Genomic DNA, 138,003 nt, shown 5'->3' with positions numbered 1-138,003 from the left:
CACACACACCCACATCTGCTAAATTTTATGACCGTAAAAAGTTGCATCCAGTGTAATAAACTCTGTGTGTTTTGTATTTGTGTGTTGTGTTTTTTGTTTGTTTTTATCGAGTCTACACTGAGCCCCAGACATAAATGTGTAAAAGGGCAGACGTTCGGTGCGCTTTGCAGTAATGTCGGTGGTGGGTGTGCGTTTGCAGCGGCACGTAGTCCAGCAGGCGGACCTGCCTTTCACTGAGGGAGCAGGGTGCGTTCAAGTCAGGCTGCTCGCTAATGATGTCGCTCTTCTTTCATCTGCAGACCGATGAGAATACAGTAGCCTATTGTGAGCTCCCCTTTACACGTTGAGGCAGTTCATACGAGGAGTGGTTGGAAGGCCTCCGATGACACTGATAAATGAGGTTTATTTTCCTGCATGTCCTGAAAGCAGCAGTAGACATTATTTTCACGTTTTTTATTCCCTGCATTACACTCTGCTGGAAATTAAAACAAGCCCCGGGAAGTTGACTTCGTCTAGACCTGTTTCTGCTGACACAGAGCCAATTGTGCTCCTCCTGCAGAGTTGGTGTTATGCAACTGTAATGTTGTGTACAATCGTTCTATTTAGGCTACCCTGGTTTGGACTATCCTTGGACCTTGCTCCATTAATGAAGCTGCCCCTTTACATCACCTGGGTGAAACTCAAGCAGACTTTTCCCATCGGCCTCTTTTAAAGTCAAAGTTCAACTGTTTCCTCCCCAGACTATTTTCTTCATGTTGGATATTTAAACTGATAATTTCAGTGACCTTTTTTTAACTTCGTCTCATGACCTTTCTCTGCCCTCTGCAGAATGTGGCCATGTAGGCGACCTTTTAGGAGGCTGAACTCAGACCTTTTAATGCAGGGAGGGCTGGCTGGTCATGGCTGTGGAGAAATGACCTTTACCAAACCAATAATAACGGGTTTAATATAGACTCTGCTAACCCTTAAGATATAGTTTCATTTTGAATGTCAGAGTCTTGACTTTAATGGACTCTGCGTGACCCATGCAGACTGTGCTCCTGTTGAATTGGGTAAAATCATGTTTGCACAAGAGGGCAAACATTTTGTGTATCTGTTTTAAAAAGGTTCATGACACACTTTGAGAAGCTGTAGTAGTACACAAGTATATTGATGTCATTTGGTTGGATGGACACATCCGGTGCCTGTGTTTTTATAGTTCAGTGTTTCTGCAACAAGCTATACTAATGGGAGTCAGCCTTTAACAGCATGTAAAATCAATAATAACTTGGATTTAATTGTTACATGTTGATGTCCATTTCAGGCCTGTCGATTGTTGGCATTATTCATTTCTGTTTTTAAAATCTTGGTGAATTGACCCTTTTTTAGTTGTTTTGTGATCTGAATAGACCCTTTTTAACATGTCTGATCTGAATTTGTCTCTCTAATCTTCCCAGTGCTGATATGCTTTGTGATGTGGGTCTTGTACTTGGCAGCGGCTCAGTGTGGTTATACATGTTGCCCTTTAACGAACTGATTCAAGTCTACCATTGAAGGGAGGCTAAGAATCAGTGGTAGTGGGTAGTACTGTAATCGCAGGGCTGGTGGGTCGTACCTGTATGCATGTGTGAAAGTATATAACTGTAATGAAGTTTCCTAAATATCTTTAATGTGTGTGTGTGTGGTAAATGTGTTTTAATTTACCAAAAGTAAATCCCAAACTGCTACATCATTAATAAAAAGGAGGTTTGTCTAAAGTGTCATTGATATTTGGTTTCATGAGTCTCTCAGCACTGATGTGGACTGCAGAAAACCTAAGCATTGTTTTCTTCTTTGCTCACAGAGGTGGTGTGTGGTGCTCCTTCCATCTACCTGGACTTTGCCAGGTCCAAGCTGGATGCCAAGTTTGAGGTTGCTGCTCAGAACTGCTACAAAGTTGCCAAGGGTGCCTTCACTGGGGAGATCAGGTATGCCATGTGTCCATCAGAGGACAATAACCAGAAATACTTGAGTGTGTATGTAAATACATAATGCTACAATGTATAACACAATACATGCAGAGAATACCGGTAAATAACAAAAAAAGGAACGAAATACAATAAATGCGTTAGACTCACACAGTCAACCACACTTTGAATACTAAATACTGAGAAGGTGGATCTAGTAAGTGTATTAAATATAAGTGCAAGAATAGCATTACGAATTAAATATAGTATTTCTTGAAATGTTCAGTATGGTGAGCAAATATAGATGGCTGGGTGTAACAACTTCATCACACACTTCATACAAAATCCTCTCGGTTATTAGGTTTGATCACTAATATATAATTTTGTTTAATGTTTTCAATGGAACAGATTATTTAGTGTTGTTTGTGCGAATTTCTGTCTTCAGCCCTGCGATGATCAAGGACTGTGGCGTGAACTGGGTGATCCTGGGGCACTCCGAGAGGCGCCACGTCTTTGGAGAGAGCGATGAGGTAATTCTGGATGACTTCATTATCTTCTACTGTGCACCAGCATTATATTGGCATTAAATAAGAGTTGCATTCATTCATAAAACGCACCAATCCGCCCGTGTACGCTCTGATCAGATGTGTGTGTGTTGTGGTAGCTCATTGGTCAGAAAACAGCCCACGCTCTGGAGAGCGGTCTCGGTGTCATTGCCTGCATCGGCGAGAAGCTGGACGAGAGAGAGGGAGGCATTACAGAGAAGGTTGTCTTTGCTCAGACCAAGGTCATCGCAGGTATGCGACCGCTGCCAATCCCGTTTCAGAGAGTATATGCCAGAGGGAGTGTAAATGTTGCAATATACATTTTAGGGAAAGTTTATTGTCTTTTATTAAGTCATCTCACGTTTCTTTGACAGACAACGTGAAGGACTGGAGCAAGGTCGTGCTTGCATACGAGCCTGTTTGGGCCATCGGCACTGGCAAGACCGCTTCCCCACAACAGGTAAATACGAGTAACCACTGAAAATGACGACCGCAATCTCTTCTCATAACTCGTCATAACGTGTGCGTTTCCTGCACAATATCTCAGGCTCAGGAGGTTCATGATAAACTGAGAGGGTGGCTGAAGACCAACGTGTCCGAGGCTGTGGCCAACTCCGTGAGGATCATCTATGGAGGTCAGTCGGTGTAACCAGATGGTGCTTGTCATGTTGTTAATTTCATTTGTTTCCCCCATGAATCTCTTCCCATGAATCTCTTCTTCTCAGGCTCTGTGACCGGTGCGACCTGCAAAGAACTTGCCTCCCAGAAGGATGTGGATGGGTTCCTTGTCGGCGGCGCCTCCCTCAAGCCAGAGTTTATTGAAATCATCAACGCCAAGGCATAAAAACCTGGGCAGCTGCAACGTGACCAAGTCCAGATCAGAGGCCAGATCCATTCAGACGATCCAATTCCATCACCACTTAGTCCTCTTCCCTTTATATTAAAAACGTATTTGTGTAATGGTGTCATTTTCTCTTTTTCCTTTATATTTTTTTTGTTTTGAAATATATTTTGTGATGAAGAGACAGATGGACACATGCACTGTACCGCACTGATAAGAGTCAAGTCCACTGATAATAGTCTGTGTGCAAACTAACTTCCACACCAAGTGCTCAAGCTAAAAAGACTTACATCTACATCTTGAGGTGGACAGCCAGTCCCACGCCTTTACTTGAAGAATTTACCAACCTTTTTTATTGTAAACGGTGTCTCCAGCTCGTTGTCAATCAGTTCTATTTGTCTTTTTAGTATTCAGTGTCTCTTTTGTATAATTATGGTGTTCTGTGGCTTTTACCTCCCTGTAGTCCAGCATGATCGTCTCGTTCATTGGCTGTTTTGTCAAAAGGGAAGCGTCCATTTCATGTTCATATTGTGTCATGGCCGATAGGTATAAGGGGGCAAAGCTGTAAGGAAACGTAATAATAAACCGTTTAGAGACTGTTTCAGTGTGTTGGATTTATTTTTTTCTCCAAGTTTATCCAATGATTGTCAATTCCATATTATCTATATCTTATAGGGATACTGTGTGTGTTGTGGGGGATATATATATATATCTATATATATCTATATATCTATATATATATATCTCTTTCATAACCTGCTGTATGTTCATGCACAGATGATAGTGATAGTCCCAGGACGGCAGGGAGAGAGTATCTTATTACAGAAGTGACCTCTTGTTAAGACAATACCACGCAGAGAAGCATTTGACAGCTATATTTATCCCAGCACTAAACCGAAACGGACACGCAGCTGTGAAAGTTACGTTGAAGATGGAACTAGTCGATAAAGACCTTTGCTAGAATAAACCCCAAAGCGCACTGATTTTAGTCACCACATAGTGTGTGTGTTGTAACATGACTTTATAACCACGTCTTATAAGAGCTAAATACAGTCTCAGATTGAAGCCTGGTTGGTTTCTAACTTCTAACACTTTCTCACTCCCTGAAACATTCGTCACAATGCTGTAGGTACAGTTCATACAGGAGGACAAAATAATCAGAACACTTGTAGCAATAGCTAAATACCTAAAATTCCAGCAGCCACCTGTGTCCCCTTACCATTTGTTATGGCGCATACTGCAAAACTAATTTGTAATTAACATAACTGCAAACTAATTGCCACTAAGGCTACCTGGGGACTTCAGGGCCCCCGAGAGTCCCTTTTAGTTTTAGTTTTCCTCATACCCAAAATGTAGAAAACAAATCAAACTAAGAAAGGATTGTCAGTTATCATAAAACACATTGTATTTCCCTTCAGCCTGCTGTCTTACCTTTGCACCCCGGTCCAGCAGGGGGCAGTGGAGCCCCACATTGAACACTGTGTGGCTCAATCTCACGTCCGTGTTTACAAGCGAAGCGTGACGTTCAGGGACTCGCTAGAATACGTTCCTCTGGGCGACTAAACGCTTTTTATTGCATCTGTAAACGTCCGAAATGCAGTCACTGAGAGTGTTTCTCAGCGAGAGACTGACAGCAGCGGCGGAGGAGATATTTGGAGCTGTTGAAAACACAATAGCCGAGTACAAGGAGGAGATTTCTCGTTCAAAAGATTTAGAAATCAGTCGTCTCAGGATGCAGCTGAAGCTTCTCAAGTCAGGTTGGTTTGAATGGAAACCCCAATGCAGCTCTCCTTCATTATTTCAGTCATGCAATGATTGTGACGTTGGTGCTTCTCTTTTACCCAGAGCCACGGTTGGATAGATGTCTCGGAGCCCAGCTGCAGCAGCTCACCCATCATCATCACCACCACCATCCCCCTCCTCCTCCTCCTCCTCCTCTTCCTCCTCAGCAGCTCCATCAGTCAGTCCCTTCAGTGGAGCCTTCTGAGTCCCAGCACTGTGAGGAGGATGGGAGCGGCAGCATGGAGCAGGAGCACCCAGATCCCTCACAGGTAAAGAAGGAGCAGCACCTGAAGAGCCATGGGGATTTCTGGAACGGCCACGACGTGGAGCAGCTCGAGAGCCTTGAATCCGACATCAAAGACTTCATCTCGTCTCCTTCCAGCCTGAAGGGCAGCCTGCAGGACCCCAGTTTGCTCTTCCACCCATACCACAACAACCACGGCGAGGAGGGCAAAGAGAAACCCTACTGCTGCTCTGTCTGTGAAAAGCGTTTCAGTAACTGCTCCCACCTCGCAGCACATATCAGGACACACACGGGAGAGAGGCCTTACAGATGTGAAATATGCAGAAAGACTTTCATCACCACAAGCGCTCTGAACAGACACCAGACAATCCACACTGAAGGGAAACAGTTTGTCTGTAATTATTGTGGTAAATCCTTCAAATGGATGGAGTCTCTTGGCAGACACGTTAGAAGCGTACATAAGAGAGAGAATATGCCTGTATGACTCTTATTGAAAATACAATAATGTCCACTGGATTAGTCGTGTTGTTACCGTATGTTTGTCATATATAATTTAAGTTTAAAACACCTGAACAAAGAATGTAGTGTTTTCTATGTTTTGTGATACATTATATTGTGCATGGACCTCATTAGGCTTTGAAAGCCAGTAAATGATGTGCGAACGAATTGTAGAAATGAATTGAAAGGTATAGCATTTTATAAATAAATTATGGTGAAGGTTTGATTACGGAATAAAATGTAACAACTGGTATTGTTGAATGTGTTTTGCTTTCTGCTGCAGGAACATATAAGAGAAGGTAAGTTGTGCAGTACTCCAGTAGGTGGCAGTAACAGCATTCACAATTTCACATCAACCTACAGTATCTGGCAGTGTTCAGACTCTAATGTACTGAGTTTGTACTTCTTTTCTGGGAATTGAAAGTGCTCTCAGTCAGTAGTCCTCTTACAGTTAGAACATTCAAATTATTAGTGTGGTGACTCAAGGACTGGCATTTATAATGAGGTTTTTATATTTTAGGGGAGTATAACGTCAAAATGGACATATTGTGGTATTTACTCCACTACATTCATTTGACAGCTCTCGTTACTTTCTACACTCACAGTATAACTGTAAAATATAACGAAGAAACAAGTGATAATATAGTACGATGCTGACACATTAATGCGTTAATAATTATAATTCAGTAATACATTGTATTCTGCTGGTATTGTGCATGCTGGCTCACCGTCATTGCTTATTGGAACATTTGATCACACATGTTATTTTCTATCTGTGACAAGTCAAAATGTCTGCCAGAAAACAGCTAATGTGTTTTCAACTTCATAGCAGCAATTTGGGAAAGCCCTTACCTGTTTTGGGTTGACAATGCCCAGGTGAATAACATAAGAGTGTGTGTTGTGGTCGACGGACCTGGATGAACTGGATCGCAGACTGTGTGCCAGGCCTCATCACCCAACATACATGTCCAACTTCACTCACGCTCTTGGGGCTGAATGGCAGCAAATCCCTGAGACCGGCTCTCAAAACATTTGTGGGAATTCTATATATATATGTATATGAGTATAAAGGTATAAAATAACAGCAGCTTATTAAAGCCCAGAGTTTGAGGGTGAGATGTTCAGGGAGTGTAATGTTCAGGTGTCCACACGCTTTTGTACCACGGGGCAACTTTGACAAAGAAGCTTCAAACTTGAAATGTCGCTCTGATTCACACATGGAACCGAGTCAGTCCTCTTCCATCCTTATAATGCAAGAAGACAGGACTATCCCCTCCCCACTGACTCTCTATTCACTGGCTTTATGAAGCCATTGCTTATATTCAGGGGTAAAATTGAGTATGTTTTTTGCAGAGTGTGTGTACAGTATATGCAGCAGCAGCACGGCTATAAAGTTCAATGTTTGTCATGAATAGTAATTATAAGTCTGTAAAGTAATACAGGTTAGTTGAAGAAATTCAGAGATCATTATTATTGTGGCCAGGTTCAAGGTGTCTCACCTATTCAAGTAGCCGATACAGACATTCCAATCTTTTTTAGTTCATACATTCTTTCTTGTCCGCTATTTGATTGAAAAACAACCTTGAAATTCTTATAATAAGTGTTCTAAGTGGCGAGAGTCTGCACTTCATTCATGGCTCATTGTTGTAGAAGATCTTGTTGAACTGGAATATTATTTCAGACTACGCTTATTTTTTGAGAGATATTTCTCTGAGAGCTCTTGTGTACATTCAGGCGCTCTGTGCAGCAAACCACTCACTACATGCGTGCAGAGCAGTCAATTAAAATCATGACACAATATCTCTTGAAAATTGACCCTCTGGATTAAAATAAAGACAAATTATGTGATGGCGATCTCCTCAAAGTGTTGCTCTGAACAAGTTTTAAGATATCGCTTAAAGATGCGACTACTTATGTGTCCCTACTGTGGAAACAACCTTTGTGGATGATTGTAAAACTGCATCTTCTTTGCTGTTCGGTAAAATGTTTCAAAAATCATCAGTAGAGTTTACGCTGTATCTCCAAAAAGAGCAATGTGTTTCCTATTAGCTCTGTGGCAAAAGGGCTCCCTCGCTCTTTGTTCACTTTAAATGGATATACAATGTTTCAGGTATCTGAAGAAACAAATATATTTGCTGAAAACGTCCGGCCGTCGTAAACGACTCAGTTGATCATTTATATTCCAACACACACGTGACTGTTAACAACAAACCTGCGACAGATTGATGTTTTTTTTTTTCATTTGGGATACTATAAATATAAAAAAAACATCAAATGGTTTTGTCATCTGAGAAGTCAAATGCGACATTTGTTTCACTAGTTTGTAATTGTCTATATACTTGAAATTAAATGACTGAAACAGTCCTCATTTGGATACATTGAGAATAAATGTATCAGCATCCAAATCCTTCTTTCTGCTGCTGTAATCCAGAACGCAAACCATGGCCTTGAAATATGTGTTCAATTTCAAAAATATTTCATGGCCAACAACTAAAAGCCAACATTGTGTTTGGTCCAACAAAATATTTCCAATAATTAATGACCAGCGCAATGATGTAGTTTTTTCCCTACATGCCACTGTTTTCTATTAGTGAGCTTAATAACACTTAACAAACCAGCTGTCTATTTGTCTTTCTTTTTCTAATCATAGAAAATGTGGTAGTACAAGAACATATCCTACTACATACACACCGACATCCATTTCTACACTTTATTAGTATTCCCATTCAATGCCGTGGAGGTCTGGAGCGTCTCCCAGCATGGCAGATTATATAAATTCTAGAAATGGAGTTGTCGTATGTTGGAAAGACTAGCTTACTTTGTACCTTGAATGCCCGGAGAAGAAAACAGATTAAGTGAACTCAAAGTGGGGCCTTTCACACAAGATATATGAGCATGAAACGAACACCATGATTGCTTCTCTAACTGTCATCACCTCCTTGGGTCAAACAGCTGTTGTTTAAAAAATGGGTAGCCAGAATCCTTGTGGACCTGTTCTATCAACTTTGTTCCTCAACCCACGGCACAATTGTTCATTTTCTTAATCAAATCATGGACTGTTTTAAATTTGACAAATATAATTGCCATTGACAGTGAAAGCTCTCAATTTTCAGGTCTTAACTGGACTTGTTTTAATCTTGAAGCTGGTTTGCTGAGATGTTAAAGATGACTGGTGTGTGGTGGAAGGAGGCGAAGAGCTCTGGTCACCCGCAAGATGTCTACAACCACTTAAGAAATGCTCAGCAATGCCTTAAGAGGATCCTGTGGGAGCATCTTCTTCAGGCTGGAGTGGGAAGGGAAAGAGGTTAGAAGAGACTCATTGAACGGGTGAGAGGAGGTGAAAAAGGCAACAGAGTCTGTGCTCAGCCAGGTTGTCTTGATGCTGCGACACGTGTCTCCATGCCATGGAAAAATACTTCTGTATCTCATTGAATGAGACCAACAGAGGAACTCTAATGTAACAATAACATTGGAGATGACAGAAGTGTTGGGGCCAAAATGGACCTCTAGAGAAGCAGAACAGCAGCTACAGTCAGGCAGAGAGACAGTAGACCGGCACATTACAGAGTTACTGGTGGTCATTAGATAAACTTTATGAAGTATGACAGCTCCAACAGGAGGAAAAAGGTAGTTTAGGAGCAGATACAATAGCAAAGAGTGTTAAAACTGTCCCCCTTGGGCAAAACAGAGCTTGAATGAAATGTGAAATTATGAAAAAGGAAAATATTTTAGCTAGAGGGAGCTGGGACAGGGACTAAACCAAATCAGTCACTGGTTTGTGCAAAGTATGTGTGAGCATCAAACCCATGCTTCCAACAGTCTACTAAACAAATGTGAGGGTGTGTTGTGTTCTTATTTATATTTCACTCTTGGATATTTTGGAACAAATTGTTTATCTGAGTGTTCAAATTAAGGTGTAAGTATTTTTATAGGGAGTCATAGTAGAGTCTCCGAGGCTTGTATGAACTCTTCGTTGGTTATAATTAAGCAATGGAAATTTTTCCACTGTCGACACAACCTGGCTCTGATTAGATGAGAGTGTGTGACTTTATTTAATCATCGAATAATACAAGGAGGATATTGATCTGTGGCCTTGTTTGTTTAATCCACACACATTTGTCTCACATGAATCTAAAGTGCTCACAAATCATTTGTAGTATTTGCAGTCTTGCCGCTACTGGATTGCAGTCTGTCGTTGGTGACAATACATGTAATTACAGAGAATTTCATAAACCACAGGGATGCACTCAAGAGTCTTAACCTGACACTGTGCATTATCTTGATGCACTAAACCATTCATATTTAGTACTATAGTACAAAGAATACGAATTATTTGCAAATATTTGTCCCATATTTAAAAATAAGAGCTGCTAAGAATATCTTTATTTTACCTAATTTGATCTAAATTGCGAGGAGAGGCTGTAGTTATAACTCAAGGTCTATAGGAAATGCAGTGTTCAAACATCTTTCACCAGCACCTTTCATAACATCCTTATCCACATTGAGAGAGGACTGATGAAGTGCTAAGAATATCTCCCAGATATGATGCCACCAGAGGGGAAAATCAGATTTGTCCTGCTAGAGGATACTTTACATTATGTTGACACACTTATTCAAGGTGACTTTAAATGACACACAACCTAGACACACAACCTAGACACACAACCTACATACCAACTCAAAAGCATGCCCTATGCAATACACACACACATACACACACACACACACACACACACACGTGTGTGTGTGTATATATATATATATATATATATATATATATATATATATATATATATATATATATATATATATATATATATATATATATATATATATATATATGTGTGTATATATACATATATATTTATATATATGTGTATATATATATATATATATATATATATATATATATATATATATATATATATATATATACATACACACTGAGATGATTCTTACAAAAAAGGCTTTCAATCAATTAGTATGAGGAGATTCTATTGCAAAAATAAAGAAAAGGGGACGTATACTTTAGGCCTCTGGAGATTCATGAAAGACTACTTTAAGAGTATTAAAATAAAGTGCATCATTGTGACAAAACATGAATATTGTAAACGTTGTTTCGGCAGATGTACAAACCTGTGAGCCAGCATTGGTTCTATCTTGCAACATGAAGGCCGTATTCAGTGATCCGTGTCTTTTTGAAGGAGATTCCTGCAGCTGGACACGGCGAGAACACACACAGCCCTGAGCCTTCAGCAGTAAATCACACTTTCACAGCTCCTCCTTTCTTTCTTATTTCTCATTTCTCTTCATATATATATATATATATATATATATATATATATATATATATATATATATATATATTTCTTTCTTTTCATTTTTACTGTGCAGTAAGGAATGCTCTCTCTACAGGGTGGCTGGTGTTCACTGGAGCGCCTCAACTCCCATGTCTCACACTCATCCCATGTGTCTCCTATTAGCTACACTCAACCAAGAGAGGGAGGGACGGAGAGAAATAGGGGGGAGTCAGAAAGAGAGAGGGGGAGGGGGAGGAGAGTCAGGAATTTGATATGCTTTGTGCATGAATGACTTGTATAAAACAAAGACGGGGCAAATAGTCTGAATGTATGTGGGGAGGGGGGGGGGGGGGTGGTATAGCGCACACATGAACACGCCAGAGACTAGCAAAAAAAGATTATAATTTATTTCCAGATTTTTTTGCCTTCATTTGCATCTTGTTTCACAAGGTAAATTGAAAATAAAAATAAAAACCGACGGCCATACCATGAAAATGTAAAAAAATAATACAAATAATATGTACTGTATATATAATTATATCATTATCAACAAACAGACAACATTAATCATAATAACAATACTATTGATAATAAACATAACATAACACTAAATTGCTGGTCTCATGCATATAGAACGCCCCTCAGATACAAAAGAGGGGGTAATTACTAAAAATAGAACCAAAAGTTCCACCAGTTCAGAATAAGCGCCTAGCTACATGCAATGACATAAAAGAGACTCATGTACACATTCCTTCTGGCATCAAGTATTTTACACATACTGTACTTCACTATTGCCTCCCCCATCTAATATACTGTACAGAGCACGATACAAAACAGGACTGGAGTTTGAGAACATTATGTAGGGAAGCGCCGGAGTCTGGATCTTCAACATGGTGCAGTTAGCAGGGACTGTGTGCAACATTTTCACGCAACATTTGCTCCTCTCTCTTTTGTTAGTCCTTCAAAAATCTTCTTGTTTTCTTCACTGGATACCTCGTCCATTAGTCCAGCTTTAAATTCTAGTCTTTGTTCCTTCGTTGTTTTTAGTGCTTTTCTTTTGCGTTTCATTTTGCACACATTCTCCCTCGTTTTTCTCCATGCTGCTCTTTGTCGTGCCCCTCCCTCACAGGGTTTTGTCACTTTCTTTCTTCAGGTGACTAAAAGGTCAAAGGAGAAATCATGTTAGAGTGCAGTTTGAAGTGAAAGGTCAAAGCTAATGGCTGTTTTGGGGATACATTCTTAAAGCTGTATTTGAATCCATAGATTGCTTTTCTCAGGAATCAAATATGCACAGAGGTAACAAACATTTCTCAAACACCCCAAGCCGCACAGCCAAGCTGGCTTTTACAGGCTATTTGTAACAAACTAATCAACAGTTTGTGCACACACCCAAGGCTGCCAAATGTCAGTATTACTGACCTTGGGTAGGAGTGTTATTAATCTGTGTTGTTTTTCAACTCAAACACTGATTACAACTTGTTAAAAGTTGATCAAAATGTAATTTCTGCTACTTGACGCTTCCCAATAAAGTATCCAGCGTTGTGTCAAATTTAGGCCATTGTTGTTTGTCTCTCCCAACCATGAAAGTTATTGGCCTAAGTAGATTTACAATGGGGAGAGGGAAAATAGTTTAGCCATTGAATTGTATTAACCTGGTGAGCTAATGATAAGTTAAAGATGAAATATATAAAACATATATTTGGGTCTTGGGTCAGGTTTTAACCTGAGAAGAACTTTTGTCTCATTTTTAGGATAGTGCAAAAATGATCTACAACTGTGTTTATAAATGGTTAATTGTTTAAGTAATTGTATTGTTCTGGTTCCAATTTCTTAAATTTAAAGATGTTCTGCTTTTCTTTTTCTTATATCATAGTTAATTTACATCTTTGGACTTTGCACTGTTTGTTGAGCAAAACGAAGACAGCACCGTGACATCTTGTTGAGACATTATTAGACAAAAAAATAATGGAAACAGAATATTGTCTCTGCTGCATTAACAGAGGCCCAAAACAGCCTCCGTACCTGTAATACTCGTCCTGGGTAAGGGAGTGGTGGTGATGGTGATGGATCCACTGTTGTTCCAGGGCCAGTCTCTGGATCTGCAGCTCTGTGCTCTGGGCCTGCTGCATGGCCTGGAGCTGATGGGCTGCCGACATGGGACCAGTGAGGGAGGACGGCTGGGGCAGGTCACGGAAAGGAGCACCTGCAAAAAAAAAAAGTAAAAAAAAGAGGAAGAGGAAAGAGGATAAAAGAGAAAGAGAAAAGAGGATACGAAAAGGAAAATGGAGAAATAATGGAGCCGAAAGGATCCCAAGGTCAATCATCGTCATCATTTTCAAAAACTCTCTTCATAAACGTTTTAAGCACTGTGGAGTTTTTAAGAGAGAAAAACTGAACAAGTACATGGACGAGGAGCCTTCTCCTCACCGAACAGCTGTTGGCGGAGCACCTCGCTGTCAGTGAGGGGGTGAGCCAGGATGGGGGTGCCTAGTGTGGCTCCTGGGTAAGGGAGGCGTGTCAAAGGAGACCCCGACGCCAACGGGTCCATCAGGGGGTGTACCCCGCCCGTCGCTGGATGCCAGTGATGTAATAGGAAATACAGGAGATATTTAATAAGAGTCAAATTATAACAAAGATAATGCACACATTAACATTGTTACATTATGCTACATTTGAGAGATGTCTGATTCTTGGCAACACATGAGCAGCTGAGACAAAGTCAAAGAAATCTGGATTCTGGAGGCAGTGCGGAGTCAGTGAACATAATGGCTTTCGCTGAAGTTTAATTGTGAAATCCAAATACTATTTTCATCCTTCAATTATCTGTTACAGCTTATCCTTTACAGGATTGCAGGGGGCTGGAGCCCATCCCGGCTGACATTGAGCGAGAGGCGGGGTACACCCTGGACAGGTCGCCAGGCAATCACGGAGCTGAAACATTGGCCCAATTCCAATCCGGTCCCAACACCTTCCTCTGTTTGTAATGGCGTTGCTCGAGGTCAGTAGGGGCCGCTGGTTAAATCAGTGTTGATGCGTGGACTGACTCTGAGAGTTTTATAACCCCCTTCCACTCCCCGCTAACTGGTTTGGGATGGCACTATATATGGCGGACCCTCCGAGTGGATTTGAGACGGGAGAGGCTGCATGAACCAGTTTAGAATTGGGCCATAAAGACAGACAACCATTCATGCTCACATTCACACCTACAGGCAATTTAGAGTCACCAATTAACCTAAATAACCTAGCCTGCAAGTCTTTGGACGGGAAGGAAACAGGAGAAACCCCCACTGACATGGGGAGAACATGCAAACTCCACACACAAGGGCCCAAGCTGGTCGTCAGGTAAAACCATACATTCTCTTACTGTGAGAAACCATGCAAACCACTACCCCACCCTGACACCCCAAATAAGCAGGTTTTAATTTTATTAAAGTCAAAAAGTCTTTTGATTGTTGTCATACATTTCTGCTGATTGGTGTTACTACACTGAGATCTGAGTAAACTAACATCTCTTTAGGGACTTTTAATTTTAAAGCTTAGAACTTTTGAACAAATGAGTCAGATAACTCGGAGAAAACTATGACCCAATATCACTTGAAATCTAAGAAAACCTGTCTTTAATGATTAACTAATTGAATATATAAAACTATTCAAATTTAAGTTAAATGATAAGGCTGGCTTTTCTTTCTCTTACTGTCCACAATTCCAACAAATAGCAGTTCTTTGCCCTGCTGGTGGAAAACAACCCCAAGCCTATTACTTAGTTATTTTATTAAAAAACTAAATCTGCTGTTCTGTTTTGTCAAACAGAACGGATTAAGACACATGTGGTGTGTCAATCCAGCCTACACTGCAGCATGTTGCATGTGGGATTGACTCCATATAAACTACAACACCCATCCTAAAGAAGGACTGTGTCTTCCACTACAACGGTGAGGCTCGTGACAATAATGGAGATCTATGGTAATAGAATATGAAGCCTTATCGCAAGCATGTGTCAACTATTAACAATGCATTCTTAACTACAAAATGTGTTCATAGTAACAGGTCTAGATAACATAAAGGCTGTTTCTACTGATAATAACAGCATTTGTATCAGAAGTGGTTAGTACCTGTGTCTTGCTGGTGCAGGTGAAGGTGTGAGTGGATGTGTGAATGCTGGTGATGATGAGGTGTCACGTTTAACATCTGAAGACGCCCCAGATTCTCTCCTCCACCTCCATTTCCTCCCGTTCCTCCTCCACTTCCTCCTCCTCCTCCATTTCCACCACTTCCTCCCCTTTCTCTTTCTCTCTCCCTTTCTCTTTCTCGCTCTCTGTCCCCAAAGGCCGGCAAAGCTGCCGTGTCTCTCTCCCTCTCCCGCTCTCTTTCCCCACTCCTGTCCCGCTCATAGGAGGCGGGAGAGCGAGTGGGAGTGGGGTAGTTCTCAGGGGGAGCGGCTGGAGCAGTGGCTGGTGGCAGATGAGAGGACAGGGAGCTGGGAAAAGAAGAATGGGGGACCGGGTGATGAAGTGAGGAGGCATTGGACGTTGGTGGAGCAGGTGGAGGAGGAGCTGGCGGAGGAGCAGCAGGGCCTGCTGGGGCTGGGGGGGCAGCCGGTGGTGCGGATGATGGGTGAGAGGGAATAGAGGGTGTTAGGAGAGATGAAGTTGGTGGATTGGACAGGGACGGAGGGGCAGAAGGGTTCGGAGGTCGAGTTACTGGGGCAAGGGTCGGGCTTTGGAGGTGTTGGGGGCCAGTGGGAGCCGAGGGAGGAGGAGTGCCATAGAGTGTCACCTCATTAGCTCCTGCTGCACCTCCTCCAAGTAGCAGGGAGTGCGCATGTGCATGTGTATGTGCGTGTGCATGTGCGTGTGCATGTGCATGGGCATTGGCATGGGCGTGAGCATGAGCATGGGCGTGAGCATGGGCATGAGCATGGGCATGAGAGTGAGAGTGAGCAAGGGCAAAAGCAGCGTGATCAGTCATGGCTCCTGGTTGGTAAATCCGGTCGTCACTCTTAAATTCAAATCCTTGCTTCATTCGTTCTCGATGTGCAGCCACTGCATGAGGAAAGCCGACTCCTCCGAATCCCGCACCCCCAATCCCTCCAGGTATTGGGCCTCCTGCCATTCCAGCGTGGCCTCCAACACCTGGACCCCCTTCAAGGCTGCCACCATACAGAAAACCCAAGATGGCTGCAGCTGTAGCTGCATCAGTTGGCAAGTGATGTGGGTGGCCTAAACCATGATTCTGGAACTGAGGAAGAAAAAATGAGGGGTGGACGTGGGGATGGCCATGGTGCATTTGCGCGTGGTGTGCCTGGGCACGACTTGCTGCCCCGAGTGGAGACATAGCATGAGGGCGAGCATACTCGCTCAGGGTTCTTAGCGCTGGTGTGTCAGGCCCCAGATAAGGACCTCCTAAACCTATTCCCAGGGCTCCCTGAGGGCCAACGACTGTTGATGTCCCACCCATGGATGGCATAAGGAGGGAGTGGGGGATGGAGTGAGCGAGAGATGGGTGGAGATGGTGGGCTTGAGCAAGGTGAGCATGCGGGTGTGAGGGATGATGCTGGGGGTGAGGCGGAGGATGGGAGACAGAGTTTCCAGGGGAAGAAGATGGGTCGAGGATGATAGAAGATGAAGAGGGAAAGAAGAGTGAGGAGCCCTGGCGACCCCCTCCAGTGGCGTTGATGTCCTTCTGCTGCTGCAGAGAAAACAGTAAAAGACAGTAAATAACATCAGTCCTGATCGGCTTTACTTCCGTCCCGTTAAAACGAACAGTTATCTACATCAAATCCATAAAATCTGACGTGCTGCATAATTATCACTCTTGAAAGTGCACACCTGTAGATGTCGATCCAGTTCCCTCTCACGCTCACGCTCTCTCTCCCGTTCCCTCTCTTTTTCTCTCAGGTCTCTGGCTCGCTGCTCGACCTCCCTGCGAGCCCTTTCAATCACCTCATTCCTCTTCTTCCACAGTTTGGAGCCGTCCAACGGGACAAAGAGGACATCACTGCGGGCACAGGAATTCCCGCTGCCACGGTCTAGGACCTTGTGAAACCTGGACACAAGTGACACAGCAGAGTAAAATATCATTACACCCTCTAGGAGTGAGAGTCACATCATCATCACCTCAAACAGGATGATGATGTTGTTTTGACTTTACCTGGCTGATTGGCTGGCGTGGATGGGGATGTCTACAGGTTTGGGTTCAGGAGAAGGGCTTCTCAACACCGGTGGTGGGCTTTCAGTCTCCTCCCTTTCTTCTATTGGTTCTTCTTTGATAACAGGTGTGGGAGGTGGACCCGAATCCAAATGCCCATCTCCACCAGGGAGTGAAGAACTGGAGGCAGGGGTCGAAACGCTGTTGTTGTTGTTGGCCGAGTTACTAAGAGGTGGAGGTCCTTTTAAGACATTTTGAGGTGAGAGCGAGTTGGTATTGCTGCTATTGGGTGCGCTACTGTTGCTATTGCTGTTAGCCATGTTACTGCCACTCCCATTGGAGTGGTACGTTCCACTGAAGGGAGGGTGGCTGTTCAAAGTACCATGGAAAGGGGAGGGACGCGATCCAGGTGACGCACCTGGCCCGGGTAGGGGCATGTTGGGTCCAGAGGAGGAGCCAGGAGGAAAAGATGAGAAGCCTCCCATCTGATTGGTGGATGGGCTGGGTAATGGAGATAGAGGTGTGGGAGGAGTCTGGGCGGAGGACTGATAGTGTGGGGGACGTACATTGGGGGCCATACCTGATGGGGGTGGCTGGGTGTGCGAGGTCTGAGGTGGGGCTAGAGGTGGCTGAGGTGGTGGTGGGGCATATGGAGTATTTGGAGGGTGTCCATGATGGCTGGAAGAAGAAGGAGAAAGTGCAGGAGGCTGATTTGGCCCTCCACGGTTTTGGTACAAAGCAGAATCTCGCAGGTTTGAGTCTCTCTCTCTTTCTCTAGGCCCAGACTGGTAGTGGGGGTGAGGTGGGTGGGGGTGATGGGTTCCTACAGGCCCAGAATACTCTCTTCCCAAGTTTGGAGTCACCCGAGGGGGGCTGAGGTACTCTCGATTTGTGCCAGTGGAAGCAGGAGCCCCAGCAGGAAAGTCCTTTCCTCCTGTGGGAGGATACTCTCTGTGAAAGTGGTCTGCTCCAGAGGGAGGGGTTTGTGCCTGGTCCATGGAAGGGGGGAAGTCTCGGCTGGATGAGTTTGGGGGATGTGGGTGGGGATGCGGGGGAAGGGAAGGGTGACTTGGGTTGCTCTGGGGTGAAGCAGGTGGGTCACGGTTTAGCATGGGGGTGGCAGGTAGCCCGCCGGTTGAACTTGGGGGGTTTCCCTGGGAAAGAGAGTTGTTGTTTGGGATACTGTTGCCTACAACCTCTCTTGTCTGAACCCCAAACTCACCCCATCTGCCTCCATCTTTGTCTCTGGGATGCCCACCTCCAGTTCCGTTGGGCCCAAAGTCTCTACTCTGGTTTTGGTTTGGCATAGGAAACTCCCTCCCTGCATCTCGTTCCCTTTCTCTTTCTCGCTCCCTGTCTCTGAAACCTGGACCAAAGTCTCTTCTTTCAGGTCCGAGGTTAGGTCCATCCCTCCCAGAACCTTGGAAATCCCGGTTCTGACCCACTGGCAGACCCCCAAACTCCCTGCCTTGGATGCTGTTGGACCCACCCATCCCACCACAAGCAGTATTGCTGTTATTCCCGCTACTACTATTGTTGCTGCTGTTGCCAATGGGAGCAGAGAACTCCCTGTTGATCTCCCTCCCCACACACTCCCCCCTCACTCCCCTCTCCCTCTCTCCTGCAGCCCCCCTCTCTCTGTCCCCTCCCCCTCCAGCGTACCTGGGAAGGTACTCCCTGTGGGGTTGGGGGTGAGGATGGGGGAGGTAAGAGGGGTGGGAGGAGGAGTGGCGAGAGGATGGCGGGTTGTAAACAGAAGGAAGTTGCTGCTGCTGCACGGGGGGCTGGTGCTGCGGTTGGTGTGGGTGGTGGTTGCCAGGGTAACGGGTGTATCCCCAGCTCCCCTGGCAACCGGTGGCTGTACCACCCTGCCAGCTGGTGGAGCTGTAGTGGTGAGGGTGGGCGGAGGGTTGGGTCTGAGGCTGGGACGGCTGCTGGGGGCCGGTCTGTGGCAACAGAGAAGGAGGAGTCGACTGAGCCTTGTCCAGAATTTTGTCTGCCTTTTCTATTTTGTCTCTTTCTAACTTAACCTCAGCAGGCAGGTTTTGTCCCCCGAGCTCCAAGGGCTTCAGTGCAGGTGGAGGAGGAAGAGGAGGGGGTAAAGAGTGGGGAATATTGGGGCTGCTATGGGAAAAATCTCCTCCCGGGATAGTGGTCTTGGTCACACACTGCGTGCTGGCTTTGGAATTCATTCTGCTGCCACTAAGTGCACCGTCAACGCCCGTCGGTCCACCGTACTCAACTTTACACATTAGTTTGGAGTCCAGGGAGAAATAGGACTTCCTACCGCTATTGCTGTCGTTCGATGAATCCCCTGTTGCCCGTAGAGAAGGAGTCAGACCAGAGGATGAGCAGGGAGTGGAGGAGGGCTTAAGAGATGGACAGTCTTCAATTCGGGCATCCATTTCCCGCTTTTCTCCGTCCCCGCAGGACTCCTCCCCTCTGCCCTCTCGTTGCGCTCTCCTATCGTCTCCCGCCACCTTCCCCACTCCTCCCTCCTTGCCTTTCTCTCGTTCCCTCTCTCCCTGCTTTGGTGAGTCGGGCCCATCCGAATCAGAGTCCAGGCTACCCAAAGGGGAAGCGGAGAGACTTGGGGACGAAGAGCGATTGTCCTGGTCTATATCCCGCCCACTGCTCAGACTACTGCTACTATTAGCCAGGCTCCCTACAACTGAACTCCTACTGCCCTGGGATTGGCCATCTTCATTGTCGCTCTCACGGGATTGGCTGGCAACTGAGGTTGGAGGTGGGACAGTAGAAGGAGCCGAGCTGTCAGTCGAGTGAGTTGATGTTGGAGGGTTTGGGGTTGAGGCCGAATCCTGACAAAAAAAAGAGCATTTCAGGATGAGGTAAAAATATGAATTTTGTGAACATGGTCAGATTGTAGAAGCCAAAAATAAAACTCTTAACAGTTTAGACAATTACTTTTTGGACAATTTAGCTGAATCAAAGCTTTGTAATTAGTCTTTATATAACAGGTTGATGCAATGTAACACAAACCTGAACTTTCTGCCTCTTTGGAGGAGACACAAGTTCCTCCCCCTCACTCTCTGATGAATCATGCCCTTGTGATCTGCGACTGAAGCGATTTCCAGCCAATTCCTCACCAGCACCTCTTTGCTAAAACAACACAAGACTTTTAATTCTGTAGTGATGCTTTTGAATCCCTAATAAGCCTATGACTGTTTTTAGAACAAAGCTACACTTGCATGCATGCATGCATGCATGCAGGCACGCACACACACACACACACACACACACACACACACACACACACACACACACACACACACACATCAGTGTCAAACATTAAACATCAAAGATTTCAAAGTGCTATAATGTAAAACACACTATCTAACAATACTGACCCTGCAAGGGTACATCTGTAGCAATCATACTGATGACTCATGCACTGACAGCACACACACATACTCTCAATACACACACACAATAAAATATACAGGGACCGTTTTCCATTGCTCAAGACTCTTGTACTTGCACACACACATAAATGTATGGCTAAAACAACGACACAGAAGAGAAAAAAAGGAAATAAGAGGTACCGTCTGTCTATCATTGCGTTCAGGGCGAGTGGGGCTGGTGTGCGGGCGTCTGCCCCGTCTCTCCTCACTCGCCCCCCGCCGGCGCCCACTGCGCATGGGCATCTGCAAACCCAGAGTCCAGCAAAGGAGCAAGATATGGACAGGATGGGAAAGCATTACATGTTAAAATAATGAAGAATTACAGGTGTACGCAGACATGCAGAGATAATTATGAGATGTGTTGAATGTGGGGAAAATAAGAGTCCATACATGATAATAAAAGAAATCAAATATGTTCAAATCAAGTTGCGATGTAGAAAGAACAACAAGTGGAGAATAAAATATGTGAGGGAGGTGAAAAGAAGAACAGGCCATAATAGAGAGAAAGACCAAGAGAAAGGAATTGTAAGCAGAAGAAAGAATGAAACGTAAATGTGGACTGTTACAACCAAATGAAAAAAATACATCTTAGTCATCTAGGTTATTTTAATGGTATCACATATCTAACTAATTATGGTGTAGACACACTCCCAAATGTACTACTTTAGGCAGGTAAACGATCCCTGACCTCAATGAAAAAATGTATATAAGCCTTGTTCATACCGATTCTTTGTGTGTCCGTGTTTTCATTATTTCTTCTTTAAAATGACCATTTTACAACACAAGCCATTGCAGGGACTGAACTGGCTTCTGTTGGTTACTGATTGGGCTGTGTGTTACACCATGAGAGCTACCAAAACCTGAAAAGAAGCATAAACAAAGAAGGCATTATTCAATATTTATCTGCATCCTTCAGAGAATCCAATGTTTTGCTGAAGAACATTACTACGAATACAGTGTGAAACAATGCTGTTTGCTATCTGCACCATGTGTACAACTGTGACATTATGAAAACATCTGAGTTTAAAACTGCAAAAGCACTGTTGAAAGATTTACATTCCCAGCATGCTTCACACTGTATCGAAACAACTGCTTTTCACTGCGCTCCAAACTGTTTCCTCTCTGCCTTCTGTTTTTACCCCGGCAGCAAAGAAATCCACATGCACAATTGGTTAACCCGCTCGCACTACCAGAATGCACTGGTCTGAGTGGTGTTCATTGAATACTATAACGTCGAAACAAGCAGAAAAAGAAAGAACAGAGCAGAAAAGACTGTTTGACTGCATTTTGGATGGTGGCCTGCAGAAGACTCCCTCAAACATCTTGAGGATATGGGACCACACCCCCCACTCCCACCACCCCCTTCTTCCACCTTCACCACAACAGCCAAAACCCACAGCTACTTGTGGTTAACCCACATGACCTGGTTATGGCTGGCAGAATCTCATTCTTATTTATCCACTCAGCCAGCCATTAGGGAAATGCACAGTTCCAAGATCCTTCATCCATTTGGGTGTGCCTCACAACATAGGTGGACTACTTTGCAGGGACCGGCCTAATCCATTCATTCATGTACAACTATGATGAAAAAATGGCTCATGTATATTGAATGAGGATATAAATAGTCCATGCCACTGGATGTAAGAAGAAAAGATATATTTGGCCGAGCAGTAAGAAGAGCTGTTGTACACTCTCTTATGCAGCCGGTAAATATAGGAGCCACATCCAAATATTTGTGTGTTTGAATCCCGTAAATCCCCGTAGCAGCTCCACTACACATGGCTATGCATTAATTATTAGTGCATGCTGCAGTGACTGATCCAATCAGAGTAAAATCACTGTCCATACTTCATATGCAGAATAGAAAAACATGGCACATGTATTTATAGGCAATAGTGAGTCTAATTAACACACATATGACTAAGTTTATCACGCAGGAATCATCCAGGGCCCAGTGGGTTACTGTGTACATAAAGCATCTCAGTTACAGGTGGCAGCTACTGGCCTGTCTGTGGTCCACTGGCAGCAGGTCCCTGGTTATGGTCAGTAAACAACCAGGACGCAAACACATTACCAACATGCAACAGCATCAAAACGACTAGTCCGCTTGCACGCTGCACACAGCCAATATGCATTATCAACAAATTTGACCACTGCATGCGATGCAAAGCAGCAGCATGCAGTTGCTCTGCTTACATCACCGGCGAGCGAGCGAGCCACTGCAACGACTCTTTCTTCTTTCTTCCTGCGAAATGTTATTGATACACACGCAGAGGAGACTGGCCAAAGCTACCTCTCAGACTAGCACCGGGGAACACGGTCCACCTCCGACGGGCAGAGTCGTGTTCAGCGGTACATACATGTTCACAATCAGAATGGATGCCCGTGCGGTGCTGCTTTCCAGACGCTGCACATCCTAAAAAGAAAGATGATATGGAATGGCGAATCATGGCATTTCGCACCGGCTCTCCCTTCCCTTTTCCTCGCTGGAATGTGGGTGCGCGTCGTGCACCCTATTACCATTAATTCACCGGGACGCAATTTTAGCCACAACGCAGGAGTATGACGATAATTAAAGCACAAAGGAAAAAATGGGAGGGAGAGGACAAACGTGGCCAGCAGGAATAGCCCCAAATAAACAGTATAAGCATCCATTTTTCCCCCTTTCACTTACCTATGGTATCCAGCGATGCGTGCTCTCACTCTCACTCTCCCTTTCCTTTCTCTCACTCTGTTTTGTCGTTTTATGTTGCACGCTGACACGCACACCTCAGAGCCCAGGCGTCTGTCAACAGAGGCTTGTGCTGGCTCATATTGCAACGGGGACCGATAATAACAATAATGCAGACGAACCTCTTTCTATTCGTTGCAGGAAAAAAACAGGGGTGCCAACTGAAGACTACAAATTGATGCGTACCCTCGCCTCTTCCCCACCCCCTTTCGCCCCCTTTTTTCTTTTTTTGCCCCCCTCCCTCTCCCACCCTGCTTACTCCCCCTCTTCCTCTAAGACGACTTGCACTTTTTTCTTCTTTTTTTATATCCCCTCTCCGGTCTTCCAGTCACAATTTTTTTTTAGCGGAGGGGTGAGCCAGAGAGAGATGCACGTCGGGTGAGAGAAAGGGAGAGAGGAGAGGGCGTGATTTGCATGAGGAGTGAGGGGGAGGATAGAGGAGGAGGAAGAGGAGAAGGAGGGAGTAGTGAGGCAGGGAGAAGGAGGAAGAGAGGCGCAGGGAGAGGGCCAAAACTGTGAAGAGGGAGGGGATCAAGAGGGAGGGTCTCTCTCTCTCTCTCTTGCCGAGTCCCTCCAGAGTCACCTTTACTGTATGGAGAGACTCTGCTTCAGACGGAATAACTCGCTGTTCGGCTTCGTCTCGCGACAAACCCTGAAGGGGAAGTGTCCAATGGGTCTTTGTTCTCATGTCGCACTTATTTCAACGAGATGAAAGGTGGGCTGAAGAGAAAATACACGCAGCCTTATCCTAATGCATTGTAAAGACAACTGGTCTTGGAATAATTAAACAATTGAGAAACGAACAATTAAATTGTGCCCTCTGTTGTGTGATTTGTGGTCTGTCCAGCGGCTCCCCGCCTGCCTGTCTGTCTGCCTGCTGCCTGCCTGTGTGTCTGTCTGTCTGTCTCCCTGTCTGCCTGCCTGTCTGTCTATATGTCTGTCTGTCTGTCTGTCTGGGGGGAAGCTTGCAGCGGTGTGTCCAGTCAAGCGGCTCTGCAGACCTCCTCCCCTCCCTCCGCTACGCTGCTGTCGTTCTCTCTCTCTCTCTCTCTCTCTCTCTCTCTCTCTCTCTCTCTCTCTCTCTCGCTCTCGCTCTCGCTCTCTCTCTCTCTCACCCCTCCTTCACGCAGCCCCCTGTCCCGTCTCCTATTGTGTGGTAACCATGGAAACCGGGCCGGAGGACTGTACCAGTTGCGCATGCGCGGCTCCGGCCTTCCTTCATCATCATCAGCAGCAGCCCGGCGCGACAGGCACCGAGGCCTCGTCGCGCGCTCTCGCTCCCTCTGCTGCTCAGATACTAACGATCAGCACGCGCCTGATAATTAAACTACAGCCGCGCGACGTTTACACGTAGCGACAACTCACGTGCTGTTATGAGGCAGCAGCTGTGAGCCCGAGCCGAGGTCGCCATATTATGCATTCTTGCATTTTCTTTATTATTTATTTTTTCTTGAATTGAATATGTTCTGCTCTGCTATTTTATTGTATTGTATATACTGAGTATTTTCATACTAATATGTTATGTTTACTCTATAACTTGCTTGTTGCTGCAACAAACAAATGTCCCTCTCATGATGAATAAAGTATACATCAATCTATCTATGATGTTGAAGTCACAATAATTATAGGTATAGGGCTATTCCAACCTAATGTAATTAATGTAATGTACCCAATTAATATTAATTGGTTACATTAACAATTGCCAAATATAGTAAAGATTGTGTTTACTATATATATATATATATATATATATATATATATATATATATATATATATATATATATATATATATATAGTAATATTGTGTGTGTGTGTTTTTGTGTGTTTGTATGTGTGTGTGTTGCATTTGACAACTGATTATATCCTAATGTACATTGCTGATTTAATTGACAACTGCATGTGCAGCAGATTGCTCATTGCTGATAATACAGATGTACTAGATTTCTGTGGTAGACATTCAACGATTACGTATTCCTTCAGGATTCTTTTATATTTTGTTTTCATAATTTTATCAGGAATGACCTTCACTTTCTTTCCTGTACAACATTTTTTGTAAGAATTGTAAAACACCTGCTGTGGCATCCATATTCAGTGTAGCCATAAGTGCAACATGCTCGAATATTTCTTTTTTCAAATTAGCAGTGCAGAAGTGTTTTTTCAGTCATTCTTGATTCAGTGAAGTGTATTTAAGTTTAATGCAAAATACTTAAATGACACAGCAAAGCTACCCCTTCAAATCAATACACAGAGAGTTTTGGTTTGAGTGAATTTGAATCCAGTTCTTTATTAAGCATGACCTTATAGACAGCCAAAGTGACAGATACAATTTTAAAGCAAGCTGCTGAGGGTTCACATCAGAAATGAGATGAGGAAGAAGAAGAAGAAGAAGAAACAACGGGGCACATAAGATCAACACTTCTGCAGTGAATCGAGAGCAAGAAAGAGAAGGAAACTAACAAAGGAAGGTGCTAGTACGCTGAGAGGTGAAACACTTATTTTTTTTCTTTAGGATTTGTTTAGGATTTCCTGCAACCAACTGAAGTCAATTAAATAAATCACTCGCTGAAGCGTGGTCATATACTGTAGTTCCAGTGCATTAACTGTGCATTTTTGTCATTTGAAAACGTATTAGTTGTAACTACAGGTGTAACGATTGCATTATATGTGCCCACCAGGGAAATATAATTTTATATTCATATGTTTGTGTGCTTTTATGTGCTACTGTTATAGCACTGGCACTCAAAGGGCACTGGGATTACGAAAGTTGTGTCCAGCAAAGCGAGCCTGGTCACCCAACTCTTCCTCAATCCTGAGAGGACAAAGAGGAGGTAAGGAAGAAAATAGAAAGAAATGTCGAGCAGGCATATGAATGTGAAAGAAGACAACAGTAGAGGAAGCCAAGAGGGAAAGAAGAAGGAAATATAAAAGTGGCATAGGTAGTACTTTCTCTTTCTATTTCTATACATACATAAACCTACCAAGCTATAAATACCCACCTCATGAGCTGGTTGTATTTGGCCAGACGCTCTGATCGACAGGGAGCTCCAGTCTTGATCTAAAAGGTACAAATACCAAGCATCAGAGAGTTGCGAGTACATCAACCCTTTGGTATTTGGACAGCAAGCATCACATATTTTCACTATCAAGTGATCTTTTGATTGCTTTTTGATGAATTACATCTGAAAAGTGTTTTAAAATAATGGCAACTACTCCAGAGGTATTCACATTTCATAGAGAAGCAGTCTCTTGTAATAATAGCATTTTGAAGCTGTAACCAGCAAATGTTTATGTTGTTTTTTCTTAAGATCTGACTGACAAAAGTGAATTTTGGTGTTCTGTTATTTGACCACTTGAATCACTTCATTAAAACAGTACATAGTTATTTAATAATATAGCTAAAATTGCAATGCCTTCCACTTCTGTACATTGCATTATTACTTGAGCTGCTATTGTACTGTCGCAAAAGCACAAGTATTATTGTTTTGTATTGTCCTGTTTCTAAAATGTGCTCTTGGAGTGAAACGCTGCAATGTTTAATTTTCTATTGTCCTTCTGTAGAAACTGTGGCAAAGTGACAACTACTGCAATGACACACATTTTTAATTCAAATGGCAACTAAATTAGTAAATAGAGAACAGACAGCACTTCTGTGTGTGTGTGCGTGTTACCTGTCCAGTGCAGAGACCAACCACCAGGTCAGCTATAAAAGTGTCCTCTGTTTCTCCTGAGCGGTGGCTCACCATCACACCCCAACCGTTCTCCTGGGCCAGCTTACACCTGAGAGGCAAGGGAAGTATAAATTCATATAAATATGACGCATGCTCTCTGGCATGCTCTTTCGCGGCAGACACGTACACAGACATGTGTCGTCTATGCATCAAATACACACAAACTCACGCCTTGATGGCCTCTGTAACGGAGCCAATCTGGTTAACTTTGAGTAGCAGGCAGTTGCAGGCCTTGTCCTCCACGGCTCGTTGTATCCTGCGTGGGTTTGTGACTGTCAGATCGTCTCCTACCACCTGCACAATTTATGCAACAAAGTTACCGGCAGATTGAAGTGTGTTTTCTTACTCACAGTAGTGCTATCAGGTCAACTCAGCCCAGTAAATCCATTGTTATTCAATAAAGATCAGTCTGCATTACGAATGTGGGGTAAAGCGAGACAATATAATACTCTATTGACTTTCATTATGGCATTTTGCAGCCATAGTAGCAACTAAAAAAAGGGATAATCTAACCATCACTTTTGACTATTTTCATGGTTGGAAGTGCAATGCTAGGACCTCGCTCGTTCACTTCCAGATAGCAAGGGCGAAGTGTACCTGGATGCCCACTGAGGCTGTAAACTGTGACCAAGCCGGCCAGTCGTCCTGGTCAAAAGGATCTTCAATAGACACCACTGAAAAAAAGGAGAAATGAGTAAGATCATTTTTCTGCATGAGTCTCGTATTACAACCTTTATGGAGCCCTCATGTTTTCCTTTACTCACCTCCACGTTAATCTGACTAGCGCCCCAGTGACATAGACAATAAAAGTTCTGATGGGAGTAACGTCTTCAAATGCACTCACATCACACACAGATGCAGGAAGCACACCATTGACAGGGTAAAGAGCCACATCAGAGTTGGTCCCTGCCTGCCAAATGTTCAATGTAGCGCATAATTAAAACCTCTTTAACAGGCCTGAGTGTCGAGAGAAGAGACAGGGCTGTGGAGCGATCCAGCTCTCTAGTTCCCTTAGCTTCTTGGTCTAAAATGTGATGAAAGAAATGTGGCAGTTGTAGAAATATGAAAAATAGGTGGGATTGCCCATTTACTCATTCAATCAGATATTTATACTGACACTGAAACCTGTGTCTGGGCGCTCAGTGATCTGTGGAAACACATTTTCCTGCACGATGAAATGTCCACGTCATGTTCTCTTAATTACAACAGCTGTAAGAGGCAAGTGTTTGACCCATTTGACTCAGACTCATCAGAATACACACCTGGGTAGTTGTTAATGAAGCTCTGGTAGATGCTGGCCAGCTCCTCACCACTGATGTTGCGGGCAGCGCTGGGTGGAGACTTAAAGTCCAGATCGTACTTGCCCTCAATGAAAAACTCTGAAGCGGCAACATCCATTCCTATCACCACTTTGTCTGTGAAGCCTGCTTTCTCTATGGCCGTCTTAATCAGCTCCAGGGCTGACGAAGAGAAACAGAAAGGTGTAACATTACAGGAAATTAAGGGAAGGAGAATATTTTCCCCAAGTGGTTGTGCTTACCTTCACTGTTCTCTTGTATATTTGGGGCAAACCCTCCCTCGTCTCCCACATTTGTAGCATCCTGACCGTACTTCTCCTTGATGACTTCTCTCAGTGTCTGGTAGAGCTCCGCCCCCACACGCAGAGCATCACGGAAGGACTCCGCCCCGACAGGAAGTACCATAAACTCCTGCATAGCCAGTCTGTTTCCAGCATGGGAGCCCCCATTGATCACATTAAAAGCCTGAGTGAGAGACAGATAAGAGAGATGAGATTGTATTCAATTAGATTTTTGCACAAGAAATACAATAAAACAGGACTCACAGGAACTGGGAGGACCAACTCTCCGTTCCCAGCCAGATCAGCAATGTGGCGGTACAGGGGGACACCTTTCTCTGCTGCGCCAGCTTTGCATATGGCCAGTGATACTCCAAGAATAGCATTGGCCCCAAACTTAGCTGGGAGAAACACAGAAGCAGTCACACAACACATGAGTGCAGTCAGTGAGCACTGGTGCAGAAACATGTCACCACACATGTATGCCATCACTGCGCATGAGTTGAGAAAGAGGCTTACATTTGTTGTCAGTGCCGTCCATTTCAATCATGGTGTTGTCCAGTTTCTCCTGCTCCAACACATTGATTCCCTGAAAGAAAAAGTCAGAAATCTCCCATCTCCATGTATATTGCGCAGCCATTTCAGCTATAAAATGATCAAATTCTGCACTGATACTCACAGAATGGATGAGGGCAGGTCCCAATGTGTCATTTATGTGACTAACAGCTTTGGTTACACCTTAGACAGCAGGACAGAATTATGTAAAGTCCACATTTATATCACAAAACCAGATAGGACAACGCTCAAAGCAAAAGCACAGACGATACATCTCATTACAAATATCCACCTTTGCCCTTGTAGCGAGTCTTGTCTCCATCTCGGAGCTCAAGAGCCTCGTAGATGCCGGTGGATGCACCGCTGGGCACAGCGGCCCTGAACACACCTGGAGTGGAGATAAGATGGTCGGTGGGGGGAGACACGGGACATGCGTGGAGGTGGAAAGGTGAAGGTGAGCTTGTGCGAATACAACATGGTTATTCTTTGAGCTTTAGATGAGAAATGGTTCACTGTCAAGCTCGTTGTCAGACAAAATCACAACAGACAGTACAAAAACAGTAAATGGGTAATGCAATTATTCACGGAAAAGGTTTTTAACCTTTGTCAGTATGCAGATCGACTTCCACTGTCGGGTTTCCCCTGGAGTCCAGGATCTCCCTGGCAACAATATTCACGATGGACATTCTGTAACAAAAAAGCAAAACAAATCTCTTTTTTGGGGGGGGGGGGCTGTTGTACATAGACGTGCATGAAAATAGGAATAACCAGATATCAAACATGCATTTCGTTACATTCTACATTTCACATTCGTCACAAGTACTTGACACTCCTCCTTACATTTACACACCTTGTGATGATAATGACGCAGCCTTAGGGATGAAAAGCTGTGGAAAACCTCCTTACAGGAAGATACTGACACACACAAACAAGCACATATACCGGAAACATAAATCAAAAGCTAGTAACGCATAGCTATTCATAAATTTAATGTCAACCTGTTCCGGACGACAAGCCAGCTCAATTTCTGTGCCGTTTAGGCTTGTGACTGAGAATATGGACCAATGGAGAGATGAGGCGGTGAACAAAACACAGAACAGGAGGAATAGAGGAGGAGGAAGAGGGAGGAGGTTTTAGAGGGATGGAGGGAATGAAGAAATAGATCAATCTTTTTAAACGTTACCTGCAGCTTGTTTGAAGGCGAGTGGTGAAAGTGAGCGGATGTGGGCGACTGAGAAGGAGAGACGGGGAGGTGGGAGGAGAAGGGGTGAAAATGTATGACACCCAGGGGGGAGGGGGAGCGTGTGAGTCATTGGAAGATGAAGAGGGGAGGGAAGCGAACAGGGAGAGGAGAGCGGAAAGAGGGACAGAGTGGAATAGCAGGAGTTACATGCATGTCTGTTGTTTTAGCGAAGCTGCTGGAAAATATATGTTGTGAATTGCACAGCAGTGAACCTTTCTTAGTGGACTCTATTTGCATTTAACATTGTCTTCCTGACTTTCCACAAGTCCTGCCATTTGTTTGGCACTGCTTGCTGAGTGTACATCTGCTCATCAGCTAACACATCGCGGTACCACTCATGACGTGTGCAAATATTTCCCCAAGAAACTGCCAACATTAACATTTAAATCTGTGGTTGCTGCCAAATCCAGGCAGTGCTGTTGTGCTGCAAAAAAATGGTTGGAAAGTTAACACTTTGCTGGGAAAATGGAAATATCTGAATACTTTAGACGTGGATGCATAATGTATCAGAACAAAGAAACGGTGAGGAGGATACATCGAAGCAAAGACAGACGCACAAAACAAGCTGCCTAGTCGATGACTTTAGAGATCTAATGATGTAGATTAAAGGAAACAGGGAGACAGGTAGACAGGTGACGAGCGGCACATGTTGGGGGAAGCATGAGCATTTTAAAAATAGTCTTAGATGTAATTAAAGATACAGCAGCGAGGACAGAAGGAGGCAGGCAGGGAGCCTGCTATGGGAGTGATTTGTCAAACCAGAAGGTTTTCATTGGCTGCTGCACTTGTGTGCTCCATCTGGATGTCACATGACCAGCAGACATGGTGGCAGAGAGAAGAGGGAGCATACTGATATGTGCACATGCAGTGGGAGGAAATACATACAACTGATTTGTCAGTTCAAAAATGAACTAAAGCAGCAGAAGAGCCTGCTCAACATCTGCAGAGGACTAATTACTCTGAATACAACAGAATACCAGAAAAAGACCCGTAAATGACATTTAGTTGAATACATTATTGCTTTGCAGCTGTACGTTGATAAGTTATGCAATACGGTTTTAGAAAACACTCCATGATTTATTACACAAGGCATGACATCTCAAACAACCACAACAGAGACACATTTTATTATTATCTAACAATGTTTAATGAACTTTTATTTCGTTAGATTAATTGGTTAACAGTATACAATTCAATTCACTGACACACTAGTGTCTTCACAAACATAAAATGGACTGTACAGCAGATCTATGTACTGTATACTGTAGCACTTAAGTGCAGTGGGCAAAAACACATGTCAAGTTTTGAGAATGAGTATATATAAAGTGAGTGTAGTTATACCCATGTTTGCACAAGGGTGCGTTGAGAGTGTGTGTGTTGAGTGTAGCAGTAGAGAAGGAGACCTGTAAATGTAACTATCAAGCGTGTGGGGTTCTGTTGTGTCTGTGTGTGTGTGTATATATATGATGTTCATGAATAGACAGTCCAGTCATATCAAACATTTACGACGGGGAGTTGTGACAATCATCAACTTCCATCTTCAGCGTGGTTCACAGCATTGGGGAAATCTTCCCTCAACTTCTTTCATCTAGTCGCCCAAGTGTGACACCTGCAGGGAGAGTCGACCAAGTCCGCAGTGTTTGTTACGAGAGAAACGGCAGATGGACTCAACAGAGAATTCACTTGAACAATGTTTAACTTGTTAAAAGAAGATTGCATGACAGACGCACGCGACAAAAGCCAATTCAGCAGTTTGGTGTTCGAAGACCAGAATTCTCCCAATGGGACTGCCGTTCCAAACCATTTATCTTCTTGCATTTAGATTATAGCTTTAAAATTCAACAGGCAATCTGACATGATTCAACATTGATATTGTTCAGTGTGATACAGTTCATTAAATCCTTCTCACAGTGCAACAAGCCTATAACTTGTATTGTCCGGTGTATACATAGGAGGCTCACCGTTACCAGCATTACATCATTTTAAAAGCGTTGCCACTCTTTGGCGGCCCCTGCTTGACGTCCTTGTGGACTCATATTCTATATATGCTTCTGTTAAGGTTTCCTCTTTTGTTCTTTCTGAGATTTCTTCCATGGTTCTCCTGTTAACGATTTTTAAGGGGATTTTTTTTCTCATCTGATTCGAGAGTCAGAGGTGATAACGGGCTTCATGAATATAATTGACCTGTATGCCTTTCATTGCGTCATATCTGGACAAGACGTTGTGTGCTTCTATCTTCTCTGCATTATTTCGTCCTTATGATGTTTTAAGTTTTTTGAAAAACACCTGAAAACGTAACGTTTCAGACGTGTTGAGAAAACCATGATTGTTTCAAGTTCTTTGAGTCAAGAAAAAAAAAAAAAAGCTTGCCTCGTTGACACTGATACTGGAGTTTAAAAGCTTGTATGAATCAGGTATTTGGCAGTTTAAACAAAATCACAGAAGCTTATATTGGCCAAAATATATTCAATCATGAATATAACATATTTTGGAATTGAATCCCTTAAATTAGCTTATTAAGCAATTGTGACCACAAAATTAATTGAGCAGGATATTTTACAGCAAAATGTAATGGTGACAATGTTAATACCACCCATCCACCCATCGGATCAGGCTGAACTCAAATGATTCAGGCCTGAGAATCAAAGCTGCACTAAATACTCACTCTTACCTCTCACCAGTCGTAACGCGGACGGGTTTGGGCCTGGCGGTGTCTCGGGGATTCGAGCCGATGGCCGGGTGGGGTCGTCGAGCTCGGAGGAGGGGCAGTAAGAGCCAGCTGCTGGCCTCCTCCTCGTCGATCTCGGCCGTACTCCAGCCCCCGGGCAGTCGGGGGGACGTATCGTACTGCCTCCCTCCTCCACTCCTCGTCAAACGCTCCAGCATCAGCTACAGCAGGAAAACACGGCAGGTTGTCAAGCGACACAAACAACAGATCTTGTGCCACTGCATGCATGATCGCCGTCTAACAAGAATAGTGGCTCCCTCATCATCAGCAACCCCTCTCTGGCCCAACGACTCACTCTCATCGAGGTTTATGAAGTCTTGTCGTTCCTCGCGGTCTCCAGTGCGACGATTTCGCGAACGCTCCATTACATGTCCACGCTCCCCGATGTGGTGGCCAATGGCGAGACGCTCAAGGCCGCTTTCACTGTCCCTCATCGACTGTCGCGTCTCACGGATCTGCAGGAAAAAGGTGACGACTCGGTTGACTAAAACAAGCTGAACGCTCCTCATTCTGAATCAACTTGTATGACAACTCTAATGTTTATAGTGTACATGATCCATTTATTGCCACTACAATTACTGGTGATTTCATGGGTTGCGAGGCCAGAAGGCCACAGTCACGCCTGGACTAAGGAAGCATGATGTCAACATGTCCAGTCAGGCTTGTCTTTGGAGGTTGAGGAGAGAAATCAGGACTACTGATTTGTCTCTCATCAGCACTCCCTAGGTGTTAACATAACCATTTCAACAACTATTCACAAGGTATTCTCACCCCTCCTGGGCCTGTTCTCGTCGCACTGGTCTGTTGATAAACTTCAGGAGGCCCAGTGTCTGAAGAGGAGTAGGAGATCACTGTTGACGAGGAAAACGTCTGACAGTTCGGTGAGCCGGACATTCTTTCCTGTAAGTAGAAAAATAATAAAGAGTAAATAGAAGTAGTACTGTTCAAACAAAGGTTTCATCGATGAGGTAATTAAGTTGGTTGACACACTCACTTACCACGTTTCCCATCATTTCTCCCATCATGCCAAACATATCCATGAACCCTCCTCCTCCTCCACCCTGTGAAAATAAATTAAGCAAAAAAATCTATAAGTAATATATGAACAGATTGGTACGTCTTGGAAACAGCAGCATTCATTGTCGGTTCAATGCCGCAAGTGTCGTCCCTTGAACCCCACATCTTTATTTTCTGGTCAACGCAACCTTATTTATCGACCCAATCTCGACGATGCCGCAACCTATTTTGATCCTATCCTAACCCTGGTTCATGTGATCATAAACAAGTTTGCCTGCAGTCCACTTTTCACACTACTGCGCTTTCCACCTGAAGCCCAGGTAATGTTAGATCACACTGTCACTTCATAGGAGGACACATGAGTAATCTGCAATAACAAATGAAATATTGTACTATTTTTTTTAAGGTATGGAATCAGGTCATAGAAGCAGACACTCACCATTCCCATCATGCCAAAGGGGGTCAGGGGACCAGCCTAGAAAGAAATGTACAGCTTAAAATAAACGTGACAAATACAATTGATGAACTAATGTGGATATTATACACATGAAATCAACAAAAACATGAATACAACCCGTCAATATGGCGGACAGTTACCTGTCTGCGTGGTACACGGGGTGCTTGTATCTGGGGGGTAAGAGCAAAGGGATCCATTCCAAATGGTCCAAACATAAGCCTCATCTGCTGCCTGTGAGCCGCAAATGGATCCCTAGAAGAAGTCACAGATTACACTGAAACACTTTGACTTCTGGTGACTTTTTGTGGATTGATTGTGTGCAACAATATGACAACAACATGGGTGAGTAAGCTTGTCAAACTTGAAGTGTCCATAGAACTATGTTTGTACAGAAGGTTGGTATAAAAAAGCCCAGTCAGATTCGTAATCTTGTTTATTCATTCTTTTATCAAATTTTTACAATTATAGAAACTATTAATATATATATATATATATATATATATATATATATATATATATATATATATATATATATAACTATTATATATAACTATTAATATAATTGTATTTATTTTTTTAGATCTTTTTTATTCTGTTAATAATTGTTGAAGTAATTTGTATTAATAATAATCCATTCATAATATTCTACAAAAAGATGTCCAGAACAACAAGTTCCAAATAGATAACAGCTTGCATGACTAATAGATCGTCAAGATTGTTGCAGGTAATTTTTTTTTTTAAATCAAAAATAACTTATCAATCAAAGTTCAACTCAAGTTGACATACATTTGTGTATGCCGCTCATTGTGTTGTTTTGTTTTCAAGAACATGGAAGAAGAGCTGAAACAACTACTCAATTAATGGATCGATCTTGAAAACAGATGTTTTAACCTTCTCATATTGGAAGAGTTGATGCTTCTCTTTGATACAGATGATAGACTGAATATTTTGGGGTTTGGGACTTTTGGCCCAATCATCAAGAAATTTGAAGATTGTGCAGTAAGAAACTAGAACATGCATGTTTCACCATTTTTCAACTTAATTTATCAATAAAATAGGAACCTGTAAACACAGGCAATGGAGCATTGCCTGTGTTTGTGCACCAAGTCTATAAACTGATCAGCAGATCCAGATTTACTCAAGCCCAAATTAGTGTTTTGTGAATGCCAATGAATGTAAACTTATCTATCAAAGGATCGTTTCATTAATCTGTCACATGTGTGCGGGAAGGGGGAAATACTCTTCAGGTACCAGTATGTAAAAGCTGTTCCGGTACCGAGACCATTAAACCACTGCCACCTGCCATCAATTAGCTAAATCCCAATCTCAAAGTTAATTGGGAAAGAAATGGAAGTTCTACAAGTAGTGATAATTGGACATTTTAGCTACTGATTGGTTATCCAAATGCTTCAGCGGTCTGACAGCTTTTTTTTTTGTTATTGTCTATCCAATATGGTGGACCACTGTAGGCCCCCACAGCTGGCTGGAGTAACGTTAGGTACCTGCTTAAAGCACAGTGGAACAAATATCACTCAGCATGCCAACATGCACGTTTTCCACCTCCTGCAGAGCACGTGGCAATTACAGTGTCCCAACAAAACGTTATTAATGTCAGTACTTACATCATGTAGGGGTCGTCATCAACGTCATTCAAGAACCGAAACATGCTAGGTAATTTAACTCAGCTGGCTGATGCTAGCCAGCTAGCTGGGTAAACAGTCGTGTTTTTCAAGGATAAAATAAAATGACGGGCTCAAACTCTAAACAGGCTTAAAAGGAGTTCCTTTTATTAGCTCCGTCTCGAAAACACGAAGTCACAACTCCTGTTAATCAAAGCAAGAGATGGCTCAGAGTCTCACTAGATAGTAAATTCCAGAAACCTGGACCAAACATGAAAACGGAAGTCAGTCCTCTGACAAAGAGAAGCAACTCTACTATGAAGTTAGAATTGGCGCTAACAGCAGTGACTTCCGGCCTCTTTGTTTTTCAAAATAAAATATCTCCCTAGAGGCTTTTATAGCAATGTTTTATCATAATGTCATGATTTAGAATGAGAAATATTGTCAACCAATATATATATATATATATATATATATATATATATATATATATATATATATATATATATATATATATATATATATATTTTATTTTTTTTAACTTTTTTTTTTAAATTAAAATTTAAACAAATATAGCACACCATAATAAACATATATTCAGAGGTATTATTATATACAGGAATTGAGTTTACAAATAAAACAGATTAAAAAAGAGCAGATCTTTACGACCATCTATTTTCACAGGAGGCATATTAGCTTTATATTAGTGAAGTAATATGGCAATCAAATCAAGAATGACAGGATCCTGAAACTATATGCCAATAAATGCAATTATTCAACCATCATTATTGTATTGATATTAAGCTTTTCCTCCTGTGTTCTTCAATACTTCTGTGAAAAAGACATCAAGGGTGGATACTAAACTGCGAAATCAGGCAACTGTTTGTGATAGTTTGGTTGATTTTTTAGTTTGTTTTGGCTATTAAAGCATAACATAATCATAAACAAAGTGACGGTATTTGCCAAGTTTGTTGATAAACAAAAGGACTTTGAAACTGGTTCTCAATAGCACTTGATATACTTAAAAATGTCTACTGTGCATGCAGATGCGCAGCAAAACAATGAAAACAATCTAAACTAAATCAAAATGAAACATTGTACAGCAAAAACAGAAAACTATCTCTTTACAGGTCACATGTACACAGTGCATGAAGAACGTGTGGCAAAGAAAGGATATGCTCTGCATGCAATAGATAGATAGATAGATAGATAGATAGATAGATAGATAGATAGATAGATAGATAGATAGATAGATAGATAGATAGATAGATAGATAGATAGATAGATAGATAGATAGATACAGTAAATATCCTGCTGTGTGCCATTCTATCCACGAGTCGGCGCTGTTCCTATTCTACAGCTTCTAAAGATGTAAGTGTGGCTCGGACAGACTGCGGCTGCGCATTAAGTAATTCGACCCTCAAACCCGGATGTAACCAACGCCTAACCTGTCCGAAGAAAAACGGTGAGTAGAGTTTGAAAAACAGTCTGAAATAACTATTTACAATCAGCTATACAGTGGCAAACTTATGGAGTGTTCTTTTAACAATACAAAGGTCGCAGTGAGATGAAATGCTTGTGAATTTGTTTCTAAATTCGTGTAATGTTAAAGTTTCCGAGCCATCAAGCTTAGTTGACTGTTGGCTAACGTCAATCTGGGTGTTGAAGTTGTTGTCTGTTTTCACCACTGTTTGGGCTATTATTTAATTGTGTTTTTCTTAACATATCAAGCTGTTGTTAGTTTAATAAGTAAGCTAGCTGCGGTAACAGTTTGACAGTTGACACTTTCCATTTTTCCACTTTATCAATCTGAGCTAATACAATCACTTCATTAACTTTACGTTACTTAAATCAGGCTCTGCTTTAACAGCTCGTTTCTATGTCAGTTATAGCGCATCAAGTTCAAGCGATTTTCTAAAGTTTAAGTTTAAACCCTCAGTTAGTACAATGAGCTGCTTATTTTATTTAGCGGAAGTGTGAAGCAGTATCCGCTTCCAAGCTACATTCGGCTGATAGGCCGTCGTTTTTTTCTTTCTCTCACATCTTTGGTATTTCGCCGATGCGGAAGTGATTCACTGTCATCAATACGCTTTTGCACACGCATGTTGTAACAAGCATAACACGATTTATTTGAAAATTTGTACTATTACATAAACCCGTATAATTTATCTTCCACCCCAAAATACCACTTCTTCAGGGGACTAAAATCCTTAAAAAGTGTATACTTTTGATCGGTTAATTGAAATAAACTATTCTGTATAGGCTAATACAATACAGTAAAATCTTAAACTGAAAACTAATTAGTCACTTTGGCTGTCAAATAAATGCAGTGGATTAAAAAAAATACAATACTTTAATGTAATAAAGCGACCTATCTCAGTAAAATAGTTTTGTAGTACTGTATTATTTACAAAGTTTGTAACAATATGTAAATACTATTAGCACAACTTACTTCGATACTTCCACTATTACAAAAGTTTCCCTCCCCCCCAAAAAATGTGTATTATTTGATTCTGACGCATGCTATTGTGAAAAGCAATGTGAAGTCGTAGCTGATCTAGGTTAAGCTGATTTGAACTGCTTCAAATACTGTTGATGCCGTTTAATTTGTACTAATGCATCATACAATATACAGTTATTATATTGTTCTATGTCAAATCTTATTTGGCTATTGTTTCAGGATCATTTTTGTAAAGTACTTATTAGGCGGCAGTATGCTATAAAGTGGTATATTATATTATTGGGTTATAATTACTGATTCATTGTTGTGCAAGCAGCATTTAAATGTTGGAGCGAGTTAAGGCACAGCTCATTATTTACTGGTCAGTAACTAGTAATTATTTATGTGTGAAAGAGTTTTTTTTTTTTTAAAAGGAGAAGAAGTATAAATTAACAAAATCCATACTCAAGTAAAGTACAACATCCTCAGAATCAAAATGCTTGAGTAAATGTACCTAGTTACTCTCTACTACTGCAAAATGCTTGCAAATTGTTCTATTTGCTGTAGCTCTTTGTAAGTCTGCTGTCTGTAACAGTGCCTTGCCTGCTAATGTATATGTTTGGTTACTTCCTCTCAGTGTCTGGCTGTACTCTGTTTCAAATTGTCGGATATACTTGGCTGTGTTTGCAGACTCATACGACGTTTCCTATTTTCTCTTTATCTCTGTAGATGCAGACTATAAAATGTGTGGTGGTAGGTGACGGTGCAGTTGGAAAGACCTGCTTACTGATCTCCTACACAACCAACAAATTCCCTTCAGAATATGTGCCAACGGTAAGAGGATTTAATAAAGGCTGAATCATGTTGAAAAGTACAGTATATTGTAAACACATCGACTTAGAAATGCTCTGTATTTTTTATTAATTCTTCATAGCGGAATTTAAACTTGCTGCATCTTATTTTTGTTAAATTATTTGTCTTTTTGTCTGTCCTTCAAAAAGGTTTTTGACAATTATGCAGTGACGGTGATGATTGGGGGGGAGCCCTATACACTCGGCCTATTTGACACAGCAGGTAACGAGAATGTTTGAATGTTTCTTTTTTATTTTGGTCTCTCTAAAACAAGTACAAAAGCATTAGTTTCTCTTGTCATTGTTGTTCACAGGTCAGGAGGATTATGACCGACTGCGTCCTCTCAGCTATCCACAGACAGATGTGTTCCTCGTTTGCTTCTCTGTCGTCTCCCCATCATCTTTTGAGAATGTCAAAGAGAAGGTCAGTTTGAAAAAAAAAATGTCCCTGAAAAACATAACCTTGACTTTTTTGTTCAAGGCTTCTTAAGTGCTGGAGTTTGTTTGACAGACATGTAGGATAGGATTTATTTATTTTTTAATTAGTTATTAATTTGCTCATTTAAACAAACAAATCAAAGTTATAATTTTATATATATATATATATATATATATATATATATATATATATATATATATATATATATATATAAAAGAATAAATTAAAAAAATGTAAGTGGGGGGAAAATGTCCAAATTTGGCATTTTTCCTCAAAAGATTGTTTAAAGATTAATCTATTATCAAAATAGTTGATAAAATATTGAAATATAATGTTTTACTAATCATGTCAGCTCTACAGATGTGACAAGGACTGAGGATTGTGTTTATTTGTTTATAAAACTAGAGACGATATGATACCCTTTGTTACAGTACTGACACAAAAAAAAGAGTCCTGATACTGAGAAATATACATTTTACTCTTTATCCTCTCTTTAATTAAACAAACAAACAAACCAAAGTTCTCAAATATTACATGCCGCCTAAACACAAATCTGCAAAAGAATGTTCATTGCAAAAACAGAAATGTCTGAATATATTCATTTTATTCATATAAAATATACAAATATTCATATTATAATAATCCGACCAGACATTCAGTTCTAGCCTTCAGTACCTGTCTGTTTTCAACATTTTGTTTCCTTCCAAAAGGTATAGAGGTACCCAGTTGTAGACAATGCTGGGAAGGAAGAAAACCTGGATCTAATCTTATTATTTTATTTCTCCAGTGGGTTCCTGAGATTTCTCACCACTGCCCACGCACACCCTTCCTGTTAGTAGGCACGCAGATGGATCTTCGGGAAGACAGCAACACGATCGAGAAGCTGGCGAAGAACAAACAGCGCCCCCTATATATGGAGAGCGGAGAGAAGCTTGCTCGTGAGCTTAGGGCTGTCAAATACGTGGAGTGCTCTGCTCTGACACAGGTATGGAGCATTGATGAATTTTCATGAAATTGTGAAACTGAAAGCAACACATTTTCTGATAAACCAGGCTCTAATAACAGGCCGTATCTGTCTTTATTTCTGTTCTCTGTAACCAGCGAGGACTTAAGAATGTGTTTGACGAGGCCATCCTGGCAGCACTAGAGCCTCCTGAGACGAAAACCAAAAGAAAGTGTGTCCTGCTATAGATGAACGATGAACAACGACAACGGGAGAAGTACCAGTGTAATAGGTGGGGTGAATCAAAACATGAGAACGATCAATGGCCATTATGAAAAAAGGACAAACCAAAAGGGGAAGGGAGGTACAATGCCATTGATACTTATTCTAAAGTACATGTACATTGATTGTGCCTTTTTTAAAATAAACTTTAAAAGAGGCTGGGAGAGCAAACGTTCAGCATGCAGTGTCACCTATCTCCTTTTCGGAAAGCTTTGAGAAATTGCAGTGTTCTCTCGATAAATATTCAGGTGGGGCGGGCCCCCTCTGCCTGCCACTCCATTTCTTTTTAAGACAGATTGTTTTATATAGTTAACACTTTGACCTCCTCTGTTTTTCTCATTTTGGCCTATTTGTTCTTTAACATTCTATAAATGGGGAAACCCTTAACATCAAGTCTTTTAGTGAACTTTGATTAATTCATTTAAAGGGGCAACTTAATGTTGAGTGGTACTCTATTTGCTTTATTTTTGGATTAGATAATGGAAACACAAGAGATGTATTGTCATTCCAAATAAAAATAGACGTCTGTAAAGGTTACTGTCTTCCAATTCTCAGAGACTTCAGGGGAGGCCAAGTGCATTTTCACCAATTTCCCCTCTTCAGTTGAATTATGAATTTCTATTTTATTGTCATTTTATGTATATTGTTTTAATTTTGTGACTGTTTTGGGAAAATCTTAGCAGTTATTAATTTTGAAACTTAACCTTTCTATTTTATCGCGATTCTTTTTTTGTGCTAGTCTATCAACTTTGAGCAATTCATAATATAACAAATTAAGTTGTAATGTGTTGAATAGATCCTAATCTTAATACAGATTGAGATGATAACCTTTGCTAGTAACTTTCTGGGTGTTTGTAATCACAGGATATTTTTAATAAAACGGTTAAATGACATCGTCATTGTTTTGTATGTTGGCTGCATGTACGACAAATCATAAGAGAGATAAGTATGTATCACGTTTACATTCAGTGTTTCTCACTGAAAACATTGGGTGTACATTTGAAGCCTAACACATATGTTAAGTGCATTTTATTCTCCTTAAAGCCATTCTTTCCAATCTTTGGATATTTTGCAACCGTCACATTTTTTATCAGTTAGCGGCCGAGAGCATATGAAAACTGCAGGTTTTCTTCCCTGCCTTCTCCCGGTGGATTGCAATGTTTTTAATGTGTCACAGCACTAATAAGCACTAGTCAGTTTTTGTTATCAGGTTTGCAAACTCTACGTACTAGCTTTTTAAAAATATAAAAGAAACAGCCAATAAATGTCTCCGAACGACAACTGTGCATATTCACTCATGTACAGTCTGGACGATCCTGTTCCAGCCTCGAACTCAACATTGGTCCATCGTGCCTCTGGTCAAACACTCAACAGGTTACCTTTCACCTGGCAGCTAACCTGCGTGCCTTAGTCGAGAATTTAAAGTGTGACAATATCTTCGGCACGTCTGGTCAATAAGAAACTCAAAGATATTGTTGTATTTTGGATAAAACTACTGTATTTATTAGATTTCTTGAACAGACCTAAAAAGCACTGCTTGAGCAGGAACATACAGAGGGAGAGAAGAGTTTCACATGAAGGTGAGGGGCAAAGCACAAGACAGACACTAATGTAAGACGTTACTTTTTCTATTTAAGATGTCCTCTGAAGTGAAACAAAGACTAGGATATACAAATAAATAAACCTAAACTTAAATACAGTAAATGTTCAAAGACTTGCTAGTCGATGACACAAATAGTTTGCATAAAATAAGCATAGTGTTGCAACATTTCCCTGTTAGTTGTGGTTAATTACAGCTTTAAACGCTTTGGCAGTTAAATGTGAGATTAACTGAGTGTGTGTTTGTGTGTATTTATGTGCATGCATGTCCGTGCCTGCCCACCTGACGGTGATTTTTGTTTGTCCGTTGCTTACTTTTGATGCTTTGTCATTGTTGCTTGCTTTTTACACTTGGTCTAACTTTGCAGCTTGTACAACAGAATCCTCAGACTTAACTCTGGCCGCATTGACTCAAAAAAGGGATTAAATAGTGAAATGAACACTGCTTTTGGCAAGAATTGAAAACAATTTGTCGCGTCACTGTCTACGTTGTCTTTATCCCATCTTGTGTTCACGAGTGTCTGTCTCGTGGTTTGTTCGGATCCTTCTGCTCAGCCGGTTTGATCTTGTTTGAGCCCTCCTAGACTCTGCAGGTGTGAATGGTGACTGTGTTCTTGCACTGCTGGCAGCGGACTGAGCAGCACCAGGAAAACTTGCAGGAGCAGCGCTGCACAACCTCCGCCCTGCCTGCTCTGTACCCTGGCCCGCAGCACACCAGCTCACAGCCATCTGGTGCCAGTCGAGAAGTTCCTGGGTATGTTTTAGCAAACAGCAGCATCATTTTTCTGTGATTGTTGTGATTGATAAATTGGATCATCTGGATTGCTTGCCTGTGAAATATTCTTACCGTTGCATCTCCTACCAGTGGTCCCAGGGATACCGTTGTCAGGGTCTAGATGGCAGAAATCTGGAGATGGAGCAAGGTACACAAGGTCTCTGGCAGCAGGGGGTTTGACCTGCGGGTCACGGGGGAGCAGGGCTGTTCTGGATCCTATGCGAGTCAGGCGGACCTAAGAGGGGGAGGATGTTAAGAGGGAGACAGATGTTGTGACAGCTTCATTTGTTCAACAACTGAGCTGAAAGAAGCACGAGGTGTTTTCTGGTACCTCCGTGGCTCCATCAAAGCGTTCTTTGAGCACAACACCAACGCGCCTGAATGGGGGCATAACCTTCCAGCAGGTCCTCAACTCACAGGAGCCGGAGACGCCATGACACTTACACTCCACCTGCATGTTGTGAAGGATGGCCTGAGGATGAGATAATAGTGAACATAAGCAAGTGTAGATTCAATCTCACAGAGGTCAAAGACATATAAATTAACTGAGATGTCGTCAAAGAGTTGCAACCACCAACCTTTCGTCCAGCCTCGTTATTGTGGAGGTTCATGAGTGGGCGCCCTGCCGAAAGCCCCTTGGCTCGTTCTGGTTCATCCACGAATGTCTGGGAGAAAGCCACACCGTAGGACAGGTTGTCACTGCACCCTGACCACTGGAAACCTGCGGTTGGAGAGGGATATGATATTGATAGAAAAATACCTGGCGTCACTGGATACAGGCATCAGGGCTCCATACTTGAAAGCTTTAACCCACAGAAAAGTGTAGTTTGGTGCAAAAGAATCCAAGCTCACCCTCGGGGCTGACCCCCCTGACCTTCCTGTCACAGCCACACCTCTCCAGCTCCCCGCGGGTGCAGGCTCGGGTCACAGCCACTGCCACGGCTGCTGAGGACAAAGCGTGCACGAAGGCCGCCTCACGAGTCCCTAATATCAAGATAGCGCACATGAAGCAGAAATTCCTCAAGTGAGAATTGTTCAATGAATGGATTTTATCAGCAGGTAATTCTCTATGACACATTATCAATATGATGAAACCTTGGTTCATGACTCTGCCAAAAACATTGATGCCACGTGGGGTGGTGGAACAGTTCCAGCGTCGATTCCTGAACTGGTGCTGGCACTGACGATGACATGCAGAGCAGTGAGATATTGATTGCATTATGACATTAATGGCTTTTTTGAGGCAAACGATGATGATGCCTGCAGGTCAACTGTGAGAGCCTCTGAACAAACCTCTTCGATGACCATCTCGGCTGCCTTGCGTACGGACTCCATGACCTCTCCTCGCGCCCTGCACACCCCCACCTGCCCCGGGGTCAGCCCCCTCAGCCTCGCACATGGGGCAGCACCGGACACGGGCCTGGAGCGAGGCAGCCTCGCCAGGGAGCTGGGACACAAAGGTGGGCAGTACTGAAGTGACTTTTGAGCAGGTTTTAAAAAATGGGGCAAAGGCGCAAAAAGAGAGCATGCATGATGAAGAAAAGGGGCGGGAAGGAGGAAGAGTGCATGAAGGAAAAAAATACAAAAAGGATGAAGAGGTAACGACCGGGCAGAGTTTTAGAGAGGATGGAAACAAGGGGAAGACAGAGACGGCAGAGAGAGAGAGAGAGAAAAGAGAAAAGGTCACCAGGAGTGAGACAAAGAAGGAGAGGGGAGCGACTGAAAGAGATTTAGAGACATGTCACCATCTTTTAAAAGTTATAGCATGACAAACAAACTCCCTCTTTTCTCTTTCTCCCTCGCACGCTAGACTTACAGCCAGTTGGTTGCCATGGTGGGGTGGGTTGCCCATAGCAACAGGAGGAGGAGTGGTGCCGTGAGATTGACAGGTGAGACAGTTGGCATCAGACTGTCTGTCTGTCCGTCTGTCTGTCTGTCCTTCTCTGTGCGTCAGGCCGGGTCTTTGGACGGCACGCTGCCCGCCTCCGCAGTCGAAGCGATCCGCCTGTCCGTTTGTTGTTGTGTTGGTTTACGTTTCTGTCCCAGAGTCTGGGGATGATCCCCGCATATCTGTTGTAAAGACAAGCGAACAGGTCAGAGGCAAGATAGGATAGTTGATTATCTTTAAATAAACAATAATTTCATGAATATTTAGGTTTTAACATTTTGTGTGACGCCGCCGCAGCTCTACTGCGACTGAACACACAGATCCGAAAGTAACGCTGCTTCTTACCAGATCATAGCCAGAGATATTCAGTTATTCTTCGGTATCCTTCGCTTTTTTTATTATTATTACAATGAAATAATCAAATTGAAATTGAATCCCAATTTCAATCAATTAAGTTGTTCATCAGTTTCTTCACTTATGCTGTCAGTGACAGCAGAAGCATGCTCACAGCAATGTTTTGCAAACTGCAAGGAAAACTCATCCTGAAGATGCAAAAGTAAGTCCATGTGTCCAATTCAATGGAACATATCTGTAGATCTACCTCCTCCCAAAATACAAAAATGTAAATCCAGAAGTGCAAGTAAAATTAAACTTTTACAAAAAACATTGTGTCAGCAAGTACTCAGTTTCATCAACAGAAGAAAAAGTGTCCATTCCAGGTTGAAACGGCAAGAATGAGTGAATGCAGTGAGATGGGAGTGATGGGTTATAAAGGAGGTAGAGAATGAGGGTGGGAGAGAGGGAACAGGCGTGATCCAGGGTGTGGAGTGATGCAGAGGGAGGGAGGGAGGGAGGAAGGAGGAGGTTTTGGGAAGGATAATAGTTGTACTACATAAGTATTAAGAGTGTAAGTATGCTTTCCATTGTGTTTGTTGGCATGAAACCTAAAATCTCAGCCTGCAATGAAGATAATGCTCTTTGAATGATTGTCACAACTAGATGTGTGTGTTATTTCTTTGTTCCATTTGTATTCATGCATGTTAATGTGTGTGTGTAGGAGTGCATTTGCAGCTGAGAAACATTTTATGAGAAGACAAACTGAAGCCTTTTGTTTCCTCTTTAGAAATACTACAGCGGGAGTATTGGCCAGACGTCTCCCAAGAAATCCTCAAATCAGAAACTATGACGCAGCATTTCTGTCTCCACATTAGTGTTTATGTATGAGAAAAAGTGTCTTACCTAATGTTTAATTTTCCCAAACTTTGTTGCTCATTTTACGAGTCCCCCGCCACCTCCCCTTCCTCTATCTCCCCCACGTTTGCCCTCTCGTTCTCCCTCTCTCCCATTCCCCATATTGTCTTAGAAGAAGGGATGACATTTAGACAAGGGGAAGAAAACACACTGCCGACAAATATTGGAACTGAGGCAAATAAATCACGAGATAGGAGGGAAAGGAGGGCACAAGGAGAGAGCGGATGGGTCTTCCACTGGGGTTAGAAAAAAAGCAGTAAAGAATAACAAAGCAGGTTTGTGACACATACATTTAGAAAGAAATTACATTATATGTGTGGATTTATTTATTGGTATTCCCTAAACAATGTTTTTCTCTTTTATGCACTGAAGAATATGCAGCATAACATAAAGACTATATTGCATGATTGTTCTTTATTTATTGCAAATCACTAACACTGATTATTGATTATTCAACTTCAGTGCACTCTTTTTCACAGTTCATTTGGTTGTTTCCCCTCCTTTTGTCTTTCTGTTTAGCCAGCGAAGTAATGTGACACTTCTAAGAATATATAAGGACAACAATAAATCATTTTATTTGCAGATGCAATAAAAGCTCTTCTTTTAGTTGCGTTTCTTTGGAGGAATTGTAAAAGAGTAACCTATTATTTTCATTTTTATTCTACACAACATATGACGCAACCAAGATTCATATTGATCATGTAAACAAGTTTTCTTTTCAGATTTTAATCTATTGTGCTTTTAATTTATTGTGCGTTTGTGGGTAGCTTATCCCTGCAACTAGAGTTAGCATTAAACAAGCTCGTTTAGCTTAAACTGTTGTTTTTTTCTGAGGTTTTGATTAGATTCAGCTACAGTCTTATTTCCGTGGTTGAACAAACCTAATCACTAAGATGTTGAAGCATCAAAATATATTTTCCAATTAGCCTACATGAGAAGAAAATGTGAGAAACATTGGCTTTATCATTGGCTTTTTAGGGATAGCTGACAACAAAGCTGTATTTGACAGGATTATATTCCAATCACTTCTTTCATTTTAATATGATCTTTTTCACTGTCTATCAAAGAGTTTATAGCTCTTTAACTCTATAGTATCTGAAGCGCCTGTGGGAACTTTGAAAAGCACTCTATGAATCTATTATAGCTATAGTCTAATATAGTCTAATATATCGTTATTGTAATAATAGTTTTATTTTAATTTAATGGGTATTTCTTTAGGGTCTTGTCTGTTTTCAGTGTTGACTGGTTGGGTTGGGAACACTGTAATTTCACTAATTGTACGGATGAATATATTGAACCTTGAAGACATTTTTAATTCCAGAGGCCAATAAATGAATTTGATCAAATAAATGTTGCGCTGCAGCCTTTTCACACCTTATGATACTTATTTTAGTGCTCCTTTGTTGAATCAGACGAGTCGCTGCGGCACCAAGACCTAACATTTGCAGACTTGCGGTCCCTGTCCATGATTTGGTGGCCCTTCACTTGAACCCTCTGACACCCAGATCCTGAGTGAATGGTCACCCCATCCACACACACACACATCCACACACTTTCCTCTGTCTGTATCTGCAGACAGGTTTCTCGTAGACCCCCTTCCCTCCTTTTTTTTTTGTCTTTCTCATGTCGTATTCCTCCTTTGTGTCCCCTGTTTCTCCAAGTGACGTCTTCCGCTGTCTCCCACAGCAACGCCATGGTGATGAGCTGGCTACTGTCATGTCCGGCGCCTCTGTTATGCTCATCCCTTCACCCCTCTCTCGTAAATAACTTGCCCTCTTTTTTTTTATCTTTATCTTTCCCCCATTTTGTGGACATTTTATCATGCTGAAATGGTCCAGTGCTGATTGACTGTATCCAGGTTGCAGAGCCTAAAAGGATGCTTGTTAAAGCTTCAGCATGACAGAGAGATGACTTGTGTTCCCTCTGCTGTGGTGGAAGGCAGCTCGAAACTGACCTTACTGATGCTTACCACCGGATGGGTGATGGGCCTAATGGTGACTCTGGACTTCACCACCATTTCCGCCCAAGGTCATTGTGAGACAGAAATGTGACCCGCCACCTTTTGCTCTCTCCTTGCTTTGCCACCTTTTGCTCTTTCCTTGCTTTGCTACCTTTTGCTCTCCCCTTGCTTTGCTTGCTTGCTTCTCTGCACTTGAGGGCGATCGGCCTCAGAGTCCAGATGAAATTATGGTCGCAGCAGAAACATGACTGCTGTGCATGAGCACGCTCGCATTGCTCAGGCGTCTCTGCCAACAAAGAGCTGAACACACTGCTGTGTGTGTGTGTGTGTGTGTGTGTGTGTGTGTGTGGAGCGTGTGCATGAATATTATGGGATGGCGGGCGGTGGTGTTGTCAGGCAGGGAAGTGGGGGTGGCAGAGTGGGCGGTGAGCTGTGTGCACATGGGGGGAGGGAGCAGAGGGAATGGACGACCCTTGAATATTATGGGATAATGGTGGTGGTAGTGGTGGTGGGGAAGAGAGGGGCGGGGGGGGGTGTATATGAGGTGGAAAGATGGAAGTACATATGGGATATGGAGGGAGTAGGAGGAGGTGTTGCTGACGGCATTGCACGTGAGTGCATGTGCACGCGCACACATGCGCATGTAGGGGGCATTCAAGCGATAGTAACAGACAACGGCCAGACATAGGCCTTTGTTGCTATGCGCTCTGCATGTACAGTGAGGAATATTGCAGAGTGGCCATAGTGGAAACAGTGGAAGGCCTCTGGGCCCACATTTAGACGGTTCTTGCCCTTTTCTCTTACAATATCAACTCAACATCCAGAAAATGCTGTTTCTAATGTAACAGAAATCTTTGTTACTACGAACCAGAATAAACCAAAATGAATGCAGTATAAAATGTTCACTCTCCATGAATGCCTTTCTGGCCTTCACAGATCTACATGTCAAAAGGTATGAGCGGTTAAACTGGGATGAAATTGATCATATTGTTACTATTGTAAATTAGGCTTGAAATGAAAGCTCATGTGCATCTTTAAAAACTAATATTTATTTAAAATATATAGGAAACCGTATAAGGAGAATATGTGGTATTAAAGTAATTCATGCCTCAGTGGTAAACTGTCTACATTGACTTACACCTTAAAAAGCAACAGCCTGCCGGTGGGTCAGCAAACAGTTCATAAAACTAAGAGCAAAACAAAAGGGTGTGCATATGTATTGTACATTCTCCACAAATCAAATATGTCATGCCGAAGTTTGATTAAGTGTTTATCAGAGACAAGACATCTAACACAGGTTTTAATTATTTCACATTAAGTTCATAAAGCTTCAATAAAGACCTCGTAATATATTGTATGATAGTGGGATCATTCAAATGACTTGAAATACGAAGTGAAAACATGTCTACGTAAGCGATTGCTTTTTTTTAAAGCTTATATCTGATGGCACCAAAGGAACATAATGCTTATATTGCCACGTTATTACACATGCCCAAATTATATTCAGTGAGAATACGACATGTAAAAAGGTTTAAGTGACTGGATGCCTCTCAGTGTATCAGGATGTCTCTATGCAGCGTGATTCGACTCTTGTGGTCTTTAAGTGCTCTTTTTCAAATAGGACTTGTTGAACATTCAAGTCATTTCACTTTAAAATACCGGTGAGGACAAAGCAAACCTTTGATTTATTTATTGATATATGGAGAAATGTGCAGCTGCAGCAGGCCCGTATTAGTGAATCTATTTAACTTCTTTGTTCATACAGTATGTTATGTTGAGCTGTAGGTGATATGAGGCCAATCTGCTGAAACCGTTTCTGGTGCAGAAGGAAAAACCTATTTATTACTTGGATGAGTCGTAAATGTGCAGCAGCTCAGATCTTATTGATGAATGTTTTTGTTTTTATGAATGAAAACGTATTTTCTTTTGACTTGCAACATATAACCGTAGACCGGGAAACTTGTATGACAAGCACCTGCCTTTGCTTGAGCACCTGTTGGCCTGTCTTGCTCTTAAAGGACTTGCAGGACCACGTCGCAGGACAATGCTGTAATAGCAACGCAGGACAAATAAGCAATTCAGGCTCAGTGTAACAATAAGTCTGTTTTGATAATGAATAAATGCATGTGGCCTTCAGGTCCTTTTTGGACTTGTTGCACCATTCAGGGCTTTTACTTTTAAATGTAACACAGATCCTGCGGAGCCAAAATGATCATTTAGCGGTCGCTTTTATGTATTGCTTTTACAGATTTTACAAAGTAAGCAGCATAAAGCTACAATGTGCTGCGGCATCCGAACAAAGCGAAGTAAACTGCAGATGGAACGGGCCTGTAATAGATCTTTTTGGGAATTTATTTTACTATTTTTCTTTTGCACTGCATAATTACCATCTGTAGTTGGTTTGCCTTGAATGTCATGTTTTGGTAATTCTAGTACCAAAAAAACACAAAACTTTCAGTCATATTAACTGATGTGATGTGCCACTGATGTCCAGCAACTTAAATCATATTTATTACTTTAACAACTGAACTTGAAGGCAACATACTGTGTGTTTTATAAATCAATTTACTGACCTTTGACCTACATCCTACCACAGCAGACCAAGACACAGACTTGAAGTGAATCAGTGTATAGTAGCAGTACATAGTACCAGTACTTCAGTGTATAGTAGCAGTACATAGTAGCAGTACTTCAGTGTATAGTAGCAGTACATAGTAACAGTACATCAGTGTGTAGTAGCAGTATATATTAGCAGTACATCAGTGTATAGTTGCAGTACATAGTAGCAGTACATCAGTGTGTAGTAGCAGTACATAGTAGCAGTACATTAGTGTATAGTAGCAGTACATAGTAGCAGTACATCAGCGTATAGTAGCAGTACATCAGTGTATAGTAGCAGTATATATTAGCAGTACATAGTAACAGTACATTAGTGTATGGAAGCAGTAATTAGTAACAGTACATCAGTGTAAAGTAGCAGTACATCAGTATATAGTAGCAGTACATAGTAACAGTACATCAGTGTATAGTATAAGTATAGTATAAGACTCTCTGTACCAGGAGGCCTCCCCTGCTGTGAGCATCAGTAAAGTATTTGACACACATCCAGTTCAGTAGCAGCAGGTTCAGGTTGACCTGCACACGGCACTGAAGGCATCAGTCCACCTGTGTTCGGATCACATGGACACAAGTGAAGGCTCTTTGACTTCTTTGCATGCTCACTCCCAGACTGATGGTCAGTGAGTATTATGGTCTGTCACCAGTGGAATTGAGTTCCCCTTGAGACCATGTGACTGGTGTTTTTCTTTTCCTTCTTCTTTCTTGTCTTTTTAGGAGTTGTATATTATGGGATGTATGCTTGTACTGCTGGAGTATTATGGTCTGTCGAGGAGCGTAGGGGAGGGAGTGTCACCATGACAACGAGGTTGCTAAGGGGGCTGGGACTACTAGTGGAAAGGGGAAGGAGTGTGCATGCAATGAGCCTGGTGCATGCATGTCTAGCAGCAGTGTGCGTGCGTGCGGGTGAGTGTGCGCGCGCGCGCGTGGGGGAGGGGGTGGGGGCAGGCTGAGTATTATGGTCTGTCCGTTGCGAGGTAACTATGCAGAGTCCTGTGTGAGTGTGGGAGGGGGGGGGGGATTATTATGGGATGTCTGCCCCTTTGTGTGTTTGTGAGGATGTTAGCTAAGCTCTGCCTGTGAGGTTGGGGGAGAGAAGAGGGGAGCAACGTGTTCTGGGTCATTGACGGATCCTTCTTTTTTTATTCAGCTGATCATTGATTCAGCAGGGTTTCACGAATGAGCGCTAAATGACAACAACTGCCGCACAAACAGCCTGACTATTCATTCTAGCGCCGGGAGAGAGCGAGAGCGAGAGAGCACACCTCGACCCGGGACTACGCTCACACTCACCACAGTAAGTTTCTAACGTGTGATTGTTGGGTTTCGACGCTTAAACTTTACTTCAACGTACTGTTTTAACTCGCTAATGCGAGATTGAAGCCCACACTTTAAATAATGATGGATGCCACACTTAACTTCATCCACTCCTGTGTAGACTAATAATACCTGCAGATCAACTGCAGATAATGTCCAAGCGTAGATGATCCACGCTATCTAACTTCTTTGAGTACGCAGGTGGCTAATTAGAGCAGATTCTGTGTAAATATTAGGAATTGAGGAAAGGACTACGTGAGCTATACCAACCAATGCCATTTATTTATTTATTTATTTTCAGCCCCCACCGCCCCCACCCTTCCTGGACACCCCCGGTCCATTCTCCAACAGTCCCACGTCATTTTCCCTCCTCCCTCGCCGACTGAGGAGCAAGGTTTAGGAGGGATTAATTCGACCAGCAAGACGTACAATTAAAACGCTGCGAACATGTCGGGCAGCGAGGATGAGAGGGAGGACTTCGGAGCAGCGGACGAGCCCTCACTTCTTCACGGTAAGCTCGTGTTTTATTCCTCTGAAGGAGGTCCATCTCTTTCGCGGAGCTCGCGGGAGCTAACGTTAGCTCGAGCTAGCCCGTCCGTCACTCGCCATTACGGACTAGTTAGCTAACTTCTCCCGGAAGAGTTTACAGTTACGGGTTTTATTTATTAACCCCTCTCGTGCCGCAAACCTCCCGCGTGTGTCCTCTTGCGCGCGGGCGTGAACTGTCAAAGTTTTTCGGAACCGGAGCAAAGACAAGTTTCAACCTGTTCTGTACTGGCGTTCAGGGTGTGTGTATGCGCGCGCACGGACACGCGACCCAAGCCTTGCCAGTGCGCGCGTCCGTTCATCCTCTCCGGTCTGCAGCATAACCGGTAGTCCCGCGTGTCTTCTCTCCCGCTAATGACAGCATGTCGCCCGCAGGTGAGGAGGACGAGCTCGCGGATGCTGTGTCTGAAGTGGAGGAGGCTCCCAAGTCAAAGAAGAAGAAGAAAGCCAAGAAGAGCAGCCGAGAGAGCCGGAGCAGCAAGAGGCAGAGGCCCATCAGAGAGGTCAGTTTGACTAACTTTTTTAGGTACACTGTCAACTTGTTGACTCAGGGAACCCCATTTTCATGAGGTTTTTGTCAGATTTGACCTGGTAAACAAATCTGTCAATCAACATCTTGGGGGCCACACTTAAACAATCATAAGACTAGGACCTCCCTCAGTCTACTTGTTACGCACGCACACAACGTAACTGAATTCTGAGGATTTCTTTGTCGCCAAATAGTTGGCTGATTCACTCATTCTTCAGAGTTTTATTCACAGCTGACAGTGAAGGCAACAAATGCCTTTATCATATTTTCTGTGCATATAATTGATCGAAGAGGCCAATAATTCAAGGATAATTGTTTGCCTTGATGCAACGCAGGGTTAACATAGGCAATCATCTTAATGTGGCAAATTCAAAGATTTTCATTTTAATAAATGTCACTATCGATCAAAGAAGATGATACAATTGTTATTGAGTCCATGGACCACTGAAAAAAGTATTGCAATATTTATATATTTGCAGTATTCCAAACTGGGTGTTTGTAATACAGTTTTTCTCCATTTTCAATGCACAACTTAGGTCCTGGTTGATTCATTATTTCTATTTAGAGAAAATCAAGGAGACTTATTTAAATTGAGCAGCCTGAAGTTTTGTTGATACATGAGATTACAATTTTTATTTAGAACACCGAAATAGAGATTTTTTTTTCCGGGAATGTCGCCACACACTCAGTTTGTAAACTGCAAATATATAAGTATTGCAATACTGTTTGCCAATAGATAACCTAATTTAAAAATGACATTTATTTAAAAGAAAAATCTTGGGAAACAATGTCCGTCATCAGGAAAACAATGTCCATCATCTTTGCCTATGTGTGATCTGCCCGTCAAATATCAAAGCTAGATCCAGGATGCCACGATGGAGCCAGGTCTCTGTCATTATCTCCCGTTGCTGGGTTAGTCTTATGTCATCTATTTTATTCCCCTGTGACTGGACATCGGTCAGGTTGGCATTACAATAAAAGAGATGAGCATTTTCTGAAATCAGGGCTGGAACTAATTGAGTCTTATTGATGAATCTGCAGATCGTTTTCCCTTAATCTCCAATTAGTCAATTAATGGGTTTGATTAGATTACACCTTTTTAAAAAGTGAACAATACAGAGTATAATGTTCCAGAGCCCCAGTTAAAGATTCAAACTGCTTGTTATGTCAGTTTTGTCAGTCAATCAATAGATATAGTGACTGATCATTTGATTCCTGAATTTAATGATGTACTGACTATACATAGACGATAGCAGAGCTCTGTGACTTTCCATGCAGACCTCCACAACTGTATAGAGTGGCATATTTATTACCAGAAATCAAAAAACATACTAGAATTAATGACACGTTCGTTTTGAATTTATAAAACATACTGATATATATATATATATATATATATATATATATATATATATATATATATATATATATATATATATATATATATATATATATATATATATTTGAGCACTAGTGTCTTTGTGTAATTTGCAAAGTGGCTTTTTGTTTTGCAGGAGTTGCCGGTCAGTTCCCCAGAGCACCTGATTGAAGCACCAGATAGAGATGCAGAAGAGGGAGGTGTGCGGTCAGCGAGTGAAGGAAGTGATTATGCCCCCGGGAAGAAGAAGAAGAAACGTTCCAGCAATGCCAAAGATAAGAAGAAAGGAGGTGCGGCTGCAGAGAAAGGAGCCTCATCCAGCTCAAAGAGCAAACGTAAGGAGCCAGAACCGGAAGATGATGACGACGATGATGATGATTGCCAGGTAAAGATTCATTTAGACACGGCTGCTGAGTGGATAATTAATTATTTCCATCAGGGCTAGCATGACAAGTTCACCTTCCCCGGCTGTTCTTTTCAACCCCTCTTCTCTCTTCACATCTTAGCCTAAAAGCTCCACCCAGCTGCTGGAAACCTGGGGCATGAAAGACATTGACCACGTCTTTACTCAGGAAGACTACAGCTCCCTCACCAACTACAAGGCCTTCAGCCAGTTCGTCAGGTGAGGAGACCCCTTTTGTATTGACAGTAGATAATATTGAATTGCCTCTACCTTGATATTGAAGGAGCTATGTATTTAAATTTAAGTAATCATGATACATCTTGTACATTTTCTGTCCTTAGGCCCTTAATTGCAGCTAAGAACCCCAAAATCGCTGTGTCCAAGATGATGACTTTAATGATGGCTAAGTGGCGAGAATTCAGCACCAACAACCCTCTTAAGGTATTTGCAAGTCAGATTTTTAATGAACAATGTGTCGCTGTCCTCTTGTGTGTTTCTTACTCTGTGCTGCGTTTTCTCATGTAGGGATCCGCCACTGCCAATGCAGCCCTAGCAGCTGCCAATGTGGCTGCAGCTGTGGAGAACATGGTGGTGGCAGGAACAGAGGGAGGGCCAGAGACCAGTGCGGCCGCTTCACCTACTCCTGCTCCGGTCACTGCTCCGAACCCTGCTACACCCCCAGCAGCCCTCGCACCTCCACTCCGCAAGGCCAAAACCAAAGAAGGGAAAGGTGAAGGACACATTATTGTTTAGATTACAGTATGAATAAATGTTAAGATAATGGTGATTTGTTTTTGAATAATACAAAATAAACTGTCTCCTGGTATAAACTTTAATCTCTGTCTCCTCAGGTCCCAATGCTCGCAAGAAGTCGAAGCCCGCGGCTAAGCCTCCACTGAAGCCCAAACCTAAGAAGGTGGCGCCACTGAAAATCAAACTAGGCGGTCTCAACAGCAAGAGGAAGCGCTCTTCGGTAAGAGACTTTTATGCCACCCATTTCTTTGTGTTTTTTCATTCGAGTTATTATGTTTAAAAATTGGATAATCATTTAATCAGGCAATTGATAATGTACTTTAAAGTAAGCAGTTATTTATCTCTTTTCCAATCTCCTCTCCTTGTTGTCCTTCTGTCAGAGTGATGAAGATGAACCGGATGTAGAGAGTGACTTTGATGACGGGAGTTTCTCGGTGTCAGATGGCTCCAACCGCAGCAACCGTCCTAAGAAGAAACCCAAGAGTGCGAAGAAAAAGAAGAAAGGTTGGCATGGAAAATGTTACTTTAATAAAATTGGTTCTGTTACCAAGACAGATTTCAAAACTCGATGGAGGTTTTGCTTCGTCAAATAAGATTAAAAACAAAGCCAATTACACATACAGTGTCCAGGTAGCTATTTTATTTTTGCTAATTTTTACTGGGTGTCCTCTCTCAGTGGAAACGGAGGATGGCGATGGCTACGAGACAGACCACCAGGACTACTGTGAGGTGTGCCAGCAGGGAGGCGAGATCATTTTGTGTGACACCTGTCCCCGAGCTTATCACATGGTCTGTCTGGACCCTGACATGGAAAAGGCCCCTGAGGGCAAGTGGAGCTGCCCACACTGTGTGAGTACCTCTCAAAGCTGTCCAGAGAAGTCCACTGGGTCCTATGTTAGAAAAGATTGGGCCTGATTCTTGGAGTGAGAAACGGCAGTGCAAAGAAATTACACCTGTCTGTAAGATATTGTATGGAAGTGTCTTGCTGGAAAGTTGCATTGACAAAATTGACTTTTTTAAATGTTTTTTTAATTATATTTTTGTGTTCTTTATTTTTCTTTGTCCTCTGCTGCCCCCCCCCCCCACCCCCTTGCTCATGTTTCCATCTATCCTCTCCTATTTCCCACCACATGTCTCACCCCCATCCCCCATTTCCTCTTCTTGTCCCTCCCCTCCCTCCCCCTCCAATATGGCTCCACACGCACGCACACGCACGCAATGCACATACACCCCACCCCTGGTGCTCTTGAAAATCACCCCACACCCCTCCCTTGTTTCCTTTCACTCTGTTCCGCATACCTTCCCTGCCTGTCTCTGCCTCCCCCCTCTCTCCCCTCCCCCTCCCCTTCACACTTACACCACCTCCCTCTGTCTGTAATTCTGCCACCAGGAAAAGGAAGGGATCCAGTGGGAGGCCAGAGATGAGCTCTCTGAGGTCGAAGGGGAGGAAGAAGAAGACAGGAGTAATGAAGGGGTGGAGGAGGAAGACGACCACCACATTGAGTTCTGCCGGGTGTGCAAGGACGGAGGGGAGCTGCTTTGCTGTGACACCTGCCCCTCCTCCTACCACATCCACTGCCTCAACCCTCCTCTCCCTGAAATTCCCAACGGAGAATGGATCTGCCCCCGCTGCAAGGTGAGTGCTGTGCACGAGTCTGTGCGCATGTGTGCTCATGTGGGCGTGTATGCGGATGGAGATTCAATCTAGTGCACGTCTACAGTATTTTTAGTTAAACCATAGCAGCTTTTAGTTTGCTGATATCGCATGTCCTAAAAGATCCTCCATCCATTTATTTTTCTTGAACCAGAGCTTCTGTTTATTGTATCATATCCTACATTTTCCTCTTCCCCTTTCTTGCTTTTTAACAGTGTCCACATATGAAGGGCAAAGTCCAGAAGTTAATAACATGGCGATGGGGGGAGCCGCCAGCCCCCACGCCTGTCCCTCGGCCTGCTGATCTTGCTGCTGATGCCTCTGATCCCCCGCCGCTGGCAGGCCGCAGGGAGAGGGAGTTCTTTGTGAAATGGTGCAACATGTCTTACTGGCACTGCTCCTGGGTGCTGGAGCTACAGGTAGCGCACACTCTGAAACTGTATCCACTTGAAGTTGAGACTGTGTATTTTTCTCTGCATGCACAAGACAAGACGAACACAAACCCAATGGTCCCTTTCTCTGCCTCCCTGTTACCCAGTTGGAGCTTAACTGCCAGGTGATGTTCCGCAACTACCAGAGGAAGACCGACATGGACGAACCCACGCCTGTGGATTTTGGTGTTGAGGGTGACGAAAACAAAAGCACCAAGCGGAAGAACAAGGATCCTCTCTTTATCCAGATGGAACAGGAGTTTTACCGCTATGGAATCAAAATGGAGTGGATGATGATCCACCGCATTATCAACCACACGTAGGACACATATATATTATTTCATCTTTCCTCTGCACCCAAAGAGCCTGAAGAGCAAATGCAGCAATAGTACTTTATCATCAACTCTATATTTCTTGTGTGTGTGTTTTTTTTTCACGTTAGTGTTGATAAAAAGAACAACATACATTACTTGATCAAATGGAGAGATCTGGCCTATGATCAGGCAACATGGGAGAGCGAAGATATGGACATCCCAGAGTTTGATACCTACAAACAGACCTACTGGAATCACAGGTATACAGAGACTGACAACATGTTGGATAATTCTTCTAATAATAAATGCAGTTAAAAATATGTATATTTAACAAAAAAATATTCCTGTCATTTCCCTTTTTAGAGAGTTGATGATGGGTGATGAGGGCAGACCTCTGAAGAAGCTGAAGAAGACAGTGAAAGTCAAGAAGGCAGAGCAGCCACCTGCTAATCCAATTGTAGATGTAAGAAAACAAACTCTCCAAACACAGCCTTGGTTGTTGTGAAACTAATTGTATAATACAGTGTAGCCATCAAGTGTATTCATTCCCTTGGCAGAATAAAATTAGTTTGAATTGGGACAGATGTGGATTTGATATTATTCTTTGTTTCTTCCTTCAAGCCCACCATCAAGTTTGATCGGCAGCCGGACTACCTGGACAGCACAGGAGGCAACCTGCATCCGTACCAGCTGGAGGGGCTCAACTGGCTGAGGTTTTCCTGGGCTCAGGCCACAGACACAATCCTGGCTGATGAGATGGGTTTAGGAAAAACCGTACAGACGGCTGTCTTCCTCTACTCATTGTACAAGGAGGTAAGAACAGTATATATGATTATCTTGCAAGCATTTTGAGTGTTTTTGTAGTATCTTTTTCTGGTGCTATTTCCGGCATCTGAACCGGCTGCGTCCAGTCTGCCCTCCCCTGTCAATCAATGTTAGTGGGAAGGGTTTCAGACATGTGACACATAGTAACTCTGGCCATAAAAGGGGGTCAGCTCCAAGTAAGGAACTCTACCCTAAAGGCAGGGCAGTACAGATATAGGTGTGTGTGTGTATGTCTATGTGTGTGTGTGTGTGTGTGTGACAAATTGTAAAGCTTTTTGGATTAAAATTGTTACATAAATATAGCTATTTAATAACAAATTAATTCTTTACATGTAAATGTTGACGCTGTCTTCCTGGTACAGGGTCACTCCAAAGGTCCCTTCCTTGTTAGTGCTCCCTTGTCCACCATCATTAACTGGGAGAGAGAGTTTGAGATGTGGGCCCCTGATATGTACGTGGTGACCTACGTAGGGGACAAAGACAGCAGGGCTGTCATCAGGGAGAACGAGTTCTCCTTTGAGGGAAATGCCATCCGAGGCGGGAAAAAAGCATCCAAGATGAAGGTAAGGAAGAATGAAGAAAATAGTGATATCAAATTAAAATATTCGGTGTCTTTGATAGTAAATACTGATGAAGTAAGGTATTCAGTTTGACTTGGTGCCCTACATACTAGCACTTACTGTCCTGTATAGTACTGAAAGTTACACTGGTAAAAAAAAAGGCTCATCAGAAAGGTTTATCCCCAGTTTTAGCTTGTGGCACTTTAGGGCTAAGGCGGTGAAATAATTTCCCTTGTGGGAATAATGGCTCAACACGCACTGGCATGTAAAAAGGCTCAACACGCAATATGCATTTTTATTGCCTTTCTTTGAGAGAGGTATGATTTAATTCATCTTGATTTTGAAAGACATCTGTTGACAAATACATTTTAAACTAATTAAATTGCCCACTTGTTTACTGTTAATGTAGAACACAGAGTGTAAATATGCTCTCCCTTTGTAAAGAATTAAAAAACAGATATAAAAAAACATAATTCTTGTGGTAGTTGCTTGCCATCCTCTTGCGGTTGGTTGGCTTGTCAATAATTGCGATATTGTAATGTTGTGGTCACGGTCACCCTTGTCACCTTGGAACTAATGTCCCCCCCCTCTCTGTGCTCTACAGAAAGATTCAACCGTCAAGTTCCACGTCCTGCTGACATCTTATGAGTTGATTACCATTGACCAGGCTGTGCTGGGCTCCATTGAATGGGCCTGCCTGGTGGTGGACGAGGCTCACAGGCTCAAAAACAACCAGTCTAAGGTAATAACTAGGAGTAGTTTTATAGAAGTGTTTATTCTGTGTTTAAGATTGAATTCTAATTGTCAAAAATTGTTTGTTCAATGAATAATATATAATGTTTGTGTTTTTTTCTCTCTCCTTGTCTTTTGTTAGTTCTTCCGGATTCTGAACAACTATCCGCTGCAACACAAGCTGCTGCTTACTGGCACTCCTCTTCAGAACAACCTGGAGGAGCTCTTCCACTTGCTCAACTTCCTGACACCAGTCAGATTCTGGTCAGTAGACCCACATGTGTCCACAGCATATGTGACTGAATTGCAGATTCAAGAAGGACACACCACCCCCCCATCCTATTGTAATGAATTTGTATTCTCTTTCTCTCTGCAGCAACCTGGAAGGGTTCTTGGAAGAGTTTGCAGACATTGCCAAAGAGGACCAGATCAAGAAGCTCCATGACATGCTGGGACCACACATGCTCAGGAGGCTGAAGGCTGATGTCTTTAAACACATGCCTTCAAAGACTGAGCTCATTGTCAGAGTAGAGCTGAGCCCCATGCAGAAGTACGTTATAGAAAGATAGCAATATATTTGAACAGTAAAAATATACACCGACTGAAATGATACCAGTCTGCATATTGAAGAATATTGATTTGAATGTATGTGTATGATATATTTTCCTTTGTCTAATCTCTAAATTCTCTTTTCCCATTCTCTTTTTTCAATCTTTTGTAAACAAGGAAATACTACAAGTTCATCCTAACACGTAACTTTGATGCCCTGAATACTCGTGGCGGAGGAAACCAAGTGTCTCTGCTCAACGTGGTGATGGACCTTAAGAAGTGCTGCAATCACCCCTACCTCTTTCCTGCAGCTGCCACGGTATGATGTTCAAGTTGTCGGGAAACAAACAGTTCCTTTGGAGGGTGATCCATGCCTAAACATGGAAACGTGTTTACTCCTATCAGTTTATTTAGATGTCTTTTTCTTGACTGTAGGAGGCACCAAAACTTCCAAATGGCATGTATGAAGGCAATGCTCTGACCAAGTCTTCAGGAAAACTGACGCTGCTCCAGAAGATGATGAGGAAGCTGAAGGACGGAGGCCACAGGGTTTTGGTCTTCTCCCAGATGACTAAAATGCTGGATCTGCTGGAGGACTTCCTGGAGAACGAAGGATACAAATATGAGCGAATTGATGGTGGTGTCACCGGCGCATTGAGACAGGAGGCCATTGACCGCTTCAATGGTACGTGCACTGTTTATATTGGCTAAAAACAGCTGCTCTGGTCACCAATTGGTGTTCTAACTTTCTTTCTCGTTATTTTTCCAACAGCTCCTGGTGCTCCCCAATTTGCTTTCCTCCTCTCTACCAGAGCTGGTGGTTTGGGCATTAATCTCGCTTCAGCTGACACCGTTGTCATCTACGACTCTGACTGGAACCCCCACAATGACATCCAGGTTTGCCCTGATAGGAACTTTGCATTCATGTCAGGATGTTGGTTCGTTTAGATCAATGTTTTTAATTTTTTTATATCTGTGTGCTTCGTAGGCGTTTAGCAGAGCTCACCGTATTGGCCAGAACAGGAAAGTGATGATTTATCGCTTCGTTACCAAAGCCTCTGTGGAGGAGAGGATCACGCAGGTCTGTGAAAAGAAACACAACAAGAAATGAAAATTGTATCGCTGATGTCAGGATTCTGTGAACACCTGCTCATCTCTTACTTGTCCTCCTCCAGGTAGCAAAGAAGAAGATGATGCTTACTCACCTGGTGGTGCGACCCGGTCTCGGTTCGAAGACAGGCTCCATGTCCAAACAGGAGCTTGACGACATCCTCAAGTTTGGAACTGAAGAATTGTTCAAGTATGAACTTGGAGAGGGTGAGTCAACTTCAAGTGTTGAGCCTTTGCTTTGTAATCCTTTATATCTGGAGTAGACGGATCAAAATGGTGTCAAATATCAATTGTAAAATATTGTCCATAACTGGCCACAAAATGATATCTTAAAAGATAATGAGCAGATGCAGTGAGAAACTTTAATTTTAATTGAGGGCAGATGCAATATTTGTGAGAGTAATGGACAATATTTTGTGTTTTTGTTCAAGAAGGGAATCTGTAATGCACACTGTTTTGTCAATAGATGGCTTCTCAGTTGTATAAAACATTGAACCAAAGTTTGAAAGGTTCGACTAACTTAAAAGACTACAATGCACATTGTTATTTTTGTGTTTGGGATAAGCCGGATACTATCACTAAGGATATGGAGTTTTGGGATATACTCTTAAAATGCCAGTCTGACCCTAAAGATGTTACAGGGAGCAAATGTAGTGTCTGCTTCCTTCCTCTTTTATTTGACTCATCCTTTTTCCAGGTGACAACAAGGAGGATGACAGCAGTGTGATCCACTACGATGACCACGCAATTGACAGTTTGCTAGACAGGGACCGGGATGCCACGGACGACACTGAGCTTCAGAGCATGAACGAATACCTCAGCTCCTTTAAAGTAGCCCAGTATGTGGTCAAAGATGAAGAAGATGAGGTACTTTTTGACAGCAAGGAAAAGGATATAGGTTTTTTAAATTATCTAATAATGTCTTAACTCCAGAAATAAACTTGCATTTGATTCTGTTCATCAACATTAATTACTATTTGCTCTCTGTGAGGAGGAGGAGGTGGAACGAGAGGTGATCAAGCAGGAGGAAAGTGTTGATCCTGACTACTGGGAGAAGCTGCTGCGTCACCACTACGAGCAGCAGCAAGAAGACCTTGCCCGAAACTTAGGCAAAGGCAAAAGAACTCGAAAGCCTGTCAACTACAATGACGGCTCTCAGGAGGACCGAGGTATAAGACAGGGTACAGAACAATATATAATTTAATCTCTTCTTGTAAGTACGTGCTGCTGGTGGTGTTTGTGTGGTGTTGTTGGTGTAACATGGTAGGAGTTTCAGTGAGTGCGTGATGTATTATGTTATTCGTATTGTTAGATTTGCTGTAGAAACTTAACAGAAACATGTTAGTTGTGTGTTGTTTAGATATTGGTAGAGTATTTCTCCTCAAACCAAGCATCTTTAAAACTATTTCTGAAAACCTAGGGGATCCGCTTACAAATAGCATTATTACAGAAACAAAGTCTTTGAGGGGAACTTAATAATAATACTAGATAGGGAAATGTAGCCTTCTCAGTGCAGTTTTTCAGCCACCTTTTGTTATGCTGCAGTCTTCTCCCTTTGGCCCACTTAATACAGACGTATTTTAGTCAACTAAATACAGGATTACAAGGACAGCGGAGAAACTATTTAGTCGTTCACTTTGGTGAACTCGAATACAATAAACCCATGAAAACACATTTACTAAATAATGTATTTGTAGAAACTGAAAAGCAGTAGCTCCCTCTCCTGGCTAAAAGCCTGTTTGATAGTAATTAAATGAGGCTGCAGCTCCTCAAGGAGTTTGGATGTTCTTTATCTGAACTTTCAAATCCATCTTGCTTCTATTTTATCCTGCTTCAACATTCCTGTCTGCTCCCTTTAGACTGGCAGGAGGATCAGTCGGACAACCAGTCTGATTACTCGGTGGCCTCGGAGGAGGGCGATGAGGACTTTGATGAACGGGCTGAAGGTAAGGCTCAGTGTTTGAATCACTGCTGCTCAGAGGAGAAGTGCGTGTGCTTTTGAGCCACAACTGGTAAACTACCTGCATGAAGATGCAGAGTTTTCACCTGAGTTATTTGAAGTCAGTAATTAAGATGTATTTAAGTTCAAGAGTTGGTCCCAGCAATGCCGCAGACATTGAGATAGCCCTTCCTGTTCGAGCCCCAGTTCTTTCCCCCACTAACATCCTTCAAACCACCTCTACAGATGTTTATTCAGATTCAGACGACGACTATAATATCCTCATTGACAACCTCTACAACAACTCACAAAACAACATTTGTCGCTGCAGCATCTGCAATGAGCATAGAGGAGAAAGAAAAAAGGACCAAAAGAAAAGGAAAAAAGGAAAGAAACAGGGAAAGAAAATCATCAACGGTTTCTCGGCCAGCTGAAAAATCTACCTGCACTTAAAATAAATTGTTGGTGTTCACATTTACTGTTAAGTTGTTTTGAAATGCACTTTACAAAGTTTTTTGTTTTTAAAAAAAGCAGTGTCAGTATTTTTTTTTATCTTAACAGTTATTTTGTATGCACAAAAAGATGTACATGTTTCTATTGATTGTGTAAATTATGGCTCTGTTACTTCAATTTCATTAAATTACACACAACAATGCTTTCAGTTGTAAATGTTCTGAAAGTGTTACGCTTCAAGAAGAAGCGTTAAATGTTGAAGTGCTGAGAGATGAGGAGAGACAGCTTCAGCAGGATCAGAGTAAGTCGGGATGAGCCGTAAGTGGAACATCTTCAGAGCAACTTATGGACGTTTAGAACGCACATGATGATGGTTCCAAATGCAATGTTTGATTTTTTTTTTTTACTTTAAATTTTCATGATCTCAGATGGACTTACTTTGTGTCATGTCGCTTTAGCAAATTCCCGCAGACCAAGCCGCAAAGGGCTGAGGAACGATCGGGACAAACCTCTGCCTCCACTGTTGGCCAGAGTGGGCGGGAACATCGAGGTGAGAAAAGAAAAAACAACGTTAAATGCCTTTTGGAAGGGACTTTAGATGTGTAAATATCCTGACCTCTTTGTTACCCATCAGGTTTTGGGCTTCAATGCACGGCAGAGGAAGGCTTTCCTAAATGCAGTGATGCGTTATGGGATGCCTCCCCAGGATGCTTTCACCAACCAGTGGCTCGTCAGGGACCTTCGTGGGAAGTCTGAGAAAGAATTCAAGTGAGTTTCAATGGGATGTTTTTCTATTTGTATTGGCGCGCTGACTATCAAACCTCACTTCTTTCATTTAATCTGAAATTAAAACTGTGAATTAGTTAGAAGCAAATGTCAGATTTAAAACCTTGGCAAAGGAGTGCCTGATTAAATTAAACGTCTAAACCATATTATTTAGGGTAAAGTACTCGTGGGACTTATGTTGAGACAACGTTTAAGAATTGTGGCTGTTTTTAAAAAGTTTAATGTTCAGAAAAATATTTGCATCGTCCAGAGAAAATATTATTTAGGTATAGATACCCAATATCGGGAAATTTTATTGGCAATATTATGAAAACCTTTCAAACCATTCATAGCCATAAGTAGCGTTACAGCTTACTTGTCTGAGTTGTTTGTTGAAGCTTTGAGTGGTCGTGAATCTGGTATATGTGTCGCTTTGTTGGATTTTCAATGTATGTTCTTGGTGCATTTCTATGAAATGTGGATTTTGCAGAGATTAGGATATTTTCCAAATGTATTTACCTTGACACCTGTCGGCCTTCTTGTTCTTCACCAATATTCTCAGGGCCTATGTGTCTTTGTTCATGCGTCACCTTTGTGAGCCGGGGGCAGACGGAGCCGAGACCTTTGCAGACGGCGTCCCGCGCGAGGGTCTGTCAAGGCAACATGTGCTCACCCGTATTGGTGTGATGTCACTGATAAGGAAAAAGGTACGGTTTACAGGTTGTAAAAGAATACACTACAACATATAATTAGATAATTAAAGTATTTAACCAGTGAGTGAGTGATGGGCTGACAGAGTCACATGTTGATTAACAGGTGCAGGAGTTTGAGCATGTGAACGGTCAGTGGTCGATGCCCTGGATGGCAGAACTGGAGGAGAACAAAAGGGCTGCAGCTTTGGCTGCAGGTGAAGACCCAAAAACTCCTTCGACTGGGACTCCTGCAGACACACAGCCCAACACTCCTGTGCCAGGTACACACATGCACACACACTCCATACTTTGTTCTTAGGAAGTAAAATTCCATATGATTTCTTAAAATGTACAAATCTTCACTGCAGACGGGTTATTTAATTTCAGTTTCTGGTTAGACATTTCTTTTGCAATAAGAACCATCAGATAAAATGTGTGTTGCAACACTGTCTTATGGGTATCCTGACAAATGACATGAGCATTTCCATTTCGTCCGAGCCCAAAGCTCAGCACCACGTGTTTTATCTCAACCTTTACTCAAGACTCACAGACCGGTCTCTCAACGCTTCGCTCAACCTCTGCTCGGCATGTAGAGAAGCGTTGTGACCTTGTGATTGTCGGTCTGTCTGAGTCGAGGATGTGTTTCTTAGTGGACTCTCGTCATCATTCTTGCACCCAGACATTTGTTAGGCGGAGACCTATGATTCTCTGGTTCTGCAAAACTTATTTTACTCTGACCAAAACTTAATGTGAATACCAACTTCACATATAAATCCAAGTCATAATCCTAAAAGTTGTGACATTTTTTTTTTCTTCTGTGTTGCACTGAAAGATATGTTATAATTTAGTTTTTATAAAGTATCTTTTCACTATCGGCCTATATTCTGACACCCTCTTGTGGATACAACAAGAAGAACATGAAATCAGTAATAACTTGACACGTGACACACTTTTTACTCATTCAATGATTAAGGAAATTAAATATTTTTTTATTGGCGGTTATAACAGAATCCGGTTAAAATGCACTCTTTGTCTGGGGTTGACCTGTGTTTTCTGTTTCTTGTCAGAAGATTTGTCTAAATCAGAAGATAAGGAAGACCTGAAGAAGGAGGTTGAGGACGGCAAAGGAGCCAAAAAGACGGAGGATCCAGAAGTAAATTCTGCTTTTATGCTTGTGCAGTCTAATACGTTATGTTCAACAACATTTGCAGATTTCATCTAACTTTTTAAACTGACTACCTCTCAACTAGATTATTGAAATCCCAGATGAGGCTGAAAAATCCCCCGCTCTGGAAAAGAAAGAAGAGGTGGTCGACTCCGCTGTCGTCGGGAAGGAGGAGAAAGAAAAGGAGACAGGAAAAGGAGATGATGAAGGCAAGGACAAGGAGGCGGTTGATACCAGCAAGGACAAAGAAGAGAAGGACAAGACTTCAGAGACAGAGAAGGACACTCCTGCTGAGGTCAAGGGAGAGGTTTTGGAGAGCAAGATGGACTCAGAGGAGGAGAAGTCTAAAGGTGAGGAAACTGCTCTCCACTGTGTCTTGTTTCCTTATTTCACTTTTTCTACCTTTCTAACAGTGTTTCTCTTGTTTTGTTTCAGCTGAGGATGGAAAAGATGAGAAGATGGACACCAGTTCGCCTCCAGAGGAGAAGACGGGTACAAAACACACACATGCACAGCGAGTCAATTAAATAGTACACTCTTTTTTAAAATGTGCCAAAATTTTTGACTCGGATGTAGACATCCTCTATTTATTCATTTATTATTACTGTTTATTCATATTACTTGTTTGTTTTTTTAATTTAATTTGACTGTCTCTCGTGTGTGTACTTTACTTGTCCGCTTCTGTAAACCTGCAATTCCCCCACTGTGGGACTAATAAAGGATTATCTTATCTTATATCTTTAAGGGAAAACTAAATGTACATTTCAACAATCCCCTTTGTATTCATGTTTAATTTCACTTGTGTGTAGATCTTTAAACTGTGGCGCTCGCTGATGCGTTTCTGTTTCCTCACAGAGCAAAAAGAGGAGAAGGACGCTGTGAAATCAGACGAGGCTGGAAAACTGCAGAACGGAGAGAACGCCAAAGAAGCGGCAGCAACAGCTGCGCCGGTGGTTAACGTCACCGAAGAAAAGAAAAAAGCCACCAAGCAGAGGTTCATGTTCAACATTGCTGACGGGGGATTCACAGGTGGACGGACACTCACTCACTCACTCACTCACTCACTCACTCACTCACTCACTCACTCACTCACACTTTTTCCTGTCTCCTCTTACTTCTCTTAAGTTTACCTCTTTTGACCTTTCTGTCCTCCCTTTCAGAGCTTCACTCTCTGTGGCAGAATGAGGAGCGGGCGGCCACCGTCACCAAGAAGACCTTTGAGATTTGGCACCGTCGCCATGACTACTGGCTGCTGGCAGGAATCATACAGTATCTTTTCAAATTAACGATTCATTGTTAAAAATCGCACAGTGTGTGATCGCTCTCTTCCCATCACATTAGACCTGAAAGGATTAGTGGACTAATCAATTAAGGAATCGGCAGCTGTTTGGAGAATCTGGTTCTGACTTGGAAGAAATCAGTTTTTCTCACCCTATTATAATAGAAAGTTGAATATCATTGTTTTGTTTTTTGCTTTTGGCTAGACAAATGAAGGGGTCGTCTTGGGTTTTGAGAAGTTATGATTGTTGCTTCCCTTTTTTTCCTGAAATCATATCAACCAAACAATGATCAAATTAGCAGATTAATCGTTAATTAAAGTAATTGTTAGCTGTGACATCACATTGCTGCATTTTAGATGTTAAAAACTTGGTGGAAATTTAAGCTATGTCCTTGGGAGCATTATTTAGTGTGCTGACTCATTTCCCCCATCTTGTACATGTTTGTCCAGCACTGGGTATTTGTCACATGGTAGTGTGTGCTTTTGTAAACATTTGCCGAAACTTGAAGCTGCCACTATGACGCACAGAGGCCAAGCATTCTCAGACCCTTATATTGTCCTTTATGCTTTTCTGTTATGAGAATGAGGAATTTGTGTGGATTCAGAATTATTTAGGAGTCAGGGTGTGCAGGTTTACATTTACAGCTCTACTTGCTGATGTGTAAAGTTATCCATGCAAGACGAACAGCATTTATTATCCTTTAAAACTTGCAAGAGAAATACTAATTGCTGTAAAATATTATGACCCTCACCAAACAATATTGTTGTTACACTTGACCATGGCCTCTCTCAGACATGGCTATGCTCGGTGGCAGGATGTGCAGAATGATGTGAGGTTTGCCATCCTCAATGAGCCCTTCAAAGGGGAGATGAGCAGAGGAAACTTCCTGGAGATCAAGAACAAGTTTCTGGCCCGCAGGTTCAAGGTAAACCGAGCTCTCTCGCTGTCTCTTATCTGCCTGCCTGTCCGTGTGGAATATCTCACTGGGCTTGTCTTTCTTTGTTTCCGATATAGTTACTGGAGCAAGCGTTGGTGATTGAGGAGCAGTTGCGCAGGGCGGCTTACTTGAACATGACAGAGGACCCAGCCCACCCCTCCATGGCCCTCAACACTCGCTTCAGTGAGGTGGAGTGCCTCGCAGAGTCTCACCAGCACCTCAGCAAGGAGTCCATGTCTGGAAACAAACCTGCCAATGCAGTTCTGCATAAAGGTAAACATACTTAAGATCAAAAAAGATTGTCAAAGTGACGGAAATAATAGCACTGCACAGGCTTTGGCCCTTGTCTGGCAACTGCAAAGGCGGGTGCTGTCCTGTAAAGAGACTCTTTTGAAAAAGAGGAGTGAGAGGGTGAATGAAGTGTCACCGTCATAGTGGTGACATCAGGACTAGGAAAGAGGAAGCTATTATGTAAATAAAAATGTTTATATATCTAATTAGAGCTGCTAAGCTGCAAGTGTAACACTGTTGGCAGCTTCCATGTTTGAACAAAGACAACCTTTTATTCTTCTTGAGGTTGAATAGACAATCAGTCGCACAATCCGAGGGTTTGGTTTTCCCGCTGCAAAAAAATATTATTTTCAACATGTTTTTTTTCTTAATAATATTTCAACCTATAAAATGCCTATCGTGTTATCCCAGAGTCGCAGGAAACTTCTTTAATTGTTGAATGCACAAAAGGGAGTGAAGCAGCAAATCCTCATTTTTGAGAAGTGGTCTTGAAAAAAATGATGAAATAGAAATTGTATAATTTACAACTCCTATTAGCTCCCATACTTAGCGTGAGCAGAGCTTTAAACAATATTTCCTCTAGCTTTCTTTTGTAAATGTTGCCATGCGAAATATGGTCCGACTGCTCATGCTTAATGCTGAAATATGGATAATTGGAGTCCTTAAATTTCACCGGACACAAAACTGGCTACAAACAAGCAATCCGTGGTTTGGAGTACCGTGCTGAGAGCGCATATCTGTGTTTTTTTTTTTTCAGTTCTCAAACAGCTCGAGGAACTGCTGAGTGACATGAAGGCTGACGTGACGCGTCTGCCGGCGACCATCGCCAGGATTCCCCCTGTCGCCGTTCGGCTGCAAATGTCCGAGAGGAACATCCTCAACCGACTGGCCAACCGTGGCCCCGACGTCACCGGTCAGAACCAGACCTCGCAGCAGATGCAGGTGCCGCGTTGACCGATCCCCTCGCTCTATTTCACCCTCACTGACTCAGGCTAGTCGCCCTCACCTCACCGCCATGTAGCAGACGTCCTCCCTTTCAACCGCCATGTACAGCACAGCCAGGTTAGTCCTCCTCCTTCTGCACCCACAACCCATTCCTGGACTCGGAAGGGCATCAGCTACTGGAACCGGACTGGAATTGCAGATGCAAGATGGGAGCGAATGGACACGAGTCTTTCTCCTCCACTGGGATTCAGATGTAACTCCCATAACCTGAGCACCGTTGTTGTGGCTGAACTGTGGGCACCTCCACTGACCTGTCCTGTTCCGTCTTCACAACTGGGTCAAACATGTGTATGTAACTGTATGTAACATGAAGAAGCTAGACGGGAGAAAAAGCAGCATGCTCGGAGTATACAGGTGCTTTGTAGTCATTTTTGAATTATTTAAGAACTCAAGGGATTTTATTGTGCCCAATTTCGCCTTTAGAAAATTGTGATTTCTTTTTAAGTCATTCAACTCTAATGTCTCCGCCTGTGTGTGTGTGTGTGTGTGTGTGTGTGTGTGCGTGTGTGCGTGCGTGTGTATGAGAGAGAAACAGGGCATATTAATGTGCACCTCTACTGCAGAACGCCCCGATGCTGAGAGACTGTTACTGTCATTTTTCTATCAGTCACCCAGTTCCGTTACCTCTTCCTGTGTCCTTTCCTCCATCCAAAACCTCCACCTCTCTCGTCAGGTGACCCAATCCAGGATCGGCTCTCTGTGCTCAAGCACCAACCAACACCTCGACATTCCTAACTGCACCACAGATTTGCTCCCTGGAAACTCCCGAAATACGGGCATGCAATAGCTCCACAGCTTTTAGGTACATGGGATGTTTTGAGAATGATTAATTTAATTTCTTACTGTATATTGTTCTGTTGTTTTACATTATTGAATATTATTATTATGGTTACCACCTTGTTGTTTCTATCATTGACGTTTTGTTTTTAAGAACTACAATAAAAAGTCAACAGCTTTTTAAGGTTTTTGTCCATTTGTAAGGAATTGCCATGAAATGTGGCCTAAATATTCATGTTCTCGTCACTTTGGTGATAAAGTAACTTTTAATCTTGCTTAAACGGGTCAAAAATATCTATTAAACACTTTACGGAACAATTGCTGCAAAACTAACTTAATTCCAAAAAGCTGCAGCTCTACTTTATCTTTACGGCAAATTAGCAAATGTTAGCGTGCTAACATGCTAAACTAAGACATTAAACCTGCGAATAGCAGTCTTGTGAGCATGTTCACATTCTGACACAGGCTAAAAGCACAAATGTGCTCAAGTAAAGCCTCAAGGCTGCAGACTGAATTAAAGTATTTGGGACAAATTTAACGGAACGATTTCCCAAGCTGTCTTGAGTTACCAAAACAAAATTCTCTCATTTGATGTTTAAATAATTGTTGTAGAAATAAGGAAATCTTTCACATTCACATACATTTTATAGTCATCAAAACATTCAGTGACCTCTGCATTTGTTTGTTTCCACTAAAGAATTTATTGTTTCGTTGTCAACATGTTTCTATTGTGCTGAGGCCAGGAAAGTGTAACTGCAAATGAAACAAATGAGCGTAAAGAGCATGACCTGCTTTGCATGCAACCCTCGAAAGACATGGTGGACTTTACATGGAGGCAAATGCTGCTTTACAGGAGAGAAGGAAAAGCAGGAGAGCATTTGCACATGGAGAAGGTTGTGAGAGGAGGAGCAGAGGAAGAAGAGGACCGGAAGCAGCACACTTTCCTGTATATAGTTGGATAATTAAGACAATTAGAGTAAATTGCAGGGCGGGACGATTGGCTGGGCTGGTAATGAAGCCTGCTATCTTATCATGAAAGAGAGTTGGAGGCTGAACACGAAAAGAAAGAGCAGGGGCTGTTAATGCAGCCTGACTCTGAGTTTGACTGTTTGGAAGCAGAGACGTTCAGTATAGACGACAGCACAGAGAGACTGGATCCAGGCATTCACTTCCTGGTGCAGAAGCCCAGACTGCAGAGAGTCTGTACTGCCATAGAGCCCCGAGATGTCTTGTCGGTGAGTATCTTTTACTGTATTTTCTAATGTAAAAAAAGTGTTCAACTCTTGTCTCATGTCTTTGATTTCTTTTGGTCTTTATTTGACGTGCTGCTGTAGTACTTAACACTAGTGGTAATAACTTGATTGTCTAATGGCATCTATGTTTTATTCCATCTCTGGAAACAGGTTTTAATGTTTACAAACGTGTTCTATGAGGATAAGTGGGGGATATGACTAACATCCCCAATCAAAGTATATTATATTGCTATATATCACAATATATTACATTTTATAATACTCAAATCCAATAATGCCCACAACAGTCCTCTGCATCAACTTTCTACCTCGCCCACATGGATTAACACAATAGTATGAAATATTATACACTGCTGAAAAACATTAAAGAAACACTTTAAAAACAGATCTCAATGCGAAAAAAAAAGAAGTTGTATATCTTTACTCATATGGACAGTTTGATGTCTTGGGAATGAAAGGATGCCACATCTTTTGATAAAAGTTTCAGCCTGCAGAGGGCTTGAGTTTATAAACACCCTAAAAATCAAAGTGAAAAAATTATGTGGCAGGTTAGTCCATTTTGCCAAAATCAAATTTCGGGAACCCAGATGTGTTCTATCGGGTTTAGGTCAATTGTGTGTGTGTGTGTGTATATATATATATATATATATATATATATATATATATATATGAGGAAGCAGTGAAAATTAAGATGAATTAACTAATTGTTTCAACAGCGTTATTACTATTTTAATATCTTATCGAGGTTTAGACGGAGGAGGGAAGGAACAGAACAGCACGTAATAAACTCCTCTGAACAGACACAACTGGATGCATTGCATGCAACAGTCTGACACATATGTGACATATTTGTTCTCTTTGTTGACACTGAGGCTGTGAGCCATTTGCCACATTACTGCGTTCATCCTGCAGCCTGAGAAGTGACGCTTTGTGTGTCAGAAGGGAACAGAAGCCAAACCAGCATCAACGGATGAACATGCAAATCTTTGAGGAGGATAACGCAAACTGTAGTAGCTGGCGGTAACCACGGCCTCGCCACCTGCAGCGTGTGTGTGTGTGTGTGTGTGTGTGTGTGTGTGTGTGTGTGTGTGTGTATTGGGTGGGGCTACAGTTTGCTATATATAATGTAGGTTCTTCCACGTATTCATATGTTTGAGCTTTTTGCTCAAATCTGTTTTGTTGTCAGTTGAACATATTTTTTTCCTACTTTTAATCCTATTGTCGGTCAAAAACGATTTGCAAGTGAAATATGTGTTCCATTTAGTAAACAAGCAGTCCTTATGGCGCCGTTTTCGTTGCATTATATGGAAACTAATGTCTCTTGCAAGCCTCTACATGCATTTGAGGTACCAGGGACAAAACAATAAAACACTCAGACTGAAGGTGATCTGCTTCAAGCCTCTCTGTTGTAGTTCTTTTGGAGTTTACAGTTGCAAATGCAGAACGCAGCTCACACACACAGTGAGAGGGGGGAAGGTTAAACTACTAAACTACAAATAAGGAAGTGTTCTGTGTTTTTGACCTTTGTCAGTGACACATACACACTCACACACACACTCACACACACACACACACACACACACACACACACACACACACACACACACACACACACCTGGAAAAAAAGATCAGAGAACAGTGGGAGCAGCCAGGTGGGCAGGCAGAGGGAAAACACTTGCAAATGTTTGACTGAGAGACAACGAAGAGGGTAAAACTAAAAATAATGATTTGTGGGTTGTTAATTCCTGTTACAAAGGTGGAATAGTACTGGACAGGCACTCTCGCTCATGATTCACCTACGAATGGAACAGTTTGTATCACTCTTCGTGTGTTCTTTGTCGAGATCCGCACAGAAAACTAAGCGATGCAGCACCAGAGAGCAAGTTTTTAGAGTTTAAACCTACTTTGCTATTCATGAGTTTTTGTTGTGGCCGTCTATATTAAACACAAATACACGCCTCTATCTGTTAGAGGAATTCTGGCCTGTCAGCTATTTTAGTTCCTGTCTTGCTTTCACTATTTTGTGAAAGGAGCTGTAAAAAGGAAGGAAGGGGAGAGAGAGAACGGCATAGAGAGGAGGGCAGAGAGACTCTTACAGTCCAGGCGTCTCTGCGAGTGTCAGTTGTTTCCAGAGGAAGCCGAGAAGAGTAAGTGTTTACCTGCTTTCCTATTGGGGCGGAGAGGGTTGGATAGGACAGGAGGAGGAATGAGCCAAGGGAAGCGTAGAAGGAGAGGAGGAGAGTGCGCTTAGTTTGAGTTGTTTTGTGAGTGTGGTGTGATACAGAGAGATAGAGTTGAAATGTGTGATACTTCGCAAGTGTAGAGAGTGTAGAGTCTGTGTTTAAAATAGCAAAAGCATGAGAATTTAAGTTTTCTTCTGTTTAGTGTGCTGCTGTGAAGTGAGGAATTATTGAGGAACTAGGTGTTTCTCAAATGAGTGAGAGATAATACAATGCAAAAACCGTGCTGACGCTTGTGAGTCTGCCCATGTGCACAAGTGACTATCACCTCTCACTCTCCTTCTCTTTGGTCCCAGAAGGAGTGAAGCGACAACATGGTCCGGTGAGTCGAGCCCCCGCTGAACAACACAACGCTCCGCTGGTCGGCTCTTGTTGCGTTCTCTGTGTTTCGTGCAAGCCGTGATGACAACTTCTCTGTTTCCATTCCTCCTTCTCTTTCTTCGCCCGGCTGTTGACTCGTCCGGCTCTGTTCCTCTATCATGTGATTTGTGATGTGTTGTGTGTTGTTCGGTGTCTGTTTGTGTAAAGAAAATGTGTCATAAAGGATGTTTTATTTCAGTGGTTGAGTGAGAAATACTGTTTTGGTGTCCTCAAGATTCAAGCTCTTGAAAGGTTCTTTACAATGTTCCCTCTATCTTGAGTTGATGGTCCTTCTGTGACTGTGTTCTCTTGAACCTACTTGCTGTATAACACTTTTTTTTTGCAGTGCAGACACAATCTCATCGCGCATGCAAAGTTTTCTACATCTTTGTTTATTGTATTCTGCAACATTATGAGCTTTATAATGTGGGTTTTACCTGTGAAACTTTAAGGAAAGCTTAATATGCTTTTACAACTAAATAAAAGCGGCAAGTTCAGTTTCAGGAAAGCTGTTGAAAAAAAATTGAACATTTTGGTGACTTAAAAAAAAGCAGGTCTTTAGTTTTTATTGTTAGCTGAAAAGCTATTCGTCCAACTTTACCTACACGGACTTTTTCCACCCTCAAAGAGCTCTAGGAAATGATTAAATAAAATGTGTTTGGTCCGAGGTGTTGCAATTATGTACATTGAGTAACTGAAGTCCCAAATGCTGTTGATGGGCTTTCAAGCCGGAGCTTTACCAGATTATTTGAGTTATAGTGTAGATGTAGAGTACGTTATTGCAGTATTTGATTTGGAAATTTCTGATTTGAACCAATTGTAAAGATGTTGATTAAGGTTTTAATCTATTAAAACACTTTTTGTGATTCAAAGTTAGTTAAAATATGTTTCTTCCGGTCCGCAGCCAGATCAGCATTTTCTACAGAATGAGAAATAAAGAATACAGTTTGAAAAAAATAAAATAAAAAAATGGACTGGGAATGAAATAATATGAATATTAGTTATGTCACCCATTAATAAGTTCATTGTTTAATCCCAGGACTCTTTTAAGACTGACCTGAAAACCTTTTTATTCAAGAAGGTGTTTTTACTTTGAGTTGAGTTGTAGGACTTTGATTTGAACTATGTACTTCTGGCACTCTGAGATTCTCTGAGATTATTCAGCAAATAATATGTACTATTTTTAATAATTATGAATTATCTGTCAACTGACTGCCAGACTTACGGGTTAATGATTTTATAACTAGACAAGACCACTGGAGGTTAGACGTCGATGTTTGTGCTAATAAAGCTGTACGTTTTCAAATCAGATAAAAGTCTTATATGTGGGTGTATTATTATTATTATATGTGGGTTTATTAGGAGCAATTATATTCCTACTGAATACATTTTTTCCTCGATGCGTGTGCTGATGCAGGTGGTTCCACAGAGACATCACAGGCCTGCAGGCCGAGGACAGGCTGAAGACTCGAGGCATTCATGGCAGCTTCTTGGCTCGACCCAGCAAGAAAAACGTAGGAGATTTCTCCCTGTCCGTCAGGTAATAAAGTTTGCAAAAACACTCTCATCGCTCTTTTATTTCTATCTCCACAGCTGAGAAGAAACCTTCATTTTCTTACGTTTGACATTGTGCCTTAAACTCAAGCACGTGGCTCCTTTTCTTAGCAAACCGTAAAGACAACACACAACAAGAAATTGTGTTATTACAGAACTGGACTTATTGCTGCAGCACATTTATAATTCAGTTTAGGATACACTGGACTCTTACCTTTACTACTTTTCATTACATGCTGGACATGCAAATATTCTTCCGCTGTGTAGATGGAAACGTTTCCGTGCATTTTTAGGTAACAATGAAATCACACGTTGCTTTTATATGTCAGTGCATGATGAATATTGAAATACCTACAGGATTATAAATGACTAAATTTAATGTCCGTTACCAAAAATAACACCATATCAAATCCATTGGATCACATAAAGTTAAATGTGATGAGTGTAATAACATGTGACACAGTGAATAGCTCTTAATCAACATTTTGCTCATTTGATTTGACTGATAACAAGTTTCCATGTTCCTCCATGAGGTTTCATTGACCTACATATGTTTAACATCTGGTTATTAACTAATCACAGGACTGCAGTCTGTCGATCAAAGGGATAAACGATTAGATTTGTCAATATATATACTTTTGGAGTTCTGTTGAACTAAGTAACTCAAGAGTTTCTCAGCTATTTGGGTTTTCAGCGTATATTGTGATAATTGTTCTTCCTGTGTTAATATTTCTGTTCAGGACTTTAAGGATAGTTATTGGGTAACTCGTAATACACTAGACATATCAGATCATTAAGTTATCAATCACAGTGCAGCAGTCTGTAGTTGTAAGACAGAAAATATATGATGTCGTTTTCACGAGTTCCTCTTGAGTCCCAAAGATAATTGCTTCAACTGGAGCCTTTAATCTGCAGGAATGTGACGTGGATATAATGACATTGGCGTTGACATTTCTCCACATAAAACAATGAATATTCCTGGTCTTAACTATAGAGGAAACTCCAAAGTTAAATTATTATTATTATTAGGCAGCCGTCTTTTTATGATGATAGAGAACAGAAAGTTCAAATACTCAAAGTTCAAACGTTTGTGTCATAGACTAAGATATGTATTATATACAGACCACACTGTGTATAATACATATACAGTAGTAAAATGTGTAATCGCATTTGTGGCCGACCACCAACACTCTTCTTCTAATTTTGATTGTTGTTGAAGAAATATTATTTTTATACTAAACACTCCTGAGACAGAGATGTTCTCTTTTCTGTCATCTAGAAGTTTTTTGTCGAGGAAAAAGCGTTGACGGACGGTTCAAACCAGACTGTGTTTTCTCCTCAGGGTGGGCGAGCTCGTGACCCACATCCGGATCCAGAACACAGGAGACTACTACGACCTGTATGGCGGGGAGAAGTTTGCCACCCTGTCAGAGCTGGTGGAGTACTACACGGCTGAGAACGGCATCCTGCAGGACAAGGACGGCACTGTCATCGAGCTGAAATACCCCCTCAACTGCTCTGACCCCACCACAGAGAGGTCGGTGCCTGCTTACGTGCACCTGTTGAACCCCCTTTTGGTTAATGTGGCCCACAGTCACGGCTTCTCTGAGCTGCCTCCACCTACACTCTCGGGTTAAGTGTAAAAGTTGTTATTTACTGAGGATAAGTGTCATTTGTAGGTTTGATATTCCATGAGATTTACATATTTTCCTCTGGGCTGTTGGTGTTTTTACTTGAAGCCTCTGAAGCTTTTAAATGTTTGTTTGGAATATGAGTCTGAATGAAACAACCACACTGCAGACAAGAAGAGCCACAGCTGTGAGACTTCTCCCTTGGATATAACCTGTGATCACAGAGACTAATGCAACCACAAGGAATATTATGCTGTATTATGTTGAACTTCACACTCTTTAAAGTAGTTTTTTAAATGTTTCTCAGTATAAACGATTGTGTTATATATCAAATAGTCTGGAAGCATTACAATGCCCAGAACAGAATCGACACATTTTTAACTCAGCATATGCACAGAGTAACTGACATAACTCACTCTTTACAATGTAGTGTTAATTAGAACTTAAAAGTATGCATTGTAATACTTGGCTTACTCATAGTAGTAACCTCCAAGTATCTCTGTTGGCTAAATATAGCTCTTAGTTAGTTTGAGGTATTTCTGTGTCTGTCTGTGAGCCGACCCCGACAAAGAATCAGCCAGGTTGCTGCCATGAGCAAGATGCAAATATCATTCTGTTTACTGTTTGTCAAAAGCATGGGGAAAATTCCTTCCCATCATAGGTATTATCCTCATTTGCTTACTTTGTACATTTGACTGTGTGCTGTTGCTGCTGGAGGTGTGTGGTTGTTGACAGAGCTTTTCTTCCAGATGGAAACATTGTGCAACTGGTATCTTCTTAAAGTAGGTTGATATCAACTCGTATAAACTTATACAGTTGCACTCCTTTTATGAGTCAAGGACGACACTACTTTCTATGGTGTGCGTGTGAGTGTGTGTGTGTGTGTGTGTGTGCGTGCGTGCGTGTGTGTGTGTGTGTGTGTGTGTGTGTGTTTGGGTGTGTGACTTTGTACTTCACCATGGTTGGAGGCTCTGCCCTCTGCCCCCCTTGTCCTTCTCTTTCTGTCAGTTGTCTAACTTCCCTTTCGGTGCTGCGGTTGGAAACTTTAGGTTTTGACACAGTTTTGAAAGCAATGGCCAGACCCTACTTGTCTTCCTCTATTACACACTTCATCATGTTCTTTCTCACTCGCTGTCTTCCTCATCTCACCCAATCTCTCTTGTGATTACACACAAGTCCCCCTTTATGTTAGCTCTCATGTAACGAGCTGTGGTGGCTTGTCTCAGGAAAGAGGATAAATATGATCATGCCATTATGTTGTTGGCATTTATGACAGTTATAGGTGGAACAAACCTGGCTGACATGTTTGCATGTTAGTCTTCTGTCCTCTGCAGTACTCTATCAACTATTTCCCTGGATAGGCTGTTCTTTAAGCTGCACGGACACCACTTATTTTTTGTTCATGCAATCGACTTTCAGTTTCTGTAGAGCTATACGCTGTAATTTGATAAGTTAATCAATAAAACCATGTGCAAAAATGTATTAAGAGAGCAGACTCAGAGTGTGCATGGGGTATCTGTGGCTGTTACATTTAAGCTATAAATACTTTGTCCGCTTCAGCCATGAAATCTGTCATCTGAAATTTTCCGACCGCAAAGCAGGAAGTTTAGAAGAAGAAATCGAGAACAAGGCCTAAAATTAAGTCACAACCCAACACAGCCGAGTGTGTCTTCACTAATTCACACACGCTGCACAAAAATATGCACACACAAACACACACACACGCACACACACACACACACACACACACACACACACACACACACACACACACACAGAATACGATGGTGGACAGAAATATAACCTGCCTGTTACAACAACATCTGTGCATGCTGTTTTAACAATGCACCTGATTGTGTTGCGGCTTTCTAGTTCCACTCACTGTATAGTGAGCTCAAGAGTGCACCACATCAGTGAGTGTCTTACAACCGCTTTGCCTTAAATAGACTTGTACATGTAACGGTGCTCTGCTCCCATAAGACATACAGGAGGAGGTTTGTTGTTTACTTGTGTAATGAATGTACAAAACAGAAGCTGTCTCTTTGCAGAGCATAGCAGTGAACCATCTCCACAAACAAACTCAAATGGAGCTCAGAGCATGAATATCTTTTAGAAATGTGCACACAATCTGGATATTCAGTGCCTTTTTCCTCTCAGGTGGTACCACGGACACCTGTCTGGGCTGAATGCAGAGAAGCTGCTCGGCGTTCGAGACGAGTCGGGGACCTTCCTGGTCAGAGAGTCGCTGTCAAAACCTGGAGACTTTGTCCTGTCGGTTCTGACGGATGAGAAGGGCAAAACAGGAGGAAAGAGGGTCTCCCACATCAAGATAATGTGTCAGGTAGGTGTTTGTCCTGTATGTGTGTGTTTCAGTGCGTGACCATGAGTGTTTTTATGGTCAGTCTTCTGCTTTGAATATACAGAATTAGGATTCCCTAAAACAGACTCACATCATGCAAAATATGTTCTGGTATTCCCACAGTTGTGTAATCCTCCTTGAAATGTGTTTAGAGTCTCATTTCCCCTAACTTAGGCAATAAAAGACTCTTGCTCATATTTAAACTCTGCAATTGTTCATAAATGTCCAGCACAGGTTTACTTAAGATGTTCCCCAACAAAGACACAGTTTTTTTTTATCCGAGTACAAACCATATGTGAAACGCAAAACTTTATCCTAATGTTTATACACTGAGTGGAAACAGCCACTAGTGGTATTCACAGTATAGCAACAGGTCACACGCAGTCCTCAAACAAATTTTCATAGATTGTGTCTTTCCGTCATTTATTTTTAGCGCTGGTTCACCTCATACAGAAAAAACTATCTAGCCCTCATTTAAATGGGAGGCTTGTTTTTATGCACCAATGATGTGCAAAAGATTAATGTGAGATTAGTGGAAGGGTCACAATGGCCTTTTCATGAGCACATGGCAGATTAGGTCAGTTTCCTGAGCGTAGCCGGCTCAAAAGAGCCTATGACCCGCTGTTTGTACCAGTGAGTAGGCTACACTAGTATATATTTATGTGTTCTACACAACATAAATATTTATTAGTATTCTATTGAGGTGTTGGAAAGCATCCAACCATAAAATAGGCTTTTGTGCACAATATACTTTGAGTCTTTGTTACAATAAGACTACTCTTTGGGGCTATTGTATTATGTTCTTCGATTCTACTCATTTTGATGTGAGGACAAGTTATTGTGGTAATTTATTTGGCACAACCTCTCTGTTTGTGTGTTTATCCAGACGGATGCATTGTATGTTTGTGTGCTTTGTGTTCAGAACGACAGGTACACAGTGGGAGGATCAGAGTTGTTCGACACGCTGACAGACCTGGTGGATTACTACAAACGCAAAGGCATCGAGGAGATCTCTGGGAACTGGGTGCATCTCAAACAGGTGAGCTCAACTGTTTCACATCGACATGTCTGATTATCTTTCTCTGACAAATCAAACAAGTGGAACGTTAGTTGGCTGTGAAAAACAGAGACATGCATTGTGAATTATTTTAAAACATGAGCCGCACAGCCCACAGATAGAAAATATTACTCACAGCTTGGTCCTAATGTCTTACCGACTGATGCTGTGTATTGCCTTCAATGTGCTTACTTTCATCTATAATAAGATTGTTCCCCTCTCTCTCTCTCTCTCTCTCTCTCTCTCTCTCTCTCTCTCCCTCTCTCTCTCTCCCTCTCTCTCTCTCCCTCTCTCTCTCTCCCTCTCTCTCTCTCTCTCTCTCTCTCTCTCTCTCTCTCTCTCTCTCTCTCTCTCTCTCTCTCTCTCTCTCTCTCTCTCTCTCTCCTTCTCCCTCTCTCTCTCTTCTTCTCCCTCTCTCTCTCTCCTTCTCCCTCTCTCTGCTGCAGCCATATTTCTCCACCAGAGTGAATGCAGCAGATATCGAGGGCAGAGTGAAACAGCTGGATCAGACCACAGAGCAGCATGAGGAGGGCGAGGGAGAGAAGAGCAAGGCGGGCTTCTGGGAGGAGTTTGACGTGAGACCCGACCCGACCTCGCTTATGTTCACCTCGACTCTTTCTGATCGTGGCGCTTTTGTGCAAGAAGCACAGGGTTGTCCTAAAGTGGGAAGAAGTCAATTATACATCAGTTGTCTTATTACAAATTGTCCGTTAGTGAGCTCAAGACTTCTTTCCTGTGACAGAAATAGACGTGTTCTACTACCATCCTGTGGTCCCAATGCCACATTACATCATAACTCAGAGCAGGTTTTGAGTACGTAGTGTACTGGAAGAGTGACTATATTCAAACACTCAATAAAAAAAAACTCACTTGACTTTTAAATTTTAATGTAAAGGCTACTTTAGAAAGCTAATTTAACTCAAATAAACTGCAGGTGGTGACGGCTTAGGCTGCAGCTGATGAACATTTCCATTACTGGTTTATGTGCTGATTAGTTCCTCAATTGTTTGGCTCATAAAACGTCAGGCAAATGTTAATCACAACGTCGCAGAGCTCAAAGAGAGAGCTTTAAATAACTGATTTTGTCAGAAGAGAAAAGAAACATCGTCACAATCAGGAAGTTGGAACATTTGGTTCTTTTGCACAAAAACAAGTCTTGAATTATTAATCTATTAATTGATTAACTGATCACCTTGAGCGGGGACAGTTTCAATTTTTAATAATAGTTTAATTACAAAGTCACAGTATTTTAACGTAATACTATAAATGACTACATATTCACAGAAAAACTGTAGACTGTCATAATTCATTCATAACGCGTGCTGTTTAATATTAGCACGTAGTGGGTATTTGGGACACAGGAAGTATCACACAGTCTTTTGTCTCTCCCGAAAGGCTCTTCAAAAGTTTGAGGCAAAGATGAAAAAGAGCAGAGAGGAGGGCCAGAGGCCTGAAAACAAGAGCAAAAACCGATACAAGAACATTCTTCCCTGTGAGTGTTTAATCCTCGTTTGAAATTAATCAAATCTTACGACACATTTTGACAGTCCTGACATTTACCAAATGTTCTCGTCTCCCACCGTCTCTTCACAAGTCAACGACACGCGGGTCAGCCTGCAGGACAGGGATCCCAATGTCGTGGGTTCAGATTACATCAACGCCAACTTCGTGAGAGTAAGTCTTCAGAGCCTCCGGCGTCAGATGAAGACGCCACGAGATGAAACACACCGTAGAACGCTGTCTGACATCGTCCTCTTTTAGTTTCTAAGGTTTGTTTGGTCCTTGAGCAGCGTTCAGCGGTTCATTTTGTGTTTACAGAACAACCTGTGGGAGTCCGGAGATCAGAAAGTTTACATCGCCACCCAGGGTTGCCTAGCAACAACTGTCAACGATTTCTGGCAGATGGCATGGCAGGAGAACACAAGGGTGATCGTCATGACAACGAGAGAGGTCGAGAAAGGGCGGGTCAGTTTTCAAAACAAAAGCGTGAAAGCGGCTTTGTTTTTTTTTATTTTGAAATTTCTGAAAGCATGAAAAAGTAATTGACTTTGGTGAATTTAGTGAATATATGAGTATACAGAAAGTACCTGAGATATGAAAAGTGTACACATTGAAGTGCGAGAGGTTAAAATCCAAATGAACAAATAAAAAATATGCAAATTATTATAAAAAATTATACAATTAACTCATAGTTTTCTTGCAGATAAATGACAAATTTGATTGATTGGTGGTTTGTTTTTGTGCAGAATAAGTGCGTGCCATACTGGCCCGACATCAACACCTCCAAGGACATGGATCGGTACGTGGTGACCTCTATTTCAGAGAGGGAAGCTACCGATTACAAAGTCAGAGTTTTGGAGATCGCTCCTGTCGACCAGGTAACCTCTGACCTCACTGCACTCACTCATCGCTATACATGTGCTGATTTTATTTTGTTAATCTGATCATTTTGTCTCTTTCCAAGCCAAATGACTCTCGTACCATCTGGCACTACCAGTACATGAGCTGGCCTGACCACGGTGTCCCTCAGGAGCCGGGTGCTGTCCTGAGCTTCCTCAGTCAAGTGAACTCTAAACAGGCCGACTATCCCGATGCTGGACCCATGATCATCCACTGCAGGTGCTGGACCGCTGGAGAGCCAAACGCCTCGTGGCGCTTATTGTTAAGATGTTGTTAATCTGTGGCGGCACGCCTGCATGAAATCTGAAAGCAAACTCTCGCTGTGAAAGTGAATGATTCATTAGAGCATTAATTACAATAGCAGGGTTACAACTAATGATTGCTTTTCACTGATTCGTTTGTTTCTTTTTTAAACACAGATTATTCATTAAGTTTATGAAAAAGGAGGAAAAAAAAGTCCCCATTTCAATTTCCAAGACATAACATCTTCAAATTTCCCCTTTGTCCTTCACCTAACACCCAAATGCACCGGGACACATGTTCGTCCATGTGGACTGTTCTCATGTACATGTTGTGTGCTCTATTATTATGACTACTGGAGTGTTGTATTTGGGAAGTTTGTTGGTTGGTGGCCATCTGTGCAAGTACTGTATGTTCCTATTATGTCATTTAGTATTTCCTCAACAGTAGATACTGTATGTGTCCAAGGCACATTTCCTTCAGGACCAAAAAGTCTTTCTTACTTATTTTATTATTTGATCTTACTTAAAGTAATCTAAAGTTGTTTTTTTCATAAATCCTCTTAACAATTAATGTATTGTCAAAATGAATTCTGGTCCACAGAACCCACACAGTTAAGAGTGTGAGACATAAAGAGGCATTTGGAGATGTGAGTGTTTCGCAGTGTCCCACTACGTCTCAGAGAGATCGCAAATCCTCAAACTTTAAATGTGTAAGACGTCTGTTCTGGTGTAATGTTGTAAAAAAAACAAAAACGTCACAGCACTAAGTTTATCATAAATTATGATAACATATTCAGGATTAAGATTAGTAGCCGAACAAAAGATTTTGAGTCAACTGACAGTTTATCCTTATGGAATGTGTAATGTGGCGGATACTGAGGCCGATTGTGTTATTTTAAAACTTGTTGTTCAAAGGATTATATGACCCTTGTGTAAGTATGTACGCAGGCATGTTCACAAAGCTGCACAACCGTAATAAGATGCCCCACACTTTCTTTTTGCACAGTTGTTCCCAAAACCTCTGACATGTGACCCCCTTAAATCCCATCAGGCTCAGCTTTTTGTGCTGATTATCAAATATCAACATGTTCGAATTCGAAGCTAAGATGGTGAACACGGAAAAACATCGCAAATGCTTAACATCAACATGTAAGCATTCGTCATTTTAACATGCGAGTGTATTTGTAGCATGCAATACAGCCTCACAGAGCAGCTGGCGTGCCTGCAGACCTGTGGCTTTTTGTTAGGAGAGGAAAGGATGTTCAGTCTTGTTTGATAGATGGAAAGAAATATTAACTTTGTTTCTTCTGTGAATTCTTGCAGCGCTGGAATCGGTCGAACAGGCACGATTGTGGTGATCGACATGATCATTGAGACCATTAACACTATTGGTAAGTTTTGTTGTTGTTGATCGAACTCAAAACCATTCAAAATACAGTTTATTTTCCTTTTTTTTTTTTTTTTTTAAACAACCTCCATCCAATGTTTTCATATCTCACACTGCAGGTCTGGACTGTGATCTTGACATCCCGAAATACATCCAGATGGTGAGAGAGCAGCGCTCTGGGATGGTGCAGACAGAAGCACAGTACAAGTTCATCTACCTGTCTGTATCTGAGTACATACAGACCACCAAGGCCAAAGACTGCGCCTCCATGGTGAGCAACGGGGCAGGAGAACTCCATGAAGAGGATAAGATAAATAGTCTCTTCTTGTGGGTGAAATAGAGATTGGAATAGGGGAAACAGGAAAGCATGTACGTCAATAGGCCTTTGCTGATTTGTCGGCTAGCTCCATGTCAGCAGAATGATATGTTATCAGAGAGCGGCTTGTGAAAGATGAACGTTGACCCTGAGAAACAATCGACGGCAACCAAAACAATTACATGTCCTCTATCTCTGTGTTTGAGTAATCCTCAAGTCATATCGGAAATGTCTCTCTCATCCCCAGGAAACCGAGACAGAGTATGGAAATCTGCAACTTAAACACCAACCAGCAAGCAGGAAGGTCTCAAAGTGAGTGAGCATGTGTCTCTGTCTATGAGAGGGAGAAAAAGTGTGTGAATTGGATGTCTGTAATATATTTACATCGCTCCTCTAAACCTCACACTGCCGTCCACCTTTCCTTTCAAAAACACCGTCTCCAGCCCGATGTCAACAGAGAGAATAATCTTGTTTGGAGAAGAAGTTGTGGGTGGAGGGAGGATGCGGTGTAGTTGCATCTGAACTCCACCTCAGTTTCATTGTTTGTTTTTTATCTTAGGGACTGCATTGTAAGGAATTCTTCACTTATTTTTAAAATATAATTATACCTTCTAAAAACAAAAACAACAATGTTGTCTAGCTTCAATCTGGAATATAGTCAATAAAGACAAAAAACTAAATTAATCCTCATTAAAGAAGTGATAAATGTATAATCTATGGAGTCTTTTTCCACAGTTACCAAAGTATCCGTGTGGTACTAACTCGCGAGGAACAATTATTATTATTTGTTTTTTAAATGTACGCGTTTTCGTCTGGTTTTAAGTTCCAAAATAGACTGAATCCTACAATTCCCTCGTGCAACTGGAAACATATACAATGCGAGTCATTTTTACTTTAGAAAGTCCCCTCAAGAGCAACACAAATGATGATACAACTGGTTTAACTCCTCGTGACGAGTTAACTGAACCTCATGTGTAAAAATGGTGGAGTCTCCTTTTAACGGACAACAGAAGTAAACAAGATACGAGTGTTTTTTGTGACCTCAATGGCCGGAAACCACTATGAACTGAGTTGGTGTTCTAATTAGCCAATTAGGGAAGAAATAAAACAGCACACAACACTGAACAATTGAGCCCAGAACGGCGTAAACTTTGACCCACTTGGAGCTCTGAATGGTTGGCTGCCAGCTTTGAGTGATTGGGTCATGGTTGGTCATTTCAGTAATCTCTGTCCATTGAACTCTCAAGCATCTTTGGTTCACTTCTAACAAGACCATGTCAAATCGATGTTAGCTGGTTTATAAAAATATACCGGATGGAATCTGAAACAATCACGACTCAGCATTTCTTTTCTTACTTTTTCCAGAAACAAGGAGGACGTTTACGAGAATCTGTCAAAAGGAAAAAAAGATGTGAAGAAACCAAAGTCTGACAAGAAAAGTGGCTCAGTGAGGAAAAGATAGAAGAATGTTTTAGTCAAAGTATTTCATGTTGTTATATTTATGCAGGCCCTCTTTTGATAAAGAATTTGTATTTTAGTGGAGACCAAATTTAATGTGGGAAATTTGTTGACATCTGATGTGTCACATGAATTCTTCTTTGAAGCGTTTGTTGAGAATAAAGTCAGAACATGTGTGAACACTTTGTTGTATAAGTCTTTCTTTTTGAAATGTCAGTTACTAACACACTCGTATTTGTGGGATGCTTTGGTATCTAAAAGCAGTTGGGTTTTAGCAGCAGATATAAAAATTTCCCACCTTTAGGTTCATAGAATTCATTATTTTTGGAGCTCAAGTTTAATTTGTTTTATATTTAGATGCAATTGAAAGAACAAAAGTGCATCAGGAGCAGGATATAGTTTAAAATGTGTCGTTTAGAGAAGCAAAATGTTTTAGCTCTACTTTGGGATTTTTGATGACACAAATGTTTGCGTTTAATCACTTTTATTTCCATCTTCTGTTCTTTATTTTACTTTAATTTTTTTTTTATTACATAAAATCTTTTGTAAATGTATTTTTCCTCTCACAACCAGAATTAATAGATTATCAAACTATAGACATTTGCAGCTTTATGTCAACCAACCCAAAGAACACAGACAAGTTTCCTACTTACATTTACAAGCTGATTGACAAGTTTTGAACACTGACACCAGACAATCTTAAATTGTTAAAGGTTTGATTACTTCAGTATTTCAGACAGTGATTCACTTCTAAATTTCAGGTCAAAATGGATCTTCAAACTCCATCTGCTGTTGGACATCAACGAAACACTACATCAGTCATGTTTAGGGAAATATGTTAAATCATTGGCAAACATTGAAAAGCTCATCTCAATATCAAACTCATACATTTCATTTTTAGCCTGTTATTCATCAAGTCAAAACAAATACAGAATGGACCTTTAACCTGCACATATATATATATAAGACTGTGAAAATTGGGTGGGGCAGTATTTATGCATCCCTGTGTGTCTCAAAATCTGAAATAAAGTGTTGCCTTTTTGTTACAGTTGTTTGAGGCTACTTTATACTTTGACTTCAGTCCACAACACTTCAGAAGCCAAAAAAGGAACTTTCTACTCAACATTAACTTTATAGCTTCAGTTCATTTGCGGATTCAGATGAATAAAACAAAGTATAATAACAAAATAAATGACGATGTACTATTTTAGGTTAAGACTTTCATAAGATACCCAGAAGTATATGTCATGACAAATAAGCATCACCAGCTGCAAACATTAAAGTAATGAACACACGAATGCATCAATAACAGTGGCGGGCCAAGGAAATGGTCACTATGCAAGCTGTTTAACAGCTGATCGCGGCTCTGATCAATAATATAGATTATTCTGAAACGACGTAATCTTCACTTTTACTTTGGCAGTTTAAGTACATTTCGATGCAAACTCAAGTACTTGACCTTTATTCCACACTGCGAGTGAGATAGCGTCGCTGGGACTGTTAACATACTGGTCAGCTCCGAGTATAAGCACACACACACACACACACACACACACACACGCACGCACGCACACACACACACACACACACGCACACCCTCCCCCTCCCACCACATGTTTTAGGGATCCGGAGCACCGCCTCTGGATTGATCCCTCTGAGTAACGCATGCGATGAGTGAACCTCCCCCTTGATGCGTCTCAGCCACAGTGAGTCACAGCTGGCTGCAGAAATCCAGCGCGAGTCTCCGCCCGAGAGGACGTTCACTGAAGACTGAAACACTGTGCAACAGTCTCATTTTACGCGTCCAGCAGCCAGGCATTGTCCAGAAACGTTGCACAAGTGAAACTGATCTCCAGCGACGCGTCAGCAGCCCGGAGGTGCAGACTTGACTCGAGGAGAGAGGGGGGAAAAAAAGCAGAAAGGAGACAAAGTAGATATTTCTGCTCGTCTGGAGTTTTGGAGGGAACAAAATGTCTAAACCTGATTATTCCGGCACGTTTCATATGGTGGAGCAGGACAACATGGACGGCTACCTCGCAGCTCTGGGTAAGACTGCCTCATCGGCGTTGCTTTCACACAGCTGTAACCCCCGAAGACAAATCCTTTTTGTGTATTAAACCCCACGTCCAGACTTTTGTTGCACCTTTATTTTGAAACTTGTGTATTTGTAATGTTTTGAGTTCATCTGTTTAATCATTGATTTCATAATGTGGATCATCTCCATTTGCAGCTGCACATTAGTGAAATGAAATCAGCACAGTGTCCTCTCCATGACCCTATATGGGTGGATCCACTCTGTCTGCACTGAGACAAGACAAAGCTCCCCTTTAATAACGGAACAATAAAGTATAGCTCATGGTGTATTAATCCTATTATGAATTATCTGCTCTTAGATATTAATTTTGCCCTGAGGAAGATTGTGTGTTTGCTGAGGCCCACCAAGGAGATCGTCCATGACCCGGCCACAGGGGCCATGAGGATCCGCACTCTCACCACCTTTAAGAACTTCAACATGGATTTTACTATCGGAAAAGAATTCACCGAAGACTTGGGACCCGTGGACGGTCGTACTTGTCAGGTGTGTATTGTTATTCTGGATATGAACATGATCTTATTTGCAAATGTAGACAGGCTTTCTGATACTATAGTTATACAGTATCATAAGTTGCTATACAAGCTTGCTTTGTTTAATTTTTTTTTGGAATGTGTCCGGAAAGTCAACACACCGACTGCTGTGTTTTTGTGTTGGAACCACCCTCTGTGGCTTTAATCCTCCTTTGAGTCCACAATGAGGGACGTGTGTGTTTAATAAGCAGGGGATAACACAAACAATCCAATAGTGTTTCGTTTCCAAACTCATTCTGATTCCTGAATTAGCAGCACTGTCTTCCAGTGTACAAAATAACAAAAGAAAGTGTGAAAATTAAAGTGAAAGACAAGAAGAACAAAAAGTAAACTCATGGTCACCCTTCTGCAATGAACAAAGACTCAAGTGATCTGCTTTACATACTAATTGCACACCATGTCTGTCTTCACGTAGACCACAGTGAGTTGGGAAGGAGACAAACTGCTTTGTGAGCAGCAAGGCGAGAAGGAGGGACGAGGCTGGACTCACTGGCTGGAGGGTGATAAGCTGCATTTGGTAAGGATGTGGAGGGATGAAGAGGAATGGAGGGAGAAGGGATAAGAAATAAGGAAATTTAAAAAGCACAAAAAGGGAAAAGATAAAAGTGATACGCTAAACATGCAAATAGCATGGAAGCAATCATTTACTTTTTCCGTTACACTACACTACTGTCTTTGTGGGAAGAAAAAGGTCTGTAGGGCTTTGTGCACGCTTGAGGGGGGGAAGTAGCCTCAAAGGAAGGAAAACACAAGAGAGGCAGAAGACTCTTGAATGCATGTCTTTTATGAAGTGCTTCTAACTAAATAAGAAGAGAGAGGAAAGAGTTTCTTCTCATATTATTTGTAAAAGAGTGGAAGTTTACAGATAATCTGTCAATTAAGATTTCAAATAATCTCCCATGTCCCAATAAATAGCTCTCGCAGGATTTCTCCTAACGGTGCTGCAGCTCGGACAAAGCACTGCGTTGTTCAAATTTAGAGGAGAAATTGGGAAAGAAATACCAGCGAGGATCAGCCTCTGAAATGGTGGATTTGAAAGGTTACGCAAAGCAGGAGAGGGGAGCAGCGAGAGAATAATGAAGAGTGATTGAGGGGGAGCTGGAGGGGAAGAGAGAGTCGAAGGAGGAGATAAGTAAATTGAACGGGAGACGGATTACAAGGTCAAAGAGAGAGAGGGGGTGGGGACGGGGTTGTATTTTGTATACAGTTCCAGGTTTGTGTATTACTAATTTAACTCTGCTTTGATGTGACAAACTGTCTAACTATTCATCTCTCCCTCTCCTCTCCTCCCAACATGTGGTCTTTCCCTCTCTGCAGGAGATGAGAGTTCAAGGCATCGTTGCCAAGCAAGTCTTCAAGAAGGCTGTTTGAAGTAACTGCAACTATGTTTTAGTGGAAACAATCTTAATTGAATGTAGTTAAGGCAAGGTACCAGTCTGAATAATGTTTATAGTTTTATGAATTTTTACTCTAATCAACATTATTTTGAAAATACTGAAATGTACATGTGTATCTTGATTGTGTGATGGTACTAACTGAAAAGAGCAGCTGAGTAGAATAACTTGTGTAAACATTCCCAACCTACTTCCTTATATTGCACTATCTATCTTCACAATGTTATAAACAAATCATACCGATGTCAGGCATCACTGCAGCATCTTTAATTCACCACACAAATATATATTACAAATATTTTGTTTAACCTAAAAAAGGGCTCAGTAATTCTTTGAAGCGGCTTGATACTGTAGTTTTTACCAATAGTTAGTAACAGGAGTAAATCGTTTACAGGGGGATATTTTCTACTGTGAATGATAAACATGAGCAGTTCATCTTCACAGCAGTAGAATGAGCTCCGATCTTCATGGTGATGAAGTAACACGTTGCCCTTCAACAGAGCGGCACCCTGGTGTGAATAGTTGTTGGGACAATGGAGCTCTGTGGCACAGAGGAATACGTTACACCCGCCATTGACGTGACAAACATACTCGTTAGAAGGATGCATTCATTGTTGGTTTGGGCTTTTTAATGGGATACAATAATACAGATATAAAACACAGGCTCTCTTATATAGAGGCGCCTCCGAGCTGGAGCTGAACGCCACGGACACTTAAGCTATCTAACGCTAGTTCTCATCCGAGGGACTGACTCTAACACGATTGTAAATGCATCACAGAAATATCACATCACTCGAGCTGAACTTCTCGTCAAAGTCCTGCAGGGGGCAGCAACCTGTCAGCCACCGTAAGCTTGTCAGAAAGAGAGGAACCCTCCTCTGTTCTTTGGATATAAATAGGTCCAGTTTAAGGTTTGAAAACTAGTTGCAGTAGCTCCAAGCCGGAAAACGGCTTCATCATACTGTCGCAAAAATATTTACTTGATTATGTCCCACACCACTCGTCCTCCTGTGGCTCTGAGTAGGTCCTCAAGAAGTTTCCAGTGCAATATTCAGAAGCCTTCTGTGGAGTTGTAGGAAGGCTGCCGTCCACGTGTTCGTGTGTGTCGCAACTGACCACGCTCTCATCTGAGGAGGATAATAGAAAATGAAATCAATGTTCAGAGTGACCATCCTTCAAAGTAATGTTACATCAAACATGCATTGCTCTTTATGTGATTACTGGCCATCTTAATGGCGCTGAAAGCTTTCATGATTATAGGAAGTCATTATAGACTTGGCAGGAAAACACCAGTCTACCAACAGATAATCTCCCCAGTTGGTGTTTTGATGATGATTTAGAGCGCTGTCTAACAAAGGAGTTGACATTTAGTGACTGTACGGCCACATCATGTTCATATTTATTGAAGTATTCTGATGTTTCTCATCTTTTATTCAGGTTTGTCAACAATCTGTACATTTTCCTTAGAAAGAAATATATGTACATTGGCGACAGGTCATGTAGGGCAAGTGAGACAGAGCCCTAAAAACAGTGTGGTTAGTGGTTTTTAGAAGTTGATATAGTTTAGATTAATGCATGACACAAAAATCATAAGCTTTCCTTTATCATTAAAACTGGACAAACAAAGCTTCCCAAACTGTTGGTGCATACAAACGCGGGAGCATTAAAAAACAAGTTGCGGACAACAGGGACATGCTCAGTATCATGTGAGAAACTGTGTGGGAAACATGAAATTGCACAACACTTTAATTACATCTTTTCTCTGAAGTAGTTTTAAAGTGTGAGGTTCAGTGGTAACATTGAAGTCACCAACCATAAACCACAACGGTTTGCGTTTTGGGTCTTCTGTTCCACTTCATACCATCTACAGTATGGTCATATCGTCACTTACATTTCCTGTCTTCTCTCAAATGTCAAATCTCTTATAGAGACATAAAAAATACATAAACACTTTAATTGAATAGTGTAAAACTGTTGTGTGTGTGTGTGTGTGTGTGTGCACCTGGGATAAAAAGTGGTAGTTTGCAGCCGTTCACGGCGCAGCTCTCCTGGCAGTGACCGTTCAGCTCTGTGATCGGTAACGACGTCTCCAGCTGAGTGGCCGGTGCTGCCGGGACCAGTCCAACCAGAGAAATGACAACGCTGGAGTCGACTGTCACATATATGGCTTCATCAGTATTAATGCAACATTATTATCGACTGTAATCATGACTTATTACGATAAACTTAGAACCTAATACTGGTTATTCAAGACAAAAGGTTTGTATTATAATCTATAATCTCTCACAATCTAATCTCAATCACTATTAGTGCCGTAGTATTGACTGTAGAGTGTGATCACTGTATCTGATCAACTTTTTTTCTAAGAAATGTTCTTTATATGTAAATACATCAATACACATGTCAAATTCAGCTCAGTGTGACTCAAAATGTAATGGGTACTCTTCCACTCACCTTCTGTGGACTTGAAAGGATGTTGTAAAAATGTCCTAGTTTCATTTTTCTCTGTGGAAACACAAGTCAGACTTGACTCACAGCCAGCAGTTACAAAATGGCGTCAAGATGGGAAAAATGATCAACCGATGATATAAAACACGTCAACGCAGCATCCTGGTGTGTCAGTGCGTTTGTGGTAATGGCCCAGCCTCGTTATCGGTCTTGTCTCGTGACCTTGTGTTAAAATGTACACGCTGCGTGCTCCTGGATATATTTAGGCCAAAACCAAATAACGACAGACAGACAACCACAGCGCCAGTGACCCCGAATGGATTAAACCAGCTACCAGAAGCACGAGTGACTCACTGAGAGATCTCCTCCAGGCATGTTTTAAGACACAACATTTTATTTTAGGATATGAAATGTCAGTATTCTGACTCCTCTCTTAAATTTTTAAGCCAAAAAGTCGTGAACAAGTGGCTAAATTAGACCGCAAAACGTCATTGCACAAACTAGATTATCTTGCTGAACAAAAAGTGTAAGTATCATACTTTTTATCTTTCTGCAATAATCCAAAATCCAATGTAAATATCTCGTTGGCTTTTTGTCAAGGGAACCAGTACAGGGCTGACTTTTGAAGTTGACCTCCTAAAATACGTCATCCCCGCACTCCTCTATGGCATCAGACTCATACTGGAGTTTTAAAGTAGTTGTGAAGCCCAACCTTTTCTCGATTCATTTCATTTTGTATATGTAAATTCCATTATTGGCACATTGCTTCACTGGAAATAAAATTCAACAGAACGTCAGCCAAAGCTCAAGACTGTATGCGTAGGACCTGTTTCTCTGTATGAGTTGTTTGATGTCTGTGAAGCGTGCGTCACATTACATCAAATAGTTGTCAGACTGAATATGCAGAGGATGTGGTTTGCCATGCTTACTGAGCTTGTTTAACGTCACCTTAAACAGCTTCCTATTGTACCTTTATGGGCAATTTACTTTCTTCTTTTGTGACACTTCTTTTTGCATAAGTGAATTAATATGAAAAGAATCAGGTTTGTAAATTTACATTTAACCTAAGATAAGCAGTAAGCTTCAACTGCACACTTCAAAGTAAACGGTGTCTCAGAGTTGTGTGCGTCGTGAGTGGGCATGTCTGTACATCGCTTTGTTGACTCTACGGAAACTCTCTAATCAAAGTGTGTGAAAAAACAGTGATGAAAGGCACCTACGTATGCCACATGTTATACACACCTGCTTTGTATGACTTGCGTTTGGCCCTCCAGCAGATGAGACCCAACAGGATGAGTGCGGTCAACAAAAGTCCTGACCACAAGCTTGTGGGCAATATCCAGGGACAATCTAGTAAACAGAGAGAGAAGATTTCAGAGAGACCTAAATACATTTTAAAGAGGTCTTCCTACTGATTGCAAACCGTAACACATCTTGTGGGAAGTAAAGCGGGAGTGAGTGATTACTTCCTCGGTAAGGAATGAAATGACTGTGCCTATAAAAATATTATAACTAATGTACAAACTATTAAAAATCGCTTGATACTACTGTAAGATAGCTGTATGATTACACATGTGAACAAATACTTTCAGTATGTTATAACGCATTTATGAACTACTTATACACTTGTACTAGTAATTCACATGTGGGTTTAAAACTGTATTCATGTAAATAACATACACAACTAATACTATGTTATTTTTTTACATTAATAAACATTTAAACATTTATTTGTATCTGCTTTCAACTACATTAGTGTGTTATGAACTATTAATTCTTTACTGCTTATCATTCATGTAAACAGTGAAATGTTCTCCTCAGCCCTTGTGGTTAGAACAGGTTTTTCCTTTCGTTTTGTTCCCAGGTAAACAAGTGTCACAGGTAAAATTCCCACCTGTTGTAATAGCAGAAGTCCGATCGATATTTGTGGTGTACTTGGTATGTTTCACTTGTTGTTTGACTGGATTAAACTGAGGAAACCTTTTCAGTCAATCGCGGATATCACAAAATTTAAACTTCAGCGTTCAAAGAACTTAAGTATGAAAGCGTTGCAATGTAGACATGTGGAGGATGTTTTAAACAATATGTGATGTCTAAGAAATAATCTGATGGCAGTATTTGTTAATCATCTTTATGATCTATTTATGTAAAGTCCTACAGCAGGGCCACAACACCAATTCATTTTAGCCAAGCCTGCAACATGGCAGCATCTTCAAACAGTTCCTTTTTTATCTGTTTTGGCTTCAAACTCCATTAATTCCCTCACATCCCTCCACATCCTGATTACCTGCATAGCGGCTTGAGTAAAAACCCCAGTACTCCTTATTTTCTAGCAAATGGGGGCAGCAGAACGAACTGTGATATATGACATTTTATGTTGATGATATGACAAACCTTTTAGCAAACGGGTGCTTATCACATATATTAGTTACAGAGGAACATTATTATTAATTTACTGTCGTGTTTTTGGCCGCTTGCTGAATGTGGGTGCAATATTCACTGTCTTTTTAGCTTTGATTTTCTTTTGTTTAGTCTCTCTGTTCTAGAGACGCCTTCTGGAAATATATGGCTCTCCATCTATTAAACGCTCGACTACATCTGCCAGCTAGTCGTTAACTATTGGTGATTTTTCAAAGCTGCCTGTTTTGGTCAGAAAAGCCCCCATGGGAGCCGTGAGTTGCAAGAACAAGGCGTGGACACTCGCGAGTCGCTACCTCAGTAGACCCCTTTCCCATTGTCATGTATTGTTTTTACATTGTCATTTGATACCTTTTTGTTACACAAATATAGATTACTGTAGCTTTAATGTCTATTCTCATGAAGTGACCCTTGATAGGCATAGTCACAACGACAGAATCACCCCTTCAGAAACATACTAAAAAGGGGGGGTCCACTACACTCTTCCTCATGAATATTTCTGCTGTGGTACTTTTTCTTCCTCTCATTTGGTCATCTGACATGTAGGAACTAAAGGTCATCAGGACCTCACGCATGATAGGAGCTCACTGCATGTTTTGTTTTGTTTTTTTACTTAAAAAGATTTGATGATCTTTTGGGATGATATACATTTGAAACAACAGCATTAATGTTAAAATGGAGACCTACGAGATTTGAAGTTGCCACATATGGCATCAGTGGTTGAGGTCCCTGGAGTTTTCAACACTCTTCCCAAGTCCTCACATCTGAAAACAACATACAAACCCAAACAAATTAGGATCCACCCAATGTGTGGTGTATCTATAATTAAACTTGCAAAAGGTCGGTCAATTTATGGTACATTTTAGGAAATTTTCACAAAGGAAGTTAAGCCAGGAATTTACATCAAAATAACAGCTAAGTGAATTTTTTGAGAGGGAAAACACACAAGAAGTCCATGGAGAGGATATGGAGGCTTTTTGGGGGGATGTCTGTTTCTGTACAAATGGGGCACGCTTCAGAGATGTTTAAGAAACCGTTCCTCCAGTGTGGAGGGAATATAGCCACAGCAGATGTGATGTGGATGTTTCAGGCTCGTAGACTGGTAATGTCAACCCACATGTGTTTCTTCTGCTGTGACCCGATGGATGATTAATACATGATGTACATCATACTCCATCACATTACATACATTGACATCCTTCAGCTTAAAAAAACAACTGTAATAGTGGAGAGGCAGTCTGACCTGGTATGTGTTTGACAAGTCGAGTGGAAATCTGTCACGTTGCTGTAAGCTCCGACTGGACACGGCGCACAGATCGTGTCATTCGTGTAAGTGGCTGCAAAATGAAACACATTTTTTCAGTGGCCATTTTGTACTGTGCTTTGTGTGGTGGGAACGCCTGCTTTACTGCATGGTCATTTACTTTGCATTTTACACTTGAAGCTTACCTTGAACCTTGACCCCTTCTCCCAGATTGCAGTTGGTCAGTGGCCAGCAGTGGTCACAGTCATCGTTGCTACAGTAGAAACCCGGCATACACCGACACACCGTATTCTCTTGAGCTGTACAGTCCTTTACTTTCTTCTGATTGTTAACTGAAAGAGTCAAAGAGAGATTTAGTCTATGCTGGAAAAGGAATCAGTCTTCAGCTACTGCTTCTGAGGTCTCGTTTATTCGTGTGTAAACATTTGGTCCCTGTGAAGGATGGAGCCGTGGTAGAAGAAATACTCCATACTTATACTTTAGGTGAAAGTAGCAATATATCAATGTAATAATACTGTGTTGCAAGTACAAGTCCTGCATTCAAAATGTTAGTTAAGTAAAATAATTAGCATTGAAATATACTTAAAGTACCAAAAGTATAAGTACTATTTATGCAAAATGGCACATTTTACAATAACTCTATATCACTGGATCATAATTAGGGATGCATTATGTGTAAGCGTCACTAGCATTGTAGCTGCCAAAGCTTGAGCTAAGTTCAGCTACTTAGTAAAAAGTTTAACAATTAATTTGGCTACACAGAAAGTTATATACCCTCCTAGCTGACTGACCCCCTTGGTAGTTAAAAGGTTTAATGAGATAAAAATAGAAACAAGGGAGATGTTAAAAAAGTGGATTTGTGATGCTGTTTACTCAATGAAAGATCACAATATCTCTATAAAAAAGACACCAAAGAAGAGAAGAGGAAGGAACTGTGTATGTGTTTGCACTACATAAGAAGTATATGTGTGCGAGCGTGTACAATATTGTGTGTGTGTCTGTGTATGTGTGTGTGTCGGAGGGGGGCGAGGGACTTACTGGAACTGCAGTCCTTGCAGACGTGACATTTAGGCAAGTGGTTTTTTGTGGCTGTGTACCGACCAGGTACACATTTGGTACAGTTGGTTGTGTGTGTGTTGTCACACTCATTCAGCATGTACTGTCCTGAGAGAGAAAAAAGAGATATACAGAATAATCTGATGTCAGGCTGTGAGGAAAATACTGTGTGTGAGGAATGTTAAAACGCTGCATAAATACTGTGTTGTGGTGCACGGTTCTATACAGAAGTTTGTCATCCAAAGAGAAAACATAGTTAAGATAAGTTAGTAACTGTAGCATTAAGATGGTGACTGACCTGCAGCGCAGCGATCACAGCATATCCCATCTTTCTGGATGTACTTATCCTCACTTGTGCAATTCATATTCGCAGTTGTTACCCATTCGATTACAGTCCTCCGCCTGTGTGTGAAATATCTAAGTTGAAGACTACGATGACAATCTTTCTCTTCACTCTTCCTTGAAACCTGCTCATAACATTTGCTAGTTAATTATCTTAACTCAAGAAGCATCATTCAAGGTGCAATCTCTCCTATTTCTACTCTCTTTCTGCTGTCGGAACTGTCTGTGACTACAGATGTGTTTCCCCTTCTCAGTCTGCCTTACCTAGTTCTCATGTCTTTTCTAATCCTACACAGTGGAAAACCCCAGTCACCCTAATCTGCTGTTTTCCCCTCAATGTCTCTCTCTCTCGGTCTCTTTCTCTGTCTGTCGCTCCTCATTTCCTTCCTGTACTAGCCCTCTCACTGTGAAGTAAGCCGTGTGTGTGTTTCCGTGTAGCGACAGGACCAAAGACTGATTTTGGCACACTTACTGCACAGAGCAAAGCAGCACAATGAAACATTTCCTCTCTCCACTACACCCTTTCCTTTCACTCCATCGCCATTGTTTCCACTGAACCTTTGTCCCAGTGGCGCAGGGATGTTGCTCAGCTTACACTGCAAAGACATTTTGTGGTTAACAGTCGATCTAAAAGGCTTTTGGCTCGGCTTCCTGTCTTTCCTTGTTACAGCAAACATAGAAAAACATATTTAGCTTTAGAAAAACGCCTGCGTTTGCAAAATATGACTGAGAGAGAAGGGAAAGTAGAAAAAAAGAATTATGGAGAAAAGAGGAAGGAGAGAAGTTGACATAGTGTATTTGAGAAGGGATTTGATCAGATCACGATGATACGCTTGAGGTGGGTTTGGATTTTTTCATTGTAGTACATTTAAACAGATTACCTCACTTTAATAATTAGCAATATGTGTGGAGTACTTGTAAGATAGAGGATGTTAATACATTAGGGTTATGACATTGTGAATGAGTGTTTTTTGTGATTTATGCATCATCATATCTGGCTCTATGTCATTTTTTTTTTTTATGTAACTGGACTTTCTCACATTAAATAGTATTTTTCTTTCTCAACTTTCTGGTCCTTGCTTTTTCTCCGCTCGCCTCTCATTTTCTTTACAATGTATAATTTCCTTCCTTGAATATTCGTACCTTTCAAACCTTTCCCAGTCTCCTGCTTCTCCTCTGCTCCCGCCCGGCCTACTCGATGCTGCTGGGATGGGTGGAGTCTCCAGGGTATCCCACTGGATATTTGCCACATGCCAGTCTAAACTGGAGCAGGTGTGCCCACAAGGGGCACACCCTCTCCATCAAGCTCATCCACCTGGACCTGGAGGACAGCCAAGACTGTGAAAATGACGCAATAATGGTCAGGGGTCATAATACACTTAAAATGGTTGTCCCGTAAGACGTCAAGGTTAATAACTGATTACAGTAATGCTGTATCCTCTACAACACCATTATTTTCCAGGTCTTTTCAAATGGAAACCTAATCGCAGTTCTGTGTGGCAAAAGGGAATTTGAGGAGCTTCAGTCCACTGTGAATCCCTCGCTCGTCTCCTCCCCGGGTGGCTGCCTCTCTCTCACGTTCAACTCCGACTACTCAAACACCAAAAGGCACACCGGCTTCAGAGGGTTTTATACCGATCAGGGTGAGACGTAGAGGAGAAAACGAATGAAATACTGAGTTGTAAGTACAGTTACTTTTGAAGATAAATTTAATGTCATAAGTGAAAACTTAAAAAAATAATCACCGTCCTGGGTTATTTTGTCTCAGGTGAGTTGCATTTATTTTCCAAATAAATAAGTAAAGCCTATGCTTCTGAACAATCTTCAGCATTAAGACTTTCAGTTTCTTTTAAAAGGAGCGGACTGTGGCTGACGTCTAACTCCTGACCTTTGTACAGAGCAGGCCAGTGGCTTCCCATGTTTCCAGAGTGTACTCTAAGCTAAGTTAAGCTAAGCTAAGCTAAGCTAAATGACTGGTGGCTCCAGCTACGTCTTTAAAGTATACATGAGTGTGGTGTTGATCTTGACGTCCTGGGTTTTACTGTGAGGGTAGTTTTGTGCCAAATTCCTAGAGTTTAGTAGGAAGCCAATCCTCATCACCACCTAAACAACTAATTATGTCCAACGATTCCTTTAACAGACCTCTTTTGCTCCCTCAGACTTTGATGAATGTAAGGACGACTTTGACCACGGATGCACCCAGTTCTGCCACAACTACATCGGAGGGTACCACTGCTCATGTCGCCATGGTTACTACCTGGATGCGGACAAACACACTTGCACAGGTACAAATAATCTCATGATTCAGTTCAGTAAATAACCTACAGAATGAGTAATTCAAATATGACGGATGGAGACAAACCGAGGAAGGCAAAACTAAACTGAAAGATGAAGTGAAAGTAAGGAAGCAGAAGCAAGTCAGACGAGGAGAATCACACGGCACAGAGGAGGATTGTGTAGTCATTGATTTTGTTGACTGTGATGACAATGAAACGTTTTCTTCAACACAGTGAGTTGCACTCAGGATCTGTCAGGGCTGAACCATGGTGACATTTCCAGTCCCTTCTGGCCTGCTCCCTATGTAGCGAATGCTAGCTGCCAGTACACCTTGTCTGTGGCGCCCACCCTGCAACTGGAGTTGCACTTTTATGAAGATTTCGATGTAGAGGAAAGCCCCAATGGTCAATGCAGAGATGCACTGAGGGTAGGTGTTGAGATAAAATACTTAAACTTCTAACTGGACAGAGAAGGAATCAAAGTGGGAGTTCAGACAAAAGTGTAACCATGAATTTAACAACAAATACACATCTTTTGACCATTTAAGAGGCTCTTTGTGTTACACGTTTTCAAAATGTTTTGTCTTAATTTGGGTCTTTTTTTATATGTGCAGTGAGTCATTTTCTAGACACTGTACAGGCGGAGGGACACTTACACATGTACGTTTCACAAGAGGACCTGAGACATGTACAATGTGAGACAATCATTACCTTCAGTGTTGTGTTTGCAGATTGAGACTCCTTCTGGGATTCTGGGGCCGTTCTGTGGCCACACGCCTCCCCCGTCTCCCTTTCTCACTCACTCACATCATGTCCAAATCCGCTTCACCTCTGATGGTTTTGGCACGAACAAAGGCTTCAGTCTACGCTTCGGGACCAGCGGTACTGCAGTCTCCTCACTTGTGACATGATGGGAAAGCAGAATTTGTCATGAAATGTGTTGGTCACTGATCACAAATGATCATGATTGTTCTTTTCGCTTGTAAATTACAGACAAGGTCTGTCCAGCAGTGGTGACCTCTCACTCCACTATGACTACTCAGCAACCAGAATATCATAAGGGTGAAACGGTGACAGTAACTTGTGACCTTGGCTACTATGTACATACTGTAAGTAAACAGTGAACCAGAAGTTTTAATACATTTACATTCAATGTATTTAAGCCACTTTTAAGCTAATTTAGTTCTCCTTTTGCAAAGTAGCCAGGCCCCCAGACCTTGAAATCACAGTATGTGACGATATGTCAGAATACAGGCGTATGGACTCCCAATTACACCTGTGAACGTGAGTTTGACTGCAACCAGTTTTTCTAAATTTTTGTCTTGAATTTATTGTTTTTTTCACATTGTCTTCCACAATGCCTTCCCGTCCCTTTTCTAGTTGTGGATTGTGGATATCTTGATATCCCAGAAGACGGCATCCTTCAGGTGGTGGGCTCCGATAACCTACATACTCAGTACAACGACCAGATTCAGTTTAACTGCAGCTCTAAGTACTACACACTGGAAGGAGATGGTGATTATAAGAAGCTTGTTTACATCTATTTTATGATTCATTTCTCTGACTTGCTTTTAAGACTGAAAACTGTTCACATTTTTTTCAATCATTCATTGTTTCACCACAAGGCTCCCTCCAATCTTTCAGACTTGTACACCTGCACTGCCAGTGGTGAATGGGTATCACGTGGAGGCCAGACAGAGATGCCGAAATGCATTGAAGGTACGACCGCCAATGCATTTCTCATAGTAGCCACTTTTGAATCACATGAATCTACCTTCATAATAAAGACTTCTTGTGTTTTTCAGTGTGCGGGAAGCCTGAAAATCACCCCGCAAATGCAGCCAGAATTTTAGGAGGTAAGAATGCAAACATGGGAGAGATACCGTGGCAGCTTTTGATTAAAGAGCCGAAGAGAGGAGGAGCATCATTGATCAATGACCGATGGGCTGTCACAGCCGCTCACGTTGTGGAAACGGCCGAGGAAACCTCTTTGAGCCTGTATGGAGGATTAATAGATGGAAGACTGATATCAAATAAGTTGTCTGATGGCGTTGTAATGTCCAGTGAGAGGATCATAATTCATCCCGACTACATCAAAGACATTTCTCTAGAACGCACTAATTTTGACAATGATATTGCTCTCATTAGATTAGCTTCCAGGGTAAATTTAGGCCCAAACCTCCTTCCTATTTGTCTGCCAAAGGTAAACATGAGCCTGCTGGATAATGAGCAAGGCACCGTGTCAGGCTGGGGGATAACAGAATCCAGGACGGAGGGTCGTTTCTTCACATCTACTTTGTTAAAATATGCTCATATTGGTGTCTACCCCCTTACAGAGTGTGAGAATACACCTTACACACATACAACTCATAAACGTATGACTTTCACTAAAAACATGTTCTGTGCTGGAGCGCCGGGAAAGGACAGCTGCCAGAAAGACAGTGGAGGTCCGTTTGTTTCGCCCATGTTGACTGGAGGCAGTGAGGCATATCATCTGACTGGCATTGTGTCCTGGGGGCTCCCCTGTCAAGAGAGGCAGTACAAGAGTTATTACACCAAGGTGGCTAGTTATGTGGACTGGATTAGGGAAACAATAGATGCTACAGAAAAGTAGGGAAAGATGAAAGATGAGGGAGAAAATACTTAAATAATAATCTAATCAATTACAGGAAATGTGTTTGAAAATAAAGACGACAATCTTGTCATGAAATGTACCAACATGAATACCATGATGCTGTGATCACATTGTTTCTTCATACTTACCTTTTTGTATTAAAGCAAATCAACTGCAGAAAATGTGTGTTTCAAGGAATTTAATAATGTACTGTCTTTTTGTCTGGTAATCATCCGATACACACAAAAACCTATTTTCTATCAGGGGACTCCGAACACTGGAATACATCATATTTTTGAATGTATTTAATCATTCATACATGTGTGTTTCACTCAGCACTGTGATAAAGCTTTTATCAGACAAACATGCCCTCACATATAAAACAATGACTTCAATAACTCATGTTGTTGCTTTGTTTCAATTCAGCTGGAACAGTTATTTTAAGGACATGTAGACTAAAAACATAATCATGTTTAACTAACAACCTGGAAGAAAACGGGAACAAACTAAAAATCATATAATTTTCACTTTTTTATTCAAATGTCCTGTATTCATTTGTTTCGGGATTTATTCTTATATTTATGATTATGTATGTTTTTTTGACCCGATATTGACAATGAGGGAGGATCACGACTTCTTTGTGCTTTTTGCCTGGTTGATTATTGCACAATGTGCTCAATTGACTTTGCTGTGGCAAGCAACAATCAGCTGCCTCTCATAATGTGTTCAAACCCAAATGTTTCACCAACATGTCGCTTCTCAAGTGAAAGGCATTGGCTTCTTTGCAGATGCTGATAAAAGTGTAAAAGCGCCCTCTACTGATATAATTAGGTTTCTAGGTGAAGGAGCGAGAGTTTAAAAATGGGACCTGACAGCTAAAATCCAAATAGGGTTTATTTTTTTCTAAAGCTACTCTCAATAGATAATATAAATGAAAGGAAATAACACAGGTTTGAATTTGATTGGAGATGTCTACTTAACAAGGTCTTCCTAATTCTCTATTTTAAAGGAATTATGTGCATCATCGACCCTGTCTCGTGTCTTTTTGCCAAGACAAACAAAGCTTATTCCTGGCATTGTCTCAGTGAGTTGCTAAACACTGGAACTGACAGACTTTCGTGACATTAATGTTCCATTTGAAGGTGAGACATTTGCTCCTGCAGCAGCAGATCAGTTCACGCTCATATTAATCAAGAAATGGGGTGGACTTTCTGTATCGTGTAAGTTTTATATAGACTTTAAAACCCATTTGTTTGTTTGTTTAAAACCCATTTGTTTGTTGGAATTTTTCTCAGGAAATTCTAGCTTGAAGTTCCCTCTGAATACCTTCTGTCATTGTGGAACTGTGTCTTATATCATTTGGGATCTTCTGTACAACCAGTATTAAATCAGCAGTGTTTCACAGGTCGGCTCTCAACATGCCACCTATGTAAAGCCTCAACAGTATTATATGGTTGCAACTCTCCTGTTGATTGTGTCACTTATTTGCTCTTTTTCTGTTTGCGTAACTTTGGACCAGCAGTTCAGACGACCACAAACTGATAAACAGATCGAACTCTCTCTGTCCCTGCACCTCTCCAGGTTTCTGTATGTGTCGGCGTGTGAGTGCCGGCAGATACCTGATCCAAAGCCCCCAATGCATGGGGCGGTCCAGTCCCCCCAGTATCCCCAGCCTTACTCTCCCAACCTGCAGGAGCAGTGGGACCTCAGTGTGCCGGAGGGCTACCAGATCCGAATCACCTTCACACACCTGGACATTGAAGCTTCTGCAGGCTGCTATTACGACTCCCTTACGGTCAGATATTATTAAACACAAACAAACAAAAGACCAGTGTTGTGGTGTTTGAGTTCTGAACTAAAGTAGGACTTGAGTTTAGACATCTTGAATATTGACGACTTAATTCTTTTTGTACCAACTACACAGTAAATTTGTCAAGGTAAAACTCAAATTGAAAAAAAAAACATTGTGTAGGAAGAGGATTCATGGCGGAGGAAATGGAATAAAGGAACCGTGGTGGGCGTGGTCACGCTGTTTACTAAAATAGATTTTATTCTGAATATTTTATCCTACTCTATTGGCTACGGCCAGTAATTACGCTCCAAAATGATGGAATATTACTCCCTTTAGAGGAAAATAATAGTAACTCCTGAAAAAAATCATTAAACCAAAACAATGAGCTAAAAGATGTTAAAAAACTTCTGTGAGTCTGAGAGGAACTGTGGAGTCTGATGATAATTTGTCAATTTGAGCAACACCCTAAATACACATAGTCATTTAATCCATAGTTAACATGAAATATATACATATTAGACTTAGAATAGACTCAGACGTGGACTCAAAGACTCCAGATGCAGCTTTAACTTGAGGTTTGGTGACTTCACTGAAACGCTGCAATAGATTTGGCTGCTTCTAAATGCTGCATGGTGTATAAACCTTCTCACTGAAGATGTGATCCCTCTTATCATCCCTCAGCTGCTCTATGATGCAAAGATCCTGGAAAGGTTTTGTGGCCAGGAGAACTCGACTGATGGGCATCACCCTGGCAGCCAGCTCATCTTGTCTCCAGGCAACAGACTCACCCTGATACTCCAAACGGATGACAACAACCCAGAGCGCCATAAAAATGTGGGCTTCTCTGCTCAGTACCAGGCAATAGGTCGCACTCTTCTTCTTTCTGTCATTTCACTCTTTCATAACTGAACGACCTCCCACTAACTTGTCATGTCTCTCATTATCAGACGTAGATGAGTGTTCTGCGCCAGAGCCTCGAAATGGCTCGGGTCCGCTCTGCTCTCAGATCTGCTTCAACACCCTTGGCTCATACGTCTGCGCCTGTCACCACAGCTATGAGCTTCAGCCAGACCAGCACACGTGTGTGTGTGAGTATTGTGCAGATTCACACTCAGTCAAACTGTTGTCACACAATTTTCAACTGCTTCGACCAAATCCAATGTCTACTTCAGTCAGGGATGCTTGTGAATCTGACTTGCAACAAAGACTCTACTAAGTCCAACTAAGTACAACTAAGACTCTACATTTCATCAAACCGTTGATCTGAGTACATTTTGCATTGCCATGCATTGCTGGTAGCTAAGTCTCTGATGAATGAGCCACTGACTGGGAAGCATGAATGAAGCACCTGATTGAATTTAACCTGAATGTTCATTTACCGATTTCCCAGTATCCTGCAGCGGCGGTATGTTTCATGAGCTTGAGGGACATCTGTTCAGTCCAGGATACCCGAGTCCTCCGCCGCATGCTATCTCCTGTCAGTACATTATTTCTGTAGAACCTGGCTTCACTGTCGCTCTTAACTTCAATGACAACTTCCACATCGAGAGCGTGGACACTGAGCAAGGCCCAAACTGTCTCCATCATTGGTTGCAGGTAATGACGAACAGGTGTATGGAAACAAAGCATGAGCATACAAAGATATGTTAAATATGGAGCTGTGCACTCCTCTCTTTAAAGATGACCATCCCAGACAGAGAGCCCATGAAGCTGTGCGGTGGAAAAAGTCCGGGTCTGATAGTCACAAACTCCAACACTGTCACACTCGACTACCACACTGATGATGAAGGCCTGAGCCAAGGCTGGAGCCTGGACTACAACACACACAGTGAGGGAGCGAGAGGAATGAGAGCAGAAGAGAGCCAATGAGCTATTAAACTGCAATTGATCGTCAAAACATTTTCCACTAGTTAGTTACTATGTATGCAGCGGTGGTCACATGTCTGCTTATCCATGGTGTTTCTAGGAGTAAAGTGTCCATTTCCCAGTAATATGGCTAAAGGCAGGGTCACTCCTCTCTTGACCGAATATTTCTACAGAGACTACATCTTTGTGCAATGTGACCCAGGATACAAGCTGGTGATGGTTAGATGAAACTTCACTTTCTTTCTTTCTTTCTTTCTTACAATACAGAGGGAACTTCGATATTTGTCCCTGTGAGCGATATAAAAACGGATATTGGCTGATGATCACTTCCCCTCTTTTCTCTGTCAGGACGGTAAGGAGATGGAGGGTTTCTCTACCGAGTGCCAAAGCAATGCAAAGTGGCACCTCCCTCTGCCAGAATGTCACAGTAAGTTTACCTTGAAGCTCCAACAGAAGTCTAAAATTAATGGAATCTTTATTGGGATTAACAACTATTTTTTGTGTTACCAGCAAAATAGTAATTGTTTTTTGTTTTGTTCTCCTGCAGTACTTGATTGTGGGGAACCTGAACCTTTACTGAATGGAGGAGTGACCTTCCTGTCTGGCATTCAGAATCAGTACCGTTCTGTTATCCAGTATCATTGTAATGAACCATTTTACACTCTCCTTGGGGGTATAAATGGTAAGATATTAACATGTAGTCTTCTATGATGTTCAGACTTTTCCTACCATTCCCACGAGCTGATGGTTTCCATTAATATAGCAGCAAAAAACTATATGCAATGTAGAGATATATTGGAGTCATGTCAAACTGAGCAGAGAATGAATTTGCCCTTCCTCTGTGTGTTTTGTTATCCGAGCTTCTCCTTGCTATGTTACACTTGCCTGCCACACATGCATGTTAGTGGATGTGAGCGTGCCCCAATGGCTAGCTCACTGCCTCAGCGCTGTACTGCTCTCATATGGCGGTTAGAAGTGTAGCACTCACCATCCACTTCCCCATTAGGTAAATACCTGTTACCTAGCTCTGTTAGCACTGTTTAAATAGTTTGTGTCATTAGCGCACTATTAGCACACTGTTAGCGCACCGTTAGCGCACCGTTAGCTACAAGTCGCCAGCTCAGGCGTCCCCATGTTGGCGCTGTTAAAAAACAATCAGAATGCTCCCAACAGATTGATTTTCAATGTAGTGCAGAAGTTAAATAGCATTTAACTTATATGCATTTTGAAAGCACATTATGAGCAAAATTGTTACTTGGGTTGTCACATATACATGATGTGTAGTAAATGGGCCCAAACATGCAAAGCCACTGGTCACTGAAGAGTAACTTAACACCAACTTAACATAACTTTCACTGCCCTCTAACCATCACCGACGGGTGTGTTCAGAAGTGTACACTGTTGCACCTGTAACTCCATCCATCAGTGATGTCAAGGTGTACTCTGGAGTAACTTCTTCATCACTCAAGATAAAGATTAATGTCAAACTCCCTGCTCTCCAGTTGTCTTCACCTGTGAGGCAGACAGAAAGTGGAGACCCAACAACGATATTGTTGTCACTCCAACATGCATACCTGGTATGGCTTTTCATTACAAAAATAAAACCCTGCAAAACGTAATGTATCTTAACTGAATCGCAAAGTCAATAGTTGTGTGAAACTTGATAAACACATGCACACCTGTATCCCTCCAGTTTGTGGCCAGCCCACAAAACTCATCACTTCCTATCAAAGGATCATTGGAGGCAGTGAAACGCCACAGGATGCCATCCCCTGGCAAGTGCTACTGAGTATAAATGGACGAAGAGGAGGAGGCATGTTGATTGGAGACCGTTGGATCATGACTGCTGCTCATACTATGATGGAAAATGGAAATCCAGTTTCAAGTGAGACTTTACGGGTAAGTGTGTTACTATAGGTGTTATCTGCATGCCTATGGCCTCCCTAATTTTTTTTATTTACATTGAATTCATTTTATGCTGCTACGATTTTCAGATTTACATGGGACTCACTGAGGTTGACCACAGTTTGGGCTCTCCTGTGTTGGCTTCCTCGGTCCACATAGCCCCTGAATTCAATTTCTCCAACGTCATAGATTTCAACCACGACATTGCACTGATCAAAATGCAAGACTCAGTCACATTCAACTCATCCATTATGCCAATATGCTTGCCAGCAGAGGGCGCCACATACATCCCTGGCTTGATGGGGTAAATGTTCAACTGCTAGGTTTCATTAAATTATGCTGTCTTATTAATTTTATGTTAATGTTGCAATAATGTCACAAAAGTCCAAGATGTAGTCATAAAACATTAAAGGTGTGATGTTGAGAAGATATTTGTGATTTGAACAAGGGTGTTAAAGTTGGGGGTAGTTAGTGGGGAATGGGTCATTGCCATGTTAATTTAGTCCAGCTTCTGGACAGGAGACTGCTTTGGTTTTTTTTCTACTAAATTCAACATATTACTTTCTCTTTTACCTTTTTTCAGACTGGTGTCAGGTTTTGGATTATCAAAAATGGACAACAGATGGATTTTTACAAATAAGATGAAGTTTGTGCAACTCCCTGTGGTGAGGCAGGAGACATGCAGTAATTCGATCAATTTGTTGAAGAGGAAGAGAAGAGATGTACCAAGTCTGACAGAGAACATGTTTTGCGCTGGATTCCCTGAAGGGGGGAAGGACTCCTGCCAAGGTGACAGTGGAGGACCCTTTGCCCTGAGAGACGATGGACGGTTCTGGGCTGCTGGGATCAACAGCTGGGGGATTGAGTGTGGAAAGCAGGGAACATATGGAGTCTACACCCGAGTCAGCCACTACATGGACTGGATCAACAAGACGATGCAGGAGAACTGAAATTCAGAGTAGTTTATTACAACATGATAAAAATAGATAGAAATATATTCTTTGTGCATTGGTAATGTATTCAACGTCACAAAACGTTTTCAAATAAGACAAAATAATGATTTGACCCATTTAAAAACGTCCTAAAACTTTTGAATGAATGTCATACTGATTTTTTGAAAAAAGTAAAATACAAACTTAGATGTACCTGCACTTAAATTCACAAAACTATGTCTCATGTTCATTCAGCGATAGTAAAAGCATGTCACGATGAGAAGCGCCACCACGAGACAGAGCACACATCTTTTGAGCAAAAAACCTATCACATACAAAATTATGGCACATAAAAATAAAGCTAAAAGCTTAATGTGATCAGAACCCTAAAACATAACTGTCCAACAGTGATGTTAACAGAGAGGAGAAAAGAGCTGAAATAAGGGGTCTAGTTCAGAGGTCAGATCATAAAACCCTGAGGTCAGAGCATAGTAGACAAACAACAAGTTGATGCTGGAGAACTAAGTAAAATTGTGGCGAATATTAGCAAACGTGCCTTTACAGATATGGTGCAACATTATCATTCAGAGCCGTGTGTACAGTGCTCCACCAGATCCTGAGGTAAATCCATCTGAATCCTATTCTTTGAAACATTTATTGTTAGTCACACATTTACAAAATTACAAATTGTGTTCATATAAATAAAACGTTCTCTCTCATTGGACGATCGCGTTCCTCTCACTTTCGCTTTCTCTCCTCCACCGCAGCGTTGCGCGCTGCGCATGCTCCCGACAGCAAGGAAGTTCCTGGTGGCGTCTGCCTCATAGTTTACTATTGGATTATTTGATATCAGCCTAGTTTAAAGTCTTTTGTGCTTCATGAGCGTGAAGAAGGAGCGGCTGTAAATACACACTCTAGCGATGCAATGAACTGCTGTTAGTTGTTGAAATCAAAAGTGAAAGTGCGGTGATGCTCTTGTGTTCACAGCAGTTGTTTCACTTTTTGTCGTCGTAGCCTTTTAACGTGAAACTTTTCCTTAACCACTCTTAATTTATTAAAACGCGATGGTGACTACAGTGATTGTGTTTGGATACCTCCTGACGTGCGTTTGTGGTAAGCGCGTTCATCTTTGCATATTCATGCAGCCCTAATGACGGACATGGCAATAAATTAACCTTTTGATGATCACGTTCACTTTTTAGATAAGTATTCATTCCACAGTGTCTGAGAGAGCTTGTGTCGGCTTTGTAAATTCCTGGAAAGAACTACTGAATTGGCACTAATATTTGATAAAAATCTAAGTCTCCATTTTACTCAATTAATTGAATCATATTAGCTGTTGAGCTAACCGACAATTTGTGTTTTTTTAAAGTAAATTTCTCTGGAAATCAACAATTGCTTTTAAATATCAAAACAACTAAACACTGTATCATAAGTCTCTGTCAAAACCCTGTTTTTTATTTTTCTATAATTTGTAACAAAACTACATAATTGTTCCAGAAAACATCCAAGACATTATTAGGTAGTAACGGAAGCTGAAATTAAGCCCTAATATTACATTAGTCTTATTTACCTGATTATGTCAAAGAAGGTCAACTTTTTCAGAATGTTAATATTGGTCAACCTTGTCAACCTTTCGCTGAGTCACCTTGTTTCCCAGCTGACAGGGTTGCAGATGTGGTACTTTCCTGCAGCCTGGTGGAGGAGGGAGTCGGACTTGGTGGAGCAGGAGGTGGCACACTCTTCGCACGGACCCCAGCCACTCTTGTCTTAAGAGACGTTCCAGTGACTTCTGACGAATCACTCGAAACACTCACTCCGTTTGTGCCGCCTTCAGTCCCTGACCCAGATGCCCTCCTGATAGAAGTTAAAGGTTTTCCCTGCCTTTCCTACGTATTACATTTGCTGTAATATAAGCACAACCTTGTGTTGAACTTCTCCTCTCATTCCTTTGTGGAAGTGTCATCACCTGAGATCCCCAACGCCCATGTGCTGCTCCATGCGGACTGCAATGAGCTGGAGGTGATGTGCGAGATAAGCCGTTTCTCTCCTCGTGGATCCCAGGAGAGTTCAGGATCAACTTATTTTATGGTGTCTCTTAATGTGGAGGCAGTTGAGTTCAGCACCGCGTTGATTCTGCAGACGTTGGTGGTGGAGAAGGACCAGACCTCCCTCGTACAAAACCAACTGGGTCTGCCTCTTAGCCAGTCGGGAACTCTTCCGACTGAGGGTGAGATCCAGTGACAGTTCACCCCAAAGTCAAAAATACACATTTTTTTTGGAGGGGGGGGGGGAGAGGGGCTACACATTTTTCTTTAATATCTCATTTCTTCTTCTCATTGAATCGTTCATGTTATCACTCTCGCTACTTTTGTCTTTCCTTTCCCTCAGTGATATTCCTGGTCTTTTCCCACGTGAAGTCTGTGTCTGCACCTCTGAGAGGCGACGCTCTCCTCAACTGTGGCTTCAAGCAGCAGGAGATACCTTTAGCGCAGGAAGTGGCCGTTGAATGGCGACTGCAACACAGGGGAAAAGGGTGGAAAGTGCTTAAAATGATGACGAGCCTGGATGAGGCAGAGGGGAGCACAGTGGGTGAGTACTGTGTAAACAGGTCTGACCTCTTCTGGTTTGTTTTGGGTCTTTAGGTAAGGGCGGCTTCTTGTAGATAGATGGATATATTTATTGTCATATGCACAGTTAACAGAGTTATGCCATACAAGGAAAAGCTTCTTTTTCTTGTGGCTCTGTGATGGCACTAATACTGTTGAAGATCAAACAGTGGTTTCAGTGGCAAAAAAGTTCATGAATAAACAAATTCATAAACTCAAAACATTAATTTATAGTGAAGCTTCGGGGACAATGTTTGCAAATTTCACAATCACAAAAGGAGCCTTGTCCTCTTTATCACATAATGAATGGATAATCCAAAGGCATTAACATTTAATTTGTTGAATCGTTCTGTTTGACCACAAGCTCTTCGGCTAGACTATACTAGTACACTAGTAAGTATAGTCTAGATGGCACAAAAGCTAAATGGCAAAAAACTGCATGAATTATACAAATGCGAGAGGACAAGAAGAGAGCCGTACGGGTCTAAGTTTGTGAAATAAAATGCTTTCTTACTAAGGTCAAAGGCTCCAGACCGAGCAAAGAAGATCTTAAGATTAGATAGTTTAGTCAATTCCTGTTTAATTTTCTGTCGTCAGTGCATGCAGAGAGGAGGGGATCCCGTATGAATGCCTCCCAGGTGGTTAGAGAGGGGAACGCCTCTGTGACTCTGACCGAGCTGAAGGTTAAGGACGTGGGGACCTACATCTGTAGTGTCAGTATTGGCATCTTTCACGCCCAGCAGGTCATTCAACTCCAGGTTAATCGTAAGTTTGACTCTAACCACTCAATTCAGAAAAATCCACTGATTGTCTTTCATTTCATTTCCTGCTCCTCTTTGTTTCAGAACCACCTCATGTTTCACTCTCAGAGGAGAAATTGGTTTTGAAGACAAAGTCCCCCCAGACGTTGAGCTGCCACTGCGCCAAATACTACCCACTGGATGCTCAGGTGCGTTCTAGACTCGAGCACATTAAAAAGGACCTACTTTTATGAAAAAATACTATGAACTAATCAAGGTTGAGTGATTGATTCACAGGACATCATTATCTGCTGTCTTCTGTCTTTCAGATTGAGTGGTTATCCCTCTCACCTACAGACACAGAGCCCACAGTGCTTCCAGATCAGGGCTCTCTGTCCAGCCATCGACAGCATGGTGACGGGACGTATTCTCTGTCTTCTCATCTCTCTGTGCCCTCCACTGTTTCCCCTGGGACTGAAATTACCTGCAGGGTGTCTCACCCGGCCCTGGACGCTCCTCTCTCTGTCAGTCTGGTGGTAGAAACACCACAACCAGGTATTAATGTGTGGCTTTTGCTGCAATGTTTAATTGCTAAGAGGCAGGGAGAAATAACACACAATGAAATCCCACTTTGAGATAGTTGATTGGTATTACATACTGTATTGTGTATTTAATGACAACACTGTATACAAATCCCTAATCCTGGTCTGTGACATTTTTCCCTCTACAGGTTCCTATGGGTGGGTTCTTGGTTTCCTGGTCGTCACTTTCCTTTTCTTCTACCAGGTCATGAGATAAGTCAGTTAGGATTTGTTCTAGGAGATACTCCTGACTTAAACCTGAGCCTAGAGGGACTTTCTTTGTGTCATTTGTGAGTCTGTAAATTATTACTGATTTTATTAGAAGCCATCGTCAGTTTTAGGCTTCTGCTGAACTGGAAAAATAAAATTTGGGGGGGGGAAATACATTTCTTTTTGAGCTGTATAACTTGTTTGGTTTATAAAATTTGCTGTCGAGTAGTTTTGGTGGCATTTTACTCATGTAGAGTTGCAGTAAGCACATTTGGGAGTTGCGTTTCTGTTGCTTGTGTGGCAACCCAGGGGACGTCCAGACAAGATTCACAATAAAACAGGCGTCTCAGAGGCAGTTGATGCAACACAACAAGTGTCCTTTCATAAAGAGATTGGGGTGAAGGGGATGGGGTCAAATGCAAACAAAAGATCCTCCCTGTTGGGGATCTTTGGCCTTCAGCCTTCTCCCAAAACAAGACAGTTCCACGGTCCTCTTTAATACTTACGGTTCAATGCTGCCTGTCTCCAGTGGTTCATAAGATCCTCTGCAGCTTGTCTGCCGCTGCTGCTGCTCAGAAGCTGGGGGACCGTCAGCCTGCTCTGATTACCTGATTGGCTGCAGGTGTGACCAATATGTGGCTGCAGCACCTGAACCTGATGGAAGACTCTCTCTATCGCCTCCCTGTGCTGATACGTTTGGCCTTTTTTTTTTTTTTTTTCACCCTTTTGTGCCACACCTGTAACATGTTAAATCTCAAATCACAAACTATACTTTCCAGCAAAAAGCTTTTTTTTGTTGCACATGAATTGCTTCCAGAAGTTTTTGACGATAAGAGGTAATACTTTCTTTTTTGGATTGTTTTTAATGTAGCCTCTGTTTATATGGCTTGCTTCTGATATTGTTTAATAAATTTAATTAACGTATTTGACATTATCAATATCAGTACATTTCTTATATTACATCTAAAACACAATCAAATTTCTCTTGGCGATAAATCAATAATCTTTATATTGTAATAAGTTGTTCTAAGATGACTCAAAATGTCAAGAGAATATGACACAGGTTCTGTTGATGATTTATTTATTGGCATCAGCAAAAGTGTTAAGCATGCATTTATTTTCGGAAATCCAGTTGCATCATCTCACTGCATTTTCAGGTTGTAAATCACAAAACATGTTCTCATATCTTATGTGGTAATTACCTAATAATATTGTTAGACAATATCATCAGATAATTATAGCTAACTGCTACAATTATGCATCTTTATTTTATCAACTCTCAAAATCAGTCTGAAAAAAAGAAAACTAGCTTTTCTTTTCCATCCAACAACCCTGAAAGAATTTATAAACACATTTTCAGAAGCATAATCTGACATATGTGCACTATTTTTCTATCCATACAATACTACATGTTTTAGCAGTTAACTATAGTAGGAGTTGTTTGCAGTCTCTGAATATTAATAAATAAATACAAATTTGGCAACCCCTTAGCATCATTGCATTGCATAAGCAGTAATTATCAGATCAGAAAGACATTATACACAGGTCATTGAAACCACTAACAAAAGAAAAATGTACAATCGGCAGTTAGATTCAGAAATGGCAGATACACAGATCACACAAATAGGCAAAACTATGGACACGGTTTGCCATGCAAGTTAGGAACAAACTCATGTTGCATTTCCTGCATGTGAGTCTTTTTTTTGTGAGTGACGGGGTTGAGGGACGGGATGGCCGAGATGGCTCTTGGTTTCTAATTCATGTCCTTTCTCTCATTTTCCTGCTTTTTTGAAGGTCAGGTCAACTTAAACAACAATCAAACAAACACTTTATCTGCACAACTTCCAAAACAAGTTGGCATTTGTAGCTGTTTTCTTTTTAAATGTGATGCTTCACATTCATCTGTCTATGGCTGTGACTCTCTCCACTCCGAGTGAAGAGACCTTCCTCTGGGCCACTTCCTGTGCACAGTATTGTCTGTTAGTGGCTGCTTGTCAGTTTCTCCTGCTGTGCGTATCACTATGCCACTAAACATCACAGTACTACTATGCCTCTGCCTGTGGTACAAAAACCAAGGTGAAATGAAGCATAGTTATACAACTATATTATCAATACTTGTTTATCAGTCCAGAGGTTTGTCTTATTTATACAGGGGGAAATTGTATACAACTTTTCCCTGAAAAACGTCTTCCTTTCCTCATACTCTCACACAGTCTCTGTTCTCATTTAAAATGCATTTCCCTCATTGTTACTGAACGTCGTAGAAAGTTAGGCAGGAAAGGAAACAAAAAAGTTACCAATGAAAACCAGCTAAACTCTGAAAAAGCTATGGGCTAGAATGCTTTGGATCACAAATACACACACACACACACACGCACATACATCAAAAATGTTCCTAATATTAATCTAACATGACCTTGTGTTAGTAAGTAGCAATGATGGGAGCAGTTGTGAAAGAAGGGGTGTGTTAGTTAGGCATGTCAGTATCAACTTACAAATGTAGGACTCTCAAAAAAGGAAATATGAACAAGCTTTGGCGGATCTGGGGTAGAAAGGACTGCAAACTCTCGTTCAACCTTCCTGCACTCATTAACCGTCTGTACATTTTACATTTACCCCCCATTGCTCCGTTCAGAGGGCGTATCCTTCTGTGTTTCCGTGCCACAAGAGTTTTCTCTCTCCCTCCTTCCCTTGCTGTTTCACTCCGCCTGCTGCGTCCTTCAATAATACATGAGGTGCAGAGACAGGAGAGAGTGAGTGAGACTTAACACCAAAACAGTGGAAGAAAGCAATCAGAAGGGAGGGAGAGGGGGACAAAGAGAACGGCGACACCTATAAACACTACTGTCATGTATAAGTGCAAGATGGTTTGATGGAAGACTGTGTGAAGAGAAGAAGGAGAGGACGGATAAAAGGGGAGGAGTGGCGCTTGGGTATCTTTTTTTTCTCTTCCCTCTCATATCATTCTTGAGTCCATATCCATCTGTAATGATTGGCTGAGCTCAGTAGAAGAAGTACACTGCAAATGAAGGAGAGGAAGTCATTAGTCTAATGGATCTGGCAATACATCACTCAAAGTAAAAAAAAAAGAGAGGAGAGAACCTTCATTTAAGCTCTCGGTCTTGTACAGTGTTTACAGTATTGTTTTGAGTAAAGAACTGGTTGAATTGGTATTAAAACCATGTATTACTGTATTAGACGTCATGTGTCATTTACAATCAGAGTAGAAGCATGCAGACCAGACTCGTGAGGGCAGGAATACAAATACGTTGGTGCAGTCTCTGTATTTTAATTCCCTTTCAAAATTAACAGCATCACTATGTCACCATACAAGAAATTGTCATCTACAGAGAATTATTTTCTTCATATATATGTTCCTCTGCTGCCGAGAGAAAAAACACTTAATAATCATCTGCTTTTTTAAAACAATCTTATCTGTTTATAAAAGTATACAAATGATATGCCTGTCAATCAATAGACCAATATTGTATTAGTATCAAGATGCTACTTACAGAATAGTATTCCAACCACAATGACTCCAATGATACCCATCATGATCATCATCTGAGAAGAGAAAACAATACCATTTACTACAACAGGTTTTTGTTGTTATGAAGGAATTTTAGACACTATAACTGTGTTCAATGCCTGCAAACGGAAAGAATTTGCATCTGAACAGCACAACAAAACATTTAATACACTGGGTCTGTAGTGACAACTCTAAAGTAACAGACTTCTTTAACCCATTTCGCCCAAAGCATCTGCTTTAACAGCAGCTCATTAACAGATTTGTGTGTGGAGCAGCATTACCCAGAACACACTGTGAGTTCGCCCCAGCGCACCTTCAATGTGTTAAAATAAATGAGCTGAGGAATCTATCCAGCCTACGAGATTGATGTACATACTATATATCTTTGCACCACATACAAATAGGAATACTGTTCATTCAGACTTGGGTTACATTGTGAGTTTCTTTGTGTTTAATGGAGCCATACTAATGTGCCCACCTTGCAGTTCTTCCACCAGTACTTGTTCTTTAGCTTTGCTGCGCAGCTCTCAAACTGGGAGGCTCCGGCTTGGAGAGCGTCCGCTCTGTCATCCAGCTCTGAAAGCTTCTGGTCCCTTTCCAAAACCTTGTCTACGTTCACCCGCATGATATCCACCACCTAGCCCACAGTGGCGAGGAGGAGACCGCATTCAGCAATGATGGAGAGGAGAGACAAATAGGAGGACAAGTAAGGTTAAAGGAAAGGAAGCAAAATGTCATAAATGACATTTACAGATTATATATTAAGATCAGATCTTTCTAGATAACATAAAGCAACAATACATTATTTTGTGTATACATTAAGTTGAGATATGTCATGATTTCCTATAGCAGCTAACATCACATTTTGTCGGGCCTCGTCCAGCTCACCTCCTCGACTTGGGCCTGTGTCTGCTGTAGCCTGCGGTTGCTGGAGGTATTGGGTGGGCCGGGAGGTGCGCCGCCTGGGGCTCCATCGGGACCAGGGGCTCCTGGAGCTCCTGGAGCTCCACCTGGGGCAGCAGCATCTGGGGCAGACCTGAGAAGGGGCACAGGAAAGGGGAAAAGGAATTGATGTTGGAATAAAAGAAGACCTTTTTGGTGAACTGAGGCATGTTTATGATATGTAGAGAGCATTTCATTTTAATGTAAAAGGAAAAAAGCTGAGAAATAGATTCACAGATTGAGAAGAAAATTAAGCTAATTTGCCAGATGGACAGTTTAGTACAAATCACAGTCACTGCAGGACAGAAACATAATCAGGAATAATCAGGAAGAAGAATGTCCTAACATCATGAACCATCATTCATTCGACAAGAGTGATGATGGTGACCTCAAATCCTCTGATTTACAATATGCTGTGTAACAGATGTATTTCCTTTTTTAATCTGTGGTGTAAAATTACCATAACAAACTCAATTTAACTCCAAGGTTTTACAGTGGCAGCAGTCAACCCCTGAATACATAATTTAGTGATGGTGTAACGGAAAATTTCACTTGCGTCAGCAAAATCCATCAAGCAGAAAAAATCTGTTTAGTTTCCGACCCACACCATGTACAAACATACAAGGAATTATATTGTTTTGAATACAAAGGTTATTTATCTATAGAAGCTGAACTACGATATTTATTTTTGTTTTGCTAATGTGAAAAGAGCGCAGCAGAAAAGCCGCATTAATACTCACATCTTCTATGCAGCTGTTTGAACTGACTCACGGGCAGCGGAGGAGGGGTGAGGGATCTGAGGAGGAGAGGGAGGGTCTGAAGTACAACAAGAGAGGAAGAAAAAAAATAACCCAGCAAGATCACAGGGGAGAAAAAAAACAAACACAAATTTCTAGTCACTGGTCGAAAAAGTCAAAATGTGCAATCAGCAAAGTCATGAAAGTGCCGAGCTGACAGTAAACAGACGGCGGGTCTTTGCGCAGTGGAGCCGATCTTCTAGCGATGCATTTATACTGCAAGCCGTCAACAAAGTACCGCAATACACCGAGACACGTAAACGGGCCGGGCGATAATTCACTGTATGACAGGACTAGACAGCAGGAAGTGAAAGGAGAGCGACGCGAGCTCAGGAGGAAAGTACTTCTAAATTATAATCCATTCAAGCGAAATGTCCACGGACGTTTATAATCCTGCAGAGCTGCATGCAGTTGATGCGGACTCCTTACAGAGCTGCTCCTGGATGCGGAGACGCAGCGCTGATTGGCTGCTTGTTGAGTCGCCTCTTCTGAACGCTAATGGCAAATACGTGCAATTTAAAAATGCAGGGGGGGAAAAAGAGAGAAAAGTCCAGTCATGAGAAATCAGTTGTCTGTCTCTGATTTCTGTTACCCCCCACCTCCCTCTATCTCGCTTTTTTTTTCTGCGCGGACGGATGTGCGTCTTGAGGGAAGTGCGGTATAGTTGCGCCCGTGTAAAGTGCTGTGGCACTGTAGGCTACTGCAATAATGCGTCTCTCCTCCTGCCTTCACTTGGACTCGTAACGACAGTGCGGCACCCCCTCCCCCCTCTCTCTCTCCCTCCACACTTTGCAGTACTGCAGCTCTTTGTCGGATAGGGCGGCAGGACGACACTGCGGTACAGCGGATGCCTACTAGTGCAGTGGCGTGACCACACTTTTTCTTTCCTCGGGTGTCCCAAATGGGGCACCGATTTACACAGGGTAGAGTGCATTTTATATAGCATTAATAAAATGGCATCAATTCTCCTTTTTTTCTCTCAGTATCTTCAAGCTTCTAACATCCCCATGTTTACATTTATTTTCATGGTTTAACATTTGAGATTGAGATAATTTCTATTCTATTACAACTGCAATAGGACTTTATAATAATGAATTGTTGTTTATTTACTATATACTTCTACTTCACTGTATATATACACTTTGCATACACTACATTGTATATACTTTGAATTTTCTTTATTTTTGAGTGACCTCATTACTCTTTTGTGCAGATCCATTGACATCCGATGTCATGATTATGTCACAGAGTGAGCTGGAGGCACACAAAAAAGAGAAAGAAAACAAACAAAAGAAGGCTAAACTATTCGAGAGATGGAGAAAATTGTTGCTCATACTATGAACAATTATAATATATATATCTATAAGTATATACATATATATATATATATATATATATATATATATATATATATATATATATATATATATATATATATATATATAATATTAGAGATGAAGAGATGGCCTCATTTTCTGTTAAACATGGTGGAATTAGCACTTTGTAAGATGCTAATGCTCTCATGCAACACTTACAGAAAATGTTCCAGACAAACTTGTCACTTCGTGGCAAGAGCAATGTGAAGCTATACACTGTGATTAGTGTGTGGATGGAGCATTAAGTTGTTACATTGAACTGATTAAGTGGCTAGTTAGTTGGGTACCTCGCTAATGTTAGCATTATTGTCATGCTAGAGTTACACAAACAGAAAATGAGCCCAACAGCAGACTGGTAGCAAGCTGAGTTGCTGGGTCTATGGTTCACCGGTCTCACTCGGAGACTAGTTTCCCAGCAGGAGAGCAGACGGAGCTCCAGAGACCGGCTCGCCGTCCCCTCCAGAGCCAGTCTGCTCTCCTCCCAGTAAAGTAGGTCGGCTAGTCCAGTGCTCTCTTTCTCAGGTCACACTCGGGGTCCCAGAGACTAAGCAACTACATATTGAGAGAAACTTGTATTTTCACAAAAAGCACACCTACAAAATTGTCTAATTTAACATTAACTAACAGATTCTGAGAATTATTTTGCCTTTGCTCCACCCACAAAAATACATTGTCATGTTTACAAACAGAAAAAGGATCTAGAAAAAACCCTTAAAAGATATGGATCTGCCAATCACAACAGTCATCATACAAATGCTATAAAGATATACTATGCTATATATTGTTCAAATCTTCAAAACATATGTTGAACCTCCAAAAGTAGGTGACAGACAATCCAGCCATTTTAATTTGTTTCCACTGTGCAAATGTATTGGCACCAGAATAATATTTATATTAATGCCATAATAAGTCCATATGTGGATTGTTTACTTTTAGACATACATTTAAATATTTATGACTTATTACAGTAAGTTATGGTTATAATTTGACCAGTTCTTGATAATAAAAAACAAAAACAGTATTTATTTTGTAAATCATGTTGTTTGTTGATACTATTTTCCTACTTTACTTTACTTATTTTTCACAAAAGGCTACTAACTAAACGCAAGAAATAAAGCAACAAAATGACCAGACTGTCTCTGACGCGCTCTTTCTTTATACATCTGTCCAAATGTTAAAATAATACAGAAAAAAAGTCAGATCCTAAAATGTTGTCAAATTGCTTGTTTTGTCATACAAGTCTAAACCCAAAAGATATTAAATTCACTGTCAGGAAAAGCAGAAAATCCAGAATTTAGAGAAGCTGGGACCAAAGAATTGGGTGTATTTCCCCCAATTTATGACCTAAACTAGTATTCTGCGACAGTTTTGGGTTGAGTAATCATTTCATCACTGACTTGAAAGTTGACATAATAACACATTTACTGCAGTCAGTGAGGAAACACCTGAGCCACAGGCTGTTGCTGGACCTAGATTTAGTTTACGAGGAAGAAACGATACATAAGGACTCTATAGATTTGACATTTCTAAAAGGTTGCAAAAGCAGCATATTTAACTTTCACAACATATCCTACAAATGAAGGAAGATGTCAAGGGAACTACTGCATACACGGTCTGCTTAAACACAAATCATTGTGCTTTTGAAAACAATAAGGAAAAAGTTATCTTCTCTATTCTGTTCACTGTATGTCGCTATTACATCAATTCACAGACACTTGTGCTGGGCGTCAAACTTTCTAACAGCCGGGTAATCATGGAAATGCAGCCCACCGCACCTAAAATGTACGGGTGGGTTAAATGCAGAGGACATATTTGATGTATGTGAATATAAAATGACCAACATAATGTTTAAGTGAGCATTTGATGTAACGTCTTGATTACTTTGATCAGATATGTCCTAATTTGATGCAATATTTTGCCATTTTTAGGGAGTTACTTGTTCATACGTCTTTAAAGATAATTAGTTTGATTTGAAAGTTTTACCCGTTCCATTAGTGAAGACCTTTACCTGACCGTTAAGAATCTTGGTGTAGCGTTGACTCAACCTTTTCGTCCTGCATAACATTTTCTTTTATAATTACTCTTAATTCTCAGTAGACTCATAGTTGAGCTTACAACCTCAACCTCTTTTTCCATTTTTAGTCTTAACTCGCATATTTGAAAAGGTGAGAGCAGCGAAGTCAGCCTGTAAAAATATGGAAAAGTCTCAGGACAAAAAACTCATTAGAGTAATAAAACATACCAAAAAATTTGACCTTCCTCAGGGAAAGAAAAACATCAGATACACTACTCGACAAGAAGTAAATTCACACCTTGGATTCTTTGATCATTTTTGTTTTTACAGGTTGTATGTGTGGTCAGTTTTTTGAAGCCAGAAGAGCTTTGACTATTCAGTCTTTCAGAAAAAAAAAACCTAAGTTTATAAATATGTAACAAATAATAAGATCAATTTGTAACAGATGTATGTATTTTTCCTATAATTCTTATTGTAATCATCTTATGGCCACTGAGATTTGTCTATTATTATTATAATGAACATTTGGACCAAAAACAATCAATAAACCAACGACCAGGAAGAATGCTGCACTGAAACACACAAATCTTCTCTTAATATGAATTTGATAATTTATAAAAAGAATTCTTTAATAGCATGATATCACACAAGTAGACTATAAAAGTCTGTATTGGCTGGTCAGATGTATTTGCCAGTATGGTTTTTCAATGTTAGCGGTGTTTGCCAGTGCGATTGTAGCGTCTGTAGAGGAAGCGGATCCTCTTCTCCAAGTTGTGTTTGTCATCAGTCATCATTCTGTCTCCCACCATCTTCTTCTTTCTGACTAAACGGAGCATTTCATTGCCTCTGAAAGCCTTCAGCCAGGAGGGACCCACAATAAGGTCTTTGGGGTGAGCTTTAAAGCCTCCTGCAGGCACAAAGTGTGGAGATCAGAAAAAACAGTAAGGGACTATCTGATTCAGTGCTCAAGCTCATTGTATGTTTTCAAATAGTCTCCAAACGACTTCTATTGTTGTTAAAAATGTATTATACTGCACAGATTCTCAATTCAACCCTTTTCTGGAAATCATGACACATGGCATTGGCCATGACTGTGGTCGCTGCACCATTGCTCTGAATGGTGTAGCTGGTGTCAGTTAACAAAATCATACCTAAGATGCCTATGTTATCATAAACTCCAAACATGCTCTTTTTCTCAGTCCACCTGTCCACCTTCTTCAGCTCAGGGATGGCATGCATCCTTATCTGACAGCATGTACCTAAAGAAAACACAGTTTCACATCAGTATTCAGCACCTTTACACATAGTACTTGTTATGTTGCAGTCATTAGAGGAATTGATTCATCAACATAAAAATTAATTCATAACTATTTCTTTACATGGATAAATAATTTAGGTTATGTATCTAAAAAGGCTAATTTGAGGTTTTGGTGATTTATCTGTTTTGAATCATTGTAAACTGTAAATAGTGGTGTGACCGACTGTTCAGATAAATCAAACAAAGACATCACTCATTGCTCAGGGAAATGTAAACAGTATTTCAGATGATCTATTTATTATCTAAAGAAATACATTTCTACATTCAAATGTTTAATGGTGTAGACCTAACTGGACGCAGGCTATTAAATACTCTTATTTGCTTGTTTATGACTTAATTTTGATTAATGATGTAATTTGACATTTTTTGCATCCTTAAAGATGTCTCATTCTTGTGCTTTTGTAAGACCTAATTTCCCGAGAGGGTGATTGTCATTTAATGTATGGTGAAGTTAAACGATAACTACAGTAAATAGGATTTGTACAGTACGGACACAAAAACAGAAAGGTTTGTCTGCACATTAACCTCAGTAAACAGTAACTACTCACCGGTAGAAATGGTCCTAGCTGTGTTGAGCAGAGTCCCAGCCGACTGACAGAAGGACGCTCCAGCTCTCAGTAAACCTCCAAGAACAGACATTTTCCCTACAATAACACAATAACTATCAACTTTACATGAAAGGTATTGAGTTGACAAATACGTTATTCGGTGCGAAGTATCTATGTTTTCAACGTTTCTATCAAACACAACGTTTAAAATCAGCTTTACATTGACCCTTAGCTTTAGCTAGCGCATTAGCTAACCACATCAAATGAAGCATTGGGGACATCGTTACCAGTTTTCACGTCCAGCTGCGATGTTGAGCCACTTATGTCTTTCGTAACTGTTACAACAACACGTACATTACAGCCATACGCGCATAAATAACACTTAATAGTGTGTTACTGAGTCTTCGACGTGCTCCAAGTGGCGGCCTCCATCTTACCATTGAATTTTACTTATGTTATATCCCACAATGCATTGCGTCGGTATATTCTTCTTCTTTTTTAGTGCTTATTGGCGGTTGGAAAACCATCTTAAAGGCACATTACCGCCACAAACTAGACTGGCCTGCGGAACAAGAGAAGTAGTCAATTAAACAAATGATTTAATCAATAATTACATTAATTTAACTAAATATGTTGCATGTTCCGAATGTTAAATACAGCTGCTTTTATAGTATCACAATATATTGTGTTTGCTGTTTTTCTACAAGAGACCTGAATATTAAATGTCATGGAACTTTATTTTTAAATGCTTAATTCTGAGTGGTTGTTTGACCAGAACATCATTTTCCCACTAACTTGAGCGAGAAGGAACCCAAGGGAAGTGTGTAGCCAAACCGTAAAGCTCAACTCTGTACAGTATTAAGATTATTATATTCATGATATCAATTCAAATTGATTACCTGACAGATTATATGGATTTTATTGCCAAAAAGGTGTCAGATGCATTCTTTCTGCTATCTATTTCCAAAGAGCAGCGTAATCTTGGCACTTTATTTTATCAAAGCAGAGCGGTATTGGAAAAGGAGGACGGCATTCATGGATATAAATGATAGTGACCAAACACATTCATAAAAGCCCATAAATACAGACGCTGTGCTTTCTATGACGCTGACATTTAAGGTTACGTAGTGCTCAGCGTGGACCACCAGAGGTCGGGCTCTAATGCGTAACAGGCAGCGCAGCTCAGAAAGACGCAACTGAGTTTCTGGTTTGTCTTCTGCAAACTACAAGAATTTATAGACCCATAAATGTATTCATCATTAACGAGTATGTCATCGAAAGAGAGAGAGAGAGAGAGAGAGAGAGAGAGAGAGAGAGAGAGAGAGAGAGAGAGAGAGAGAGAGAGAGAGAGAGAGAGAAATTAAGTTTCATTGAAGTCATAGTTGTAAATGTGATCCAGTGTATTGAAGAACAGACACCTATATGAAACAGGCCTGTGAAGGTTAATAGAGGTAACAATAACACACTATTCACTAGGAATTGTTTGATGCCCCTAAAAAAAAAAGTGTTTCAAAACTCCAGTCTGATCTCAAGGATCATAATTGGCATAATTGTTTACAAAAATACAGAATACAATGGTATGACCTAGAGCGTCATTGTAAAAAAGCCTAACCTTACTGCTGTTCACCTCCCTGCCTGAGGAGGGTGCTGTGATATGTGTTGCCTTGCCCTGTGCCTTTTTTGTTTGCAGGTGAGGGCCGGCTCTCTCTCTCTCTCTCCAGCTTCCAACCGGGCAATGCTGCACAGCAGAGATTCTTGGGTGGTGATTCTTGGGATAGAAAGGATGCAGGTAGGGGTGAGAAGCGCTTTCTGTTTAAACCTGTTTTCTCCTGTTTTCTTATAGGGAGAAAGGTTGGACATCTGTACTTCCTTTTGTTTCTTTGTGGTCTTGGGAAGTTATGTGACTTGCACAGATTGTTTTTTGTTATTTTGGGTCAGGCTCACCCTGAAGAATGTATGACACAGAGTGCACAATAAACAACCATTGTTCATTATAAATTGCACCATTGGTCCTAATTTGGGAGGTGGGGTGGGGTGTAACAACAAAATAAACGTACAGAAAACAATTATATAGTAATGCATCAAAAAGCATTGATTAAGACAAGGCATGAATGAATAAATTCCTGAAATAGTTTTGTCCATTTTTGTACAACGACATTTATTTATTTCTGTATTACTTTGTTTGTCAATGAGCTGTTTAAAGCACAATTGGTTAGTTAGGCGAGCCAGACTGAAGTCAATGTTTCCTGTTGAATCTTCGCTAAAGAGGTTAAGATGCTCCAGCGCCGATGAGTAATTGTGTATCAGTCCATAAACAGATGCCCGTAAAGTGTGCAATGCCAACATATTTCCCTCGCAATCTCTTTTGATGGCGTTGGCATGCATGCATGACTGCGCTTGCATGCACGGACAGACATGCATGCACCCACAGTCACACACGGATGGGTGGACACATCACGCACAGACGGACAGACATGCACGCAAAGTCACACACAGAAAAGTCACACACTGACGGACACGTCTGAATTAGCAGGACTCCGGCCCTTTCCTGCTAATATCAAATGTCCTCCTAAAGTCGCTGTGTATTCATATTGAATGTCTGCTTACATCACACAAAAACACAGACACAGACTGATACTTTCAGTCTTACTGTTGTAAAGAGCAGGATGGAATATTTTGTCATTTTTAAAGGAACAAGTTCAGCAAAACTGATCTTCGTCTTAATTTCATTATTAGTAAGGCTTCATTGAGTGTGTGGAAATTTAAACCAGGCAAAACAGTATTAACCATGAGATTCCATGTAACTTTAATTTACCCACACTGCCATAGCACTTGCATAGACGAGTTACTACTATAATTGTGCAGTGTGTTTGCAGCTTTAATCTAAAAAGAATACTCTGCAAGAAAAGTGGATTTGTTTACTTTTGCAGAAACGCATGGCTGAGCTATTTTCAACCCACAGCTCTAAAAGAAAACCTGTTGAAGAGTTAATAAAAGATTAAGATGCAGTATATTTCACAAAATGCCATAAAACATTAAAAAAAAAACTTTATTATAAAGATACAGTCATGTTTCCATCTTCATCTTCACAGTGCTGAAAAAAATGCTGATTTAACACAATTGGAACAGTTTTCAGCACAGCAGCATTTTAATCTGTGCTCTGCTTCCTCTGCCGGTAAAACACAGTGGAACATAACATTTCATCACCTACACATATGTGATATAATCATATCAGTTATTGAAATTAAACCACAGCAGTGTTTACAATAAGTCAGAAAGTCTAAACCTCAATATTTTCATTAAAGGTTAACGCTGATAAAAAATAAAACAAATAAAACTGTGTCTGTAACAAGAGCAGATATAATACGATAACTTGACATAGGAACAAACTATAGCCAAATTTCCACAGAGGCAATCTGATTTGATTATTTTCCAACTAATTCTATTAACATAATCATCTGCATTCCCTCATGCTCAGTTGTTTCCATGTGAGGGGCATTTTCCTTCAAAGGGCCTTCACCTCATATTCAGATACAGTGACTAAACATTGGCTGTGTAGGAAAGACCACCTCACAATGAGTTTTTTTATTGAGAAAACACTAAACTAAAGCTCTGGGTGAAGTTCTGGGTGGATGAAATTAAAAGATTCAAGACTTACAGTATCACTCACCCAGCAGTCACATGGCTGTTACCAGGGAAAATATCTCAAAATGAAGAAAAACAGCTCTGTGGTTTCACCCACATATTCTCAAGTGTATCTCTTCATCTGTGTGACAGTCTATACCTAAACGTGTCTACAGCTATGCTTTTTATATACCTTTTTAGTCATATTTTCTGTTAAGTTTCTGCAATTTATTTTGTAAAAACATGCAAATTCACTTGAACAAATTTGTTGTTATATATCAATGTAATCCATTTTTATTACCTTCCTTTTTGAGTGAAACATTTGTATTTGTAGGTTAAAAGATTTGTATGATGTAGGTTAACCCCTGTGCGGTGTTCGGGTCTGTGGGACCCAGATTCATTTTTTAACAAAAGAAAAATTAAATGATTAATTATTTTTTCCGACTCATTGGCTTTGGCTCATTTCTGTGAGGAACACATTAAAATGACTACACACTGTGTTTATTCATATGTACTCTTTATAAATTAAGTTAAGAGTTTCCAATCAGGGATAAATACTTCATCAATCAATTATGGCAATGCATATTGAAAACACAGCCTGAGCTATTTCTACTATATATATATATATATATATATAATAACAATAATAATAATAATAATAATAGTAGTCGTCTGTGGAGCAAGACAGTTTTTTTTTTTACCGTTGTGCCAAGTTGAGTTTAAATGACTCTTGTAACTTTGTTTAAGTAAACTCTTTGAAATGGAGTTACTGCTTCTGAAGACTCATTACGCGTCAAGCTCATTGCCCTTACACGGACTGCAACAGTAATGGTAATAAGGATTACCGAAAGGAGACAAGATTGCCGCTACATTATATAATAAACTGCATTTACTGAAATATGCTCAAACGTATACTATCAAACCAACATTTGACTGGCAGTGTAGGTCTGTTTCTACTGCAGCGACAGTATAAGAATTGACGAAAAGGAAAACCTAACCGAGAATGGAGGTGATGATTCACTTTCACGAATATTCATCAGAAGATGACATCCTATAACTGAATGGCCCCATTCTCATAAACCTAGTGGGGATAATGATGGTTGGGTTGGGAGCTACGCGTTAAGCGGTGGTTGTGAACGCAAGTGACTGGCAGTGACGGAGGAGAGGTGGTTTGGCGTTTGCAGTTTTGCCATAACGGTTTCAAAGCAACAACTGGAGCTTCCGGGAATAAGACTGAAGTGACTTGTAAACAAATAACATTCATTGCATGTGTGGAGAAAAATTGTAAAGTATTTTTACAGCTTATTTACAGCTCAGCATTTCTAAAAAAAAAGAAAGAAAAAAGAAACAAATACAGTATCCACAAACTATCTGATACCGTGCTTGTGTCTTGGGTAAGCTTTGGTTTGCAAATTGAAGAATGTTACATATCGTTACACAATTTACTTGATGTGAAGAAGGAAACGGAAAGAAGTAGAGAGAATCCGTGGGAGGAAGTGGGTCTCCCTGTTTACATCTTACAGTTTCCAGGCTGACACAGATCGACGCATCAAAGTCGCGCTTGTAGCTGAGTCACATGATCAGCAGAGAAACTATCAAACACTCCGCCTCCTTTTGGCACCTACAGGTTCATATAAATCCCTCACTGACTCAACTCACAAAAACACATCGGACCGCACAGTAAGCAAAGAAAGACTCTTGCAATTGTAAAACAGAGCAGATAGAGATTTAAGAAGGGCACAGAGATTACAAGGACATTTGTGGCAACGTTGTAACAAATAAATCCAAAACCAAACCAACAAAAATGATGCCGTTGGAGTATTTCATCTTTGTGATGATAACCTTTCTTTTGACAGGTAAATATGTTTTTTTTACCCTGATATTTGTTGCATTTGGTAAAAAAAAATTAAATAAAATACTTTTATTTTTTGCACATTTTCTTTCTAAAGATAATTTTCTGTTGTTTTTTCCGCAGCGGCTCAATGTGAGGAAATTGAAGTTTTTGCTGAAGCCGGCTCTCAGGCGGTGCTACCCTGTAAATGTAGCCCGTTGTATCCCTATATTCCCGCTATCCTCTGGAGTAAAGCCGACACAGGGTAGGGCACAACATTTTGTTTGTCTCCATCCTTTTCCCTGTTTTGCTTCATCTGTCCAGCTAGAAACTCCCACATATCCCGAAAACATCCCTCATTCAACTTGATTGTGACACCTTCCATCCACAGCACTGTCTGGAGAAAGCAAAGGAGTGGTCTACAGTTCTGGGGCTCTATCTGGTCTCCAAAGGTCACCCAACGACGCATTAAATGTCCCCACTCCAAGTTTGAGAAAGGCGATTTCAGCCTGCATATCAACAACGTGAGGGAGGAGGATGGAGGAGTTTACTCTTGCAGGGTGGAACATGGAGACCGGGTCATTTTAAAAGTGGTCACGCTCAGAATAACTCAAGGTGAGAAACCCAGTTGTTTTCTCCACTCCGTGAATTTATTACATCAGTGGCAAAGATTGTGCCGAATAACTAATCGATAAAGCAGAAATGAGGCATGCCGAGATAATAAATCCACCAACTTGTGAAGATGATTGTTTTTTAGCTGCTCTCTCTTATTTATAAACAAATCATGACATAATACAAACATGTAGTATTCCCACAAATAAACTCATGACTCGTGAGATGTGTCAGTAATTCGCTGTAATATATGTCAATAAACTCATCCTTGTCTCTATCCTTCACAGTGTCGGTCTCTTCCTTGGTTCCCGTTTGGGGGAGCGACGTTTCGATCAGCTGTAAAGTGACTCCGTGGCCTCCCGGAGCCTCTGTTCGGTGGACATTGAACAACAGCCCATTTGTGCCTCAGACTGGAATCGCCTCGAACGGGGGTACCACTAAAAATGCTGTGAGTGAAAAGGCAACTGCAAGACTGACTGGAAACTGGACCTGTGTTGTGGACTACAAGGGCAAAGAGTTACGAGCTTCGGCAGCTCTGACTGTGAAGGGTAAGATTCTGAGCAAAAGAGAGTATCTTCAGAAACTAAGTTTGCTTTTCCTTTTTTTCTCTTAACCTCTCCTTTTTCCCTCCTTTTCTGCCACAGGTGTCATCCACCCATCCAAAGACGATACTAAAGTGTATGCTGCTGTGGGATCTGCAGTCACACTCCCCTGTGTGTTCTCCCCTGGTCTGATCCCTTCTAATCCCGTTTGGGAGAAACTGAGACCTGGGTTTCTTTTTAAACCTACTCCCGGTCGCCTTCCTTCCTCTTTCTCATCATCCAAGCTGTTCTCTCAGCTCCCCTCTGATCAATCTGCCAGTTTGAAAGAAGTCGGGTTGGAGGATGAAGGCAGGTACAGATGCTCCGGTAGTATAGAAGGACAACAGGTGACCCGAAACATGCAGCTTGTCGTTGCCAAAAGTAAGCTTACACGGGTTCAAATTAAGTTTAATGCACCACATATTATTTTTGCCATCAACACTACATTTAAATTGTCTTCTTTTTCTCTCAGTTCACAGCAGTGTCCCATCACAGGCCAAAGGCTCTGAGACGCTGACCTGCCAACTGACAGACTCGAGCGAGGTCACCGACTATGAGTGGGTTCATGTGGAGTACGACCTCAATGGCACCCGATCAGTCGGGTCCATCCAGAAGGGGAAAACTGTGAGTGTAAGCAAAGTGTCTGAGGAGAACCACGGCGAATGGGCATGTCGTTTCTACGGGAAAGACGGCATTTTGGGAAATGTAACATACCACATTCAACGGATGAGTAAGTTCTCTCCTCTGGATTTTTTTTTTCTGTTTCTCTTGTGTGAAATGAATATTCTCAACGTAATCCAACATTGATGTCAATGCAAAAATATAATATTGTGCCTTTACCTGACTGTTTTATATTGTTTTTCCCACAGGTCGTCTAAGTGGACAGAAATCTGTGGGTGTCTCACATAACACTGCTGCCATGGTTGGTCTCAGCTTTCTCCTCATTGTTCTGCTGTTGGTCTTGGCTCAGATGTACAAGAACCACCAAAGGGTAAATATCTTTGGAAATTTACCATTGTTCAAAAACGAACAAGGAAGAAGACAGTTTTTGTGTAACTAACATTATTTTTTGATTAAATGTATTGTCTCTGTTTGAGATGTTACTTGATTCCAGAATTTTGCTTGTAAAACATCATATTGAATGATTTCTCATATAATATGGAAAAAATTTACATGTTCACAAATCAGACAAAAGTAATGACACTTTGCAAATCTTTTTCCACAGAGGAAAAGGATCTTTCAGTACCCTGCGCTGGAGACAATTGTTCATACCGTCTCAAATGAGCGGGAAGAGAGAGAAAGGAACAAAGTGAAAAACTGAAGACATTAAAGCAGCTTCACCGCAAGAAACTGGAGATCTTTCTTATTCATCAGCAAAATTTTGGGATTTTTCTGTTTGCACATTTTTTTGTAAATACTATATTTTCAGAGCAGTATTGTAGCAGTATTATTGAATTTGAAATGGTATTTATTATCCTGCTATTTGTCTTGTATATGTTTTCAATTATCTACTGTATGTGAAGATGCTATGTAAAAAATACCATTTTTCTTTAACAAATAAAGTACATTTAATAGAATTAAATCTGGTGCATTTTTACATTATATACAATCTAATTTACAGGTCAATGAAATTACTGATGTAAATGTTTCATACAATCATGTATAAAAAATAGTGTTTAATTATATATCCATAAAACAAATTGTATTATTAAAAAATATATGCTACATTACTATAATTCCAGAATCATTATTGGCCAAAAATTTAGACTGAATACATTTGTATCAATGGAAAACTGGACTTTTGCCAAACTGCTAGAAAGATGTTTTTTTTTTTTTTTTGTCTTTTGGACGTTTCGCTTTTCACTACAAAAATGAAGCTTATCGTCCTTGTTAATTTGGCCCTGTGTAGTTCACATTCACGGACTGAATTTAAAATGGCATAATAATCCACTAAGTGATTGCAGGACTCTGATGTGCAGTTTCAGAACTACACATGACTATACTCCCTGTCCTCATGCTCTGAAAGTCCGGGGATATCCCAGGAGGCCAAGGATCGGCTGATGCCCTCCAGAAACCCTTCATCTCCTGGCTGTAAATGATCCATGACTTCATCATCATCAAAGCACCAACCTGACCAGTCCACATTAACTCCATCCGTAAAGAAAACACTAAAGAAGGAGAGATATGAAAATAGAAGGTCAAAATGTAGTATTTTACAACATGTACTTTCCCTACTACTGAATACTGTATGTGTTTAGGTTAACGCCTCCTTCAAGAGCTGCCGCAGCGACTCAAATGGGGATGATGCATTGCAATTTAATTCTTGTAACTGCATGAACTAAATTCTGTTGACGAAGCCTTTCCATTTGTAAAAAAAAATTAAAAAAGTAAAACAATACCCCAAAAGAGCATGTGCATGCACAAACTAGTAGTTAATACTCTCTCTATGATAGATAGATACTTAATTGCTGAAAATGATCCAGCTAACTCAGTAAGCCAGGTACGAGGAACCAATGAGATGATCATTGTTTGGAGGATTTTTCATGTATTAATTAATCAATCGTATTTATTGCTCGGTTGGATCCTGAACGACTGTAATTATTTATTATGTTATTGTTTGTATTTACATCCTCCTTTGTTTTGACTGGTCTCAGTTGTGTCTCTTTTGCTTATTCCTCCAGGATTCAAAATCCAATCCATAATTACCTCAACAATGTGTTAATATTATCAAACCAAAAAAACATGTGAATGTAAAAGATAATGTCAAACTAACCTGTTCTTCTTGTCATCTTCATCTCCGTCCACCAGCTGCTCCTTCCATCCTTCACTCACTGTGAGGGCTCGGTGTCTTATCAGCTCCACCTCCTCCTCCTCCCACCTTGTTTCTCTGTCTCCATCCCGGGGAGACGGTGAAGGTGTGGTGGAAAACGAGGGGGAAGGCGGATTCCTTAACCTCAAATTGGCCTTTTTCACATTTCTGTCTCTTTTAAATCCATCCCTCTCTTTGGCTCTTTCCAAAAGACCCTCCAGGGCTAAGTGGTCTCTGGTTGGTTTTTGGAAAGGTGCATCCTGTGCTTGCGGTAACGTCGTGTAGAGACTACCGGTGGGCAGGCCAAGTCCATGGCCTCCTTCGGTGATGATGTTAGGAATAGAGGCCCTCCTTTGGGTTTTCACTCTGTTATAGATGTTAAGATCAGGAAGATCAGATTCAGACAATGTTTGGGGGTCTGGAGAGAGCCTATCATGCATGTTCAAAAACATCCCTTTGTTATGCTTCAGGGAGCCCAGCTTTAGCACCCGCAGTGACTCTGAGCCAGATGGAAGAGAGTTTCTTTTTAGGTGGCTATTTGAGTCGGAGAAAGAAAAGCTGTTTGTCTTTCCTGAGCCCTGGAAGAACTGATGAGGTATCTGAGAAGAGGGGCCCTGGTGGACATTGTTTGGCCTCCTCCTGCGTAAACCAGGTGACGTCAAATTTTTGGAGCAACCCCACGCCTCTGGAGATGTCTCCATGTCTCCAGACTGGCTGAAGTTGAAATTTTTACTGGAGTCCTGGTTCACAGACTGGGAATCTGAGTCCCTAAAGAATATTCCTTCCTTTTGTGCTAGTCTTAAAAGTTCAGGCTCCTCCCTGAATGTTGCTGCTTGTTCAGGAAGGTCTATAGAACTTTCTTCTTCTGTTGGATAGTCAACATCTGGATACAAGACAGCATGTGGTCCAGTAGCATTGTATTGCAAGTGACCAGCTACAATGCCATGACGCAAATTATCCAGATTTGGGGCAGATTGTGCCCTGTGGTTCCAAACTCTTTGACCCCTTTTCTCTTCTTCCTCTCTGTGGTTTCCTATTTCTTCTCCTCTGACTCCCATTTCTATCCATTCATATCCATTGACTGCTTGTTGCCAACCAGCCCTATGCACAAATTTACGGTCATTGATATTTGGCTGGGAGTGCCAAAAAGCTAATACTGAATTTGTCATGGTTTCACCATCTGGAGGTTGATACTGTTCCGCTGCTTCATTAGACGCCAACATCCCATTTATTGATTGGGGGATGATAAGTTCATCAGTAAGTTCATCCACAAAAGTCTCTCGTCTTGATTGCGTAAAAGGCTGTTCTTCGGTCTCCAAATCAACCATCTTGGCTTCTGTGACAGGTTTGGCCTCCAGCTGCCGGATTTTCCAATGTTCAAGCTGTCTGTTGCTCTCAGTCTGTCTCTGGTTCCACAGTGTCTCCTGACAACATAATATAGACACAAATGATAAGTAAAAATAGGTATACTATTTGCAATTGTGTTTCATATAACCAGACTGAAACTCTACTACAGCCATACCAGTGACTCTGTAAGGCTAAATGCTAACATCAGGATGCTAACATAAAACTATGTTAATGTTTAATGTTCACCGTAACTTAACAGTTGCCCAGACATTTTACTCAAAATCAGAAATGTGAACCTCCTGGGGATGCTAGAAGACAGGCCAGGAGATCACCAAAGTATTTAAGAATTATATATCCAATAATTGCTGCCTTCAGTCGAGACCAGAGTGACTGAGGGGCCGACACAGCTGACAATAGACATAGCATGGCAGCAAGTTAAATTGGACCGTCATTTTAAAAGATTTGGTCATACATATACATTTTTACCTTTGCCTGGTGGATGGTGGAGACCCATTTGGAGCAGCTCTCGGCGGTACTCGCTGCAAATATGTAGACATTTACAGCACTCCGAAGCTCACCAACCTCCACAAGAACAAAGGAACCTGAGAGAGGAGGAAGAGGAATGACAATGAGATCTATAACACATTTATACAAAATCCAGCTGTCTTTTTGTCCATTAAGAAGTGTTACTCACAGCCATCCTTCAGTGCTATGCAATAAGTTCTGTCGAGGGCCAGAGGAGGTCGAACTACCTTCAGCCGCTCCCCTTTCTTCTGGACTTTGGTCATTAGAAGGACATCTGAGAAAAGTAGAGCTACCACCTCCAGCTGCACCGTACCATGCGTGAGGAAACATGAGAAAGTCAAAAAAAGCAGTGGCAAGAGATACAGTGGATTAACAGTAATTGAGCACATTGGCTCTGCTCACTTTGCTGTCTTTTCTCTCCCGAATCTTCAAGTTCTCCTCCAGCAGGAGCTTGCGTACGACTTCAGAACCTACTCCTCGGATCGGGCACGTTAGGTCAAACTGACAAATCTCTCTGACATGCTGTCAAGAAGTTAGAGGGAATCTCAGTTTATTTTGGCAGAAATATATAATTTTCAGTATTGTTAGAGAAAGGAAACAGTCTCAATTTACCTTGTCAATATCTTCATTCATGCACTCCACCTCGTATCCCTCCACCCTCTGAGCAGAAATATTGAGAGCGAGTTGCTCATCTTTGAGCTTCAGGTGGTCATTGATGCTCTCCAAAAAACTGTTTACACTGGATAACTGGAGAAAGAAGAAGATGGTTGGTAAGAGTTTTGTTGTTCTTTAGAAAACACAATACTTTGTGCTGAATAAAAGAGCTTTGATCATTTAAAAGTTTCTATTTAATTTCTTAATTTAAGTAGGAAGATGTTAAACATTTTTGCAAGAACCTTTTACCCAAGGTAATTCATCAAAACCCAGATTTCTCATCATAATTTTTAGTCTTGTTCAACACAATAAATAGTAACACATGGTAAATGTAGCTTTTGAGCCATTTCATTAACAAT

The 138,003-nt window shown here is 41.4% G+C and overlaps 16 protein-coding genes across 28 annotated transcripts in view; 9 read left to right on the top strand and 7 right to left on the bottom strand.

Annotated features, from left to right (window-relative positions):
- tpi1b (triosephosphate isomerase 1b) overlaps positions 1-3,910 on the top strand; it is a 4,368-nt gene extending 458 nt beyond the window's left edge. The window contains exons 2-7 of the mRNA XM_068570439.1: positions 1,823-1,946; positions 2,371-2,455; positions 2,590-2,722; positions 2,845-2,930; positions 3,018-3,105; positions 3,196-3,910. Coding sequence (XP_068426540.1) covers positions 1,823-1,946; positions 2,371-2,455; positions 2,590-2,722; positions 2,845-2,930; positions 3,018-3,105; positions 3,196-3,314 — 635 coding nt within the window. The 3' untranslated portion in view covers positions 3,315-3,910. The remainder of the gene's footprint in view (positions 1-1,822; positions 1,947-2,370; positions 2,456-2,589; positions 2,723-2,844; positions 2,931-3,017; positions 3,106-3,195) is intronic.
- A 925-nt stretch (positions 3,911-4,835) lies between these two features.
- Positions 4,836-6,061, top strand: LOC137781672 (adult enhancer factor 1-like). Its single transcript, XM_068570571.1, has 2 exons — positions 4,836-5,068; positions 5,157-6,061. Exons 1-2 carry the CDS (start codon positions 4,906-4,908, stop codon positions 5,819-5,821), a joined length of 828 nt encoding a protein of 275 aa, XP_068426672.1. The 5' UTR covers positions 4,836-4,905; the 3' UTR covers positions 5,822-6,061.
- A 5,466-nt stretch (positions 6,062-11,527) lies between these two features.
- atn1 (atrophin 1) lies at positions 11,528-23,628 on the bottom strand. 6 transcript variants are annotated; one of them, XM_068569405.1, is made up of 10 exons: positions 23,379-23,628; positions 21,428-21,564; positions 20,846-20,947; positions 20,283-20,402; positions 17,286-20,101; positions 16,964-17,180; positions 15,248-16,823; positions 13,539-13,706; positions 13,158-13,338; positions 11,528-12,292 (listed from the first exon to the last, which is right to left on the bottom strand). In XM_068569405.1, the coding sequence occupies exons 2-10, from the start codon at positions 21,452-21,454 to the stop codon at positions 12,259-12,261; spliced, it is 5,241 nt and encodes a 1,746-aa protein (XP_068425506.1). In that variant the 5' UTR covers positions 21,455-21,564; positions 23,379-23,628; the 3' UTR covers positions 11,528-12,258. The 6 variants fall into 6 exon arrangements, with proteins under 6 accessions (XP_068425506.1, XP_068425509.1, XP_068425508.1 ...); XM_068569408.1 differs by having other exon boundaries at positions 13,563-13,706; XM_068569407.1 differs by having other exon boundaries at positions 15,248-16,820.
- Positions 23,629-25,702: 2,074 nt separating this feature from the next.
- LOC137781237 (gamma-enolase-like) lies at positions 25,703-30,582 on the bottom strand. 3 transcript variants are annotated; one of them, XM_068569860.1, is made up of 14 exons: positions 30,479-30,582; positions 30,136-30,210; positions 29,897-29,982; positions 29,588-29,683; positions 29,420-29,478; positions 29,260-29,329; positions 29,008-29,141; positions 28,705-28,927; positions 28,427-28,624; positions 27,762-27,838; positions 27,334-27,458; positions 27,105-27,213; positions 26,433-26,491; positions 25,703-26,245 (listed from the first exon to the last, which is right to left on the bottom strand). In XM_068569860.1, exons 3-14 carry the CDS (start codon positions 29,979-29,981, stop codon positions 26,176-26,178), a joined length of 1,305 nt encoding a protein of 434 aa, XP_068425961.1. In that variant the 5' UTR covers position 29,982; positions 30,136-30,210; positions 30,479-30,582; the 3' UTR covers positions 25,703-26,175. The 3 variants fall into 3 exon arrangements, with proteins under 3 accessions (XP_068425961.1, XP_068425959.1, XP_068425962.1); XM_068569858.1 differs by having other exon boundaries at positions 30,146-30,210; XM_068569861.1 differs by lacking the exon at positions 30,136-30,210 and having other exon boundaries at positions 30,479-30,571.
- A 1,079-nt stretch (positions 30,583-31,661) lies between these two features.
- On the bottom strand, positions 31,662-36,644 carry mlf2 (myeloid leukemia factor 2). Its single transcript, XM_068570011.1, has 8 exons — positions 36,363-36,644; positions 34,881-34,992; positions 34,723-34,758; positions 34,265-34,327; positions 34,038-34,166; positions 33,562-33,721; positions 33,210-33,427; positions 31,662-32,147 (listed from the first exon to the last, which is right to left on the bottom strand). The coding sequence occupies exons 1-7, from the start codon at positions 36,404-36,406 to the stop codon at positions 33,213-33,215; spliced, it is 759 nt and encodes a 252-aa protein (XP_068426112.1). The 5' UTR covers positions 36,407-36,644; the 3' UTR covers positions 31,662-32,147; positions 33,210-33,212.
- A 1,126-nt stretch (positions 36,645-37,770) lies between these two features.
- On the top strand, positions 37,771-42,207 carry cdc42l (cell division cycle 42, like). Its single transcript, XM_068569481.1, has 6 exons — positions 37,771-37,824; positions 39,529-39,633; positions 39,801-39,873; positions 39,965-40,074; positions 40,877-41,074; positions 41,191-42,207. The coding sequence occupies exons 2-6, from the start codon at positions 39,529-39,531 to the stop codon at positions 41,278-41,280; spliced, it is 576 nt and encodes a 191-aa protein (XP_068425582.1). The 5' UTR covers positions 37,771-37,824; the 3' UTR covers positions 41,281-42,207.
- A 633-nt stretch (positions 42,208-42,840) lies between these two features.
- wnt4b (wingless-type MMTV integration site family, member 4b) lies at positions 42,841-46,282 on the bottom strand. Its single transcript, XM_068569611.1, has 9 exons — positions 45,922-46,282; positions 45,505-45,758; positions 44,982-45,135; positions 44,784-44,868; positions 44,541-44,672; positions 44,267-44,409; positions 44,020-44,160; positions 43,761-43,923; positions 42,841-43,663 (listed from the first exon to the last, which is right to left on the bottom strand). The coding sequence occupies exons 2-9, from the start codon at positions 45,591-45,593 to the stop codon at positions 43,494-43,496; spliced, it is 1,077 nt and encodes a 358-aa protein (XP_068425712.1). The 5' UTR covers positions 45,594-45,758; positions 45,922-46,282; the 3' UTR covers positions 42,841-43,493.
- A 6,162-nt stretch (positions 46,283-52,444) lies between these two features.
- chd4b (chromodomain helicase DNA binding protein 4b) lies at positions 52,445-71,986 on the top strand. 5 transcript variants are annotated; one of them, XM_068569032.1, is made up of 40 exons: positions 52,445-52,700; positions 53,022-53,231; positions 53,642-53,769; positions 55,310-55,558; positions 55,680-55,795; positions 55,918-56,017; positions 56,102-56,306; positions 56,428-56,549; positions 56,710-56,833; positions 57,006-57,178; positions 57,720-57,965; positions 58,199-58,402; positions 58,522-58,733; positions 58,857-58,988; positions 59,092-59,191; positions 59,350-59,541; positions 59,916-60,116; positions 60,718-60,855; positions 60,988-61,109; positions 61,222-61,395; positions 61,572-61,713; positions 61,830-62,079; positions 62,167-62,291; positions 62,383-62,475; positions 62,570-62,711; positions 63,202-63,371; positions 63,499-63,673; positions 64,364-64,450; positions 65,355-65,446; positions 65,531-65,664; positions 66,224-66,368; positions 66,478-66,634; positions 67,421-67,506; positions 67,604-67,868; positions 67,954-68,010; positions 68,374-68,547; positions 68,679-68,787; positions 69,591-69,723; positions 69,813-70,008; positions 70,784-71,986. In XM_068569032.1, the coding sequence occupies exons 2-40, from the start codon at positions 53,168-53,170 to the stop codon at positions 70,978-70,980; spliced, it is 5,931 nt and encodes a 1,976-aa protein (XP_068425133.1). In that variant the 5' UTR covers positions 52,445-52,700; positions 53,022-53,167; the 3' UTR covers positions 70,981-71,986. The 5 variants fall into 5 exon arrangements, with proteins under 5 accessions (XP_068425133.1, XP_068425131.1, XP_068425132.1 ...); XM_068569030.1 differs by having other exon boundaries at positions 63,499-63,685; XM_068569031.1 differs by having other exon boundaries at positions 63,496-63,673.
- A 3,131-nt stretch (positions 71,987-75,117) lies between these two features.
- ptpn6 (protein tyrosine phosphatase non-receptor type 6) lies at positions 75,118-88,233 on the top strand. Its single transcript, XM_068569661.1, has 16 exons — positions 75,118-75,208; positions 75,598-75,623; positions 77,079-77,201; positions 78,558-78,752; positions 81,004-81,187; positions 82,128-82,244; positions 82,709-82,837; positions 83,658-83,754; positions 83,857-83,936; positions 84,081-84,227; positions 84,509-84,640; positions 84,727-84,881; positions 86,228-86,295; positions 86,411-86,562; positions 86,855-86,919; positions 87,973-88,233. Exons 2-16 carry the CDS (start codon positions 75,616-75,618, stop codon positions 88,067-88,069), a joined length of 1,749 nt encoding a protein of 582 aa, XP_068425762.1. The 5' UTR covers positions 75,118-75,208; positions 75,598-75,615; the 3' UTR covers positions 88,070-88,233.
- A 1,511-nt stretch (positions 88,234-89,744) lies between these two features.
- rbp5 (retinol binding protein 1a, cellular) lies at positions 89,745-93,224 on the top strand. The gene is made up of 4 exons (XM_068569448.1): positions 89,745-90,111; positions 90,459-90,643; positions 91,106-91,207; positions 92,008-93,224. Exons 1-4 carry the CDS (start codon positions 90,036-90,038, stop codon positions 92,059-92,061), a joined length of 417 nt encoding a protein of 138 aa, XP_068425549.1. The 5' UTR covers positions 89,745-90,035; the 3' UTR covers positions 92,062-93,224.
- LOC137780982 (tumor necrosis factor receptor superfamily member 5) lies at positions 92,696-99,950 on the bottom strand. The gene is made up of 9 exons (XM_068569447.1): positions 99,569-99,950; positions 99,253-99,378; positions 98,400-98,546; positions 98,194-98,287; positions 97,638-97,714; positions 95,775-95,882; positions 94,539-94,589; positions 94,087-94,236; positions 92,696-93,211 (listed from the first exon to the last, which is right to left on the bottom strand). The coding sequence occupies exons 1-9, from the start codon at positions 99,633-99,635 to the stop codon at positions 93,069-93,071; spliced, it is 963 nt and encodes a 320-aa protein (XP_068425548.1). The 5' UTR covers positions 99,636-99,950; the 3' UTR covers positions 92,696-93,068.
- Positions 99,951-100,271: 321 nt separating this feature from the next.
- Positions 100,272-111,207, top strand: c1s.2 (complement component 1, s subcomponent .2). The gene is made up of 23 exons (XM_068569732.1): positions 100,272-100,450; positions 100,774-100,972; positions 101,075-101,255; positions 101,772-101,897; positions 102,123-102,316; positions 102,620-102,770; positions 102,882-102,997; positions 103,091-103,172; positions 103,269-103,403; positions 103,533-103,607; positions 103,694-104,498; positions 106,084-106,297; positions 106,976-107,159; positions 107,242-107,382; positions 107,685-107,890; positions 107,975-108,122; positions 108,261-108,379; positions 108,509-108,587; positions 108,708-108,842; positions 109,663-109,737; positions 109,854-110,059; positions 110,155-110,369; positions 110,649-111,207. The coding sequence occupies exons 1-23, from the start codon at positions 100,437-100,439 to the stop codon at positions 111,013-111,015; spliced, it is 4,167 nt and encodes a 1,388-aa protein (XP_068425833.1). The 5' UTR covers positions 100,272-100,436; the 3' UTR covers positions 111,016-111,207.
- A 607-nt stretch (positions 111,208-111,814) lies between these two features.
- On the top strand, positions 111,815-115,942 carry tapbpl (TAP binding protein like). Its single transcript, XM_068569445.1, has 8 exons — positions 111,815-112,110; positions 112,658-112,870; positions 112,958-113,227; positions 113,389-113,589; positions 114,204-114,371; positions 114,452-114,555; positions 114,676-114,901; positions 115,077-115,942. Exons 1-8 carry the CDS (start codon positions 112,062-112,064, stop codon positions 115,142-115,144), a joined length of 1,299 nt encoding a protein of 432 aa, XP_068425546.1. The 5' UTR covers positions 111,815-112,061; the 3' UTR covers positions 115,145-115,942.
- A 259-nt stretch (positions 115,943-116,201) lies between these two features.
- vamp1b (vesicle associated membrane protein 1b) lies at positions 116,202-121,204 on the bottom strand. Of its 2 annotated transcripts, none has more exons than XM_068570427.1 (6): positions 120,835-121,204; positions 120,349-120,404; positions 119,555-119,702; positions 119,145-119,303; positions 118,650-118,701; positions 116,202-118,156 (listed from the first exon to the last, which is right to left on the bottom strand). In XM_068570427.1, coding segments are annotated over exons 2-6 (378 nt in total). In that variant the 5' UTR covers positions 120,351-120,404; positions 120,835-121,204; the 3' UTR covers positions 116,202-118,139. The 2 variants fall into 2 exon arrangements, with proteins under 2 accessions (XP_068426528.1, XP_068426527.1); XM_068570426.1 differs by having other exon boundaries at positions 120,349-120,424; positions 120,835-121,203.
- A 3,194-nt stretch (positions 121,205-124,398) lies between these two features.
- Positions 124,399-126,130, bottom strand: mrpl51 (mitochondrial ribosomal protein L51). Its single transcript, XM_068568939.1, has 4 exons — positions 125,949-126,130; positions 125,662-125,757; positions 124,947-125,054; positions 124,399-124,702 (listed from the first exon to the last, which is right to left on the bottom strand). The coding sequence occupies exons 2-4, from the start codon at positions 125,750-125,752 to the stop codon at positions 124,506-124,508; spliced, it is 396 nt and encodes a 131-aa protein (XP_068425040.1). The 5' UTR covers positions 125,753-125,757; positions 125,949-126,130; the 3' UTR covers positions 124,399-124,505.
- A 4,835-nt stretch (positions 126,131-130,965) lies between these two features.
- On the top strand, positions 130,966-133,830 carry LOC137781611 (lymphocyte activation gene 3 protein-like). Its single transcript, XM_068570487.1, has 8 exons — positions 130,966-131,141; positions 131,261-131,381; positions 131,508-131,731; positions 132,016-132,276; positions 132,373-132,690; positions 132,782-133,039; positions 133,179-133,300; positions 133,535-133,830. The coding sequence occupies exons 1-8, from the start codon at positions 131,090-131,092 to the stop codon at positions 133,628-133,630; spliced, it is 1,452 nt and encodes a 483-aa protein (XP_068426588.1). The 5' UTR covers positions 130,966-131,089; the 3' UTR covers positions 133,631-133,830.
- Positions 133,831-138,003: the final 4,173 nt, after the last annotated feature.

This window comes from Clinocottus analis, unplaced genomic scaffold (assembly GCF_023055335.1).
Source record: "Clinocottus analis isolate CAN_PGR_092001 unplaced genomic scaffold, fCliAna1.0.p SCAF_9, whole genome shotgun sequence".
Lineage (NCBI taxonomy): Eukaryota > Metazoa > Chordata > Actinopteri > Perciformes > Cottidae > Clinocottus > Clinocottus analis.
Note: the sequence above shows the minus strand (reverse complement) of the source record. Positions and strands in the feature narration are given on the sequence as shown.

Coding starts and splice junctions, on each gene's coding strand:
- LOC137781672 (XM_068570571.1), top strand. CDS start 4,906: ATGCAGTCACTGAGAGTGTTTCTCAGCGAGAGACTGACAGCAGCGGCG. Junction 5,069..5,156: donor GCTGAAGCTTCTCAAGTCAG/GTTGGTTTGAAT, acceptor TCTTTTACCCAG/AGCCACGGTTGGATAGATGT.
- atn1 (XM_068569405.1), bottom strand. CDS start 21,454: ATGAAAACACGGACACACAAAGAATCG. Junction 20,102..20,282: donor CAAAGAGGCAGAAAGTTCAG/GTTTGTGTTACA, acceptor TTTTTTTGTCAG/GATTCGGCCTCAACCCCAAA. Junction 13,707..15,247: donor CCTGCACCAGCAAGACACAG/GTACTAACCACT, acceptor ACTGGCATCCAG/CGACGGGCGGGGTACACCCC.
- LOC137781237 (XM_068569860.1), bottom strand. CDS start 29,981: ATGTCCATCGTGAATATTGTTGCCAGGGAGATCCTGGACTCCAGGGGA. Junction 28,928..29,007: donor AGTTGGTCCTCCCAGTTCCT/GTGAGTCCTGTT, acceptor TCTCTCACTCAG/GCTTTTAATGTGATCAATGG. Junction 26,492..27,104: donor TTGGTCTCTGCACTGGACAG/GTAACACGCACA, acceptor TGTACCTTTTAG/ATCAAGACTGGAGCTCCCTG.
- mlf2 (XM_068570011.1), bottom strand. CDS start 36,406: ATGTTTCGGTTCTTGAATGACGTTGATGACGACCCCTACATGAT. Junction 34,993..36,362: donor GATGACGACCCCTACATGAT/GTAAGTACTGAC, acceptor GACTTCTTCTAG/GGATCCATTTGCGGCTCACA. Junction 34,759..34,880: donor CCCGTGTACCACGCAGACAG/GTAACTGTCCGC, acceptor ATTTCTTTCTAG/GCTGGTCCCCTGACCCCCTT.
- cdc42l (XM_068569481.1), top strand. CDS start 39,529: ATGCAGACTATAAAATGTGTGGTGGTAGGTGACGGTGCAGTTGGAAAG. Junction 39,634..39,800: donor CTTCAGAATATGTGCCAACG/GTAAGAGGATTT, acceptor TCCTTCAAAAAG/GTTTTTGACAATTATGCAGT. Junction 40,075..40,876: donor TTGAGAATGTCAAAGAGAAG/GTCAGTTTGAAA, acceptor TTATTTCTCCAG/TGGGTTCCTGAGATTTCTCA.
- wnt4b (XM_068569611.1), bottom strand. CDS start 45,593: ATGCCAACTGTCTCACCTGTCAATCTCACGGCACCACTCCTCCTCCTG. Junction 45,136..45,504: donor ACCATGGCAACCAACTGGCT/GTAAGTCTAGCG, acceptor TTTGTGTCCCAG/CTCCCTGGCGAGGCTGCCTC. Junction 44,161..44,266: donor ATAACGAGGCTGGACGAAAG/GTTGGTGGTTGC, acceptor TCTCATCCTCAG/GCCATCCTTCACAACATGCA.
- chd4b (XM_068569028.1), top strand. CDS start 53,168: ATGTCGGGCAGCGAGGATGAGAGGGAGGACTTCGGAGCAGCGGACGAG. Junction 53,232..53,641: donor CGAGCCCTCACTTCTTCACG/GTAAGCTCGTGT, acceptor TGTCGCCCGCAG/GTGAGGAGGACGAGCTCGCG. Junction 68,011..68,373: donor GCCTCCAGAGGAGAAGACGG/GTACAAAACACA, acceptor GTTTCCTCACAG/AGCAAAAAGAGGAGAAGGAC.
- ptpn6 (XM_068569661.1), top strand. Junction 81,188..82,127: donor ACATCAAGATAATGTGTCAG/GTAGGTGTTTGT, acceptor CTTTGTGTTCAG/AACGACAGGTACACAGTGGG. Junction 83,755..83,856: donor ATACAAGAACATTCTTCCCT/GTGAGTGTTTAA, acceptor TCTCTTCACAAG/TCAACGACACGCGGGTCAGC.
- rbp5 (XM_068569448.1), top strand. CDS start 90,036: ATGTCTAAACCTGATTATTCCGGCACGTTTCATATGGTGGAGCAGGAC. Junction 90,112..90,458: donor CGGCTACCTCGCAGCTCTGG/GTAAGACTGCCT, acceptor ATCTGCTCTTAG/ATATTAATTTTGCCCTGAGG. Junction 90,644..91,105: donor TGGACGGTCGTACTTGTCAG/GTGTGTATTGTT, acceptor GTCTTCACGTAG/ACCACAGTGAGTTGGGAAGG.
- LOC137780982 (XM_068569447.1), bottom strand. CDS start 99,635: ATGAATTGCACAAGTGAGGATAAGTACATCCAGAAAGATGGGATATGC. Junction 99,379..99,568: donor CTGTGATCGCTGCGCTGCAG/GTCAGTCACCAT, acceptor TTTCTCTCTCAG/GACAGTACATGCTGAATGAG. Junction 94,237..94,538: donor TCCTTTCAAGTCCACAGAAG/GTGAGTGGAAGA, acceptor TATATGTGACAG/TCGACTCCAGCGTTGTCATT.
- c1s.2 (XM_068569732.1), top strand. Junction 101,256..101,771: donor AGGGTTTTATACCGATCAGG/GTGAGACGTAGA, acceptor TTGCTCCCTCAG/ACTTTGATGAATGTAAGGAC. Junction 108,843..109,662: donor TCTCCTTGGGGGTATAAATG/GTAAGATATTAA, acceptor CCTGCTCTCCAG/TTGTCTTCACCTGTGAGGCA.
- tapbpl (XM_068569445.1), top strand. CDS start 112,062: ATGGTGACTACAGTGATTGTGTTTGGATACCTCCTGACGTGCGTTTGT. Junction 112,871..112,957: donor CCTCCTGATAGAAGTTAAAG/GTTTTCCCTGCC, acceptor CCTTTGTGGAAG/TGTCATCACCTGAGATCCCC. Junction 114,556..114,675: donor ACTACCCACTGGATGCTCAG/GTGCGTTCTAGA, acceptor TCTGTCTTTCAG/ATTGAGTGGTTATCCCTCTC.
- vamp1b (XM_068570427.1), bottom strand. Junction 119,304..119,554: donor CACAGGCCCAAGTCGAGGAG/GTGAGCTGGACG, acceptor ACTGTGGGCTAG/GTGGTGGATATCATGCGGGT. Junction 118,702..119,144: donor ACTGGTGGAAGAACTGCAAG/GTGGGCACATTA, acceptor TTCTCTTCTCAG/ATGATGATCATGATGGGTAT.
- mrpl51 (XM_068568939.1), bottom strand. CDS start 125,752: ATGTCTGTTCTTGGAGGTTTACTGAGAGCTGGAGCGTCCTTCTGTCAG. Junction 125,055..125,661: donor AGCTAGGACCATTTCTACCG/GTGAGTAGTTAC, acceptor TGTTTTCTTTAG/GTACATGCTGTCAGATAAGG. Junction 124,703..124,946: donor TGATAACATAGGCATCTTAG/GTATGATTTTGT, acceptor TTGTGCCTGCAG/GAGGCTTTAAAGCTCACCCC.
- LOC137781611 (XM_068570487.1), top strand. CDS start 131,090: ATGATGCCGTTGGAGTATTTCATCTTTGTGATGATAACCTTTCTTTTG. Junction 131,142..131,260: donor GATAACCTTTCTTTTGACAG/GTAAATATGTTT, acceptor TTTTTTCCGCAG/CGGCTCAATGTGAGGAAATT. Junction 132,691..132,781: donor GCAGCTTGTCGTTGCCAAAA/GTAAGCTTACAC, acceptor TTTTTCTCTCAG/TTCACAGCAGTGTCCCATCA.